This window comes from Aythya marila, assembly GCF_965140915.1.
Source record: "Aythya marila genome assembly, chromosome: 3".
In the NCBI taxonomy this organism is placed as follows: Eukaryota; Metazoa; Chordata; class Aves; order Anseriformes; family Anatidae; genus Aythya; species Aythya marila.
Window position 1 is genome coordinate 48911014 of NC_139044.1, and position 144179 is coordinate 49055192.

Sequence of the window (144179 nt, forward strand, 5' to 3'; positions counted from 1 at the left end):
CACAGGCAAACATCTGTCCGTGACTGGCTCACAAGTTGTTCACCACAACTATTTGTTCACTTATCTGAGATCCAATATTTGAGCTACATGATTAGTTAGTCAGGGCCATATTGTATTGACTCTCTTTTCAGTCACATCTGAATGTCAACAGGAGCAGCTCCAGTACAATGCTTCTTGAAATACCACATTTACATGATTATTCACCACCGCCTTGCAGCAAATGTCAAAAATAAAAGTTCTGACCCCCTCACCCCAGAACAGTGACTGTAATATTTGCAAACATAATATAACCATAACAGATTTTAGGACTAGCCAAAATCTTTGCAGAATTCTTCACTCAGTTCTGGTTTTGGACTAATTTGCCATAGCTTTGTCAACATCACATGCTTCCTCTCATTTAAAGGCTTTCATTAATGGACTCTGAACAGGCTTTTAATGAAAGCCTTTATGAAGAACAGAAACGTCTTTCTGGACCTTTCAAGTGCCACAAGCAGAAGTTGAAGGAGCTCAGGTATGAACCCGTGGTCTTGAAGTATTGATGGGACCCAACTGTGTTTCAGAAATTGTGCTAAAAGTTTTGAGTAAAATGTGTAATTATCATCTATTTGATTTTTTTTTTTCTTTTTTTTTTTTCATGCAGATCTTATCTTTTGTGGTAGAAGGAACAAATCAGCCCTTATTGTCAGTGTAACTGGACTTGCTTTCAATCATTATAATTTTACAGTATGAAGGTAAGAAAGTATATTATATTCCTACATGGGAGTGCTGAAACTGAATGCTGGAGAAAAAAATGAAGGGATTTTCAAAGGCCTTTTCTGGCTATGACTCTTCTCACATCAAGATGCATTAAATGCAATACAGGAAGGAACTGTGTTAGAACCAGTTCAAGTATTTTTGAAAACCTCACCCAGATTTTTACAGTGTTACTTTATGTTACTCCAGTTTACCCACAAACATGAAACAGCTTTTTGGCAATTACACAAGTCTCAGGACCTCGTGACCTATGAAATGAACTGTCAAACTTTGTTAAACATTGCCTTTAAGGACTATAGATGTTTAATGTTGAAAACTTCTTTCCCACTTATCCAGTCTTCTTTATATTTTAACATGACTTTTGACATGCTACCAAGGCATGTAATTATTCGGATAAGACTTTTAGGTGGTTTTCTTGGCTTTCTTTCCTTCAAGTTCCTAGAACTGCCAGTACTGCAAGCTTGGATTTCTCTGTCCTTGCAAGTCTATGTTCTGAAAACAAGAGTTTAATTTGGTTTAGAGGGGACAGGACTGTGCCTATTCTAACCCACTAAAGTTAATAGGACAGTTAGTAATGAGTGAGAGAACTTGGCCCAGAATCTGCCTATTCAACTAGCTGTTTCAGGAAGAAGGTAGCTTATGCTTAAAGACACTGTTACCCAAAGCATATAGAGGCAGCACCTTCTAGGAATCTCCTGCTACAGTTATGTTGGAAAATTTATGTGCTGATATTAGCATTTGAAGAAAAGAGATGTTAATGCATTTCCAGGGCAATGGTTTTAAAGAATCTTTGAGTATAAATTGGATCTCCAGCCTCTATAAGACCAAGTAATTGGGGGTGACTACTAGTAAACTCACTTTTTGAAATATTAGCAATTTTATATGGTAAGTTCTCCTCATTTTAGCATTCCTGTCAGAAAGACCTTGGGTCAATTTACATCAGAAGATGTATGAATGTGGAGCAAGTCTTGGAGAACTCTACAAAGAAATGTCTTTAGCAGTCTCCAACAGCAGAACTTGACACTTCGCCCAGAGGCATCTTTATTTATTTTGTTTTGTTTTTATTTGATTTGTTTTGGTTTTCTTCTAGGTCCTCCTCCCATTCTCTCCACACCCATGATGGTAGCGGCCTCTGAGTCATTTTGAGAAGTCTGGATTTAAGCTATTAGAAGTTTCTGTTCTTCATCCTCTGACAGCTTTGCCAAGGTGCTGGCAGCCTGAGAACCATAGCAAAATCAGGGCCAAATCACCAGCCATCCAGCCATTTCACTTTGCATTGCTGTCTAGGCTCAGCAAACCGCAAGTGTCAGAGAGCATTTTCCATCTAGAAGCCCACAGCAGTCCAAACTGCTTATGGCAGGGAGCCTGGTGAGTTTAAGAGCACAAAAAGAGGGAAATTGTGAGGACCAAGATATCCTTATGTCACATGCCTCAAAAAAATCACTGCAGGTTGCTCACATCTTCTGTGGACTCAAGAGGGAGACTGGCAGTCCCATGAGTATGGGGCATCCCCACAGGGTGCTGCCTGGGGGCACCTACACACCTTGTATTTGTTGTTTCTGCTCTCTTGGGCCAAGAGAAGAGGGTGCACAGGACCTGGGCAGTAGCACCATCTCTTGCAGCCCCATTCACTCATATTCAGCAGCTCCTTCTGCAGGAGCCACCCCTCCTGTGCCCTGCCAGCTGCCCCAGACAGCTGGGTGAGAAGGGGCAGAGTCGCTTGCGAGGCACCCTGCCTGAGCACAGCCACAGCTTTGCTGCTCCTTGCCCTCCTCCTCAGCCCTCTGCTCCACCACCTTAGGGGCCACAAGCATGCCAAGACTCCCCACCGAGCAGGACATATGGTGAAATGGCTTTTGTGGTGAGCTGGGTAAGCATGCTGTACTGGAGTGACTCAGAGCACATGTCATCTGTGGCACCGAAAACTGTGTTTACCAAGAGAAGCTGCCCAAACCAGCATCCTTTTGGAGAGAAGTCCCTGGTTTGGAAGGACACTTGCAGTAAGCCTGGGCTGCCACACAAAAATGCACTATGTTACTCTCGGATCTCTTTCTGCTGAAGTAATGAGGCAGCCGGGCCCTGGGGTTTGTTCATGCTGTGGTGCAGGACACCACCACATGCATCACTCCATACCCTCCTGCTCCTTGGCAGGTGTTCTACCAGCAGATGTTGTCTTAGCCCCAGAGCACCCAGACCCCTTCATCAAAAGAGAGCAGCAAAAAACAGAAATTAAAGTCCTTTAGTGACTAGGGCATCAGCATGATATCCATGGTGCTTAGGCTGTTAACAAACAAATTAATAAGGTTTAAAAGAGAATGAGGTGATAAAAGCCATCAGCACAATCTTGTCAGGAACTGACTGCCTCAGACTAATCTGGTTTCTTCCTCTGAAGGGTTAATTCACTTGGAGAATAATGGAAAAGCTTGAGATATTGACACTCTCCATCCTGATTTGCTTACATGAAACCAAGTGAAACAGTCTCAGTGGAACCTCTTTGCATACCTGGATGTCTAACCATGCACGTGCAAGCAGCAATTATCTGTCATGCTGTCCAGCTCAGCAGAGGTCTGCTCCATATCTTTTTTTTTTCTTCTTTTTCTTTTTTTCCCTTCATTTACAGTTTGGACCTGGGCATTGAGAGAACTCCTACAAACTTTGTCGGTAAGACAGGAGAGAACAAGCATCAATCTAAAATTATTTTAAGAAACCAGAGAGATGGTACCGAAATTGTGCTATTGACTCATTTTTATTTTTGATTGTGTATAGCTGTTTGACCTTTCTCTATGACATTCCTGTCTGGCTGCCTGTTTTCCTTTTTATATCTGTGCTTTTCACTTCGGCCTTGTAACACTTCTCATTCCTCTTATGCTAACTTCCTTCATAGCTGACAGTGAGGACAAGAAGAAATTAGCAGCAAAGGAGGTTTCAGGTCAGTATGGGGGAAAATTGTGAGTTCTGTGTTGGGGAAAAATTGCCTTCAGTGATGGGGAGGCAGTGGAGTCTTCACTGGAAGGTCTGAAGAGCAGATGTGAGGAACATCTGTCAGGCCTGGTGTCACAGCATGGAACCAGACGAGGCTGAGGTCTCTTCCAGCCCCACGTTCCTACGGTTAACTTTAAGAGAGCAGCTGTGGATCCTGCAGCTGTGCTGAGGACATGTTTCTCCTGAAGATCCAAGGCTGTTGACTCATTTACAAAATCTACAGCTGGATTGTATTGGAAAAGACAATATTTCCAGTCTCTCCCTGGTCATAAGCAAACAACTCATGTTGCATTTGCACTTTGGTCAAAGGGAAAAGCTTCTGCTACTTAAGATTGATTGTATTTGCTTTGAAACTCTTCAGAGATGTGTCTGTGCATGTACCTTTGCTCTTGGTACCTCCGGTTGCCATTTCAAGAGCAATGAAGGAAAATGGACATTTCACATCCCATTGATCTTCTCACATAGAGCAACTGCAAAACTAGAGCACATCAGCTGTGCCAGCATTTTCACTAGCTGAGTAAGAGGAGATGCTGAAGCCCACACTGTATTTCTCAGCAGTGAAGGCACATTGAAAGTTGAGGACCCAAGAAGGAGGGGCAGGTCTGGAGCTATGAAGCCTTATCGTGCCTGTCTCAGGAGACAAAAAGGGAGGGAGAAAGAATGGCAAGTAATGATCCCTGCCACCTTCCCATACCTCCAGTCCTCTCCCTCCAATGACTGCAGATGTGGCAAGGATTAAATATACAGTTATTCTTGTCCTACTTTGCTATGTCCATGCGTTACAAATTATGAATTATATGAATTCCCCTTCATATAATCCTCCTGCCACATCTACTTGAGCAGAGCCCAGCTGCAGATCACAGCTGGGACAGTCCAGTCCATACCAGCTGGAGGAGACGAGAGCTAATTTGCCAAAGCAAGTGCCTCAAATAGCTCAAGTCCATACACATGACATGGTGCCTGGCTGAACTAAGGGCTTTCAAATGTTGCATCTCACCCTGGAAGAATGGTGTTTCCCAGGCATTGTCTCCCTGCAGTGGGCCGTCAGTCTGTGCTTCATAGGTGGGACTAGGAGGCCTCAAAGGGGAAATCCTGGGAACAGCAGATTTTCCCGTCTGTGTTCAAGAGCTCTGCAGGGCAGGACAGACATCATGACTTAGATCTCACTGTGGAAATGAGAAATCCTTTTATTTCCCAACACAATTCCTCCTCTCCCTGAGTGCCCATGATGACTGTTTCAGAGGACATTAGTACAGATGACTGTCATTTTGTCACTCTTAATGCCAAACCATGCCCAGGCTGTTAGGAGAGACAGGGTATAAAATCCCACAAAAAAAAAAACAAGTCATTACTGCAAGACAGATACAGCTCTGAAGAACATGTTCAAGTAGATATTTATGTTTATGTGCAAGAAAACAGCATTTTGAAGCATTATAAATCTCTGTATTCCTACAATTAACAACAACAACAACAAAAAATCTTTTATGCCTTAGACTCTTATGGATCTGTAATCCTTCCCTGATTTTCTACATGAGCAAAATTCTCAAGAGGCTTTTTAGAAATGAGAGCAAACTGACTGAAGGAAAGAACATCAGGCCAATCTCACTTGTTAAAAATAAGTTTTCTCTTTAACATGGAAAGTCTTAAGCAATCCTATATAATCCATTTCGGTATCTGAAAATGCTTGTTCATTCATTCAGATTTAAGCTTTCCAAGTTAACAGAAAGATTGGCAGCTCCCTAAAATGATCTAATTTGATGGCATTTCTTTCCTGGTCTGCCAGCACGGAATTTCAAAAGGCCTGTGTCTCCATGGGTGTGCCTGTGGGTGACTGGATGTCCCAAGGGACTTGTCCAAAGGTGACAAACCATCATCATGTATCTATCTTGGCTCAGCACTGAGGCTGGGCTTGGGGGAGGACTATTCAGCAGTTGTCTCTGGCTGGAGCAGCACCAAAGATGCTGAAGGGATGGTTTGCAGGAGACCATGTGGGATGTGTCCATCTTCCATCAACTGTTAACTAAGCCATTGTGAGAGATACTAACTACTACTTACACAGTCTCTTGGCAAGCTTGGCCTGCCTGGATCAGCCGCAGCACCGCAGGCACCCCCTGCCTTTGAGACCACAGCAGTGCTTCTGCTTCCACCTAGCCAAGAGCCACCAGCAACAGAGATGGTGGCTGCTGTGCACTACTTGTCTCCTACTGCTTTCATCTGGGGAGCCACACATGCTTGTCTCCCCCAGTCTCTGAGACTTTTGCAAGCTGACACCAGCAGGGACACTCATAGGAAGAGCCGTGAGCCCTGTGAGCCCTGGACAGGGGAGCAATGTACACAGTGATTTTCTTCTGAAAAAACTGTCACTTGCCCTTTCCTTTTTCTTTGTGGTTCTTTGCATATGGACTGCAGGGGATTATTCTCAAAAGGAAGGCATTTCTAACACCCAGCTAAGCCACCTCCAGCACATCTTTATACTCCACCCCAGCTGCACACTTTCTCTCCATTATCTTCATGGTATCAGCAAATGGAAAGGTTTAGAGATGTCACTGGCTGGACCTGATACAGAAGCTGGCTTATTTTAGCTGGGCTGCTCTAATTCTGTGGTTCAACACTGGCAGCCAGCCACAGAGACAAAAAAATGAGGAGTATTATTTCCAAATGAATTCCCGAGAGTGCCTTCAATTAGAGGGGTTGTTTTTTGACCTTTTGCAGGCTTCATTAAAGCCCCTATCACTTTTCCAGAAAAAACAATTTTGGAAACAGATGGGAGTAAATGAAAAATTTATGCTTGCAATGCCACGTGGCCCAAAATGAGCAGTCCTGAACGATCTCTGCTGTGTACCACAGTGTGCAATTAAAAGGATGCTTATGAAGCATTCATACTGTGGAGTGTAAATACTTGCCTATAACCTACTGGGAGCTGCCTCACAAGGGAAAAAGCATACACTCTATTAACTGAGCTGGCATGGAGTTTTGTATGTAGACTGTAAAGTGACTCAGAAGCAGGCAGCTTGAGGAGCCTGGTGTTAATCAGTATGCGATGATACAGAGCAGGAAAAAAAACACAGGAAAGAATTATTTCTTAGAAACAGCTTTATAAAATACACAGGAAAACTCAGAAAAAAAAAAAAAAAAAAAAAAAAAAAAAAAAAAAAAAGTAGGAGACAGGTTTGGTAAAGATCCCTAAAAGTTGTCCACCTATCCTCATACACAATAGTTTGGCTTTTGGCCACAGAAGGATTGTACATCTCTGCAACAGCTTTATGTACAGAGAGGGAAGATGAGCTGGTGCTTTTGTTTTAAGACCTGCATTAAGAAGCGAGCCTTGCTATTTTATTATAGTACACACACAGGAATGACTTGAGTCTTCAGCATCACAACATGCTCATGATTCATGGGTATTTTCTCTCCAAACTGTGGTCTCTGAAATTATTCCTATTCCTCTCTCTTTCAGAAATACTTGCAGATAGCCGTGTCCCCAGCTGGCATTCACACCACTCAGGAGAAGGGGCTACCCGTTTTCCATGTGTAAGCAGGGACTCTGCTTCACCCCAGGTGACAGGGATTTGTACCATGCTGCCAATGCTGGGAACACCCTGGTAGGGAATCACGCCTACCCGCTGGATGGAAAGGCAAATGTTTGTCAGGTCTTTGAGTCTGCGGATGTTTAACTGTATGGAGAACATATGAATTAATTTCCTTATACCCAGCTGCTTGCTTCTTTCAGAATCATTAGCATCCATATGATGGGCAACAATATGGCTAAACTGAGCTTTGTCTGGAATGAGATTAAAAGTGGTTATTCTACTATGCCAGTCACAGTCTATTTATGCTGTGTAAGATGCATTTACCAATTCTTCTGTCATGACCAACACTTGATCATGCAGTCACATAACTCTTGACATTTGCAACTGTATAAATGTCAATTCTAAATATAAATAAATAAATACATCCAAGACTATGCTTTCCTATGGAAAAAGACACTTAACATTTGGATATTTAAAGATCTTCACATTATTTAATGTATGAGCATTTGAAAATCATTCCCTGACTTATGACTTTTTCTGTGTGCTTTTATGAATAATTCCTAAGCAGATTTTAACAGTTACATTTTTAAAGAGAATAAGAGAATACGGTTTTAATGTTGATCCTTTCACCTTCTCCTGTTGACCATTTGTGGCTAATCACTCCCATTGTACATACACTGAGCTGTATGTAAAAACAGTCTCTTCTTCCTGATAAGGAATGACAGGGAAGAGGGAAGGAGGAGCATTTGAACCTGCTTTTGCCAGACTGACACTTGCAGAATGAGGCTTATTAAGCTCCTAATCATTTCCTGATGCTGCTTAGTATCACCCTGTAGTCTATCACTTACAAGGAAACAAACAACAATAACAAACATAAGCTGATAATTGATAACATCAGTGAAATCTCCTCCTTTGGAGATGCCACAGGCATGCGCTCCCTTCCCGAGCTCTGCAAGTGCTCTGAGACTTTCTGCCTCCCCTATCTAGCTGCACGTTGATGACATGAGGCTGCCCAAGAGCCTGATGTGCTCCCCTTGGTTGCCAGAAGAGATTGAGCTGAAGCCAGCCAGGTTGCACCTGGGGAGAGAGGTGCAGCCGGAGGTGCCTGGAGTTATACCCCAATCTAGATTCCCAAGACCTTCCTCAGCAAGAGTGTCTCTGCTCCTATGGGTTTATCAAAAGGAGGAAAATCTGTAGCTGGGTAGAGCAGCCCTAGGAGAAGACCCTTGCTGTCCTCAGTGGATCTGTGATTTTTCCTCACAACTCCTTGTGGTGTGCACCTCGTTAGGCCTGAGTGAGTCAGAAACCATCTGGCAGACAGGAAATTTGAAGAGAGGAATTCAAAGATGCACCAAGGCTTTGGAGGGTACTGGGCCAGCATTAAAATTTGCACTACTAAGTGACTTTCCATGCCGTCCCCATTTCTTTTCAGAGCAATATGTGTTACAGCTTAAGAGGCACGAGCTGCCACAGAGCACAAAAAGGAAGCTGCTAGCTGTTAGCTGTAATTAGCGATTGAAACTGGGAGAAGATGGAAGGAGTTTCCAGAGGAAATGTGAATTGCCTCTCATTAGACCCAATTCCCCTTGGCTGCCAGAGGGGTCCCACTGAGGCAGGAAATGAACCCACTCCCATGGTTGAAGCTGCTTCAGCACCATGCAATTCTGCAGGCTTTAGAAACTCTATCCCAGTCTCTTCTCTTTGAGGAAAGTACATGTAGCCAGCAGAGATCCTAAGTTATTTAAAGAAACACTATATAAAGAGAAGAAAAGCATTTATTCTGTTCATCTAGCCATCCTACTTCTTCTGCTGACATTAGCCAAGACTTTGGGATGTACCTAAAAACAGAAGTTTATATATGCATCAAGTCCAACAGTGTATTGACAAGCAGTGTAAAGTAATTAACACTTCATGCCAGTGTTTCCCCGAGTTTGCGTGCTTCTTCCACGTGATCCAGAAGCTTTGGGATAATCATTGCAACTCATTTTTCTTTTCTAATGGCTGACAGGTTACATGGCAATGATATTATACTCTTTATTAAATCCCTGAACCTGGCCCATTGCTTGCTGTTGATTCATTTAGTAACTCTTGTCTTGAACTGAAACAGATGGAATTAGCACAAATCTGGAGTTGTTAAGGTTCAGCACTTGGCACAAAAAGATGCTTCGTTGCTAGGAAAGCGATTTCTAACAGAACATTTTTAAAATAGAAATTAATGCTTTACCCTTCTCTTGTTGTGGTCCAGTGTCATGTGCCTCGAGAAATTCATTTCTCTCCTCGGAGCAAAACATTCCACTCCTGGAGTCCAAGCTTTCCTGTCTGCTTGGGAGCTCTGAGCGTACAGTATACAGGAAAAAGTAAGGCTCTTCCAGAAACCGGTTACTCCTTGGAGTTAAGAGCTGGATATTGATTGCCTCCTCGCTGAAACACCTCTGCAAAAAAACAAGTGGCCTTTGTTAGTGAGGAATCCAGACCGTGTGTCTCTGGTCCATAGGAGTCTTGCTGGGATAATTACTGGCCCATAATCAAATATGGCCAACAGAACGTACTTGTGTGGAGAACTGGAAGACATCCTATTACTCCACTCAGGGCCACTTGGAAAATGACTGTGAAACATAACTACATTTGGTCATGCTGTCCACAGTGAAGTTGCTGTCAGGCCACGATGGAGCAGGACAGTGCTGTGCACACACCAGCTACATGGGGAAGCAGTCAGGCTGTGCAAACACCAAGCAGCACCGTCACGGTGTAGCAGCACAGCTGCCCCCGAGCCCCGTATCTACCCACCCACCCATCCCAGCATCAGCACCCATGGGTGCTGCAGCCTGATGGCAGGGGCAGAGCCTTCTGCTCACTGCCTTCCTGGTGTGTTTGGTGCCGTGCAGCCCCCAGCTTGGGACCAGCCTCCTTTTTTTTTCCACCCCAGAGCAGCATAAAGCACGGCTTGCCAGCTGGCTCTGCTTGGAAGCCACCGTTTCTGCTCTGATCACCTGGTTCAAATGCGGATACAGGTGTGGTGATGTAATTCAGCCAGGGGGAAGCAGGGGAAGGGAGAGCTATGAGGACCTCTGTGGGAGGATGAGGAGGTGTCTGGAGCCAGTGAGGGGAGCAGGAGAAGAAAGGCACAACAGACACCCTGCAGAAGAAGAGAGGGTGTCTGAGAAAAGGGGTCAGTTTGGCAGGCCATGTAAAGAACCTTTCTTTTCCTATCCAGCTACTAGTTGCTTTTACAGCCCAAAATTAACTACCGTAGTCCAGGACAATTACAGGCTTCATTAAAGCCATGGGAGAACGAGTTGTCAGACCGAAGAGCCGTCAGGCCCTTTCATCAAGGAAGGAGCAGGAGGCTACAGACTGTGGTAAGCCATGCTGCAGGCAGCCCCCGGAAAGGAGCAGGGGCTTTCCTCTGGAAATGGGAAGGGGTGTGTGTATGCTGGAAAGGCAAAGCCAGGAGGAATTCAAGCTTCACGAGCTGCCAGACCAGCAGGTTTAGGAACTGCTGAGTGGGCAGGCACTGCTGCTGCCCCTGCTCCTCTGGGAGATGGGGCTCCCACACTTCTTAAGGGACTCCTGGTGTCAGATAGCTTCCATTTGTGTAACTGGCTCTCATCCTCACAGAAACTGTCCTCCTGATGCTCTGACTTCCTCCAGTTTAACAGTGTCTCTGGCTGCCCAATGGCAGGCATCTGAAGAGATGCATTTCGGCCTACAAGAATGGTTTTATGTACCTCGGGGGTGTGGAAGGGATGGGAGGACACATGCTCTGTGCCAAGAATAGCCAAGCTGGATGGCTCTACATGTCGCCACGAACACGCTGTGGTTCAGCTGGTGTCATATCAGCTAGGGGTCAGTCCCATGGCTTGCACCTGCCAGATTAAATGCTGGGCAGTGTGCTCAGCACAATACTTGTGATTGCCATAGTGTGGAGAGCTCCTCACAACCAGACCACAGTCTACCAGTTCCATCTCCTCCCTCTACTAAGCGTTAGACTTGCATATACTTCCCCTTCTCTGGGACATGGAATAGGATTTGGAGAATATTTAATGCTTTAAAAATCTGTGCAGCCGTGTTCTATTTAACAAAGCAGCTTTACATGGAAAACGTGTTGTTTTTTCCATTATGTTAACTTCTCACAGCTCTGCCTGCCAGTTGTAGATCCTTGCTTTCAAGCTACTGATGAGCCTCAGCATCTGTTCTGGGCATCCAGGCCTCTTGCAGATTCTTTAAAAGCAAAAGCCATGAAATGTTCTTTTTGTAAAATGACTGTTTGTCTTCCAGAATTGCGGTCAATTAGTGAAACGGGCCCTCGATGTATTGCTGACATAATGTTGCAGGAAGAGTAGGTTGAGGACTTGTCCACTCACTGTAAGGCTACCACAGCTGCCTCCTGTGCTAACCCGAGCAGCTGAGATCCCCCAGGCATTGGGAAGGGAGTGCAGAAGTCAGTCCTCCCAATAAATGGTGAGCTGGAAAAACAGTTTTGAATATGGCTGGCAGCCTAGCTGCTCTTTAAGCCCTCATTAGAACAAAGTCTCCTGACATAGAAAACAGATCAAACATTTAATAAGACAAAACTGCAAGCAAAATCTCTAGTTAATACTCTGATGGCATTTTTCAGCTAGCAACACTAGAACCCTGTGCTTCGTGGCCAAAAAGAAGAGTATTCAGCAGATGCCTGGGAGCTAAGCCAAAGTTTTGTGACAAAGACTGTATTCCTTTGCTATCCAGCCAAGTTTTGGCCATGGAGCATTTCAATAGTATTGCTTTCAGTAATTAGCAACTCTCACACAGGAAAGACTACATCTTATTCATCACTGCTAATATCCAGGCAGGCAGCAGAGCCCAGACTGGCCTCTTGCAAATCTTCTCCAAATGAGGGCTCATCATTTCTTATGGAAAGAAGAGCTGCAGGTTCTCCCAAGCGATGCACAGAGCTCTGCATTTTTATCACTGCTGAGGTGCTATGGGGGTCAATGCCACTTTTTGGTGCTAATGACAAGACTGGGAAAGAAAAGTGCAGCTGGCACAATATGATGCCTAAATGTGTTGTCAGTGACTATGAAGCAGTTTTCATTTTATTTTTTTTCTGTGGTAGAGTTGTCTGTATGTCCTGGGCCACAGTCACTTCAGGAACACAAGGAATTGGAAACTATTATGTTGGGAATTGAGACAACCCCAAGAACTAAGGCCCAAGGGCCCTGCTCCCATCCCCTTGCAGATCCTCTCTGAGAAATCCAAGGGAGGGGAGACAGCAAGGCAACACCTCACTCTGCAACCGCCTTCTTGTCACCGCTGGCACAATGCCTGTGTGCACATGGCATAAACCCATCAAGCCCTTCCACAACAAAGTGAACGTGCATCAAAATGGGAAGTGAACAAGAATGAATCATGGCAACTTTCAGTGTATCTATCCCTTGGCCCAGATACAAGTCCATTAATCAAGCTCTTCTTTTTTTCCCCTTTTCATCAAGTTAGACTTCCACAGACATTTTGTCTGTCTCCATATTCCCCCTTTAATCATGCTGGTGACAACAAGCACTAAGACAAATGTGTTCACAGACCATAACGGGGCTGGTATCCGGAACTCCTCCTTGCTGCAGACAATTGCATGACTTCACCCCCTGGCCACACAGCAGCAGGCGAGGGGCTGCCAGCAGGCAGCTTCAGGCATTGCACTGCCAGCAGCAGCTCCCACATCATTTCTAGCACCCAGAAAGCCCCAGAGCAGCAAGGGACAGGGACACAGCATACCTCTTGGGGGCAGAGCCCTGCATGGCAGGTTGGCACAGGTTGTGTCAGCCCTGCATATCTCTGCACCCCCTGTGCATCCAGCGGGGGCACTCTGTGCACATTCAGGTGCATGTGGCAGTAACACACATTTATTTTCTCCAGGTTTCAGGCTTGGAGATGGCAGAAAGGCAACTTCAGTTGTTTTATGGACTGTTTCCTCACAACTTTGGAAAGAGGAGAAATGTCTGGGTCTGTTTTCACTTCATAAATTCTCTGCCGTTGCCTGGACTGAAGACACTGATGGTACCTTTGATCTTGCCTTCTGCTTTCCTCAGGCACATGATCATTTTTGTGGCTTCTGGCTTCTCCTGATGAAGGCCTGGGGTTTGTTGTAAGGTGTCGGGCAGTAGGCTGTGGCTGGCGGCATGCAGTGTGCGGGGTCTGCCAGCCTTCCCAACACAACCACCTCCGACCTAGCCACCAGCAGGTGCTAAGGAGAGGACCTGGCAGGATGGGTGGTCTTTTCCTGTCCCCATGTTCCCTGTTCATCCAAGCTAACAGCATGTATGGTTTTCACTGGTTCAAGGTGCCCCAAAGATATAGCAAGGCAAACCTAGTTGTCTATTGCCATCCCAGTTTGGGAAAAAGAAGACAATACTTTAAATGTCATCATTTTTCTCCCACAGTTTTCTTCAGAATTGTCCTCTAAAGCAATTTCACATTTAAAGTAGCTTAGGAATTCTCAGACTTCATCTGCTTGTTTTCAGACTTCTCTGTCCCACTGGGGGAATACAATGATGGTTGGTTTACTTTGAGCTAAACCAGGACATCTGAGGCAGGGATTGTTGCTGCCTCCAGTAGACTTGTACCTTTACTCTCTAACCTCCTACTAAGAAAATCCTCTCTGTGACAGGTGAATAACTTTTGCCTGGCTGTTCCCTGCTGATTTCATGATCATTCACAGCCCTGCCAGATGTGTGGACTAGTAGCGTAATTCACCTCCTTCATTTAATATGAACTGCTACCTCCAGAGCATGCCACTGGTGGCTGGTCCTTATGTGACTGACTTTCTGAATCTCTGTCTCAGTCTCACCTTGTGCTGTGTTCCTGAAGCAGAGTCGTGACTCTTGCAGTGCTTATTTCTCGGATAGTGCTGGGCCAAACACACATTTTAAGAAATAACACACAAATGCAGAAGATAAGGGATATTAAATTATCAGTTGAATGGGTCACAGTGTACTCTTTCTACTACTAATTCTAATGCTGAATGTGCTGTATGAGAACACTAGACAGCAGAAAGCAAAAGCTCCCCGCAGCTGTGTACTAATAAAAAATCTGAGATGCAGCTTTACACATCCCTCCCTCTTGACTTCCACTACAAGCTTTTAAATAACAAGAGAAACATATGTTCCACCTGATAAACTTCAGCTTGTCATTGGGCTTTAAAGTGGTCACAACTGCATTGCAGAGGCACAGAACAGAACACAATTATCTGGGGCACTATAAAAGAGACATTTTTTCTGCTGGTTTTTTCCCCACAGGAAAGCCGTTGCAAATGGGGAATAGAAAGCTGAAACTTTGCACAAATAGATGAAGAAATAAATGTAAGGGAAACAGGTGCTTGGAGTCAAAGAGCTTCACGCAGGATTTTCGTAGAGCTGCCCCCCACCAATGTGCAGAGCCACCAGCTCCACCCATGAGGTCAGCTAACACTGTTTACAAGGCATTTCGGTGTTAGGGAACACAGAGCTCTCATGTAGGAGAGGTCAGCTCCCAGCGTGAAAATCCTTGATAGCACACTGCGATCAAAGTGAGTATCTATATAAAAATGTGCATAATTCCAAATTGTTGTACATGTCGGCAAATTATAGACACCCTGCTGACACTCTCCTTCCGGCGTCCCTGTAAGAAAAAGTAATTTATAATTCAAAAGAGCACTGTCATTTCCAATCTGATCTCCTCCAAGTTTTCTTTTCATTAAAAAAAATAAAAATAAAAATAAATAAATAAAGGTGAAAGGTACTTAAATCTGTGAAAGCTGGGTTTCTTTTGTGTACTTAATTTTCTCATCTTTGCTTTAGAGACTAAATGCTAACTGCTTTGCAAATAGAACTTCTTGCATCAATAAAACAAATAGGACCCACAACTTAGCAAACTAAGCCATTCTGCTTCCAATGTGAACATCAGGAAAAAAAAAAGAGGTGATGAACAATTTTCAAAAGTGTTTAGGTGACTTAGTGACATCAGCTTCATAAAAAAAGCTTTAAAGTCACTACAGATAAATGTTTTTGATAGCTATAACCATTTTGACCCAGACCTTTCATTGCTCAGCATTTAAAAGTAAAAAACAGATACAAGTAATACGTTACACAAAACCAGCATCTTGTGTCCAATATTCTAGGAGTCACAGTAATATTCTGCTTTATTTGTCACTGGCCTTGAGAAATAACCAGATTTCAGAAAGAGGTTAAGCCACAGATGTTTGGAGAAAAGAACTGAACTGTTGCAGTCCTCTCTGGAGGCCTGATATGCACAATAAAGTGCACATTTAAACTGATGGGACAAAGGATGTAGTTCCCGGCACAGTCACTCTAACACTGCTTTAAACCTGCAGACTTCAGTGTAAGGTCCCCAGGGAGTTTTGCACAGAAAGGATTTATGTCTTTATACTGTCCTCTGCTTTGGGGAAGATGCTGATGGGACTGATGGGGAGTGTGTTTGCTCCACAGCTTATAGGGAAGTTGAGAGACATTTTTGTTAGCTTCCCCTTAGCCAAGCCAAGCATCTGCAAAGCAGTCTATGGGGAACTTTGTGCTGCAATGGCTGTACTATTTCTGGTACTTGGATCACCTTGTTCAAGGCAAGTTTATGTATCTGCATTGTACTGTGGTCTGTGGTATAGATGTTCCCCTGGAAATCTGATTTTGTAACTTAGGAGAACAAAACTGGAAGCCAAATTTCTGAAACCTTCTCCCTGGCTATATTTGGTTCTACATTAGCTTTGCAAAAACTCAGTTGAATCTTAAATCACACCCCACCATCACCTCAAAGAAAAGAAACCAAACCAGAACCTTAAACTATCCTTCAAAATTTCTGTCCCATTCCAGGGTTTGGCAGGGCTAGGTCTTACTTATGAAATGTAACAGTATTCCCTGTGGGGAACAGTGCACTCATTACTACCTTCTCCTCCAGGACTGTGGAAGGTTTATAAGGATCAAAAAAGTCCAATCAATATCAAGAACTTCTTGTTTTTATTTTATTTTATTTTTTTTTTTCAGCATTAATTTCCTGTTCTCCTTTCATGCGAGAAGCAACCTGGATCAACCATAGAGCCTGCTTGGCCTGGTGTGCCTTTCCACATAATTGTAAAATATAATGAGACCAGAAGCTATTCAGGGAGGATTAATATCAACCAAAAGAAAGGTTTTCTATGGAGAGCCTCCAATAGAAATTTCCTTTTTCTCACCACAATTTTATATGGGATTAAAATCATATTCATCAGCACTTTTGTAAATGTTTTTCACTGGCATTATGACTGCCAATGTCCTGAAGTTTTTCCCTTATTAAATCTCTTATTAAACAGCTCGATTGATTACCAAGCATAAGTTCTCCATGATTCTGTCAGTGTTGTAAGAAGGGGTGTATTTTACCAAGGTTCAGAAATTTCTGTTTCCCACAGCCATCTGTTTGATACAGCTCTCCCAAATGTTGGAGTCATAGTGGTTCATTTGCTTCTTCCCTGGCCAGCCATCTGGACATAACCAAGGTTCCTTTGCACATTGCCCCCTTGGTGCACGTGAGGACTAACAGTGTTTATGCAAATTTGAGAAAAATTGGGATTTGGAAAAGAATGAAAGAAGGCTCCATCAAAGGCTACACTAGAGTATGTTCTCTGTGCAGCCCTCGTGCACCAGGCAGTTCACATACAAGGAGGTTTCCTTCCCTTGTTCATCCTTTGGTACTGGTCCTCCACAGACTCTCCCTTCAGCTCTGGGAACAGAATGTTTCTCCTGGCAAAGAAGAATGCGAAAAGTGTATTGCAACAAGGAGTGAATGGCACATTCATCCCCAGTGTGTGACAGTAGACCTCTTGACCCTCTACTCCAGCTCTCACTCATCCCTCCAGTACTCCCAAGCTCATGTGTGCGTTTCCATTTGAGTTCATCTCTAACACCCTGTGCAGGGTCTATCCAATCCAGCCTGCCAGTTTCCCATGCTATCTCTCAAATCCACACAAAGCTTGTCACCACAGAGCTGCTTCATACCTGCTGGCAAAAAAAAACAACACTTAGATAAAAGTTTTTACCTTATCTGAGTCACAAGCCACACCGAGCTCAACATGCTGTACCACCTCACAGGTAAAAAGTGGTGCCAAGGGAGGAATGATGCTAGTGTCCAGGATTTCCTTCATTGACTTTGATCCTTTATTGCACTGGTAATCCCCGCAGTACTGACATGACTTTAAGGGTGTGTTGTGTGAGGACAGATGGTAGTATTAAGTGAGGTGAGGCATTGAGGTAGTCTTGATTGCTCTCTGGAAACTCTGTCAAGAGACTTGTCTTATTCCTGAGTTGCATTGATACCCTCTACCTCTCCTCTGCCCAAGAAACCCTGGGGTTCCCTCCTGCAATATTCATGTGTAATTTCCCTGCCAGGGTGTCAGTTGAAGTTAAGGCCTGCCTCAAATCTGGCTTTAAACTATGTTGAGACTTTTAAGTCCTGACCCAGCAGCATTCATGGCTTCAGTATATGCAGTCCCAGAGTGCTCTTTCAAGGTATTAAGATCCCGTAAGAGCTAAATCCTGGCATGAAAGAACTTTGCAATGTGGAAAAGAGAACATGGGCTTACCTCGTAAAATAATGCACAATGAATAATGATGCTTAATAAATAACAGCTTAAACAGCTTTCCAGAGTAACTCTGACAGCTCACTCTCCATACAGTGGACCAAATTTGCAGAAATCCCACTGCTACTTCAATTGCCACCACACTGCTTCCTCCTGCCACATCCCCTGTAATTCCTGTTCATAATTTTGTGCCAACAAGTAAAGCAGTTCATGTATCTTCTCTTCCAGACCTTGGGAAACTTGCTGGTCCTTGAGAGGCTATCTCCCACTAAGATTCACTTGGACAGGTGGATGTCCTCCCCAGCAAGCAGCAGACCATGAGGCTTTTCCTCTGTCCCACCTCTTGCCAGAGGTGGCAGAGGGGAAGTTTGTCAGCCCACCCTGCAGGGCCTCCTCTGCTGAGAGGCAGGGTGACAATGTGCCCTTTTCCACCCTGGCCTACAGGGCCGGGAGCTCCCATGGAACCAGTCCAAGCCAGTGCTCAGCTAACACTCTTTTCTCATCCAGCTTGAAATCTGATAACCAGCTTGTTATCACGTGATGCATATCAGATGATATGCATCATATCATGTGATTGTTTAGTGGGGATTGTTAGCATTAGGTAGAGGTTGGACTCGATGATCTTGAGGTCTCTTCCAACCTAGAAATTCTGTGTAATTCCGTGTGATATCATTATATTGCCTATTGGTGGCTGACTGTTTCTGTAATCACTTTCATGGCATGTTGCCATGTGCTCTGGTCAGCCTACCTGCCTCCTCCTGCTCATGCAGGAATTGATCCAAAATCCACTAAGCTGATAGGAATTTCAGAGACTTTTTGAATCTTTAAGTCTTCCTTCTGTATCCTTTGCATCTTCTGCTCACTGTATTGGTTTGTGTTGTGTTCCTCTCCAGCCACTTTCTCCTGGCTTGCCACTGAAAGGCAACTCTACCACCTCTCTTTCCACCTCTCTGCTTTATGTTATACCTCTCAACTCCTCCTCACATCTCTTGTGTTCCTCCAATTGTTACAGTTCTGCAGCAACAAAATGGCAGGAGCAACAAAGAAAATGCTTCCTAGAGAAAAAGAGGGGTTTTGTCCTTTAGAATAAGTGATATTGCAAAATAATTCAGTGAGACGTTTATCAATCAACTTACAGACAACAGCAGGGATGTAAGTATTGTTGCAGAAGCTTAGCATTGTCAGGCCAATTTACCACATGTGAAGAAAAACAATACCCACAGTCAATTAATCTGAGGCCTCAAGGTGGATCTGCCTTTCAGATTCTCCATATAGTGCACAGTACATAAGCACACAGAGGTCTGGGTGTCACAGGGATGGACAAACTGCACATTTGTCCAGTAAATCAAGCAAAGTATCCTCCAGTGGCAGTATTTTCAGTGTTCGGTTTCCAGACCCAGACAGTCTACTATCCCAGAGCACTGGAGTAACACATAAGCATCACATCTTTTCTGTGTGTGGATCTCTCTGCTTTGAAAGACTGGAGTAGGGCTGATTGTTCAATACCTTCCCTCCCCCTAAAATTAAGAACAATTAGTGGAACTTACATATACATACACAAAAAAATCTGAATAAGATGAGAAACAAGAAGAGACAGAGCAATGGGATAAAGGCTGTATAAGCACTATAAAGCTTTAAAGGACTATACAGAGGAAATAGGAGCTAAAGGCCGAACCACAAAATCAGAGAAGAAACTCAGATACTTGTTCAGAGAAATACAAGCATAATAAAAAATGTCTGAGCAAAATGTAAGTGAGAGAAACAATATTTTGGAGAGCTACACATCATACAGAATATCCCTTGATACTTCATAAATATGTGTATTCAACAACCATGAGGGATCATTAAGAACAGTGAATATGCTGTAGGGAAAGGAGCAAGCACAGCTGTTCTTCTCATGCAAAAATATACTGACCTTTCCTCTGTAGAACTTGTTTCTAAGCATCTGAAGTAGCCTGGGAGTGTTGCTTCTCAATTTGCCACATCAAGATAATGCAGAACTGCATTATATTATTTCTACTTACCACCTGCAACAACAGGCACATGCTTGGCTTCACTTCTGCTGCCCAGATGTAGGGAGAAGAATGAGGTATACACTCCATCTCTGTGCATCAGACTGTATGGCTAAAGCAGACCAGTTACACTGGACATCTGAAGGAACGAGGTGTCTAGCTGTCCTCTCCTCTGCCTAGCTTGTGTAAGATGATGCTCCCTTAATAGCTGGGTCACGCTTCAGGACAACTTCAGTGTGAGATGGGTTTGTGAAAGTAGGTTTGAATGCATGCTGTGATTCTAGCTTCCCACCACATTCTCCTGGATGTTGAAATATTTATGGGGAAATGAGTCTTATGATTTTAAAGAAAGAGATAATGAGCTACAGAACTACTGATTACCATAAGGACTCATCCTCCCAGTAACTTGAAGAGATAGGCTTAGTCTTTCTGGCAGTGAAATGTCTGTAATCCAAGATTTCACTTTTTTTTTTTTTTTAATGAAACAAGAATAAACACCTCTGAGCCACTAACGATTGGATTCATTCTGTCATTATTGTCCTTGCCACTTCAGAAGGGTGGGTAATTGTGATAGAGACTTGGTAGGCTTTCATGACATGTTCATGCTTGCTTTCCAAGTCACAAATTTTTCCAGATTTAACATGCTATCCCTTCAATTTTATTTTATTTTACTTTTTATTTTTGTGGCAGAAAATATTTATTTGACTGATGGCATTACTCAGGCTCCATCAAAGTTCAAGCCATAAATTCCCTGTGGCAGCCAAAACCACTGAGTAAGGGAGCTTGGCTTGGAAGAATTTAGAGGAGAGATGTTCTGGGAACTCAGATTTGTGATGCCTGGAAGGTGCTTGTAATGTGATGCAACTCAGCTGAAGGCTTTCTGGCTGTCCTGAGTTGTGCTCCAGAGGAGGAGAGCTGGAGAATCATTATTTCTGATAGGCAGGTGGTTAAAAGTGATGAAATTTGTTTGTTTTAAAAATCATTTTGGGATTCAGCCCCAAAGTCAAGAAATCTTATGCTATGATCAGTTCAAAAAGTCTTTCATATCACTAAAAGCCATCAGATGGCTGATTTTCCCCAAGAATTAAGGACCTTTCTACCCATGGAGAGGCCCACCCTCTCCACATAGTCCTTGACAATGTTTTCTCAAATTATGCAGTGGTCATTCAACATGAGCAGAGTGTGTAGAAACTCTCATCTCCACACCAGGAGAACATCTGGGTCATGGCTGAAAGGAACAGGAGGCAACACCCAACTTTTGAGAAGGACTGGTCTGGTCAGAAGCAAACTGGAATAGGTCAGGACTGCTGAGGACCTGGAGCACCTCCATCTGTCTCTGCTGACACACAGATGCTGGAAGGAAGATGAGTACATATGGCTTTAAGACAAAACCTGACTCCCACTTATCTTCTGCATGGAGTGGGAGACTGCTCAGGGGGAGAGTACAGGTCCTCATGGGGCTAGCCTCTGCAGGAGCAGCCAGCCCATATCTCACTGAAGAGCCGCTGCTGCACAAAGCTTGCACGCCCTGCAGTGTACTGATGCAAGAAGTTTGGGGATAGCTGGAATATTTGGCCACTCCAGCATGCCAAGGATTTGCTTTCTAACATTTGAAATGGCATTTCCGTTTGAAAGGTTTGGGAAGTTATTTGAGAAGAAAAAACATTTGGAAACATTTTTAAAAGGTCAAAATCAAAATAAACATTTGGAAAATATAGAATTTGCTCACCCAGTCTGAAATGTTCATTTCCTTTGGATTTGCTGTGCGTATATATATTTTTTTCCAGGGCTTCAATATTTCTTCTTTTCTGGTCAGAAAAGAATGTCAGATCTTGACAGTTCTTGTGGAGCTGGAAGAACCTCTCCCTCTCAGCCCTTCTGTGTGTGCATCATTCATATGAGAAATGGGACCTTGGACTGTAAACCAGTTGGACAATTTGCTTCCAAAAAGGAAACCACCACCAGAGTAGAAAAAGATGTCGAGAACAAAAGTTATTGTTTAATGTGATAAAGGAAATCAGTGTTGAAAACAGCTTTCACTGTATGCCATTTCCTTCAGCTTTGTCCTTTGAAAACAAAGATCCCACTCTCTCTTCTGCAGGCTTGACCTAAAGCTTATCTTTCTCCTGGTTGCATGTCACTTGAATTCTATGAGTTTTACACTCCCTGCAGTTTCTCTGACTTTGCTTGTCAGGTCCATGGGCAGGATGCATTTGTTACACATTTTCCAAGGCACAGCAGGCTACTGCTCCCTGATGCAGGCACTATACCAGTACAGATAATAAATAAAGAGAAACATGCCAAGCCATACAAGTATTAGAACTTTGAAGTTTTCTCTCTTTTCTGTTTTCCTCATTGCAATTTTAATACAGTCATTTAGAAGTCAATATATTTCACCCTTGCTGCTCACTAAAATATTCTCAGATCAACAGAGATGTAGAGCTGCTGAACATGCTTAAAGCAAGAAGAAATTGTTTTCCAAACAGTCATAGAATATTATTACTAATTTCTTGTTTTTCATCATTCCTCCCCAGTCAAGAAAAAATACAATAATTGAAGTCTGAAGCTGGTAGCAAACTTTACATCAACTAGATTCTAAAATACGAAAGAAACCCTGCATCTGCAGTCATCCTCCAATTTGCCTTTAGCCTTAAAGTGTTTGTTTTCCTTGGCATTATTTTTAAAACACCTCTATCTCAAAAGTTATCTTCTGCAAGAGGGTATTTCTAAGGTATTGGTGGTGTCCTCTCTCTGGCTGAGTGAAGGGAGCAGCCTGAGAAGGCTGGGATGTCTCTGGGTATCACTGACAGGGCTGTCTGTTAGTGAGTACAGGCTCAATTATCCTAAATGCAACAAAGCCATGACAAATGCTGTGCTCCCACTATAGTGCAGGCTTCCAAACTCCCAGCAGTGCTCCTCATGTACTAGTGCTGCCACCATGTACAGCTTTAGGATTCTCTTAGTTTTTCTTATATTAGAAGACCTTCTGAATCCCTGTCATGTAGGGTTTCAGAGCTGCACCAAATGCCTGGCATCCCTCCGTAGAGGCGAGTATCCTGGCATCCTGCCCTGACAGGTCAAAGGGCCCTACAAGCTATTGGCTTTGTTCAGAATGCATGAACTCTTATAAAATAAAGAGCTCTTTCTGCTTGGCCAGCCCAAGGCATTCCAAGCTTTTTGGTTTGGATCACCAAGCTGATACCCAAGCATGGGGACTACAACCTTAACTGATTCGAAGGTGATGGTTAAAATAAAAAAAAATGGACTGAAGAGAAACCATCTTCAGGCTTTGCAGTGATCTCATGGCAGCTGCTAAGAGAGGCCATGCCCAGGTTATCTCACAGTTCCCAAGTCTGCAGTCTGAGCCCTTCCCCAGGTGTGGAGAGGGGCTGAGCAAGGTGCCTCAGATGAACCACCTTTTCTCCATGTGGTCTGCATTTCTCTAGGCCTGCATCGAGATCAGACACAGGAAGAGTCTGACCCCAGTTCCTCTCAGGAGTCAATAATCTCACCCATCTAAAGCCATCTGCTACAGTGCTGCGTAGAACTAATTTTGTACAATGTCTCTTTACAGGGCAACAGAAACCAGAAGGAAACCTTAGGATATGAGCCATATGAACCAACTTAGGCACCTACTGTAGCATTTAAAGCCTCATGTTAATCTGTGGGAAGCTAGCCCATGCAGTCAGCAGAGCCTACAGAGCCATGCAGTTCACTTTCATTCCTTGGCCTGAACACAGGTTTCTAAGTGTCAGCAGCCCATGGGTCTGGTGAATCCAATCCAAGACCCACGAGTGACCTGTAGGCATGCAGGGCCATGTCTAGTGGCCACATGAGGTACCCTACTTCATCTCAGGCAGCTAGACCCCACCTCCAGAGAGCATGTAGGCACCAACACTCAGGTGCCTGCCTAGAGCTATGTCCCTCCCCCACTTCAGGATGAGCTGAATCTTTCCAGAAAAGTGCTTGTTCCTCTTCTTCGACTGTAAAGGAAATATGTCCAGCTGGGCCAGGTGCACTACTGATGCTGGAGGCCCCCTGGTTCGGGGGCATGCCACAACCACCGCTACACCAGGTGAGCAGTGAGGGGCTCTTCACGCTTGTGTGAAAAAATCCTTTGGAAGTATTGACTTCTCGCTGATGGAAATGTTTTAACTGTTCAGGGCAGAGGGAGGATGGGATGTGGGAATGGCTCTGTTCACTCTAAAATAAATATTAGGTTGACGGATTTCTTCATGACTGACTAGCAAGCATTTCTCACCCATTTAGGGTCTGCAGGGGATTGAAAGCTTTGTGGCTGCACACTGCTCCCTCATGTTGATGCTAAAGGCAGGCAGCGCTTCACTACGGGTAATGTTTTACCTCTCATTTTTGTGGTCAAAGTTTTTCTGTGTTCTCTACTTCTCAAGTACAGGGCCCCCAGCTGGGGTAGATCAAGCCACCACAGGGAAAATTGAGACAAGTAGCTCTGAGATCTCAAAGTGGGTCAGAAATACTCTCAAACACTGCACACTTGCACTGGGATGCTGTAAGGGGATTTGAAAACCGCAGCACAATGAAGAGCTGGAGGAGGCTGTCAGGGGTGGAAGTGGTTTGGGAGGTGTTAGAGGAAGACAAGGTGAGGACTTTTCTCTAAACTGAGTGAAAGTTCAGCTTGAAACTGGGTGAAAGTTCAGGGCTGTGCTGCCTTTAAAGCAGATTTCCTAGCTTCCCTCTCCATGTGCAGGACTATTTTTTTAGTTATTATTTCCTTGCTTCCTTCTTGCTGTATTTAATTACCTGGAGGGATGTTCAGCTACTTTCAGGACTCTGAGCTTCACAGCCGAGGTGGATTTTGTGGAAGCCCATGGCTTGCTCTGCACCAACAAGCAGTGCTGTGCAGTCAGGGTGGATCTGCAGAGTGAGCCAGTGCTGAGGACCCAGCCTCACCTACCCAGCTCATTGGGGCTTCCTTCAACCTGTCTGGGTGCCCACAAGGAGGTGGCAGGGAGAAAGGCAGAAAATGAAAGGGAGAAAGCTCATCTCCAGCCCAGTCTCCCTACCTGGTGCCTACCCGGTGCTCAGCCAGCACTGAGCCCTTAAAAATAAATCCTGTAACCTGTCGACTGTGCTTGAAGGGAGCCATTAGTTCAGGTTGCTTCTTATTGTCATTAAGATAATTATTCCTGCTCAGAGGGCTGGCAGCAAGGAGTTGCCTAGATGCAGCACTGTCAGCTCTTAATTTTGAGTGCAAATCTCACAGTACTTGGTGTTTTGCTCTATAACTTCTGATATCAAGCTAGCAGGGGTGCACCAGAGGTACATCACTGTTTGAACCCAGCATTTGTTATCTCAGAGGAAATCTGGAAAAGGCAAAATGCTCCAACCCAAGAATGGCAGTGAAGAGAACTCTAAGTTGGCTGTTTGAAAAACAAAGCTTAATTGATATGACTTTCTTTGGGGTGAAAAGAGCAGTGTTGCACTTGGTGATTTTGTGTGAGTTGCAATAATTAAACAACACTCTCTAAGGCTAAGGACTAACTCTTCTCTCTTTCTGACCTCTCTTCTAAATTCTCAGTATCTCCCATGTGCTTGTTGCCTCCTTGTCCAGAAGTGGATTCTCAACCTTGACAAGAGTTCAAAACATTCATCCTGAATGACCAAAACCTTTTCCTGGAGCCATCAAGACATAACTCCTGGGCTTAAGTGGGAAATTTGTTGAATGTTTCATGGTCTGATCCTGTAAATGCCCATGAGTCAATAAATCTATGGAAGCTGCTCATGCACATAACTCTTTGCAGAATTGGGTCCCCAGAAAGGATCTTTGTAGTAATGATCAATAAAATCCCTAATGGTTAGAGGTCCAGTGCAGAAATTTGGATGCTTATTATACTTATGTAAACCTTTTGGATCAGCATCACTTGGCTGCAAATACAAGGTCTAAGACAGTGGAAAGAATTGTAGCACTTTCACTATTAGTCAGACCCCTGAAGAGCAGAGAGCATCATGGAGAAGAAAAAATGCTGGAAATGAAATTAACCAAACTTTGCTGAAATGGCAATAAAAGCTTGTTGCAGATGGAAAGAATATGATACGTTGCCAGAAATGGCTAGCTTTTCCAGGTCCATTCTAGTCAGCGTGTTTGTAACTTGAATCTTCTTGTTTTCTGAAATTCGACGTGTCACTGCTCCATGCCCCTGAGCTCTGTCATGCTGCTGTCAGTGTCCAGCTGGCTGGGGGCATCTGTCCTCCCAGGCCTCCAGAATGCTGCAGCGGATGACTTGCAGGTGATCCAGATGCTTCACAGTCAGAACCATGACCAAAACAAGTAAAGAAGGAATCACAGATCTAACAGGCAGCTCAGTTTGATGGAGGAATACAGAATTTTTCCTTTGACTCTCATTGACTTCATAAAGCCAATGTTTCACCTTATACCTATATTTCCAAATCAGTTTCACACTGTGCAGTAGTGGCTACACCAGTATGATGAGGGACTCTGTAGTCACACATCTGGAGATGTGATCCCCTTGCAAGGGAACATGTGGGCCCCACTGGACAGCAGGGTCAAGGAAATGTAGGAGAGTGATACAGGTCCCTTAAGTCCTGGTAAATTCGTGGCTGATGTGACGTGCATTGATCATATGGGTGTAGGAAAATGGAAGAAAAGATTCAGGCTGAGAACACCATGGACTTTGATCTGGTGCTAAGTGGCAGGAGGTGTCTGCCCAGCAGCCCTTTTATAGATTTAGTTGTATAGATCAGATAAATTGCAGTTTCTTTTACTATCATCCCTTGACGTTTTGGTAGGTAGCAATTTACAAATACATTGGTTTTTTGAAGTTCAATGCAATTTAGTTATTTTTAAAATTTGTTTCCACATCCCTCTCTTGCCCTCCTCCTTAGCTCATGAGAGGAAACAAAGCCCAAGTATTTGAAGCTGAAAGCTATTCATTCCAAGCTGGTCCAAGTTCTACTCCCAGGCCCACCGGGATAAAGTTAGTGGCTAATGTGAGTGTGAGCAGAGTCTGGAGCATTCTGTCTGCCATTTCTGTCCAAAGGCAGCAGGAAGGGCCAGAGGCACCCTGGGTTGCTTGAGCAGGAGCACAGCCAGCAGAATGATGGAAGTGACCACTCCTTCTTAGCACTCAGCAGACCACATCCAGAATACCATGCCAGTTTTGGGTGCCTAAATACAAGAAAGGCATCAATAATTCAGAGAAATTTCAGTGGAGAATGAATAGTATGCTCAGGGCTGAAACACTTGACTTTTGAGGACAGACTGAGGCAGCTGGGCTTTGTCAACCCAGAGAAAAGACAGTTCTGGGGAGACCTGAGCAAGCCCTGTACCTACATGGAGGGCATCATCAAGATGGACGCAGGGTTTTCACAGGGATGCATGATAGGAGGATGAGAGACATTGGGCATAAGTTGAATTGAAAGAGATTCAGTCTGGATATAAAAAGAAGCTTTTTTACCCTTAGGACTGGCAGGCAAGGAAAGAGGTTGCCCAAATTTTCTGTCACGATGAGGGAAGCCTGGTATTTCATGTGATTCCCCAAGGCTGGCTTAATCTCTGAACCTCCCGTGGGCTGCTCATCACCCATTTTTTTCAAATGTAGGATGAGAACGGAGTGCATGCTGCCAACAGACTGACAGAGAGGCTGACAGTAGGCATATTGCTAAGGACTGGCCACAGGGGGAGTCCTTCACCCTACATCTGTGCAGTGCCTGTACTCTAAGTCAATGTCCATCTCGGCTACAGCAGCCTTTATCACCACTGCTTTTATTATTACTCTTTTGGGGTATCATTCTGAACTGGGTTGGAAAATCAGTTATTTATTAATAACTAATAATATCAGCTGCTCTACAACCACCACCAGTAATAGTAGCTTAAAAGTAACATCATCTTCCAGTGCCCATTTATTGCGACACGTATGGAAACAGTTAGCTATTAAGACATTAGAGATTCCCAGATGTTATAGATGTTAAAAGGCATCCTAGATTGCCAGCTACTTGGTAATTAAATTAAATGCTGAATTAAAAGCCTTTGGCCCAGACACATTGATTCATAATATTCCCTTTGATTGATTTACTAACTCTAACATTTGGTTCCTTTTTAACATCATTAGTTATATTGGATTGGATTTTCTGGCACTGAAGCAAAAGGAAAAAAAAAAGTAATAGCTGCTAATTATTAACCCCTGGATTAATTTTGTCCTGCCTATCTTAAATGTAACTGAAATTGTCTCTTTTAGAATTGAAGATGTGCTTTTCTAATCCCATCTCATGCATCCTGTGCATGGGCTAATGTGGTGGTGGAAGTATGTGTAAAGGTAGAGAGAAGAAGGGTAAAGAAGTCTGAGAAATAGGAACAGAATTACATACATAATATAAGGATTTAGGGAAGAGACCAGGAAGCAGTGACATAAATTTTATGGGAATATGAGACTGGCCTCAGACCCACAAATTTAAGGCTGACTTTTCAGCTATTTTAAGAGAGCAGCTGTAACTCTCTTTAGGATAATTTTTGCGCTATGTTCATTTTTTTTCTTCTAGTTTATACAAGATGCCAAATCAATTATTCTGTTGGTTACATGGTGATGTTTCCAGTATCTTTGAATTTATAAAACTCAAGCTTGGGAGATTCTAGCAAGGAAATGACATTTGATAACACCCCCAAAGCTGTCCCCCATTCTGAATGGCAACATGCAGGGGATTAATGAAAGAAATCTGATCATATTTGTACCAAAAAGTCAACAGCATGGGTGAAATGTCCCCACAAAGTTATTAGGTAGAGATTTTTGTTTCTTTTTGTCTTCCACAGTCTTTTAGATATCCTAAGTATGCAGCAAGTTGTCTTCTGTTCTGACCTCTGGAATCAAAAGGAACAACTCAGGTAGCTTGTGCTCGTCTTGGCAGAGACTGAGCTGACATGCTCAGCCCTATACCAGTTGACCCCAAGAGGAGGACTTGAGCTCTGCAGCTGGTCACTTGCTCCAACACCCAAAGAAATAACACCTTACTCTGCAGTGACCTTTTCTAGGCTTAGCCAAGACTGGTGCTTGGCTGGTGCACTACTGGCAGCCTAACACTACCATGAACAGAGAGTGGGCTAATATTATTTTATTTTATTTTACTTTATTTTATTTTGTTTTGTTATGTTTCCCAAATCATATGATATTAATAAGAAAAATGAATTATGTCTGTAGTTCCCATTGGTGTCTTTATCAAGTACAATGTTGTCTCACAGGGGATTTGGAACTTCTATGATCCGTTGTTTGATGGTTGAAAGCTGTTGTTCCTCTTCTGACATAGAAGTGATTTGAAATTAGCCTGAAAAGAATGCTGAACAATCCAGAACTCAGAATTAGTTTGTATTTTCCATGTCCCTGACTGATCTGAAGATCAAGATCAGGTAGCCTTAGACTGTGGTCAATTAAAAATCAGAAGGGCAAAAGTGCACTGCAGGCCCCTTTGAGGCACCTGGCCTGCCAAAGTGCTTGATCTTATTTGATTCTCAGCATGGGAAATGTTCCTTACCCCTGCTTGAAGGACACATCACTTTTCAAAAGCATATGTGTGTTCACATATCTTGATATTTCCCTGTCAGAGGATTCTGCCTTTGGATCAAGTCTTTTGTATCATGTGGATTCCCAGTGAGACTTTGAAGAGCTGGGAATGCTGGAGTGCTGTAGGGGGTCTCTGCACCCCCTGACACTCCAAAGGGCTTGTTTTGGCCCTCAAAGTGACAAACACAGTGTTTAATGTGGGTCTACATTTCAGTGGCATTCTATTTCTGTATTATATCTATAAAGTGGAAAATGAGCTACAGTAGTAGAAACTACCTGCTTCAGAAAAACTGACACTGCTTCCAGGAGGTAAGGGAGACCTGTAATAAACTCATCCATGCAGCCATGGCCTGGATGACAAATGTAGGTAACTGCTGTGGAAATGTTCTGCCTCTGTTAGTTCTTCAGGCTTTTTTACTCTCAGCCCTTTCTTCTACTTCATACGTTCAAGAAAACTCTTCAAAATGTGGGTGAGGAAGCAGTGCTCCAGTATTGGCATTAGCAGGAGCTGTGTATTTTGGAATGGCTTTTCTGCACAGACTGAATAATGAAACCACTGAAACCCTGAACCAAGCTGATGACTTTTCATTTCTTGAGGGATTTCTGTCCCTGTCCCCAACCCCTTGGAAATGGCAGGGCTTAGGAATGTAACTTTTTTTTCCAGTTTAAGATTTCCAGGGACTTTTACAGCATTCTTCTGAAAATAATAATAATAATAATTCTGACTCCTAAGTGTTTTTAAAGATTTATTGGTAGTGGGGAAAAAAGAACTAATATTGGCATATGAGTAATATGTGGATTAAAACAAGAGTGAATATAAATTGGGTTAAGTGTTTTTTCTTATCTTCAGCTCACTGTACTTTTGTCCTCTATCCAGCTCAGCAGAACTTCTAGCCAGCTCAGATGTTTCCTCAGAGACCCATAAAAGCTCTACAGCCCAGAGCAAGCCCCATAAAATAAGTAAAACCTCCCAGTGTGAAGTTCTGCCTCCCTCCCACTCAGCAATTAACTCTTCTTCCTCCCGCTTACATACAAGTCAACTTCCCACACACTCAATGCCAAGTTTTCTGCTACTTGTCTTTCACACCAACCTCAGGAGAAGGGAAAGGAATTTTTAACCATCCTGTCCTTGGGCTCTTCTGGGTCCTTCTCATCTCTGTGTCCCTCCTGGGACAGCTGCAGTCTGCTACTGGCCTGTCTTGATTTCCTTGGCCACAGAAGAACATGCAAATCTACCTCCTTTCAACCATTTCTCATATGGGAATATGGCACCTATGTGCCCTCATCTCTCTGACTATCACCTATGCTACCAATTTAGAAAGAAGTGAATACTCTGGTTCCTGAAGTCAAAACTCAGGTGAAGGTATTTGGCAGCACTTTTATCTTGCTCCTGGTTACCCCATAAACCCCATGGTCTCAGATAACTCTCACATTTCCCAGCCCCAACCCCTTTCTAGCACCCATTCCTCCTTTGCTCTTGATGGCAGATCTGTAAAAGGTCTCTTTGAACACCTTGTTAAACTTTTTGTTTGTTTGTTTCTTTTGTTCCTTTTATGTTCTGGAGAATGAGAAATCATTTCTGGTCCCCATTTCATTCTCCTATGATTCTACCTTATAATTACTTAGTGGCTGAGTCTGTTTCCTCAGAAACTCTGGAAGTACAATGCAGTTCATTTTAGGGATCATTTGTAAGAGCAAAAATATCAAATGTTGGTAACTGTGCCAACACTTATAACATGGACTTCCCCCTGAAGCTTGTTCAATATGAAGTGTTCATCATATAACATTGCAAAAAGCATGTGACATTGACTGCCTCTTTTCAGAAAGAGCAAAGTCTCTTCTACAGCTGGCTTCTGGCCCCTCTACAGCCAGCTAGCTCCTGCTGGTTTCACAGGGACAAACCGGATAAGCAAATACACAAGTCTGAATGTGGCCTATTTAAGATCTATATAAAAAGATGAAAGCTTTGGAAGATGAGTCTCAGCAAGCAAGACATGTTCAGATGTGGATGCACCATCCCTTCAGATACTTTCTGGAGTTCAAGAGAGGGTTAAGCTGTCCATGTGGACACAGCCAATAGATGAAATATCCAAACAGCAAGGGAGCCAGATGTGAACCTGGCACTGCTCTGTTGGCTTCTCTGTGGTTATTCCAGATATTAAGATCCCCATTTCCTACAAAAGTGTAAGAATTGCAGTTCATCTGGGATTTGACTGTCCAATCATGCCTGTGCATTCTGGCCGGTATTATTTCCTGTTAGATCTACTCAGATCTTGGAGGAGAACCACTTCCCAGTTCAACATCATAAACCACAAAGCATCATAACAGTAGCCAAATAAACATTTCTCATAAAATAGGAAAACACAGTGATAATGTGCATGGAAAGAAAGCCCAAGGATATTTGCTGTGTGACTAGAAGAGACTCCTAGAATCAGTCAGAAATGGAGGAAATAGCAAATGAGTCCTTACCTGGCACTGTTCACTTTTTCTCAAAGACATACTTTCCTGTGGTCACTTCCAACCCCCAAAATAATGAGCCTCATAGGTGAAGCACAACAGACACATCTTTGTTGACACACCACATTGGTGTATTTTCACGGCTACTTTGTCTCCCTGGCAGCACATGGAGTTAGAAGCTGCCATGTGAGCCCAAACACAAGCATTTAGTTTATTACATCTGTAAACAGTTAGTTGTTCAATTTTATATACCAATTCAAACTCAAGACCACTAAATGTTCTTCTCCTGAGGCTGACATCTGATGTGAAACCATAACTCCTCCCCAACCCAGTGCTGAGGCAACCAGCTACTGCTAATTAATGCCATTTTTTACGGGAAACCTCAAATTTCAGAAGGCAGATTTTGCACTTTCAAGAAGCAAAAAAGTCTTCTGCTGTAATCTAGGGAAAGAGGTGGGGATTACGCGGCTGGTCTCAAGCCTCCAGCTCCAGCCTATTTTCTTGCGGCTGTTAGCAGCTGGCTGACCTACACCCTGGGTATCCAAATGACAGATGAACCTGCGATTCCGGCTGTTAGACGAGGCCATGTTAAAGGACTACAGACCCATGTGTGTGAAATATGGAGATCCTTTACCACAGTTGCTTCTCAAAAAACTTTGGCAACTACTAAAACAAGAGGGCATGGAAAAGACACAAGATGATTGAAAACAAGACTCGGCGTTAAGGAGTTTTGCCTGTAACTGGACTTCATAAAGAATGCACAAGTCTCCCAGGAGCAGTGAAACTTTGAGAAACCCATGGACAGATCTTGATCTACCCTGAGGGATCCCCAAAATCACTGAGTCCAGCCCTGTGAAACATCTTGAGATGGCAAGGATTCCAAAAGGTCCCTTTTATACTTCTGTAATTGAATAAAACAACATTAAAACAAGGATAATATTTACTGGGAGATTCTCTGATATAGGAAAACCCTCAGAGGTGGGTCCATGGACATGGTTGCAATTTCCTTTGCTGTTATTCCTTGGCAGGGTGAGATCCAAGAAGACCACAGCTGTCTTTGTTTTGTTATTGAATGAAATGCCAGGTGTTGCGTGTAGGAAGACCTCAGGTTTGGTTGCATGCCAAAGACATATATTATCACAAAAAAAAGGGACAAATGAGGGAGAGATGGCAAAGTCAGCAAAAAGGGGCTGACTGAGGGGGCAACTGGCTATCATACTAATTCTTGTCTTTTTCTCTGGAAAACAAATGTGTGTTGGGTTTGATGTGGCTTACAGCAGCTGACAGTTATAGGAAAATGAACACTGCCTCTGCAGAAGCACATGCCCTCTCACAGTAATGGAGCCAACAAATAAAGCCTTGAATGCAGAGGGGCAAATTAGGCACTTGTGCTTGTTTCAAGCGATAGTTATAAAAATTTCAATATCCCATATGTTCCAGAAATTAACCTACATTATATACGTTTACCTCCAAACTGATATTTTACATGGGTTTCAATAAAATATTTTTCATAAGCCTGAAGCTCTTCTTTGGAGCTGTGATACCTCAAAAAAACAGAATATTTGTGTAAATGAAAATTTGGATGACAAGAATGGAAAACCACAGCTAAGCCTCAGGGTGACAGGAATGCTGTTCAGCTTGGAGAAACTAGATATCTGCCTTCAGTAACTTGTTTTTGCCATAATAAAGCAAAGATCCCTGAACCAAATATACTTGCACTGGTAGCTTGTGGTTCAGCCCTTCCTTTTTGCAAAGGTAGCCAATGCCTGGGAGTCTCAGAACTCCAAAGGATCACAAGAAGTGTATCACATTTTATCACTCAGCTATTTGGGGTCACTGATGGTAGCAAGGAACATTGTGCTTTTAGAAAGGAACCTCTTGAGAGCACCAAAGCAGGTTGACCAGTGAAAAAATTCAAAAAGTTTTCAGAATTGTCCAAGGTTTCATGCACACAGGTTTCATACCTACCATCACCCTCCCACTGTTGCCATTTAGCATATCTTTCTATTGTCTAAGGAGAGTGGTGTGATACTAAAGGAGGGCCAATAACCTCACAAGGTCTGCAGAAATGTATAGTGGTGGGTCTTCAGCATGACTGCAGCTCCATGACCTCAATCTGTCCTGGGACACAGACTTGGTCTTAGGCAAAATATAAGCATCATGACTCTTCTGACACATACATAATCCACTGCTTGCTAGAAACATTGCTAGCATTTCACTAAGACTAAGAATTTGCTATATGGTGCCATGTGCTATATACATCCACTGTACACTTGAGTGCCATATATTTTTCTCTTCAGATATAAGAAACACTATTCTTAAAAAAAAATTGAATGGCCTGATTTTGTCTCTACATCTTACATGACAGTTCTTTGAAGCCACCTGGTTTTGGTACAGGTTAATCAAATGTGATGTGATATAATATATCAACTGATATATACAGTATTACAATATACTCCAGATATACACAAAAATTCAATAACTGTATGAACACATGGCATTCCAGTTAGTCTGAGCAACATGTTTTTTCTTGTTTCTGAAACTGTGGAATTTTAAAGAAAAACAGCCCAAGAAGATTTCTTAGCACACATGATTCCAGGATAATTTTCTAAAGAAAACTTCAAAAGAAACCAATACAGATTTTTGTTTGGAACAAAAGATCTTCAAAGAATACTTCTAGCAGGAGATTTGAAAATCCAGAAAAATAGTATCACCTTGGAAGTTGTGGTTTGCTCATTAGAAAGATCAGGTTTGAGCCTTTGTAGGCTGAGGAGTAGTAAAGTATCTGTCAAGAGACCTGATGGGCTGCATGGACACCCTATGCAGAAGCCCAGAATAATGCAGGATGGCAGACAAGCTTATTAGTGTGCAGTTTTGAAAGGTAAACATTCAGAGCTGGGAAGTACAAAAGAAAGAATCGCAGAGATAAAAATAACCCACTAACTTCATGATTTGAAGTTAACAGGGACAAGTCCCTATCCTGGTTGGCTATTTCTCTGTTTTGTTAGGTTATGCTGCCTAAAGCTGGTGCTGACAATTTTATTCATTTTGTAGGTTTTATTTTTTCTCAGATTCAGGAGGAGGAAATGGTAACATATTCACAGCTTGGAACCATTTTCTCTTGTTTGTTCACTGCAGATTAGCAACATAAACTGAATACAACCTCAGCTGATTCGTGTTTACATACTCTACTGTTTGGGTAGAGAACACAAAAACATACTGTAGCTACCCTCTGCAGCCTGCAGACCTCCCTTGTCTGTGTACCTAAAGGCACAGAGGTGCCTTTAGGCAGCTCTGCCTGTAAGGATGACCACGTCACATGGGTTTGGGTTCTCATCCTGACCTTCCCTGAGGGGCAGGACCACCAGCATCTGCACAAGGAGGTCCAGAGGAACCAATAAGCAGCAAAGACAAATGGCTTCCCTCTGGGGAGGCATTTGGATCAGCCCCTTCCTTCCTCACTACAGCTCATCCATGAATACTGACCTTCCAAGGCCAGCCAAAATGATCCTCACTTGGTCTGATGGCACTTGTAGCCTGTGGGAAGGAGGTGACTTGGTAGTGTCTGAGCTCTGCCCATGAGCTCGCAACATACATGTGATGTGATCACAGAATCATTAAGGTTGGAAAAGATCTCCAAGATCATCTGGTCCAACCATCCCCCTACCACCAAGGTCACTCACTAAACCATGTCCCTAAGCACCACGTCCAACCTTTCCTTGAACACCTCCAGGGATGGTGACTCCACCACCTCCCTGGTCAACCCATTCCAATGCCTGACTGCTCTTTCTGAGAAGAAATGTCTCCTCATTTCCAACCTGATTGTCTGTGCTCCTGCACTGTGAGGAGACCCATGAGCAACATTGGAAAGGTTCATCCATGGGAAGTTTTGCAGTGGAGGCCAGGCCTGATGGGGGCTGGCATGAAGACAGAAAGGCCATATGAGATGGAGGAGTGGGGAAGATTTGATACAAGGCCATCTCCTTGTCATTTATAACCTCTATTTCAGTCCCTCTTGATGCCACTTGCATCAAGGGGGAAATGCTGGTACTGAGTGGTTTGGGGAGGATTTACATAGTGTAACATTTAACATCTTTGTTTATGGATGAGGTAATGTGTGGGCAAGGCAGGATAAACATCTGCTAGAAGGTATTGAGACAAGGCAGATCATATGCACGGATGCCAGGAAGGAACACCAACCTCTAAGTGCTTCATCATGTAGCATTTTTAGAGCATAATTTCAGGACACAGTCAGTGCTTCACTCAGCTCCAAGAAAGAATCTCCAGTTAACAGAAGCAGTAGGTCAAGGAGGGGGGAAAATAGGCTAATGATGCAGGGTCAGAAAAACTTTATGTGGATTTTATTAGCAGATTTAAATATATAAATAACTAAATAAAATGACCCTAATCTTCAATGGATGAAGAGGACCTGCAGCTCAGGGAACACAGAACTCCAAAAGGATGAAGTATGCAAAGCAATTTGGTGGGCAGAAACACTATTGCAATTATAGTCAAGGGGACTTTGAAAGCACATTTACCCTCCTAGAAACAGTCAGCAATGTTTTTATTCCTGCTGCAAGATAAACTGGTTCTTGCTGCCCACAGTACTCCAGAGAAAAATTACAGTGACTGCAATTTTAAGGAAAGTATCTCCTGAGAAAACACAGCAGGAGCACATTGTGTATTTACACTTTGTCTGTTTCTACTTATAACTTTCCAATGCTTTAGGCATAACAGATCCCAAATTTTGGGCACTCTTAGAAACTGTCTCTAAGACATGGGGATGGACTTTAGGTTGCTCCTACAGCAAATGTGGGCTCTCATTAATACAATTTTCTCACTGTGTGTGTACAACGCTGAATGCACCATGCCATCCGCATTGCAGTCACTCATCCCTGCTGTAACACCTGGCCAAACAGCAGCTCCTGCCATCTAGAGGCTTACTGCACAAGTGTGAGGGTATCACCAACACTCGTGTGTGACCTGATCCCCAGAGGCAGCGGTGAGCTTGCACAAATATCATATGGAAAGCATGTGCAGGAACTACTTGCAGCAAGAAACCAAGCTCAGCAACTCTTCACAGGAGACTACTCTCTTTCTTTCAAACACTCCATTACAAATGATCATGCCTTCATCTGTAAACTGGCTTACAGCTTCCATTGAGGCAAGGGGTAATGCCAGTGTCATCCTGAGCTGCATTAGGAGAAGTGCTGCCATCAGGCTGAGGGGGGTGGTTCTTTCCTTTTGCTCTGCCCTGGTGAGACACATCTGGAACGCTGGTCCAGTTCTGGGTTCCTCAGTACAAGATGGACACAGACATGATGGGTAAATACAGAAAAGGCACACAAAAATAATTAAGGGCTTGGAGCACCTGACATACAAGCAGAGGCTGAGAGAGCTGGGACTGTTCAGTCTGGAGAGTAAAAGACCTCGGGGGACCTTACCAATGAGACTAAATACCTTATGGAGGTAATAAAGAAGGCAGAGCCACTCCCCACTGAAAGGACAATGGGCACAAACTGAAACACAGGAAATCCTGTTTAGATATGTTTCCTTTATTGTGACAGAGATCAAACAGGCTGCCTAGAAAGACTGTGGATCTTCTGTCCTTGGGGATATGTAAAACAAGTGGACGCAATCCTCAGTAACCTGCTGTAGCTGACCTTGCTCTGAGGAGAGGGATTTGGTCTAGATAATCCTCAGAAGACCCTTCCCACCTCAGCCATTCTGTGAGTCTGTGATAATTTTTGCCTAGTAAGTAAAGCCACCGTGAAAATTCCCTGGAGTATGTACTTTGTCTCTGTGACATTTTGGTTCTGGTTTTGTCCAGCTGCATGACACAGTGGCTGATATTATTCATGGACATACACCCTACCTCAGGTTGGAAGGAACCTTTGGAAAACAGGTCCAACCCACTAGCCAAAACAAGGCCTATGTCGGAGCTAGCTTGAGTTACTTATGGCCCTGTGAGGCCACCAGCACAACTGGCACTGAGGAGTTAAGGTAACTGTTGGTAGATGAGGATGTGCCCCGAGGCTGTTGCCATACCATGTGAAGCTGGACTTCCTGTTGTCAGCAACAACTTCACACTCCGCTATGAATCTGGCATTACTCTGCTCCGAGTCCTCGTTCCCACCAGGGCCATGCTTTTCACTGAGTGTTGTGGTGCAGCTGGCACAGCGATGTGGCACAAGTCCTGCGGGAGTGCTCCCTGCTTTATGGGGCACAGAAGCACAATGAGAAATGGAGCCGCAATATGAGGCATGGCTTTCTTTTCAAATGTTACCAGCGAAGGCCCCTCGGGCAGATTGGCAGCTCTCCAGGGGTGGGATTTTTTAGATGTTCACTGATGCCAGCCTTGCCTCAGGAAGCAGAGCTGGGCTGCTGCAGTGTTGACCTCATTCCCCTCAGTGTTTATCTCACTGTCTTCTGCAGAAGGAAGGCAATTCTTCACATAATTATCTGTCTGCCAGGCTATAAAAAAGGACATGGACTTTGGATACAGAAAACCATGTAGCTTCTTGTAGGGAGGAACCACAAGGAGCATTCTACATTGTTCAGTGGGTTGGGTTACCTCCCATGAAGGCCTTCAATTATCTTTCCAAGTGACGCCCAATGCTTCCTTCATCACCAAAGAGCTCTTCTGTTCTCATCCTGGGTCTGCATGTTGGGCTTTGGCGGCCCCTGAGAGCCCTTGGCATTTCTCACATGCTGGTGATTATTCCTGCTGTCTTTGAGGCAGAAATCCCAATTCTCACAAAAATATGGTACGGTGATCAGAGATTAGCATCTGGAACTGACCGGGACCAGACAATGCTTTGAGCAACTTTTTGCCTGTCTTTTCCTCCCCACCCCTTCCCCTGTTGTGTTTTTTTCCCTTTATTTTCCAGCTCCATAGAATTCCCCACCAGGCAGGGCCCTCACGTCCCTCTGCCCTGAAGAGACTTGGACCAGAAGCAGTGTCAGCAGAAGCTGTGTGAATCTTCTCTCTGTGGGGATCCTCCCCTTTCTCTGTTCTGTTCCCTCAAGGATTGCTCAGAGAAGACAGGGTTGGTGCAACACCACTCAGAGCCTGTGAAGGGACACAGCGTTCTCCAAGCTGGCGCCAAGGGCTTGGAGACCAGATGCAGATGTGGATTTGCCAGTGAGAGGGGCGTGGGATGAGAGCTAATGAAGGGAAAGACCCACCCCTCTCCCATTAGCACCGTCCAGAGCAGTACAATGTCCCCTGCCACACAGTGCAGCCACAAAGCTGCACAGCTATTTTGATGGAGCCAGGGTTTATCCAGCACACAGACACACTGCTTCTCCTGCTGCAGGGTGAAGCCCTGTCCCTTCTGTGCAGCAGCAGGGCCAGTGTGTCACGGGGACAGTGGGGACGGGAAGCAGGAAAGGGGAGGGTGGCCCAGAGATCATGGCACTGCCAGGGACCTGGGTGGGAAGTGGCTGCCCTGACCTACATGGCTTTATTTGACTCTTTCTGATCCCACCACCTTGTAGATAAACAAAGAGCAGTGTGCAGAAATAGTACTGTCTCTTCAAGGAACTTCCTACTATCACAGTAATGTGTTACCCTGCTCATTCTGGCTGGCTTAGCCTCACAGAAGATTTATGTTGGAGAGGATCAGTGTGCACTGCTCTCCACCCCTGCCCCCCAGCACTTCCCAATTCCTTCTCAGTTGAGGCTGTGGGAAAAAAATATGCCTTCAACTCATTATTCATGATGACATCCCTGAATAGGACTGTCCCACCCCAAGGCCATTTCCAGCAGGGGATGAAGGAAATAGATCTCTGTAGATGAGCAAATCCACCCGTGGTCTCTGAAGGTGAAAATGCAGAATGCATTGACTATATGGAGGGAACATCCATCTTTAAACAGTAGGCAAACCATGACTGGTGAAACCCGGTCCCTGCTCTTTCAAGTCAGTGGCACAAGTCCCATTCAGTCATGATGAAGACTGGGCTCTGGGCCAAGGCATGACTTTGACTTAATAAAAGAAAAAATTCATTTTATTATGGGATGTCTCCTCTAGAATCATAAAAAGCCACTGAATAATTTAGGTTGGAATGGATCTCTGGAGTATTCATATTGTTTACAAGGAACCCCAAGTCCTCTTTTGCAAAGCTGCTCTCTAGTCATCCCCAGTTTGTATTACTGCAAGGGGATATTCCATCCCATGTGCTGGGCTTCACATTCCCTTTGCTGAACTTCAAGAGGCTCCCGTCAGCTCATTTCTCCAGCCTGTCAAGGTCTCCCTGAACAGAAGCTCTACCCTCCAATGCATCAACCATTTCCCAGCCCCACTTTAGTATCAACTGCCAGCTTGCTGATGGTGAGTTCCATCTCCTCAGCCAGGTCATTATAAAATATTGGCCTCAGTGCTGGCCCCAGATGTGTGGCATTTATAGCCAGCTCTCATTTGGACTTTGCACTATTTTTGATTACAATCTTGTGAGTTTGATGACTCTCATTATTTTAAGCCTACTTTAAGGTCCCAAGCCATATGCCACAGTTTGACTACAAGGACACTAAATGAGGCCTTACAAAAGTGAAAGCACATGCACTTTCCTCTCCTTGTGCACATAGATCGTCATCTCGACAAAGCATATGATTAGGCTGGTCAGACATGATTTGCCCTTGGTAACTCTATGCTAGATGTTAACCATGTGTAAGGAACAATGTACTCACATGCTTCCAGACCCTTAGAAAAAGTTAACTGAGGAAGACTTTGAGAAAAAGTAACAATTTGTTGCTTTGTCAGATTACTTGATACAGATGATCAGAAAGGATGAAATAGAAATGGAACCATGTATCATAAGTTTATTAGGGAAAAAAGGTATATTTCAAGACCATATATTTGGCACCGTACTGAAGCAAAAGTATTTGAGAATAATTAAAATGTTAAAACCCAAATCACCATGAAAAATAAAATGCTCTCTAATCACTTTAGTTTATTTTCTCCTCATACAATTTACAATAACTACAGGAAGGAACTCAAAAGGTATTAGTGCTATACTAAATGTAAGTAGGAAGGAGAGTGAGAGATGGACCAGAGACTGGATCTGTCCCCAGTGTATGCTGCTACTCTCCCAGGCTGTCAGAATGGTAGAGTCTCACTAACATGAGAAAAGGTAATGAGATGTTACAAGGAAATGATAAGATCACAAAAGTTACTGAGGAAACCACTAATGCTAGATTGCCCAGAAGGACTACCAAAACACTACACTATTGCAAACTTCCAATGCCTGCTAAAAGTCACCTTTATAGCTTTGAGCCATGCCAGCTTTTGCTTTCTGAGTTGGGTAGAAGACATTCTGGTAGTATTTTAAAGGAATTGGATCCGAATTTGTCCCCAGGGTGGATCAAAGACAGAGGCACTTCCTGCTATTTGCATCTTGGGCTTCTTTTTGGAGGGCAAATAAGTTAAGGGCAGTTTCCCATTTGCAAGTTACTTGTCCCATGCCTCCGCACAGTGAAGTGAAAGACAATGAAGGAATAAAGGAATAAATAACTTATTGATGTATTTGTCATCAATGAGATGAGAATGGATTAAAGAAAGGTTGCACCTTATCTCAACCTATGAGCTTTTTCTTTTTTTTTGCTATCATATTTTCTCCCTGCATTTTCTTGAGGAGAGAGGGTGATGAGAGCAGCGTGGTGGACCTTAATTACCTATTGGTGTTAACCACCACAACAGCAAAGGACAGAAAGTTTAAAAATGCTGATAAACTGCTGAATAAGCATTTCTGCTGTACTATAACAGTGCCACTCTAACATGGACAGAGGGATAGATTCCCATTGAACATCCAGTCCATAGGCTGCCAAGGAAATGGGACACAGCTCTTTGATCAATAATTCAAATGTCAGATCAACAGTACTCGCAAGAAGAATACAGCTCTTTCCTTGGTTAATATATTGTGCATAGCAGTATCTCAAAGAATTAACAGCACCTTTTACATAAAAATTCCAAATATATTTATCTAGTGAACAAGAAAATATCTGCATCTCTAAGCAGTACTTCTGCAGATGTACAGTATTGTATTTATATAGATATATATAGATATATATATATCAAAGTGAATTTACACTGTGACCTGGTGATTAGTCCAGCAGGGGGTGAGCCCACAGAGTAAGTCTTCAGGAGAATATATTGCCTTTGGTGGGCGGCCAGCTACGTGGCATGACTGCATAGGGGAGCCCTGGTAGGCCAGGCTGGGCTGGGCTGCAGCAGCACCCGCCGCTGGCAGCCAGGGACAGTTTAGCATTCCATTCAGCAAGCACAGCATGCTTAGGTCGTTCCTGCAAGATATAAGAAACTTCCACATTTTCATGGCTAATACAGTTCTAGTTTTCACAGGTTGCACACATTGCAACCACTTCTCTGTGCCTTAAAGACCCAGAGAAGGAAGGTAGGACACCAAACATATATCCTGTCCGTGCTTCCAAGTGGAAATAAAGCAGCACCAAAGATTTAGGCTGGTGAAGTGAGGACTGTGTCTGGCTTCGCAGAGTTTTCTTGAGCAGTGGGTCTTCACAGGTTTGCTTTATTTCTGTGTTTTTTGTTTTTTGTTTTCTTTTCCGACTCAGCTGCTCACAGTCCTCTGGTAGATATCGTTCAAAAAGTGTGGTCAGCCTGTCCTGCCTACGATGGGAAATCAGACTGCTACCATTTCCCTGGGATAGGCACACCGCACTCATACCAGCCCACGTAGTAGTATGGTGTCATGTATCCAATGCGCCCGAAAGATACTGGCTCCTGGCGGTACTGGCGGTAATACCCTGTTGGGAAAAAAACACACGTTCACATTTCAAAACAAAGACATAGCTATTTAACTAAAGTAACAGATGCAGCAATAGTTAGTACCACACCCTAAATGAAAGCATACAAGCTGCCTGCTAGGAAGCCTTGTCAAAAGGGTACTTGTTACCCTAGGTATTTGGCCTAGATCCTTCTCCAATGGTTTAGCTCCGGTCTTTTATATTTCATGTAGATCTGATTGGTTTTACAGTTCAACATCTTTTCAACTATTGTGTAATGCTGTGGTCTGCCAAAGAGCTCCTGCACTGCACACCAAATGGTAGCTATATTTCAGCAGCATTTATGCAAACTGGTTTAAATATATGAAGGACTCTAGGGCAAAAAATACCATCAGATCATATTATCTCACATGGCTCAAGAGACTATCAGCAAACATCAGCTTTTCACAAATGTAAAGGTATCATTTCATGCAGTAAATATGGAGTTAAGCCTTTTTTCCCTCATCTGATAGCCTTTTTCTTCATCTGCAGAAGGAATGCAACTGCTTAAAGCATTAGGAGAGGCACAGCATTCTTCTCTGCATAGCTTGTGCACTGGAACATCTGAAACACTTCTGTACTGTGCCAATAATGTAATTTCTGTGTGCTCTCTATCTCTGTCTCCTAGACCTAGAAATACACATCTGGATTAACCATCCTTCTTCTGAACAGAGAAATGCAGTACCTCTCAGCAATGTATAAATATCAGTGACTATTTCAGTTTCTTCCTGGTAACACCACCATTAAAAGAGTATCAACAAATAACATGGAAACCATCAAAGCCAACTGAATAATTTATATCAATTGACTTATTGAAAAGATTGTCTGACTTTCATGATTGGGTTCCTTTTGTGGAGCAAGCCATCAGACTCTCAGCTATGTTATCTGGGCAGTGTGCTCAGGGGAACTCCTTCAAGGTGGGAATTTTCACTTGAAAGTAGATTTCTACCAAGCCAGAATAAATGACCCGCAGTCTGATGTTAAGTCACTAGATGCACTCTTATGTGTTTTGCATTGAATTGGCTGAAATACTACTTGCAAAAGCTGCATTTCCAGAGCTGTAGCTGTCCTTTGTGTCAGGTAAAAGAATTTCTGCTCCTCAACTCAATAATTCAGGTCTTATAATTTGGAAAAAGGTTTCATAGAACTGTACAATTTTTTTACTTTCTTTTTTCCTATTTTGTCACTGTCATTTATTTGCATTTTATGCCCTTCTTTCTTTTTCTTTCTGTGCCCTGCTCCCCACCCCTCAGTCCTATGGATGAGGTGACAGACTCCTTGCCAGCATCCTACTCTCACATCACCATACCTCGGATGGTGGGCAGGGCTTCAATGTACGACTGAGGTCCTGTTCTTCCATCCAGGTGTGAATCCACAAACTGGCAGTGGTCCTCACCCCGTCCCCAGCTATCCCCAATGCTATAGAAGGTGTCTGAAGGGTGATAGAGACAGATTATTAGATTCGGCGTTATTTTTGTTTGGGATGCTCTTCTACCACCAGTTAGATGTATATAGATGTAGAAGAAAGCAGAAGTAGCAGAAGTATTATGGTGACAAACATAATATCACCAATGAACAAACAGTGGCTGAAAATAGGGAGGATGCTACCTTCACATTACAGAAAGATAAATTAAGGAAAAGAGAAATATTTTCATAATTCAGTAAGGAACATTCCCCATTTTACAAGTTTATGGGCATTGCACAACAGGCTACAAGTACAGAGAATTTCAACAAAATCAGTAATTTCAATGTCATGTGACAGTTAAAAAAAAAAAAAAAAGGAAGAAAAAAAAGCCAATACTGTCAATTTGACTGTAGCCTCAAAAGCTAAAAACTAGGGACCACTCTCTAACATATGAGGTGGGCCCTGCTGCATATTGAAACTATATCTTTAAACTACACAAATGCAGTACAATACATATAGCACAGTAGCATAATCGGAAAAGCCCTTGAGATTATATTAGTAACCCCAGATCAACAACGTCACACAAGACTCAGTAAGATGTGAAGAAAGTGAGAAGATGGAGTTGACATCAAGTAATCCTACATTAGGAAAAGAATCTTGGTGCTTACCTTTCAGGTCATCACTGAGGTAAATCTTGTACCTTAAGGAGTTGCAAAGAACCACTCCTACAAACTTGCGGTACCAAGTTCGCTTCACATACTGCTTGCCACTGCAGTCTGAATAGGTGGGGTCATATTTGAAAGTGAATGGGATCCAGATAGGCTCACCACCTTGGAGAAAAATAAATAAATAAATCAACATTAAGGACAGATTTCAGCATTTTAGTCTGCATTTAGCTGAGGCTAATATCTCCTAACATGTTTTACAAGAGATGCTGCAGTACATTAATGCATGACATATATTCAGAAATAAATGTTGAAGAACAAATACTAAAAGAATGAAAAGCTAGTAACTTGCTTGAATCCCTTCTACGCAGTAGACAATAATAACTGTTAAAATGGTAAAAAATGGCTTCACATACAGAGTCTCAGTTTTAAATAAACAAATAGTCTTCCTGTTTTTGTTAAGACAGTTCTCTACCTCATGGTACTCAGTTTGTTTTCTAAACAGAGCCCAGTGGCAAGTCTGACAGCAACACTGGCTGAATACAGTCATTTATTTGCCTTTTAGTACCAAGTACAAAATGTAATCTTTTTGCTAAAGAACTGATGTTAAAAATTCTGCAGTGAGTAACAGCCTGTGGTGTGAAGTCTATTCTTGCTATTTTGTTAAAAAGATGAAATCAGAAACCTACTTTTCTGTTTTCTTTTCTCACATTACTTCAAAACAGATGAGGTTCCAGTAAAAGACAAGCAAGACCTTTCCTGGGGAACTCTGCCCAAAGCACTGCTGCAGAGACAACTGTTCAACTGTATCACAAAAGAGTAGATATTCTAATGGATTGCTTAAATGTTTGCTTTACACTAACTTTGAGATCATATTTTTTTTTGAAAAGGCTCTTGCACTAATGGATACAGAAAGAGACAAAAAGATTCCAAAGTGATAATTGGTATTTTTGTCTCTAGCCCTGCTTTTACTGTGCTGTTTTGAGGTGGTTTATAAATGAGAATGGAAGGCTTTTCTGTTAGTTATTCTTCCTCCCTCTCTCTGTGCACACGGATTGAATCCTGTAAACACTTGCAGGTGAGAAACAATCACTGATCAGTGATCCTCAGAACTCCACTGTTATGGAGACATATGTAATTGGCTGACTTTATGCAATTAGTCACATGGTGAAATGATTGCAGATTCCTGGACATGGCTTTTTCTTCAGAACAGAATGAACCATCTCTTTCTTGCATGCAGTATTATTGCTGTGAATAGTCTGCTTTCATCCACCACTTTTGCCCACCCCCAAAAATCTTGAAGGATTAACTTTGTGTTGTCCTGCAAGGGCTGAATTATCAGCTCTTCATGTCCACAGTTCCCAAAGTTCTGCTCTGATAGACCTCTTTTTGGTCTATCTTATCTCTACCACTGCAACAACATGAAAATATTTTCTCTTTGTCCAGTCTAAGCATAAAGTACAAAAGGCCATCACCTTCCAAAACCTCCTTTCCATGAACAGACCCCAAAAATAACTGTCAGTAAAAATCCTGAAGGTGACCGGGGGCATGGGAAGCCCACTGCTCTCAGAGGCCTCCCATACTGACTGCCAGAAGCAGAGCATGCTCTCCAATATCTGTACATTATCAGAGACAGCTGGGAGGACGTGGAAAAAACAGGCTAACAAGCATAACAGAAAATGGAAGGGAGGCAGACACTGGACATTGTTTTCATGAACAATATAGTCAAAAGACCTCCAGAACTAACCACTTTAACTGGTTAGGAAAGCTGACAGAGTGCAATAACCATGAAGTCTTTTTTCCTACTTCTCTTTTGAGAGCACACACTGCCTGGCCTTACCACTGCACACGTAAGCAAGCTTGTTCCTAGTGCCAGGACATGAGCTCGTCTGACTACACTGTGAACGTGCAATATGCCAAGAAGGATGCAGCTTCATGACATGTCTCTGTCATTCAGTTCAGTTACAAATCCTTGATTTTTTTTCTTATTTATAAGGGCATGATGAACAGCATGGAGGAGTGCGACAGCTAGAGACAGGAAAAACTGGTCACACTGTTCAAGCTATATTCGGGCAACTAAAGGACACAGAGAAGCAATACAGTTTGGTGCTTATTACTAAGCAGTGAAAGCTGTTGTACCAGGCAGAAGATGGACCCAAACCAAGTGCACGATCTAACATAACTTTACGAGGTTTCATTTCAAGACCAGAGTAAGGAGTCCTAAAATCTCTGGTGAATTGGCACAATGAACTAGTTTCCTGTCCTGCTTAAAACTGCAATTCCAGTTGTCTGTTCATATGCTTCTAACACTTATATTGTAACTGTTTTGCACAAGGTTTATACACTTCATGAAGAATATACCGGAACACTTACCAGGTGGTCTGACAATGAGGAGAGGATTATCTAGAAGAATGAAACAAACAAACAAAAAAGAATCTTAGTATTTTATTCCAAACCTTGTTTTATAATATGAAATATATAGTGTCACTCAAAAAAATGTCAGTTGCAGAGGAACTGCCTTTAGCGACGCTGTGAATGTAGGATTTATGTCTCCTTGATTTGCAGAGTTAAGCAGCATAAGCTACAGCTTCAGGCCTAACTTCCAAAAGGAAATGTAACATACCTTATGCATGCAAACCTTGGGCTCAAGCATTCATCATGTTTAGCACAGCTGTTTAATGGTATGGTATCACAAATATGTGAAATTTATCATTTTAACTCCTGTTGTCACAGTAAGTTTTGTGGCCACCTGGATTGTGCAGGGAGCACTGTCCAATACTTCAGGAGCTTCTTCGTGTTTGAAATACTCTCATTTTTAAAAAAATAAAGGAGGATGGAATAGATGTGGGATAAGGATAATGCATGAACAGTCTCCATATTCATTACATTGCCATTTCTGTCATCTCTTAACTGGCCTTTATTATACACAAAGTACCTGAAAAGGCATGGTGCTTGTGTACTGATGAGGGAAGATAAACTCCAGGGAGTTTTCAGAGTTTAATGAAAGAACAGCGGCTTTCTTTTCTCTTCAGTATGTTATATAGGCTAAGTAGTATTTTCAGTAAGCTGGTTGATCCCATGATGACACTCTTTATGGAGTATTCTCATCAGCTCAAACATCTCTATTGTGCAAAGAGCACTCTGGGCTAGCCATTTCTCTCTCTTCTGACCTGTTCCATCACTGTAATCGTATCATTTGGCTTTGGTTTTAGCAACTGCTTCTGTACTTCTGCCAGCTGGAAAGCCATCTTAGGCCACATGACAAGTGAAGAATCAGTACAAATAAAATTTTAATTTTGATGGATTTAACCTGTAAATAAAGCTCATAAGGTGGCTGATTTTGGATTGAAAAACTAGACATTCAGGGCTGCATACTGGCAGTTAGCCAATCAGCAAAACTCCCTGCATGATACAGCATGCTGTATTTGCCTTATGTTAAACTTTCTGCTTGGAATTATACTTCAAATTATACTTCAGATTGACTTACTTCTTTAAAAAAAAAAAAAAAAAAAGAAAAGAAAAGTGTGAATATGTTATGCAGGACCATTTACTTATCTTGCATCTTTGTCTTAATGGATCTACTGAAGCCAGCACTACAGGTTGATGTTGAATAAGGAAAGACAGAGACCACAAACCCCTGTGTAGTCAAAAGGGCAAAATTTGCAAGAGACAGTTGACCTTTTGCTCAAGTAAAGATTGAAGAATTTGCCCTCTATTATTCAGCAGAGCCATTTGCCTTTGGCTCAATGGAAGAAGCGATGGGTAAAAATAACTCATTTAACACACTATTTTTAGAAGGGGGTGTTGCCCTTGAGCACACTGTTAGCCCTGTGAAAGACTGGCAGGCTTTGTCAAAAAAAGAACGGAGAATTTGCCCATCTGATGGAACCATTGTTTCCTATATTTCTTCCAGAGACAACCACTTCCAACTGTTCAGCTGTTCACAATTAAGGAAACCAATTTACTAAACATTTGGTCAATCTATCAAAGACATTAAACTTCCCATTGCTTCTGTATTGTGGAACATTAGTAATTTTTTTGTATTTTGAATTTAACTTCTTGTTCCCTTGAAACTCACTTTGATGTCATTTATATTTTCATGGTGGCATTAGGAGCACATACTATTCTCCTAGCTTTATTGAAAAAAAGTAATTAAAAAAAAAATCTCAAAGTAGCAGGTTCAGGATAATAAACACAATACTCATGCTGGTTTCATTGCCCTCCCACATCTTTTAGTAGGAATTCAGTTCTGAGATGAAAATAAAAAGCAGAGTATACCAGATTCTGTGATAAATGAGACTGAAGAGCTAACAGGTCCATAACCAAAGGGATTCTTTGCCTGGACTTTAAAATAATACCTGAAACACAATGAGAGAAAATAAAATTAAAACACCGATTCCACTGCAATGCTAAATTATAAATAACACTGAAATAGGATGAGAATCAAACTAACACAATTCCAGTGAGTTCAGGTGTTCTTTGCGTTAAATCGACTTGGGTACTCAGCCAGGCTATGAGGTGGCTGTTATACACAAATTTCACCTTTTTGCAATTGCTAACATGTATTTTTGGATTATTTCTTTTTATCATTCTACTTCCAAGAACACACACAATTACATCCATTTTATATGAAAAAAAACCAATAGCAATAGACTACTAGAAAAATTTGGTAGGAAATAAATTTTGATCTCAAGAAGTTTTAAACTGGATTATCTCCTAGGAAAGCAGTGGTGTAAACTGCAAACTAAAACCATCAGATTGATATGAGATCAGACGCTAAGCTTTTGACCTTTCTTTAAAAACTCTAGCAGTATTGAGATTACAGTTCTTGAATAATATGATAAATTTTCACATGTTGACTCAGTGTTTTCCCAAAGTATTTAAATAACACGCTTAACTTGAAGCACATGACTAGCCACCAGAACTCAACTCATTGCTTGACAGAAGCATAATTGTTCTTACTTGGGGAGAAGAAAATGTGTAAGCACATTTTTATTTCACTTTGAAATATGATGATTTTCAGTTGATGCCTACCCTAATATTTATTTCTCAGATTAATGTTTTCTTCTTTCCCTCTTATCCTCTTACCCAGGCCAGCAGAAACCAACTAGAATGGAAGATTACTGTAAAAAGTTCCAGCACAGAGTTTTTTAGGTGCCTGTGTTTAGGTTTCCCTTTCTGGCATGGTTGCTCAATTTCAGTCTTGTAAAGAAATTAAAAATAAAAATAAAAATAAAAATAAAAATAAAAATAAAAATAAAAATAAAAATAAAAATAAAAATAAAAATAAAAATAAAAATAAAAATAAAAATAAAATAATAATAATAAAAGACTACACCTCTGTAACACCCACACAGCATTTGGATCTAGATTTAGCCTCCTATCCAAAAGCAGACATCTCCAAGAGCATCCCCTGTGACCCACAGAACTGTACAAGACCTTAATCGTGGGGACAGGTGCCACCAAGCATTGGTTACCTCCCATGGAGTAGCAGCTCTGACAAGCCTCAGCTGGTGAAGGGGAGCCCTGTTACAAACATCATCCTTATCCTGCACAGAAAGCCATCAGCATGGCTCTGCTTGCACAGCCCAGCCATGGGTCACACTGGGCTGAGACAGGGGGGTTCATAGCAAACGTGGGCTGCCATCCCCTGGAAGCTATTGCCACCTGGCACGGTTTACGAACAAAGTGTGGACACAATCCACATTAAAAGCTTTACTCTCCTTTTCTTCACTTCTGTCCACAAGAAATGGTAATAGCCCTTCCAACATAAGAGTGTAATGTGTTGCTTCCTGTCATGTAAGACAGTCCTGCTTTGCCACCTACCAGACAGCAGGAAAATTCAACAGGATCCAGCTGAAGGAACTTTGCTGTTTCATGTCTGCCACTCAGGGTTTACAACATGCACTTTGATGTACCATTAGATGTGACTGCTCCTCAAGGACTTCACCACAGACCAGAACCTGGAGGCTGGCTCCTGACATGAACCTCTCCAGCCAAAGTGCTAAGCACATACAAAACTAATCCCACTGGCAACAGTTGAACCAGCCTTGTGGCAGAGATTAATCTTTTTTTTTTTTTTTTTTTTTTTTTTTGCTTCATCTCAGGCTGACAAGATGTGCAAATAACATGCAGTTCTTCAGCAGAAGGATGGCAGTAATTTGTAAACTAGAGGAACTGAAATATTCTGGGCTTCATCTGTGGCAGGAGCTTTGCCTTGTACCTGTGCCAGACCTGAAGCACACACACGATCAGATCCTCTGTGGGACATGCTCCCACTCCTGCATAAGGGATCTGTCCCCTGTCCCTGCTGCATCCCTCAGCTGAGGTCACAAACCGACTCCACTCCTTTCTGCAGACAGATCTGCCTTTCATTAACCACTACGTGATGCTCAGAAAGGAGTCACAGCTTTCTTGTAAAAAGAAAAACATCATGGCAAAAATAAACTACACAGAACAGTGACATTTAGCAAGGCTATGTTTTTTGCTCATTTCTCACACAAACCTTTCACTGGCAGAAATCTTGGCCCACAGTTTTAACTATTGGCCTTGCTTTCCTGACAGCAGCTCACAAGCACTCAGGGTGGCTGGAGAAAGAGCAGAGGAGCAGCAAAAAGCCTCCTGTGCGCTCCTGTACTTCTGGCCAGCAGAGCACGCAGCTCGAGAACTGCTTTAAACCCCTGCATTGCCAATGCTCCGATGGGACACCCGCACCAGGGGCACAGTCATGTTTGCCAGCAAGAAAATGCAAGGCTTTCAGTACGTGTGTATTAATGCTAGGGTCAAAACATTCCCATGAGCTACACAGACACCATGCTCCACATTTAAAACAGGAGAATTGAAACAGGAGAAAGCAGCCCAAGAATCTGCTACTCAAAACACATCTACTTCAGTGGGGAAAGGCAAGCAGTTTTGTATTTAAGGCTCACTGCAGTAACTGATTGCCTATGTAATCAGGGCAACTGTACATTCACGTGTCCTATTGCATACATAAAAGCCCATCTGGGACACATGATTGTTCAAATTGCCTGCCTGACTGGAAAAAACAGCAATGGAGTTATGAGTGTATTTCTCTTCACTAAACTGGAAAATTAGTTCCTAAGCCTTTATGTATACAAGAAGCCTGCAGTAGTGCCAGCGAGAGAGCCAGGACTCATGACTTGCTGACCCGTGATTTAGCTGCAGACCATGCTACGATTGCTGCATTAAGTGAATCAATAAAATAATGCAGTCAGGATATATTTCTTTCTCAGACATGATAAATAAGAAAGAAAGTGCCAAAGCCTTTCAAGGTCCAGGAGTCTGACATTTTCATTAGTCAGAATCTTTATTTGCCTAACAGCTGATGAGTTTGCCAAGAAATCTCAAATCAGTATAACGCAACTGTTCTCCATCACATAAATACATGAAGAAAATTTGCAATGTGTGACTGTGCTTTGATTACACTTTGCTTAGCCAAACTTATAATAAATTGTTAACAACAGGCATATAAGAATCACAACTGCATCAGATGCAAGGCCACCCGCTTGTTTATAATGCAGACAACAAAAAAGCTTTTCTTCCTAAAAATAAGCCTCCTTTGAGATTTTATATACCACATCTACTGACATGTAAAGAAGGGACATAATAAACTGTAATGGAGCAATGAATATGGGATATTTTGATTCATTTAGGTTATATGACTAATCATATCACCATACCTGTCACTTTGAGCAAAATGATTTTATGACTTAATTCACTCCCCCCTGCTGGAAATTAATAGCTGGCGCTCACATCTACAAAGGGAGATCATCACTCAGCGGATGGGTGAGGGAAGCAGCTGTTTTTAAAAAGATTCATTATCCACAAATCATTTCTCCAGCCTCTCAGGAGGCATGAACTACCCCCCAGCCCTGCAGTCCCATCAGCAGCTGGCTGAGATGGCAGGACATGCAGGCAGCATCCCCGCCTGCCCTGATGGGGACCACCCCAACACCACGGCCACCCACTGGCCAAGGGGAAGGTGGGACAGCTGCTGTGGAGACCTCCCTCAGTGCTGGATGAGGGCCACGGTGGCTTTGCAGAGGGTACACATGGAGCAGGTGGCTGCTGCTTGCAGGAGAGGATCCAGCATGCATGCCTGACCTGGCTGCTGGGAGGACACCCACAGGGGTTGCTGCCTCCATCAGAAAATGGACTAGCACCACATATATCAGGAATATCTATACTAAATATAATAATAAGACACTAGAGCAGTCCTGCTAGAGGAGTTTCCTGCGCAGTTGTTGACAGGTATGTGCCCCTAGGTCCACTGCCTGCATGAGATAAGGATTTCATCCACATCTCACATTGTCTCTGTTGCTCTGGTGACACAGAGCAGGTGGTTGTAGCTGGTGATACTTGTTGGACACTCCGCAGCTTTGTTTTAGTGGAGACACAGAAGCCCCCAGAGACAGAAGTTCTTACAATTGATCTGTTTGAAGTTAGCCCTGATTAAACCTCTGACAGCCTCCTGAGAAATGCTCTGCACAACACTGGAATTGGTAGCAGCACTCTGGGCTGAAAATAGCCCTGAAGGGAACAGAAACTGAGTGGACAGGGAAGAAGATTTGAAGAGACATGGAGATATGGTGGCAAAGGAGGGTGTTCTGAATCAGGAGGCTAACCACTGTCATAAGGCTCTGCCACAGCTTTCCTGCAGTAAGGCAGGAAAAAGCCTAACCATTTTCAAGGAGTTTGAAATGTTTGTGAAGAGGATTATAATGTCTGTGATTGCAGGAGATTGGATTTAGTGAGTGAGTAGATGCTTTCCAGCCCTTTGCATCACTCTCCTGTGATGGCTGAGAGTTAAGCCTAGGGAAGGGACATTGTCAAGACTGCTGTTTTTAAGATTTAATACATTCACATGGCCCAATAAATGGCTTCTGTACTCAGTGAAGCTGACCACAGTTTTGCTAATGGAAAAACTACTTCTCAACTGGAGGCTAGACCGGGTCTCAGAAGAAAACTTATCACATGGGTTAAATTTAGACTTCCGTTCTGTTTGTAAAACTTAAACACCAGGCAGACGTTTTCCAGGACATGTTGACAGCTTCAAGACTTCTTTGGAGCTGACTCCTGACGCAACACCAGCCTCTTTCTGATACACAGCCTGCACCATGGATTGCACCGCTGATAAGCCCTCATGGGACGCCCAGCACTCAATAGCATCTCAATACAGTAAATCTGACTTAATCATAGATTTCTCACTAAATGCATTCCTAAAGCAAACATCAAATTTTTAGACTAGCTTCTGATATGCCATGTTTTCTTAATTAGGATGGGGTCCTTTCCAAGTGGTTAAGGAGTTATTTTTAAGACAAAAAATATGCAGTCAACTCGGTCTGTGGATTTGGAGAATGTAAATGAGACTGGCTGATACACACAATTTTGCTGTTGAAAAGAACCCTCCTTCTCCACCACAGACCCCACATGAAGCCTTTTTTCTTTTCCACAGGGTGTACAACAGAAGCCAACGGATTACACTGTTCTTCAGAAAGAGGCTAGGAAAATAACGCTTAGAGCACACAGATTTTGTTTGAATCTCCCTGCTTTAAGACAGCCTTAAAATTCAACTGGGGAGTCGCAAGGTTCATGGATATGCACGAACCTATAACCTTGCTGGAAATGACCTCATGACATCACACCACGGCTATACTTTGCATGCTCTTCCCCTAGAATTTGATTCAGTTATGCATAAGACTAGAAAATGCATTTTTAAAATGAGACTTTTTTTTAATTGGTATGTGCTTTTATATACACAAACACATGGACATGTACACATAGTCATCTATTCCAGGGCTAACGTGGTAATATACTGGATGTGCGATTCATAAAACTTTTTCTGTCAAACAGAATGAATAAAATCTAGATCAGACATAGATATTTATACTAAGGCCAAGAGAAATGATTACCAATTTTCAAATCTGTTTTACTTCCCTAACATAACTGAAAAAGAATGGATCGAATCCTTACCGTGTGTTTGGTTTCAGGTTCTCAATTGGCAAATGAGTAGTGCCTGCAGTCCTGGTTGACCATTTATTCTTCAAAAAGTCATCGTAGGATGCACTGTAAACCAGATAGCCTGTAAATGGGAAAGACAGAGAGTTGGGAGGGTTCTAAACATAAGTGAGTGATAGCCCAAGCCATATTTGCCATGGTAGATTTCATGTGTTAAAAGGAGTGTAAACATCTTTGAAAGTGTGTCAATGCCTAACTGTCCTGGAAAATCCCAGGCTACAAGAATTTCCTGTCATTAGCCAATGATGATGGTGGTTTACATCAGAGAATGGTACCAATATGCAAGTACTGATTTAGAACACAGCAAAGGCAAAACGATGACAGTCAACTCCTTCACTGCTTTGAGTGGCAAACTGTGCAGAAACTAATACAGTTAGAGGCCCTGTGGCATTTGTTTTTTTCATTTTTAGGCAAATTATGCCCAGTAAGGTACTGGGGTACTGGATCAACAGCCTTGAAGAATGAAACGCTCTGGGACAGACAGCACATGGCCTGTTCAGGGGCAGCCTTTTCCCTTCCCAACCTTTATCGCTGCTTCAGCTCTGCCAGCTCCCATCCCTCTGCCATCATCGTCATCCACAGAGGTAGGCAAGAGTCCTTAAAAACTGAATGTTAGCACCAAGGCAGTGGCCTTTTCCATTGCTTATTTCAGATCTTTTGGGTCTGCTGACAAATAGGGATTGACTCTTTTATGAAACATTTTGTTTTTTTTTTATTTACTCCAGTGTTTTTAGCAAGTTTTGAGATTCATTTCTGAACTCAGTTTTTGGATCTCTGTGGCTCTCTAAAGGTCAAAAGACATTAAAGTTTATGCAAATTAATACAGATGCTTGACACCCCTCGCTCCCCACCACTTGATATCCTCACCTTCCCCACCTCACCCTCAGGAAAACAGCCCCGCACCCCCAGGCACTGGGGCCGCCCGCTCTGCGGTACCTGTCACCATGTCTCCTCGAGCAGGTTTGGCCCAGTCCACGATGACAAAGGAATGACAGCCTTCTACTGCCACGACAGTGATGTTGTGAGGAGCTTTGAGGGGACGCGGCTCTCTCTCCTTAAGGTCATTAGGGATGATCTCGTCAAGGCTTTCCACCTGGAAGTGCTCCAGGGCCTCTGTCAAGGAGCAGGGCGCTGCTGGATCTTTGTTTAGGTAGGTCACATAAGGAGCTAGAGGAGACAAGGAAGGGTGGCATTTAGTTAGAAGTTTGTAGACTCCACTGAGTAACACAAAGTCTGACAATTTCCTGAAAAGAAGAGAATGAAGGTTTTTTGTGTGTGTGTGTTATTTTTATTTATTTTTTTTAACTTTCTGGTGCTGTCCTGAAACTTCTTAGAGTGTTCCTACAATTGACTTGAATTTTAGCACCAGGAAAAGCATACAGTAACAAATAGCCCCCATGACTAGGTTTTTCCTTATGTTTAAACAAGATTTCCTGTGTTTCAGTTTGTGCCCATTGCCTTCTGTCCTTTCAGTGGGTACCACCAAGAAAAGCTTGACTCCCTCTTCTTTCATGCACTCATCACATGCTTAGGCATATTGATAAGGTCCCATCAGCCTTCTCTTCCCCATGTTGAACAGTCCTAGCTGTCTCTGTCTCTCCTTGTAGGTGAAATGCTCCAAACCCTTCATCACCTTCATGGCCCTAGTGAATTCCTGCATCCCTGCCTAGCCCAGCCACTCTGACTGGGCAGCTCTGGCTGCCCAAACTGCACATAGTTCTTTTTACTTTAACGTGACATGTCCTGGATTGGTCCCAGGCCAGTCCCAAAGGCTTCCTTGCACTATGGCAGTATGCATGACCTAAAGGAACATTAAAATAAACATAGCTGTAGAGAAATGACTGGTGTTCTGTGTGCCTTCTTCACCCTTTCCTTAGCTTACGCCCCTCAAACCAGACTCTTGCACTTGATCAAAGGAATTTAGAAAGGAAAGCTAAGATTTTGGTGGTCTCCAAAGACTCACATTCAATTTGACTGATAAGCAAGGGAAAGTGGGATGCCAATATTCAGGTCTGCCCCACACTCACAACTGTACGCAGTTACTCAAAGAGAGGAGGACAAATTTTGCTACAAGAGGTAGAAGGGAGTGGTGTGATTGCAAGACCACCTCCCCACATTACCTCCAGCTGCTCTGGGAGGCTGGGTGGAAATGTCACCTAGCAGGGAACAGACCCCTGCCCAGGCCTTTGATCAGCATCTACGACTTTAACAGGTCCTAGTGGCTGGCTCTTACACAAACATCCTGATGCTGGGTTGAAACAATGGGTTGAGCGAGAAGAGCAATTCCAAGGTGAAGTCTGACCACTTACAGGAAGCAATTATCACAGTGATCCCATGAATATTAAGGGGCTGGTAGTCATGAGTTCCCACCTTCCAGGCACCAACTTGTGACTTCTACTTTTAGAACATTTATGCTGACCAGTACTTTGGCTCCGGAAAAGATTGAAGCATCTTGTTATTGACTTAAATGTCACAATAATATCCAAAGTAAGGACTGTAACGTTTGCCTTTGGAAATGTTTATTCAGTTGCAATAATACAAACCATTGAAATGATAATATTTTTTTTTCCGTAGTGCCTTTAAATGTTCATAAACCAACATTTCTTGGTTTATCTTATTGGATTTCATGTCCTTAGGGATTTTTTCCAGATCTTGCAACGAAGTTAATTTTAGCCTCTTTAGTTAAATTAATCAAGAAGCACTGTCAGCGAGGGTGCTGAACAGAAACATTGTTAAACTATTTGGACAGGGAAACTGAGGATACACTGGAAAAAGTCTGGGCAAATATAAAAACAAATATTTTACTCCAGCAGCAGAGCTCCACTCTAAGCCACATGAAGCTTGTAGGTGTTGGAATGTAAGGCAAGACGTGAATCAAAGTTGACTCTCCATCCACTGAACTCACATTTGAAATGCCAGGTGAGCCAGGTTGACGTCAGTTCAAATGCCAGAGGTCTGTAAAAGGCTGCTGTGGGGCTACCAGTGTGGACAGAGGCTGGAGTACAGTGCCCTAGCACCTCAAAATCCCTCCAGTCTGACCTCAGGCTGCTTCTCTGACGCAGAAGCAGAGCAGCTCTGAGGTGAGAGCAGCAATGCCTACCTATGCACTTGAATTGCTCAGATATGCAGGAGCGACCCTCATCACTCATGCCAATATACCATGGGTTCCTTCCCTCTGTTTCTTCTACAGAGAAGACATATAAATAGCAAAGCCAAATTTATCTCTGTCAGTTTTACTAAGTTCATATCTAAAACATTATTTAGGTCTTCCAGTGGACAGCTCACACCTATGTGGAGACTTGCATTGACTGAACTACCAGTGTGAATTAAAAGCGATGCAGCTGAGCTGAACTGAGCACCAAAGCAGACACCCTCGCTTTCTTCCTAACATCAAGCAAACTGAACGTGATGCAGAATATAGAGCAGAGCATTCACACTGGAAGAGTAGAAAGAGGTTTGCAGTGCTTCAGCAACATCAGTGAGCCCACACACAGACACACAAGTGTCAAAGCTATGAAGAAGTACAGGTGTTTGGGCTTCCCAGGTGGCAGGCCTTACAAGGGCCACGCATTAGTCTGTTGGATATGTCTGTGCAATGACCTCAGCATAAGGGCTGACCCTCCCAAAACAAGAATTGCTTGCAGCACAAGTAGCAAGATACATAAAACAAAGGATATCCTTACCAGTGAACCGTTTCTTCCCAGCAATATCATATTCTGACACAGGGCCAGAGCCAACAACACTAGTCTCTGGGTAGTCTATTTCTGATTCTGTTGTTGTAGAAGTGGTGGTGGTAGTGACAGTGGTGGTGGTTGGTGGCAAAGTGCTCTCAAAGAACTCGTAATCTTCAAAGGAAACATAAAATGAAAATGTTAGCCTGCTTCAACATGAAGCTCAACTTTTGGCTCAACTATGAGAAGGGAAATATTTCTGTTACCAGACACAACCCGAAAGGAGTGCTACGCATCCTCCCACAGCTGCTGCACAGTCCTTATGGACTCATGGTCAATCACACCTCAGTCTTGCAAGGGCTTCTACCAAACTGATGGACAGCAAACACAAATACTAATGCCAACGGTGGTTGGGACCTCACTCACACAGGTAAAAAGGGTGACAATAAACAAATGTATTCACATAGCCATACTATGAATGCACTTCATCTGCCACCTCCCCTTACAACCCCCCAGAAGAAGACAGTATAGTAACCAAATCCCTGGTCATAGCCCTCAGATAAGGGAAGCCCAAATAAGGGAGATGAGGGAATGAAAAATGTCTCGTTAAGAAATCTCTGCATTGCTCTTCTAAAATCTTAAAGCTGGTTCATATTACTCTTAGACTTTCCTGCAACTTAGGGGCATGGAGGCATGAATACTTGCCATCCATGGTCCCATTAGGGAAAGTAAATTGGCACAAGTGAACCTCCTGATATTTGGTCCTCTTTGGTATTCAGTCTCATTGAATCCAGTGCTCAAAGCCACTGTGCTACAATACTGACACACAAAATAAAGGAAAAGAAGCATTTGTCATCCCTGCATTGTCCTATTGTACAGGCTATGGAAACTCAGCTGCCTGCTTTGACTGTTTTCTCCTAACTGCTGAAATCTGTTTTCTGTAGGTGACCTGCCCCTGAAGGGAGCCCCTGCAAAAGAACTGCACACTGAGTATATTCCACTTACACTAGGATATAAGGAACGTGCTTTGTGAGGCTCATGCAGTTCTAAGTTCATCTTCTCCTTCCCACATTCTAAACGTTAGACTCAGTATGAAGCTATCAGAATAAAAAGCAGAAAATTCTTGGATATTTTCCTTACAGCTGCTGAACTCTCTTTTACAAAGTTCTCTCTCTCTCTTTTTTTTTTTTTTTTTTTTTTTTTTTTTTTTTGGATTGGTTTGACTTAAATTCCCAGTACTGCATCCACAAAGAATAAACTTTATTATTCTGGAGCCATAAATTCTACTACAAAGCTGATACTAAAAAACTTTGAGTTTAGCAGAAGTCTGTATTTATCTGCTTTAATATGTGGGAGTAGCAGCAGAAATCTGAGGAATACAAGAAGCAGAACACCAGAAGTCAGTGGTGACATAAAATGAATACTAGTTCCAGTAATTTATTATTTGCATTCCCTGTGCAAACTTATAATTAAACACTAGGATTTGAAGCTTCTTCTTAAGCTAAGTTTTATGTGTCCTGACTTATAATAACAAGAAGGCATGAATTATAACTCCCTAAAATGTTTCCCTCTTCTACTTCTATCTGTTTTCAGATCTCTTTAATTTAAGTTCCACATGGATTCAGCAGACTAATTATTTTATATGTAGGTGATCTCATTCAGTATGAGAAAGTTTTCTGTCTAAATGAAGATTACAGATCAAAAAAAAATAATAAAAAATTCATAATGCTGAATCAATAATTCATTAGCACTCTAGTGATAAAAACTCAAGTTTCCAGGAATCATATAATACTTTGATTTTCTACTTTAAAAGAATCCAGTGGCTTTGGGCTGGAGTTAGTACCAGACTTTCTCTTGTACCAGAGAAAGTCTAGCATTGAAGCGGTGAGTGTATGAACCAGCTCTGAATGAGATTTACTTCCAGAATAGGTTCCTCTTAGATTGCAGGACTGACAGAAAGAGACCCTCATGTCCAGAAACAGTAGCATTTGCACCATGGCTCTTCACGTATGTCACGTGGCTCTGGAAAGCTTTTTCAGCTCACCATTGCTTACTTAAGCGCCTGTGCAACAACCTGCCACCCCAAACCCAACTCCAAAGAAAGAAAAGGGGAAAACGAAACACTAGAAGATGCTACTTGCAACAGATATCTAGAATTAAACAGTACCATCATCGTATATCACATATGCCTCTGGAGTTGCTGTCACATCTGACTCCAGTCCTGAGAATGTGTCTACTGAAGAAGAAAGAAAAAAAATTCATGTGAGAACCCAATAGCCTCATCCCCAACTCCCTAGTAAAATACTTCTGGAATAAAGTTTAAAATAAAATGTTTTATTCAGTTGATTTATAAAGAAATAAGACAAACACTAAGTTTCCAGATAACACAGTGACAGTCCCCTCTGCTCATTTAGAATAACAGATCAGTAACTAATCACAACAGCCAGGAGTTTTGCTGGGAGAAAATTGGTCAAGAGCTACTACTAAAAATTGAGGGTAACGCACCTTCCAGGGGCTCCAATCTGTGCCCTGGGAGTTTTGGACCAAAGGCAGACTGTCCGCAAGTACATCATGCTCAAGTCAGGATTTGACAATGTTTTATAGTCTCAGGAGCAGCAAATAAGAAATTTATATACTATATAAAAATATATATCCAAGAAATTCAAATAAACATAAAACTTCTATTCAAATATCTTTTGCAGGGCAATAAAAATCAAGCAATCCACAGAGCCATGCTATTTATAGACTACGTCAATGCAGTCCCAAAGGAATGGATTTGTACAAGAAGGCAGTTAGTGTTATATCTCTCAGGGTTTTACTTTGCACTAGCTCTACTTCCTGTGTATCATCTCAATCTCTCCGCAGGTCATGTATCCAGTATCTGACACACCAACCATCAGCTACCTCATCTTGTGAATTCTGGAGACTTCCTGCCATGCTCCAAGAAATACATTTCTCCACATGTTATTATGGGAAGCCAAAGAGTACACAAGGCTCAGGTTAGCCATGGAAAGGAATGCAAAGAAAGCAGAAGTTTTGTGCTGGAATCCATGGCAGGTAAAATCGGAGGTCTCCAATGAAACGTTGGGGTTGAGGAAAGGGTAGTATACAAACACAAGCAAGAGAAAGGCAGCATTGACTATCCAAAATTTGGTAATGTTTCTGTAAAAAAAAACTCAATATGAAAGAAAAAAATGATATTTTTACTATACCATTACTATGAACATTACAAAATTTCAACAGCCAACTGCAAATAACTTATAAATATAATCTGAATGATACATTTTTATTTTGCATTTTTTTTATTTAGAACCAACAAGTATTGTACAAAGACTAACGTTTTTCTGCTGCAATCAGTTTCTTTAAAAACAGCTCGAATCACACAGCAGCAATTTTAATTCCAAAATAAGCTATGAAAACACAGGAAATTGGTTAATTCTTGCCAGACTTTTGTATAGCAAAATCTGACATTTTCTCATGGCAGACTTCTGCAGCCTGTCTTCAGGAGATCAGCCACTTTAAAGCCTCTTTGCTTCTCCAAGGCTAGATCCTCTGTGGATTTCTGCAGAGCTTCTCACCCTGTTAGCTGGTATCTACCACTGTCTGTAGTGTATGCACTTCTCTTTGATTACATCCAAGTAACCAGGAGGCTCAGATATACAAAGCTGAAGTCCTTCATGCACAGATTTCAACTTATTCACACCTATTAGTTAATCATCCCTCATCCACATAAAATCCAGTGTAAGTAAATAGTATTTTCTATTTCTGTGTTAGTGCAGCATCTTCTATTTCACTGTGTTTCTTTGGCATGAGCTGTGGCACAAAAGCAACAGGGATACTCCCCATATTACCTGTCATTTTAATTTTCTCCACATAAACCAGCTGCAGTCCTCCAGCTAGCTCCAAGCACCCTCGCTGCAGCTTTTCAATTAACCCTGCCCGTACCAAGTGAAGCTAAGTTTTGTTTGCCATCTGTAAGGATGGCAGATGACCCAAGAACCACTCGATGTTCTCACATGAAGCAAGTGGTTAAGGATCGACTTCTAATCTTTGTGAGATCAAGAAAAACGTTCAGTTGGTTTCACTGGCAAATCACGCTTGTGTGGTCAAACTCCTTCTTGAAAGTTCAAGACTGCTGAATCTAGCAAAATGTTGATAATAAATTCTGCTGGGTCAAGCAAAAATTCTGCCAGAGAGTAAGCAAATTTGCCAAAGCACAAGTCAAACATGTGGCGGTGTTTTTTGGCACTTGTAGGCTCTGACTGTTTGGGAGTAAAGCTCTTAGCAACAAAATGTCAAGCTTTGACAGAATAAGTATTTCATTAAAGGAACTGGAGTATCTTCCAGATGAAGTTTAAAGGGAAAGACAATATAAAAATATGATTTGGAAACAGTCAAGAGAGAACTGCATGAAGTGTTTTGATAGCTCAAGTAGTAGTTGTTTATCTCTCTTGAAATAGATGCAGCACTTGCTAAACAAACAGCACCCATTAAATAAATACTGCAGTGATGCTTTCTTTTCAAGCAAGTTCCTCTGTGGAACAGGCAGGTTGTTTTGCTGCATTCATCAACTGTTGAGGCAGGTCACCAGGATGAAGGAAAAAAAAAGAAGGAAAAATGCAAGAAAATCCCATTAATTACTCTTCAGAGAAACTTCCATACTTGCAAGGTAGGGATTAATATTTCTCATGTTATATCATGGATAAGAAGAGAAAATCCAGCACCATCTTATACTTTCAGTCTTCCACTTCAAAGCATTTACAAACTTACTGTTGAAGTGTCAGACAGTTTACGAGTGACTTTAGGAGACATTTTCACTGAAGACACAATCTGTATATAAAAAAACACTGTTCTTCATTCATGCCTCTAACAAAGTTCAAAAGTTCATCAAACCTATCTGGTAGAAGACAAAAAAACAAACAAACAAAAAAAAAAAACAACAAAACAAAACAAAAACAAAAACAAAACACCCAAGCAGAATGTTTTTATATACTCATAAAATCACAAGAATTGCCTAACCCACACCTCTCCTAAAAATAGCACTGCAAAGTTTTGTATTGTGCAGCTCCCAGAGCCTATGCTCAGACTCAGGCTAGCCATATTTTGTGAACTGTTATTGTTCTTAAAATACATATTCTCAGAAGATGTCCTTCAGGTAACTAAATAGCACAGGCCAAAAAGACAAAGCACTACAGGATTATAAGCAACTTTTAAGGTAAAAAAAAAAGCTGTTGGGAGTGGGAGGGACACCAACGCTACCGAAAAGTATGGTCCCCTCCAGGCAACTTTGAAAATACCAGGTTGACCACACAGAGCAATATTTGTAATGTATTTGTAAACACAGTTAAGAACATTGAATGCACCAAAGGGAAAACCAAAAAATCTTCAAATAAATATTTAATGATGATGTCACTTATATCTCTCTATATATATGTTTTCATGTATACGTACACACACCTATCAATGCATATATATATGTATATGTATATGGAATTGGACTTGATGATCTTTATGTGTCCCTTCCAACTCAGGATATTCTATAATTCTATGATATATGCGTACACACCCCTATAAGTACAGTCAAACATGGGGCTAATTGTTGCATAGATATTAATACTATAAATCATTGTCATTCCATCTGTGCGAGGCAATATTTTCTATGACTCATTATTTATTGAGTGTACTTGGCAAGTGAATTTTCAGCCTTCTGAGATCCTTTCGAAAGATGCTATCCTTACATTCGCTCTTAGTTGCTGAAGCCACATCTCCCTGTATCTTCTGCACTCTTCAACGTGACAGTTCAGGTTCTCAGGCCACAGTTACATGACCTACTTGTAAATCTGCTTTGGCTTCAGAAACACAGCTCTACAAGGGGAAGCTAAATGGGCTTAATTACCTCTTGAAACTGGCTACTGTGATTGGCAAATATGTGACTGCCAACCCCTTGTTTAGGTTATGGGCATGCTTATACTGCCTGGGTGTAGATTATGGTGGGGACTACCTATAAGTGGAAAGGATAAGGACTGCCACAGTGCTCTCTGATCCAGTTTTATAAAATAAGCAGATTTGCATTGTAAAATAAACTGATTTGCAATCCAACATTCAGGTGATGAAAGGATAAAACCTGGTAGGAACAGGCTCAAGACCCCATGACTCCACTGGATTTATATTTGTTTACTTTGGATTTCAGTTTGGCACCACATCCTAAACTTGTATAACTGCAATGGAGAAATAATGACATGAACCAACGCTGTTTTCAACTTTCAGATGAGAAAGAAATTATTGTACAAATCTCAGCCTTATCTGTGCAGCGCCAGGGTCGCCTTTCCCCAGATTCATCAATGCTGGGCTACATTCCTTCTTGAAAAACTATCTCTGAGAGCTGGCAACATAACAAGAATTTCATTTTGTTGGTCCTACTATAGCCAAAAGGAGAGATTTTTCAGAATTTTTGGTGAGAAATAAACACAAAACAGACAAAATGTATAGTGTCTTTCAGGTCCTCCCCTGGTCTGAACTGGAGTGAGGATTTGATTCTAGGTGGGTGCTTCGACCACAAAAACTACTTCATGTGTTTGTGCATGTGTGCATGAACATATGTGAAAAGACTGGATCCAGCAAAAGGTGAGGATTTTGCTGAAATAAATGTATTTACATGAAAAAAAAACTCAGCTTCGGGGCAATTTAACATTTTTAGTGGAAATGCAGTTTTACACACAAACCCTTCTCCATCTGCTCTAATCTCGGCTCCTAACTTATCACGTGGACCAAAATCTTCAAAGGCAAATTCTTTCCTGCTTTACAATTGTGCAAATAAGCTGTATAAACAGCAAAACCAAAGAAGTTCTAACAGCACAAAAGGAAGTTACCTTCTGCATTGCACTCTGGCAGGCCATCAAACCCTATTAGCAAGTTGCCCTCATCATCATACTGCCCATAGGTGCCTGGAGGACAGGTTGGGGGTGGTTTCTCAGTGGGTGGTTCAGTTGTGGTTGGTTCAGGAGTGGTGGTGGTAGTTGTAGCAATAGTAGTTGTAGTGGTTGTAGTAGTCGTTGTGGTAGTTGTTGTGGGTATCGTTGTGGTAGTAGTTGAGGGAGTGGTTGTTTTCTTAACCATTTCAAGACCAATCAGAGGTTTCCCTCCAAGGCTTATTATTGGTTTATCTTGTGCACTTGCTACTGGTTTACTAAATCTGCCATGTCCAAATAAAGGTAGTCCATCAGGACTCACCATTGGGGCACCCTTTTCATCTAGGAGAAAGAACAAAACAAAAAAATCTCATTTATTAATCAATTGAAGGTTTTTAGTATGGTATTTAACAATAGTAGATACCACAAGAACACAGAATGTGATTACAACCTCCTGCAATTAAGCTGACAGAGAAGTATGGTGTTATCTAGGAAAGACCCATGGCTAAGGAAATTAGAAAAAGCTTCCAAGAAACCTCAGATAAACCACAGTGCTGTTCACTTTATCAGCTGTTTGATAACGTTTCTTGGGAAGATTGTAGGGAGATTTTAGTTCAGAATCACAACATGCAGTGTTTGAATTTAATCTCAGTCAATCTCTTAACTGTTGATGAAAAGTATGATGAAAGAATATATTGTTCCCTGTTAAACATGTGCAAGGAAGAACTGGGATAAGATGGTGAGATGCTGTCACTGCAGATAAACATTTGTGCCAAGTTCTGGATACTGCAAGTTCTGGATACTGCAAGTATCCAGAACTGCAAAAACTGCTCAGCAGTTTAACAGCAGGCACTGAATCTGCATTCAAGATCTATTTGGATTAATTGATATGCAACCAGCACTGTTTACACAGATCATATACAGGGCTTTTTAATAGTTGTGTTCAGTTTCAGAGAAGAAAAAAACCACAAGCATATGAGTGGTACAGTCTAGTGATGGGGAATAATTATTTTTATGTATGGAAAGAAATAAACAAGCATAAATCTCTATTCTGGCTCAGTTCTGCAGTCCTTTCTAATGCTGATACAAGTGAGACAGACTTGATTCTTGCTGCCCAGTACTCAGGAGACTTGAAGGATGCCTCCAAGCATCCCTAGGTCCTGCTGTGTGCTGACTGCCTGATGGTGACCTAAAGCACAGCAGCCCCAAGTGGCTAGCATGGGACCTGGGGATGCTTTGAACACACAACAGCTCAAAGATTCGTACAGTGGGCACAAAAAATGTACTTTTCTTTCTGTAAGAAGGAAGTTATCACTTACCAACAATTGTACGTCCATCCCCTCCTAATTTCACTCTGAGAGGTTTGCCTTGGGAATCTTGGAGGTATTTTCCTTCAACGTTTAACACTAGCCCTCGGTCAAGATCTACAATCTAAAAGCAATAGATGGACTCAAGTTTAGCTAATGCAAGAGAATGTGAAATGAAGTCTCATAGCAACAAAAATCCTGCTGAAATCTCACATGTTAAGCAAAATATTCAGGAATAGATAGAAAAAAATCACACCTACAGAGAAACTTTTAAAAGTGAGTCATTAATTGTATAGGAGTCACTGAAAATTTACCACTGAAGAAGGCAAATCCCTATGAGCTGGGCTCCAGAGTTGCACAAAACCTATATTCATATCACATTCTATGGCATGCTCACATGCACAAGAGCAACTCTCTTGACTGCCTTGGGCTGCACAACTCCTAAGGTGGATTACTGTAATATTGATTTGGGTATGACCCTGAGTCCTTTTGAAAATGGAATTTAGAGGTATGCCTACTACTAATATATATGTATATATATATATATAATGATAATAAATAAAAATAAAATTAAACTAGATAGTTTAGATTGAAATGTCGGTGAAAACCAAGTAGCTAAGATTTTAATTGGGGTAGGAGAGTGAAGAAAAGCCTCTGACTTAAAAAACAAATCTGTCCGAGAGAATTGAATTGAATTCAAGAGGTGACTTCAGTTCACATCCAATCATTATTGCTATTTCAACCCAAAATAGCTGAATTTTATGCTGTTTTAAACTGGGTTAATATACACAGGCAGAGAACACAAATTAATGTGGCACAGAACACAAAAATACAAAAAGCAGCTAAGTGCTGAGAAGAAACTGGGAAGAGGACACAAGCAGCACTTTCAAGTTGGCAAGGAAGACTTGAATTTGGTGCTGGGGAAAAGGCTGTAGCAGGAGGGACAGTAAATCATGAGATCAGACAAAGTCTGGGCATTTAGGCACCTATCCACACTTCCAATTAATGGTGCCCAAGCTCTTCTGACAATACCACTAGGAACTTTGTGCATGAACCACAAAACATTTGAAGGTGTCACCTCCAGGCCTGTCACCCCAGGGAAGTTACTGTGACACATGTGCTTTCATGGCACCATGCCACTTTTGGAGCGACTTGGTGTGTCCACACTTGTTCACAAGCTTCTCCCTGGAGCAAAAATCTGGAAGAAGCACTGCTGAGCCCATCCTTCACAGGAACTGTGCCAGGCAGCTTCCATGCACACTGCACAGTGGGCAAGCCCTGTGTCCCTGCGTAGTACAAGTCTCCTTGACTGTGAGGAAAAATGTTTCGCTAAACCTATAGGAGTAATGCTATAGCTGAAAATTCAAGCCATTAGGCTTTAAATCAGACATTTGAAATGTTCAAATAATGAAACACAGTATTTGTCTTTAGACTGAAGCAGAAAAGTGGAATTACATCACTAAACACAGCCTCATTTTATAGCATCTTTGACTGGCAACACTGTGCTCTCTTTTCTCAGTGAAAAAGTATGTAAAATAAAAGGCCAAAACATCTTGAATTTGCAGAGAAGGTCACCCTACCCACTTTGTTCCTTGAGGGCCATTGATTACTCTCTGTCCACTTGGTTTTCCATTATTACCAGGTAGTATTTTTCCATTTCCATTTTTTGTTGTAAGATTAGGCCTGCCATTGTAACCTGAAACAGAGAAGAAAACACACTATTCTGAAGAAAGCTGTGCATACTACATAGCACAACTTAAATGCAAAGGAATGATGAATGTACTGTTAAGTGCAAATCGTGTGGATGTATTTTACTGGTGCAGGTTATAAAATGACTCTCACTAGCAACTTCTAAGTTTTTGTTACAGTTGCAGATATTCAGGACTTCATCATTATAATGTGCCTCAGAACCTGTGTTCAATATTCAAACATTAAGCAACTGACCCAAGCTGTAACATCACTGCTGGATCTGAGTAGCCATACAAGGCCCAATCCAGCAGCCCCCTTGTTTGCCATGTGCTGCAAAGAAGGTGGAAATGCTGCCAGTAAAATGCTTTGGGACTTTGTAAACATCTGGGGAGTGTGTTGACAGAAAAAAACATTATTAAACAGAACAACTTTCTTAACCAAACCTTACACAACGCTGTAGTGATGAACTGCAACAAGAGGGGATGGGAATTACCACCCTGTTGTTTACCTCTGAAAGGAATGTCTCTCCTCTAGCTACACAAAAGCACACAGCTCAGAACTGGAGAAGCTCTGCTACTGGCCTGCAGGCCCTCCAGCTCAGAAAGGGTAGTGATTTTCCCATCCTAGCTCAGAGACTTGCCTCCAGAAAATATACGTGAAAGGATTATAGATAAATGAAACTTCCACAGCCATTGACCTCCTGACTCCATGGGTAGAGACAAGCTGGTGTTCTACTTCCATACAGAAAGCTTTTAAGCTTTCTTGCCACAAATCTCATCGTCCATGTTATTATTAAAGGTTCACTCCCATCTGAAGGCTCTGCAAGCTGGTGGACTTCCACACAATATTGAATCTGACTAAAGCATAGCTAATAAGAAAGCACAGCCACATGATTCACGTGGGCTAATTACATGATGATCACATTGCTAATCTTATAAAAAACTCAATTCAGTAAGGTTACTAGAACAAAGATAAGATACCTTGCCTATAAGGAGGTCTGACAAACTGCCGCTGCGAAGGGCTCCGTAGCCTGGAGTTCAGCACTCGCTGGCGAGGGGACAGAGTGGAAGAAGAAACGGTTGGAGGAATGGTATGCGCTGTTGTAGATGCAGAAGGACGCGGCCAGACAAAGCTTGGTTTAGATGGGGTATGTTTGTTAGGGGAATGAGTAATTCGTGACACTATAGCAGAGCTGACTGGTGATTCAGGAGAAGACATTTTTAATGTTGGAGTTTCTTCCTTCTCTTCCTCTTCAGATCTTAGTTTGTGAGGTAGAAGAGTGTCCATAGATTTCCTTGTATTGCTAGTAGTGTCATCATATGTGTTTTTGTTACCTCTAGAAACAGAAGGGGACCATTTTGCTGCCAAAGATGTGGGTTTCTCTTCCCTTTCTTTCTCATCATATTCACTGTAATAATCATCCTCTTCATTAGAAATTGACTGACGAGATTTAGAAGAGGAGGAAGGAACCTTTTGAGGAAGTTCTGTTTGGGACATTTTAGACGGCAACAGACCATATTTTTTCTCTGTTTGGGACACTGTTCTTGTAGCAGCCCTAGATCGAGTAGGTAATGAAGGACGAGTTTGCCTTGAAGAAGTGGATGGCAGCTTTGAATTATACTGATTTTCTTTTGCTGTGTCACTGGCAGAACTGGAGTCTGGCTGAGTAAGTTTTGAATTGTAGGAAGGTACCTGAGAACGTGGCTGCTGTTGCTTTGAGAGAGATGAGCTTGAGCTTCCCTGAGATGCAGGCAATCCCCTAGAAGAGGACACCTCTTTAGGAAACACAGAGCGGCTGCTGGCTCTGTCACTGCCTTCTGTTACATCCTCATCATCATCTTCCTGCAATTCTTCATTGCTCTGGGATAAGACAGGGGACGGGAGGCGTCGGCCCCTGGAATGCAGTAAGGAAGGACTGGTTTGTGCCTTCTGCAGAGGCTCTGAGCGGGAGGTCTTCTGGGATGGAAGATGAGAGGGGAATGTCTTTTTAGGCAAAGACACACTTGGTTTGGATCGAGCAAGGGTTTCTTTTACTTCTCGACTGTCCTGCTCTTCAAGCTTATGTTTAGAAAGAGGAGACTGCAAAGAATGCTTTTCTGGAGCTGCTACTCGACTTTGTTGCTCTTCTCCTGAGTCGGAGTGGGGTGACTTTTCACTGTGTGTCTCTCTGAGGTGAGAATCAGGATCAACATGAGGATTTTTTCTCTTCGAATAGATGGCTGAAGAAGACTGCCTGGAAGAGGGTAGAGAGGGATTGTGTGCAACATCTGGAAGTAAAGGGTTTTCATCTTGTGACTCCTCCCTGTAACTCTTATCCACATCCTTTCCATTAGATTTGGCACTGGTAGAGGAGTGAGAGTGAGGTGAAGAGTGACCAGAAACAGCAGACCTTGATGAAACTGCCACCGCTGCTAATTTTGAATCCTTCCATGTCCGAGAACTGGAGCCTGAGGGAAGCCTTGTTTGCTGTGACCTAGAACTGGGCTGTCCTGCTCTGCCCTCCGCTTCCTCACTGTCAAATTCATTATGACTGTCATGAGCACGGGAGTCTGTTGATTTGGAAGAGGGTTGGTGTGAATGACCTACAGACCCAGACCTACTTGGATGGCTTGGGACCACCTCCTGAGACACAGCAGACTGACGGTTTGATGGCAAAGCTAGGCGGCCAGGCTCTGAAGTTTTAGAAGGCACTTTCACCAGCACAGGATCTGGCTTTTCTTCCACATTACCAGCAAGATCATTATTCTTAGTAGGCAGAGAATGGGAAGAAGCTTTAGGAGAAGGCACATTAACATTGCTTTGCCTCAGTTGCTTTGTTTCATTGTCTGTGTATTTCGGAACAGACGAGGCAGAAGAGCGCTGTGCTGAGGATGGTGACAGTGATGATGGCTCATGTTTCTCTGTGTTCACCTGCCGTGACACCTCTGATGCATGGGTTCGAAGAGGGGTCCTCCCTGCGGTAAGGACAGGATGGATTGTCCGACTGGGGGACACTGGTCTAACAACCCTCCTTTGATCCTCGGCTTTTGGTGGCATCGTTGCAGCTTCTTCGGATGAATTGTGATCATCTGTCACTTCGGTGGACTGGAGATCAGATTCCAGCTCTTCTGTCTTTCTGGAAGGTAACTGAGATTTACTTAGGACCCCTCCTCGAGACAAGATTTTATTCTTGTACTCAGAAAGAAGACTCTTTTTATCACTAACACCAGGTGAACGAACAGATGACTGCTTAGAGGAAAGTGACATCTGGACTTTTGAAGAAACAGAGGAAGTTTGAGAAGTAGATGAACCAGTATTCACATTTTTTTTAGCCTCTGAATTGTCTTGAATATTTTTCTGTTGGTGGGCAACTGAATCTTCATTGGGAGCTGAAAAAAAAGTGTTTGTTCATAACAATACAAGAAGCACAAAAACTGACCAAGAAAATAAATCAGCCAAGTAGCAAGAATGAGACAACATCGGAACATATGAGACAAAATTTACTTCTGTACAAACCTATTTATATGGAATTATCATAACTTGGGTAAAACTTCAAGCAATTAAAATCAAATATCTAAAAGCAGGGACTACAACATGCTATCAGTGTAATGGAATCTTTAGCAGAATGTAGCCACATCAATGACATGGTTTTGCACCATCCTGTCTGGAATGCAGAGGAAGCTAAGAAGAGTAAATGAGAATGAACATAACTGGGCCCAAGAAAATAATGTCAGACTAAGCAATTGGTGGGTGGCTGGTTCTTACCTGCTGGGATGGCGACACTGAAGGCTTTAGACTGAGGACCTGGTCCCCTCCTGTTTGCAGCACGAATTTTGAAAATATAGCGCTCCCCGGCCTGCAGACCGTCTATTATGGCTGATGTTGTAGCTCCAGAGTAGGTGATGGACTTTGCTCCAAAAGGCTTGAGAGCGGGGGCGTATGAAAGAATGTATTCTGAAATGATTTGGCAGACGGTTGGAAGGAGGAAACTGAAAACAGTCCTGTTTCCAGCGGACAGACTGTATGGGTAGGATGAATTAGAACGTGCATTACTAAAATTAATACACTAGCAATGCACGCTGAGTCAACAGCTGGAGTATAAAGACATGAATGATTATATATATAGTGGTAAGTTGAATAAATATTTCTTCATCTTAGAAGGAAGAAAAAAAAACAACAAACAAATCATGTTATTGAGCTAACAGCTGAGACAGAATATGTTAGCTATACCTCTGCAAAATAGATAGACAACAATCCCCATCAGTGTGAAGAGTCACCAATAGGACCAGGATGACAGCCATGCATTCCAGAGAAGGCCTGGAGGAACATGAGAAAGTTACAGCACCAACTACTGCATGGTTTGGTGTGCTGTACCAGCAGGCCATTTATTGTTCCTGGACCCTGACCAATGAAGGAAAAAAAAAGAAAAAATGGGAAAAAAAAAAAAACAACTCTGAAAAAATTAACTGCCCCAAATCAAAAACAGAAGAAAGCTAGAAAGCTAAAAAAAAGAAAATGTTCTGGAGGTAGAAAACATATATGAACACTGCCAGGAAAATATGAACTGCCCTACTGCCCGTGGAAATCCAGTCTGGAAGACAGTGCAAATGTTGGGTAGATTGCAGCTCACTACAGTTGGAGTACCTGTGCTGTTACAACCAACAGAGCCTGAGAAGATGTTAGGATTCCCAGGGGAAAGAAAAACTTTATACTTACTGATTAGTTACTGTGACATCTGCAATCAGCAAGACATGATCCAGAGAACATTATTGCAAAACATAACTTCTTCATAATGGTGGATAACCCACAATCACATTGCTGACTGCAGCAATGTCAACAGCAAATAATAAAGTTTTAAATTTTTCTTTCGCATGGCAACTCTTTGGATGAAGATCAAAATGGAGTATTCACATATTTATCTTTCAAAACACCAGTATTAAAATCAGGTGACATTACTAATGACCATTAATTACTTTCTCAGCCTACATTTCCAACACAGCCTTGACACAGCTCTAACTGCACTGCATTTTGAGACCCTAGCTGTGCAAAAGCAGCTCTGCCAGTCCACTAGGGTGAAACTCTACCAGCTCTAAATGTTGTATCATATACAGTGCTGGAGCCTGAGGGGTGTCCACATGAAAGTACCAAAGCAATTTTATCATGTGAGCAATATTACTGCAGACAAATACAAGTGTTTCCAGCTGAGCCTTTACTTTGAGGGGTTTCTGCACTGGGGTTTTAGCTGTCATCTACAGCAGGTAAAATCCATGCCTTGACGATTGAGGCTTTTATTCAGAAAGGACTTCCATAAGGAAATAACAGCACTAGATGTTACCAACTGGTAGCAATATAACCTCTGTCCAACAACATTACAGCTTTTGCTGTCAGACAGTACTGTGTTTAACCACAGCAGGTGACAAGCACCCCTGCACAGGCAGCAAAACACAGCCTCATCGCCACTTAAACTCGCCCTGCTCTCACCTTTCGGTTCAGGGTTACAGTGATACCTGTGCACCTCATTCACTTTGCATAGGGAGGGATATCTCAGCCTTCCCTAGGGGTAAGGCATAACTGTGCGCATGAAGAGGAGTTTTCTCCTTACACCCTCAAAGAGACATATCTCAGAGTGCAGGTAAGACCTTAGCCACATGCAAGACTCCTTGTCTTTTGAAGCCTCTGTAAGAGGCAGTGGTATCAGACCGAAACAGGATTTTGAAAATAAATTTCAAGTGAATGGCCAGAGATCTCTAGAAAATAACAACACCATTATGGACTGGGAACTTATTTTTTTTCATCTGAAAATGAGACTATATTCATTGCATTAAAAAATAACATCATCAAAATCGAGAAAAAAGGCACATCAAGATACAAATGTATTTACTGCTCAGTCAAAAAAATAAAAACAAAACAAACGCACAAACAAAAAACCCCACACTGGTTGTATTAGAAGGCATCATGAACTTTGGATTTGATTTTTTTGTTTGCTTGATTTAGGATGCAGAGATGTTTTAATTACACAGGCACTGGTGTTACTGCTGGTAGCTTTCAAATGGTTATTGGATTGCAATTTCTCCACCACTTTAACATGTGATATAAACATGTAAAAGGGCAGGGTTGAAAAAAAAAAACAAAACAAAAAGACAAAAATTCCAAGACAAAAAGATTATCATGTGCTATCAAAATGACTATGAGGTGCTAATGGCGGTTTAACTTAGCCAGTATAAATATTATGTATGCCGTTTATTTAGTTTAAAAATAAGGCCTCTCCTGTAATACTTGATACCCAATGAAAACATAATGATATATTAGGTACATGAAAGTGTTCAGCCCTTAAATATCAGGTATCTTAAAGTAATTGCCCTGTGTGAATCATCTAACACATGGATAAATATGGACAAAGGGTCACAGACTGCTCAAAATTAGGAGCAGATTTTAAATTTCAGATAATGTCCCTGCATGACCCAACTTTAAGAAATAATGATTCTTGGACAGAATTGCAGCTCCATTGAAGTGATTGGCAAGATTCCTATGGACTTCAAAGAGGCAGGAATTCCACCACTGCCTTAGAGAATGCATACAGTAGGTCTTTTATGTGGACATGGTATATTCCCCTCCAAGCCCATGGTTTTTGTAAAGCCTGAGATGTGACAGTGCTGATAAGGCACCTCCAAAAACCTGTGTAACTGGAGAACACAGTCCCATCAATCAATGGAGAATGGGAGCAGCCAAAAATCCTGGCTATTCCTTTTTGGAGGGAAAAAAGGGGGAAAAAATCCCCCCCCTTTTTAAAAATAAATCTATGCAAGTGAATAGCCACCGACAAATTGTCTTTACATCCACATATGATAATGCTACACTGCACAAACCTTATGTGTGAAATCTGCTGAAATCACTATTTCTGCTTGCTTTATAAGCAGAAGCTTTCCTTCCACAATAAACTAGAAATAAAACACAATATAAACCCACTCACTTTCTTGGCAACTACCCAACCCTTCCTAGTTTATTTCTTTGCCTAACTTAAAAAACCTTTGGTAAACATCCTTCTGGAGCTTCGTTTCAACTTGCTTATTAACGAAGAAGAGGTAAGTCTGCATGCATGATGCCCCAGGAAGATCTGTGACATCCCAGGCACAAGGTGACAGTTTCCCAGCAGCACAGTAGAGTAACCGAAGCTGGGCTGGAAACAAGGAGATCCTACTTGGGTGTAAGACACTACCAACCAAAAAAGTTCCGGCACAGTCAGCGTTTCCAGCTTGTGGCAGAGCAGCAATCAGGTTTTGAGAAGACCAGCTCCTTGTGGGGGTTAAAAACCAAGAATGATGACTTACCTTTGACTTTTCCTTCACTCTCTGGGAGAGCATCCCAGGATGCTGCTACAGAGGTTGGTTTGCCCTTTAATGGCCAAACATCCAGATTTTCAGGTGCACTGGCAGGAGCTGTGAAACAGCCATACCCAGAAAAGGCAAGTAAGAAAGGCTGACCTGTATAGCACATGCTTGCTGTTCCTTCTCACAGCAGAACTGCCTATATGGTCATTTGAAAGACAAATGTGAAGTACACACATGGCTCAGGTCCATGCATGCCCATATTACATTTCTACATTGGATTTTGATTGTGAAGTTTTGGTCCATACTTTCAGGGACAGGCTGTCTATATGAGACTGCTACCATGGTTCAGGAGGAAATACACAATTCAGTCATCATGGACTACTTCCCTATATCAAAGGCGCTCCAAGGCTTCTTCTGTGGAGGCAGAACCAAATTTTGCTGCCCACGCAGAGGGACAGCAGCCATGCTGCTGCTCCCAAAGGAAGGAGCAAACACAGCTGCAGGGGGCCAAGCTGCTGAACACAGCAATCAATCTCCCCTGCTCTCATCCCTCCACAGAAGCAGCAGATTTTTTATTTTTTTAAATACATACCCGCCTCCGGGGTTCGCTGGTAAACAGACACACTCCATTTGCCTTCCTTTTCTCCATCCAAGATCTGAACGGCAAACTCGTACATGGTGTCTGGTGCCAGGTTCTCCACCAGCGCCCGCCGGTTGGACACCTGCTTGTAATCCCACCTTGCCGATTCCCCCTTTTCCCGATAACGAACGCTGTACTGCCTGGCGTTAGAAATACACAAGCACAGAAATTCACTCATCAAAAACTTTAACAGGACCAGAGGGAGAGCAGACAGCCCCAGTGGGCCCAGCCCCACATTACTGCCCAGTCCCCATCCCAAGGTGAGCACCTCCAGTGCCAGCCTCGCCTGTGCAGGCTCACTGAGTCCAACTGCCTTCACCCCACAGGGTTGACTGCTCCTCCCAGCCTCCTGCTGAAAACACCCCTTCCCACAGGGGAAGCTGCAGTGCTTTCCAAACCAAGCTGGGCATCCCAGGAGGCTCCATGCCTCCATCCCACAGATGTGGCCAGCTGGTTGGAAGCCCCTCACTCCTAGAGCAGCACTGGTGGCTCAGTTCCCACATGCTGGCCCAGATAATCACCTCCACAATGAAACGGAGAGCATCTAACGTGACCACCCCTCTTGCTGTGCAGTTCAGCCTCAGGTTGTGCAGGCCTTAGCTGTTCCCAGGCTAAGCAGCACAGCCCAGCACTTTTAGGTCTTTGGCAGTTTCCGGCCCATCTCTGTTTGTTTTGGTCTCCAGCCAGTGCGGTGTGAGGCCATCAGCCATGTTCCCCTGCTCATGGGAGACCATGACTTGCTCAGCCACGGCTGTATGGAGTCTGTGCAGGGTCTGAGGATGCAGGGGGCACTGGAGGTGTACATCACCCCCACCTATCCATGCCAGATTTCTCTGAAGCATCCCCTACCAGCCACCGTCACTGGTACATGCAAATTTCTGTGCCCTAAGTTAAGTTGTTCCCATAACCAACCATCGTTAAATAAATGCAAAACTGATCAGAAGTGCACTGACAGAAGTTCACCTCTAGTATCTGTTCAGAAAAGGAAACATGGGGCTAACTACCTATTTGCTGTAGCCTTCTGCTTTTCATACAGTGGGTCTGTCCAAGCAACGAGCACAGACTGAGAGGACATAACCCGAACAGTTATGTCCTGTGCCACCTCCACCTCTTCCTCCTCTGAAATGGGAAAATAAAACAGCACATCAATAACAAGAATATTGGAGATCTCAATTAAAATAAATAATAAAAAAAAGACACAGTAATACACATTACAATAGGCAGACAGCACAGATGTATAGGAAAGGTGACAGCAGTGAAAAGCGAGTACTTTTCATTACTGATGGTACCTCATGACAATGTAATTTCTTCTGTTAGCTGTCTGCTTACAGGACCAGAGTACTAATTATTCTACAGTCCTTAAATATTTTACTAATTCTCAAACTGTTACATACAGTTTCTCTTTGACCGCTGCTACAGTATGGAACACTTTCCTTCCAAAAGGAAGTGAACACTTTAGCTGACCATGTTGACTGGAAATCAACCCTGTAGATAATGGTGCAGAGATGTGACAAGAAGACACTCAGATTTGGAGATCCTGTCTTTGATTTAGTCAAGCCTTCCCATGCAGTTATTGAAGTGCATAATGTTTGCCAATAGCTACAGCAGAGAAAGTCAAGAAAAAAAAAAAAAGGAAAGAAAAAAAGAGAAAAGAAGCAAAACCCCAACCACGTTGCCAAATTCTATCATTTTATTAATACTGCTTGAATTACAGAAGCAGAGACATCCATTAAGCTCTTTAACCCACACAGAAGTTAGCTCTAGCACTTTTAATTAAAAATCAAAGCTGTCTCATTTCATTCAAATGTCTCCAAGAATTGACAGCTGATGTGAAAGAAGCATACCTGTGACTTTCCTTTTAGTTAAAGATGACCTATAGACAGGTTGACTTCGTCCTTGGGTGTTCCGTGATGGCAGCGAAACAACATGAACTGATTCAGAGGCTGTTCATACAGGGAAAAAAAAGAGAGGCTTTCCTTAGCCTTTATCATTGTAAATAAAAATCAGTCTTTTCAGGTAGAAACCTATTTGATTCTTGTCTGAGATACAAGAAGAGAAGTAGTTTATTTAGATTCATATCATTTATCTCAGAGATTTCAACATGCATACAGTAAGAACAATCAAGTTGATATTTTAGTAGCAGGAAAGCAAATTATTAACATGAAATACAGCAGTACAAGGGTCCTGTATTCTAGGTTTGAGTTCCTCTCCTGTTAATTTGATTATTTAAAAACATTTGTTTTCCCTCTTGATAAAAGAATAGTATAAAAGAAGTGAAAATCAGAAGCATATGCTTAAAAACAGGTCACACAGTATTTCTTCATAAAGATCAAGTACGTTACTGAATTTTCACTAAATCCATGACAAAACAAACAAAACAAAACAAAATAGCAGTACATAACACCTAGGGACATCCACAGCCTGAAGCAACTCAGAGCAGGATGAATGTGTTAGCAATAGCAGTGACAGAAAACACAGCAACCAGGCACAATGGAGGGGCTCAGACCATGGCAGTACTGGATAGCCAACACAACATTTGCACGGACATGGGAGCACTGGCACCTACAGTGCATCTCTTTCCAGAGCTGGTCTTGGCAGAGAAAGATGAAAAAGTTAGTACTAGGGAAGGGATGAGCAATAACTGAGAGATTGCGGTTCAGAAAGGGTGTGAATAACTGACAGGTGGCCGAGTTCTCTCTCTTTGGACAAACCAAGATAGAGATGTTCTTTTTACACATAACTGACAAAGCAGAAGAGGAAATAGATATTTATATTACAAAGCCAGGAATTCTGGCAGCCACGTGTGATTTTGGAACCATCACCAATTTTGTAATCCAAGACCAGACTGTCTGCGGGATGGGCTTCCAGCATGCAGGAGAGATTTTCAGAGAAAGAAGTTTAACCTTGAGCAAATGCATCCAAGAAGCAAAAAGCAGATGAAACTTCCAGAAGGACGATCAAAGTAAGAGTCATGAGTGCAGATCTAGAGCCCACTTAGGCCAGAGGAGCTCACAAGACAGAGAGAGGTAAGAGAGGAATGATACAAACAGCCTGAAAAGAAATGCTCAGCCTCTGGAGAAATAAAGTTGTTACAAACCCCATTGCTACAGTTAGCTGGAAATCCTTTAGGTTGAGGGCACGTTATCTAGTGAAGGAGTGCAAACCATCACAGCACAGCAGACAGGACAGGACAGGAAGCACAGAAGAGGCCAACCTGACTCTCAGGAGCCTGCAGTGACCAGGACCTCAAAAAGGAACAGGAGAAAACATGGACACACAAACATAACACTGGTATGGAGTCCATGAAATGGTTTTGCTGGTAAACGCTGATACATTAAATTAAAGCATTAACTTTTTCTGCACTGGTCAGAAATAATGCAGAAACACAGTTTTTAAGAGGACAAGAAACAGTGGATTTGAGAGGTGTCCCACCTCATGCAAGGAGCTATGAGCTATGCCTCTTCTTCTCTGCCCTTCCCCTGAGCACAATTAGAGAAAACGTTTTCATTTGTAAGAAGAAATCATTCTGACGACTACAATAATCTGATCTATGACCACCTAGCAGCAACAGGCAGCAACAGAAGACTGACTGCTTTTTGCCTGGAGAGCAGCCTTCTCAGATAGGGCAAGTGAAACCAAAGAACAAACTGATGGGGTGATGACCAAGGGCAGTCTGGCATCAACTCACATAGATGATATCAGAGCAATCTGGCTCACCTAGTTTCCTTGCTTCCTGGTTTTGTCGCTCTTGCAGCAGCGGAGCGTAACTCATCCTTCGGCCGCTCTCTCCATAGCCCCGGAGGTGACCCTGGGATCTGCTGCGTGGACCCCTGAAGCCCGCTCCGTAAGGTGGCTTCCACCGAAAGGAAAATCTGCCATCAGGAGACTGCGTACGCACTCTCAGAGGTCTGTTTGGCATGTCCTTCTCTTCAAAAAAACAAGCAAACACACACAAAACCCACCGCAGTTATTATGAAGCACATGACATGTACAGCCGCCCACATATTTCTGCTGCAAACACATCTATGAAATATCATCAGAACAAAGGGTATAATTTTATAGTGTCCTAATTTTGCTATAAAACCCAATGCAGTAACAAGTTTTCCAAGTGGGATGCACAATATTCAACAGGGACTTTTCCCAGGCACTTCAGACAGACTGGCGCAAGACACACAGAGTGAACACACACTGTAATACAAGAACTCCTGCCAGAAACTGGGGTTGTCTTGCAGCTTTCCTGTTTTAATCTTTCCCCATTTTTTATAATTCCCTTTTCCATCGTTCAGGCACACAAGTACATTTTTTTTTTTCTGGCAAGTGCTAAAGGTCAGTGAAAAATGAAGCACAGAACCATTTCACTATTTTTAAACTTGACTTTAGACAGTAATCTACATTAAAAGCACGTTCTCTTCTCCTAAACCCATTGCTAATGGCTCATATTCATCAGGTCTGTCCTGCACATGCCTCTCCTCTTGACTTCATAAAGTCCCGTCATATGAACCCTTGAGCATCCCACACCCTAACTTGCCAAATGGCTTGCATGAGGTACCTGTTAGCAGCGCTCTTTTAGGAGGTGAAAATAAAGCAAGGATTGCTCAAGCAGCTAGATTGCTTGTACTCAAACCCTCTCACTTTCTGGCTAAGCCAGTGACTGTAACCACAGCAATGTCAGAACAAGAGCCTGGGATGGCACCTGGATGGACAACAACGCACCAAAGTATCCCTGGCCAGAGGAGGAGTGAGATTGTCTTTCCAGCACCAGTTTGGGAGCTTGTACCTATGACAGCACTTATATTATGTTACTTTAACTATGTATTGATGCCTGTATGTCCCCACATACACCAAAAGCAGGTCCTTTTCTAATGTTTCTGCTTAGTGACAGCTTCTATAATCAACCTGTTCACCGGGTCTTGATCTGCTGACAAAGTTGCATCTTCTTACACCCTACCAAGAAACATTCTTCTATTATTTCATCCTTTGGAAAGGACCACAGTGACTCTCAAAGCTGTTTGCAGAGCTCCCTTTGAAATCTCTGTAGGAATCGCAAGGTTTCAGTACCAATCAGGTATATAACACAAGCAGAGAACAGCACACTCCCAGGTAACTCTGCTTTTTCTACCTAAAGCAGCTCAGCATGGTAAATTTTGTCATTTTATTTTGCCTGCAGAGAGGCAGATCACCATTTTAAACATACAGACTTCAGCAGCCCCTCTCTGTTGGCTGCTCCTCACCAGACCAACAAAACGAGGCCATTATAAACCCAGATCAATCAGCCAGCTCAACCAGTTTTACAGATGCTTTGTGTTGCCGGAGCAATGTATATTACCCATATCGCAGCAGTGGATCTGTCCCTCAGTGTTTAATAAAATGTTTTTCTCTATACAATAAACATGGTTGCTTTCATGAGGCTCCCTGCCCACTTTTCAAGGCATATTCAGTCACACGCTATTAAACACCTGCTCCACACAGTTTCTTTTTCTTCCTCTTCTGAGCAACTGCTCAGCACAGATTTCAGAAGCCTGGTAGTCACTGACCATGCAGGCTGCAGCTTTCATTCACAACACCACCATGGAGAACTGAACGACGGTAAAATTCAAGGTGGAAGGGATCCTTGGAGGTCTCCTGCCAACCCTTCTGCTCAAAGATAGACCATCCACAACACTGTGCAAGACCAGCCCTGGTTCTCCCTAGCTCAGTCTCCATGGGTGGAGACTGCACAGCCTCCCTGCAGACCTGCTCCAGCGTTACACCAGATGCCTAGAGTAGAAGTATTTCCAAACATCCAACCCAAACCTCCCAAACTGCAACCTGTGGCTGCTGCCCAGTACATGTGTGGCCTGACACCACCAAGAAATTGCTTTCTTGTAGCCCTCATTCAAGCAGCAGCTGTCTGTGATGTGATGTCCCCTCACCCTCCTCCTGGCCAGGCTGGACCAGCCCTGCTCCCAGAGCATCTCCTGGCAGCCCACATGCTGTCGGCAGCCACCACCTCCCCACATCTCAACATCCACACCAAACCAGGGTCCCACTGAGTGCCAAGAGCCCATGAAACCAGGGTGGCAGGGAGGGATGCTGCAGCCCATCAACTCTGATTTGGCAGTCAGTCACAGCTTCCAGCTGGAATTAAAAGAGAATTGTAAGGGACAAAGGATACAAAAGGAGCTAGCCCAGCCAGAAAGCCATATGGCAAGCGTTCAATTTAAAACAAATGTGGCTTTAGGCAGAGAAGTTTATCGGCACTAATGCTGAATGAAGCGGATCAGCAGAGGATTTAAAATCAGTGCTTCCTAAGGATTCAATTACTTTCCTCACTGTAGCACCACACTTTACTGCCCGTAGTTCCTACTTCACTGTTAGGTCCACTTTTTACTTATCTTTTCTTGTTACAGTTTGACTGGCATGAAAGCATCTAGGACAGAGCTATGAGAAAGTGGTTTAGACAGCTTTGATGGTAAATGCTGACCCATCAGACCCAGTTTTTTTGTGTGAACTATGTGCCAGTCTTGACAAGAAAGTGATTTTCCATTAAAAACAAAGAGCAGCAGAATGAAACTTGCCCACCCTGCTGTAGTCCATAGGCTGGGAGCCAACAGCCCAACTCAGGATGTGGCTGAAGGCCTTGACCTCAGTCACAGAGGAAGGTGAAGCTGGGCTTTCTCTGTCCCATACAAGCACCTGCAGGGCTGCTGTCCCAAAGGGTTCAGCTGCACACCACAGAGCCAGCACTCTCCACCAGCGAGGACATTTCCCACTCATTAAGTCCCCATGGGACAGCAAGTCACTGCTTCCTGCTGCTGCAGCCCCCACATCCAAGCACTCTCCAGCTCCTCTCATCCTGACTCCATCAAGTAGCACAAATTTCAATGAGAAGGACTGTGGAAGGTGAGCTCCACTGAGCCCTAAGAGCCATAGTTTGGTCCTGCTGGCCAGGATCATTTATCTTTACAAAAACAAACAAAAAACCTATGACATTGGAAAACAAAACAAAACAAAAAAAAAAACATTGTCCTAAACAAGCAATATTCATTGGGGCAGGCAGGGAGAAGGACAAAAGGGAAGAAATAAATCTGGTGCATCATTCTAAGTCATTCATTTCCCAAAGTAGCCCTTCCTGTGGGGACCCTGAACTCCCTAGGAACAACGGACTTAAACAGTTCACAGCTCATGAAAAAATAATTTGATGATGCTCTCACTACAGGTCAAGCACTATGAGGCCACATCCCATGACCTTCCTCTGTCACTAGGATCCCTTCCATTGCACATCTAGGTGCTAGATGTGGACCTTGGAAACAAGATCTATGAGAATATGCAATAGTGTTGGGTTTTGTTTTTGTTTTTGTTTTTGTTTCTTCTCTGCTGGACTAAAGAAAGCAAAACCTCTTGAAAAATCAAGGCATCATTGTAGTCCTAGACTGAGGGAGGCAAGATCAGGTCCCAGAGAATAGGCAGGGAGAAGAGCGGCTGAAACAGGGAAGACAAAAATAAAAGAAAGAAGTACTATAATACTTCTGAAGGTGACATGAAAATAGGAACAGAAATGGAAATCTGATGCAGACTAGGAAGAAAAAGTGATGAAATTGAGAAATTTGCAAGAGGGAAGTAGCATGGATGGAAATGAGGTAAGGGTGACACAGAGCTGGAGCCACGGGGGGGGATTCTGGGCTTCATCTACCTTTAACACAACTTTGCACAGATCCTCCAGTCCCCTCCAAACAGATTAATCTGATGATAAAAATTGCCTCCCTCAAACATAACAACCTACCAAGCGTGCATGTGCACTGGTCTCAGCAACAAGTGGTGCAGAGATCTGTAAATAAAACTTCATCTGCCTCAGGGGGAGAAAAAACACACTGGACTGTATCTAGGAGTTTGCTCACTCCCAGCATGCAGGAAGTGGTAGATTTACCAGCAAGAGGTCCAAACATAAAGAAATCCCAGTATCTTGCTTGTAATTGGCATAACATATCTCAACGTCACAGTATGGACATGTTGCACTACTTCTCACTCGCAACACCAACACTGCACCATCTGGGCCAGACAGTTGAGCCCAAATAAATGGGTTTCCAGAAATGGACTGGGACAGCAAGGAGTTTTAAGGCCGTTGAGCAGCAGGGAACATTCCCACCACTTCCCTGGACTGTCCTGCAGCCTGATGCTGCCGGGCATCTCTCCCTACCTTTTGCAATGGTCTAAACCTGGGCAAGTCACTTGAATCCTCAGTGGAAGATGATCTTAAGAGATCCCAAGACCAGATCTCAGATCAGCATGAAAGCTGAACAGCTGACAGCTATTACAGTGCCCATGGCTTTTCCTAGCAGACACAGTAGGTCTGACCTTGATAAAAGCCCACAGGACTGCAGCTGTCTGTTCCTCATGTAACACCTACTCTGGTGCACCAGGATCTCAACCTGATTTCAACAAAAATTCGATGACATCCCAAAACAACAGCAACGAAAAGGCTAACTCTTCAAATGCATTCACCTCCAGCCCCTCTGTTCTAATAATTTTCCAGATTAGCTACCAAGTGCTTGACAGAACTGAGGGCTGATTCTTCTCCATCTCCACACTTTCTCCCTGTAAATACTGCTCGGTTTTTCACTTCTGGTTCCAAATATGATTTCACTGTTTTGTGACCCTCCATTCTGGCCAAATTAGATCAACTACTAACAATCTTCAGATCTCATCTGAAGAGCTACCTGCAATTAAATTAAAAGCAAGCCCTTTTCTGCATTCCAGAACATGAAAATGAGCAACTCCCTTGTGATCTCTTCATTGTGGAAATCCAACATTAGCTACAGCTGCAGGAATTTGTGTATAGCATCTTAGCCCCAAAAATGCAAGGCTGATCAAAGCCCTGGTAGTGACTTTTCACAGTTGAAATGTCCACTAGTATTGCCAAAGTTTGTGTGTGTGTCAGGGCTGTGGGAGAACATTTTATAAATGATGTAAGCCCATAGCATGAGTTCTAAGCCGAGGATAAAACATCCTCTAAACAACCACACAAGGAGGCAGCTTGCACTTGCCAAATCACAGATTCTTCAGAGGCCCCCATCAATTATCCAGCAACGGAAAAAACAGATCAGCTCCAGAAGAAAAGGAAAGTACTGACCCCTAGTAATCAATCTGTAATTGTGGGGGAAAATATCCCAAGCAATTCAAACCTATTAGGATATGAATGTAAAAAGTAGTTGAAATCTGAGGCCACACACACACAAAATAAGGCACTCTCAATTTGCCATCACAAATCTAGGTATTGAATGTTTGCTCTTGCCTTCCCGAATCAGCAAGAACTTCTCTGCATTTTGCTTCCATGTGCCATTATTTCAGGACTGGGAAACTGGATCTATAAAAAGTGTTCTGCTGGAGAGAGGACACATATTTGGCAAACAGTCGGTAGACAATATTCATATAGTCTATAAACATCTACCAACCTCTCTTTTAATTTCAGGCATTAGTCTGAGAGGCTAAGCACAGTGACCCACCATTGGCAAAGTAACAGCTTGAAGAGAGCTGGTTTTGTCAGAAAGTGATCAAATTATGACCTTAGACAAGATCAAGAATGCCAACTGGGAAGGAAATCCTTGTGTGGGAAAAAAAAAAAAAAAAAAAAAAAAAAGAAAGGAAGACTAAAATAAAATGTACCAAACTGCTCAGTTCATTCACCCTCCTCAACAAGTGGATGCTTGTCTTCAGAAGTCCTTACCTGCTCTCTGAGCACAATCAGTTGTCCTCCAAGGTAATTACCTTGCACCACTGCCAACCTGTGAGAGCCACCCAGCTTCAGAGCTGAGCAATTCAGTTTACAAACACCCTGCAGCTTCCCTCCCAAGACCAACCACCAAGGTGGTACCTTGTACCTAGAAATGTACAGTACCTCAGCTAGCTGTTGCTCCTAGATCTCTGAGCTATTCCTTCAGAATATAATGCTGTTGTGTGCCATGCACGCTCCTAAGTACCCGAGCCCTACCATCATGGAGGAATAGACATAAAGGTATCAGCTGTACTTGTACCAAAAATGATAGACTGTGAACAGAAAAAAGAGGCACTACATTTTGATTTTCCAACTGGCAACTCTAAAATTAATTCCATTTGTGAAGTAAGACCCTTTGTAAGACATCCACACTGATATAACTTACTGCATCAGCCTCCCCTAAATACAGCTGCTGAAAAACGTATGTTTGCTGATGCTCAAGTTTGTAGCATGTGGCAAATGCAGCTGAGGATGCCTCTACAGTTGCCCCCATTTGGCAACTTTTGATGGGTGCGGACAGTCTCAGGGATGGTGACGCCACAGAAGGCACTGGGGAAACCAGGTTCATGCACCAAGGCCCCTATCACAGCCAGATCTTTGCTAGGAAAAGAATTTATTGCTTGCAAAAATGATCACCCGTTGTGTCTTCATGCCCACAATGGGCATCATTTTCCATGTATCTCTCTGTAGTTTTCTAGCAGGTAAACCACTTAATACATTGGGTTTAAGGGTTGGGACAATTTTGATACACCATTTTATTTTTTCACCCAATTTGAAATAGATTATGAAGAAGTGCAACTGCAAAGGGAGAAAGCAGAGCTTTTCTATCAGAGCCAGGCCTCTAAAAAGCGCTGCAATCCTTTGTGCAGCTCAAGGCTTTCCATCCAGTTGTTATTCATGAACAGCAAAAGAAAAATGGCATTTTATCATCACCGAGAGGCACATTGGAAAGCACAGCCCACCTTCCTCATCCAGCAACTCATGCAGGGGCGGCTGCTTTGTTCCCCGCTTTCACATATTCACTGTTACCTATCTTCACACAGCTATCTCAAAGCCACATCAGCAGAAGAGCAAAGAAGAAAGAGAACAGACAAAATACCACAAGAAGATATTTGTTTTCCACCCAAAAATTAATGCACCGTGTCACTTTGGCAAAACGTTAATGGATTTTTACTTTTTTTTATTATTATTTTTTAGCTGATAGCTTGATCCAAGTTCCTTTGAGAAAATGGGAGCAATTCCACCGGCTTCAACGAGGTTCTGGATCGGGTCCATCCTAAGAAGAGTTCACTCTGCAAAGATATTTCCTGCAGCTGGCGAGCCAGCTCAGGCAGTGCTGATGTGGCCCTCTGAACCATGATATGCTGCCTGCTCCAGCTGCGGAAGACCCCGGACTTGACTTATTTCAGATCAGCCATGGCACGGGGCACGGCACTAACTCTAGCAGGGCTCTTTGCAGCATTGAGGCGCTTAATGCATGTGGAAGTGCAAGCACCTGATCAGAGAAGGTAGGACTGAAATGAGACTAAATCCAGCCTCGGGTTTAGTGGGTAGGTAGCATTTTAAAAGGCATTGTCAACCTTGTTCCTGCGTGGACTGGTCGGCTTTTCAGTGCCGCTAATTCACATGCTCAGCTCAGATCTCTTCCTGGAAGCAAGCCAATCAGTTAAAGCGGTGGAGGCAAGTGACACGTAAATCCTTTTGTTTCTCGCAGAAAAATCATTCGGCATATTCCCACACACTTCTGCTTGGCCACAGAAAGCAGGGACTGGAACACTCGAGTTCCTGCACAAAGGAAAGTGTGCCGTAATTCATCGGGCTCCACCAAGGATTTTGGGGCGGAGGACCAGTATCCAACAGTAATGTCTGATTTATCCAATGCTGCTCATTATACCTCTGTAGAGAAGTTACCTGGCATCCGGGGGACATTCTTTCAATTGATAGTGCTAACAGAAGTTTCCAGTGCTCTCTTTGAAGCACCCTCTGAATGCTGTGTACAGCAGGATCAGGGCACTTTGCAGACTCAGCAACATACTTCTGCCTGTTTAACCCATACATTATGGCTTAAGAACAACCAATGCTGAGTTACTGAAGGCTTCTCATGCTCCCACTGAAGCTGACACGGTTTTTCTTCTGTGCCCGTGCCCTTTGAAGGGAGCACTCCAAACCTGGCTCACCCTCCTCCTTCACACCTGCTGGACACCTCCCATTGAGGTGTCTCCAGTGACCGAACCACCAAGGCCAGCTCCCTCCAGCAAAACCCCCAGCAACCTGCAGGGGCTGTGAGAGCACACCATAACCCTGCCTCGGTCTGCAGACATCCACGCGGGGTGTTGTCCACCCCTTGCCACCAGGCTGAGCCACCCTGCACAGACCAGGGGGGCAGGCAGCAGGACCACCCCTCACCAGCACAAGGAGTGAAGGGCCACAACAAGTTTATTTCAAAATGCTTTCCATCCTGGATCCCCCTCCCACACCCTGACCGAGGTCATTTCCTCCATTTATCCCATGCACAGCACAGCAATCATGTTCAAACTCACTACTAGTCTGTGTCCTGCTCTGCAAGCTTTGCATCTCCTTTATCAAAGATATGCGCTAAAAAGAGACATTCTCTTCTTGGATCTCCGTCGGTAAGTTTGGAGGACAAGGCAGGAGATCTGTGAGCAGTACAGCTCCGCAGGACACCATGACATCTGTACAGATGACAGCTTCATTCCTGACTTTCCCAAGGAATCCAAAATGACAAATACAAATGTACAGACTTTTACTATGATAGTATCTTCCAGCAAAAATGATCCCAAATACTATTCCAGACTACGAAAAAGAGCCAGGTCCATAAGTCATATCAACAATTTAACGTTTACTCTCGGCTGACTTTTTACTGAACTAAGTGACCACGCGAGCAGACCTCCTCCAGCTCTGCTGTAGGAATGGTGCTAAGCTGGTCTCTAATGCAGGCTGAGGACTCAACACTCCCAGCTCCTCTGGGACACACTTCAGCACTGTCATGCTGACAAGACCTCAACTTTAACTTGGGGTTTTCTGAATTTAAGGCTTTTAACTCTAACATTCATAAAGAATGAAATACACAATACAATAATAAAGACGTTCTAGCAGTACTTGTGTGCTTGCGAGTTTAACATTTCCCTATGGTTATATATACATGGATATATCTATGATCCATAGACAAAACTTAGAACAAACGCTTTGGAAGATTTAAAAAAATACACCACAAAGAAGTAAACATGAAATGGCGAATACCATGCAGAGCAGCAGCACCAGCATTTGAGAACTGCTCACAGATTAACTGAAATAAAAACACAGTATCATCCAAAAACATCAATATAATTCTGGCTGTATTAGCTGGAGATTATTCTACTCTACAGTGCAATGAAACCTTGCTGCTATAAGAACTGCGCTCCATAGCCAGTGACTACATTGTAAGAAAGATACAGGCCCACCAAGGAAGCTCAAGAGGACAGTTACAAAGACGATAAGAGATTGAAAATAAATGACCTTAGAGCCAGAAAAAAAGGAAAAACATCACTGCACCTGAGACATTAAGTGCTGTCTTCAAAAATGAAGTGCCAAATTGCTGCTGGGATTCCTCTTGAGGAACACTTGCAAAACTTCTGCTAAGGACACTTCCTATTGAACCCAGGTATTTTCTGAGGAGTTATCAGCAGTCCTCTACTCCATACAACACACTCCATTCCTTAGATTTTTTTTTTTACCTTTTTTTTTTTTTTTTTTTTAACTGATGCAAAAATACCTTTCTTGTTCAACTGTTTGATTCCCTATTATCTCCTGACAACAAGTTTCACAGATAGGTAGGTCTGACCAGTTGGTTTGAACTGTCATCACAGAAGATGGGAAAACTTCATTTGCATCAGTGTGGCCATCTGGAGCATGCCCTTTGGGAAGGGTTTGTTTGCCTACCAAGACCCGAAGATAAAACCTATGGTGCACCAAGCACAGAAACATGGGGATAGATTAAAGCACACCTCTATTTATGTGCAGAGTGAAAATTGCAAAAGGAATGATAATGTCCCACAAACATCCAGTGTGACAATGGGTTAAAAACATGACAGTCAGCAGGTGAGAACACCTGGGGACTGAAATTTGACTGAAGAAAAATTCCCCTCATGGCACACACTTGAATTCTTTGTGTCAAGACTTCATCCAAATCTCTTTGGTGCTCACTGAGCTGAGACCTTGGTAGCACATCATCCCCAGATCATTCTGAAATCTGCTTCCACTCTGGAGGGAGAGGAGGAGGCCTGTCCATGGAGAAGACACAAACCCCCACACAGACAGCCCAGTAAAGCTGAGCAGAAGGGTCCTGAGCTCTGCTGGCTGCACGGCTCAGGCCTCGGGGCTCCCTGCTGCTACCCACACAAAGTGCGCTGCCTGGGCTTCGGAGCATGTGGTTTATATCAGGCCACTGCTTCAGCTCCTGGAGAACTACAGCCGACTGCTCGGCTCAGCAGCCTTTTCTGGGAACATAAAACACGAGACCCATTCCAGCAGCAGGCCTACTGAAAATTTCCAGGCATAAGATGCTGCGTACGATGGAGATAGATATAGCATAGACTATAAAATCAGGTACAGTATGTAGAACTGTACCCCATCTACAATAAAAGCTTAAATTGCTAAGAGAAAATGGAGCGACGTTTACAGACGAATGTACGTCATAAAAACTTTAATTATTCTCAATTCCCTTATAAACAAAAAATGGAAAAAGCTGAACATTTGGCAGACCCACTTCAGAAGTGTTTTTAAAACCATCTACTTCAAAAGCAGCATCGGAAAGTGGCTTTTAAATCTGCCACTCGAGCCATCCCTTTGCCTGGATACATCTCTGCCACCTGCTGCCTGACTCACATTGGTGTTATTTTATGTTCTTCATGATAGACTTTGTGTAACCTTTTCCATGGTTTAAAACAGAAGGGGGAAAGGGGCTTCTGGCCTCTTTGGTACTCCAGGTTTGACTCAAAATTCCCTGACTTCAGTGAAGACCTCTCCCTTATCATGCTGGTCACAGGAAATTAGTTTTATGAAAAGGGGATCTCATAGATTAAAAGAAAAACAATTTTAAAGGCAAAGACAACCCATTTCTTATGCATCATTAAAATGATAAACAGCAATAGCATGAGCTGTAAATGGGCCTGATAAAGCCATCAATCCCAACTGATTCCCCCGTGCACATCATTGCAGTTGCCCATCCCTTCCCTTCCAGAAGGAGGGAGTTTTGTTCTTCTCCCCTGCCATGCACGTGAAGTCTCTTCATGCTGACCCTGCATTGCCCTGCAGGACTCCTGGCTGTTTCATCTGGGCGCCCCCATGACTCTCAGACCCATCCTAGTGGGCATGAAATTCACGTTCCTAGGCCTCAATGGACAACCGACTGCAGAAAGAGCACAAATACCAACTTACATCTTAAGCCCCATAAGATAAATCAGAGCCTAAGGGTACTCCAAGTGGTGAGGTCTGTAACTGCAACCACAAGCATGACAGATGCACAGGATAAAGAGAATATAGCTTGTTTTCTTCTAGATAATCCTTTTATAGGCTTTTCTCTAGCTCTTGTCAGAAATTCAGTGACAGCCAGGAGACGTGCCTGAAAAAAAACAGGACATGAATCCACACCAAGCTCCTCATGCAACAGCAAGACATTTTCTGAAACAAAATCAGCTCCTTCAAAGCCTGTGTCATTCTACACTGCACACATGACTCTAGTCTCCACATTATTTACACCTTTGATTTATCATGGCTTTCATACTCACATTCCTCATTTACTCAGAAGTGACAGTGAGTTAACTTATGTGTTCCTGACAGTCTGAAATGAGGAATCTCAAAACTCTGTCAGGAAAATGAAGAGTATGCCTACCTGACTCAAAGCCAACAGGCCTACTGCTTGGTTAGTCTCCTCTTTTAAATCATGGTTACCTGTCTTTTACTGTTTTTTTGTTTTTTTTTGGTTTTTTTTACGCATGTCCTGATATCAAATGAAGTGTTGAGAACACGCTATCCATTGAAGAGAAGAGATGGACACTATGGAATAGCAATCTGCCAAGCAGTGCTAGATATGTGCAAGCCACATCTCTCCTGGGCCATCCCTGGTTTGTCTGTATGCATGCACAATCCTTGCACCCTTCTCACAGCCATCTCTAAAAATCCCGGGGTCTTTAACTGTGTTGGCCCTGGATAAACAGTGTACTTGGTACTAAAAAAGTCCAATAGTACCACAAGAGGCAGCACTTTCCTGAGTGGAGAGAAAGTGGCTTTAAGCCCACTTTGCACGTCTCTCTGAGTGCATTGGGCCACTTCAGCCAGCAAGAAGTCAGTGGCTCATGTCAGCTATGTGCTGCAGGGGCAGAGGAAGAAAAAGCTCCCTGGATCTGTGGGGCTGCTGGCTGTGCCCCTGGGATCCCAGGCAGGATTTTGGCTGCACAACCAGTGATGAGCAGCAATACCCTCCTCCTGCTCTAATGGCCTGGCAATTTCATCTGCAACAACAGGAAAAGAAACCACTAAGATAACACAAATCTTGCACCACAATGGATTTTCTCTTTATTTTAAAATATATTGACTCCTGTGCTAACAGCTGACACTCCTGTGACATAATTTCACTTCTGTGAAATCGGCACTTCTGCACCCCTAGCTGATGCCCACACAGGTCCACCTGGGCCCAGGCAGGGTCAGAAGCACTCAGATGCCTCTCTCCAGCATGATGCTGTTCTGCCCAGACTGGACGTGGGACCTGGGCAGGCTTCAGTGCAGTGATGTGATGCCCACATTTGTCCTCACCTCCATCCAAACAGCTTGCAGGTGAACCTCTCTCTAGGTGGGCCTACAAGGATGCCAGGTAGCAAGAAAGAGAGAGTATTGTTTCCAGGCTGTCATGCATAGCCTTCACCACTGCTTCCCCTCCCTGCATCCCAGCAGCCTGAACTAGCTTTGAAGTGGGTTGGCAGGGGACATAAGTCAGAGCTAGAGCATGTGTTCTTGCCAGCCAAACCTGCGTCCTGCTGCCTGCAGGCATGGCCATTGATCTCCAGGGAGGAAAACACACCTACTAAAACTGCACTGCCCATTAGGAGGCCAACTAAACCATAGCAGCATTGTTATGCTGTGCACCTGGATCACTTCTTATGAACCTAAATCTCCACTCCATTGCTTTGCTTTCACATCAGCGCAATCTCATTAAAATCAGTGGCACGTTACAGGGGCAATTGAGTAAAAAATGTGGCCATGCAGACATGTGGATTCAATGTCTGAAGAAAACATTATGCATAATTCTGATGGGAGATATGGATATGGCTCATGGAAATTCACAGCAGGCAACACAGTTCTCTATCTGCACCAGCTTTCACTCCAACCCCACCAAGCAGTGGTTACCCACAGCCATAAAGCACAAAGCTTTATATGTGTAGTTCATATTACACACTTTCTATGCCTAGTTTCATTCAATGAAATACTCTTATTCAAACACCTTATTTCCTTCCAAGCCTTCCCCAGCTCTTGGATGCTGGGATATTTTATGGCAGATCCCCAAAGCAGGAGTCAAACATTGCCCTTCTTCGTACAGATTTGGGAGTGCAGGATTTGGGGTGGGGGTGTGGGAAGGCAGCAACTTACATCTCTCAGCCACCTTCATGCACCATTCTCTAAAGTCGCTCAAAAAAAATACAATTCGTCTTTGACATTTTAACACCACCTTAGTCAATCATGGAAGAAGTACAAAGTATTAACCTAGCCATAACTAGCCAAAAACTCATAGCTTCAACTGTTCTTTAGGTATCTATCTAGAATTTTCACAAAAAAAAAAAAAAAAAATCAATGACACACTTCAGAAGCAAAAATCATCTTTGGATCCAAAGTCTTGGCAATTTGGGTGGTATGGCTCTGGTTTTGTTTCATTCCGTTATGTGCATCACAGACTTCACCAAATCTTCCTCCTAAGAGCTCTGGAGTAGTTACATAGTGGTGGTGGGGAGGGATAGAGGTTGGTTTACTCCTCTCTCTAAAACTACCTCAGTATATCGTAAACCTGCTCCTTTACCCTGTAAAGTAGCACAGATTTTATAATCTACCAGAGATTCACATGTAAAGCTTTTTCCATTCCATCTCCAGTTGAAGAGCACTTTTAACTTTCCACTAGAAACTGCCAAAAATTCCTCAGACTCACAAAGTCAGAAAGTAGGAATTCAGGCTTCATCATGCACTGAAGGAAAATAAGTTAAATCTCTCCATTTATATTTCACATTGAAAACCTTCCATAAATCAGAAAAGGTTTGAGTTTCCCAAAGCACGAGTTTGCTAAGAACAAAGCACTGGCTCAGCATTAGTCTCTGTTCTTTCATTAGCAGCTCTTAGAGATTACGTTTCTTCAGAGGGATTTGAAAAAGTACATGCTAAAATAACACAGTCAAATCTGCTTCTTCCTCCTCACTAAAAGAAAAAGAAAAAAAAAAAAGAGAGAAAAAAAGCACTAAAATATTATTTACTTACTTACCTGTAATATATTACTGCTCATACTTTATGTCTTGAAATAACACCAGCCCTGACTGTTCTAAATAACTTTATTCCACATTATTTATCGTAAAAGTTCTTTCAAAAATACATACATAGCTTTGTACCCTGGAAAGGGAAGCTGGCTGCACACAATCCAAGTCTCTCAAAGTTCAAAACCCAGACAAAACGCAGAATAATGTTATCACCTCTTTTAGGAGATTTCCGCAAGGTTGGACTCAAAAGAAATGGATAGGCACAGCTTTTCCTCTTCATAAACAACCTTCTTACTTCCTTTCATTTTCAGAAAGAAAACCTCTTCAGTCAGTCCAAAGCAATGTCTTCATGCAAATGTGGCTGTATTCCACATTTCTTTATCCGTAGTCCTATGGGTACCATTATAGGTAGTAGGTGCTAGGTGCTATCATACCCGAGCAAGCACAACCAAGGCAAATCACACGTCAGTGTACACGTTGTGGTCTGACAGCTATTAGCTGGGATGGTCAGCAAAGATTTTACCCAATTAATAACCTTGAAAAACAGCTGAATATATTGAAAAGGTGCCCTTACATCTCTGCAGGTTTGTAAAAGAGAATCCATTGCCAGCTCCCTCAGTTTGGCCAGGAATATCTACCACTGAATACACAAATATCTAACGAGGACATTTTTGCAGACCGGTTCATTACCAACGTGCATGGACTGCTGTCTGCCATTACTAATGCATCCATGTTTGAACACAAAGTAGGAGATCTGGATGGATGAGTGAAGGGAAAGATAATCCTGATACTGCAAAGAAAAAAAAAAAAATCAGGGAGACAGGATAGAAGATGTATTTTTCCTGCCATTAATGCCCTTTATAAAATCTTTTATTGTATTTGCTTTTATAATGAAGTAAGTCCTCTCCATTCATTGCAGTAATCACCACCAGCAGGTTTGCCAAACAGCATCAGCTGTTTTCTATTTCCAGGACAGGGAGCTGTGACAGCATCACTGTATCCCAAGCACAGCAATGCGGTGGCTCTAATAATGTCCCCACATCCAGCAAGATCTTGCCTACAGCACGATTTCCTACCATTGTCCTCAGAATAACAGCCACTGGCCACAGTGATTGGAAGGGAAGTAGGGCAGATGTTGGCTTTTAGCATACTAATCAGCCTTCCCAGTAAGGTTAGAGACTTCCCAAAGATACAGGGAGTTTTAAATATTTCAGTAGAGAATTAACCACAGAGCTCTGCACTATTGACTTTTTTTTTTTTTTTTTTTTAAGCATATATTTGGAGTCAGATTTTATTATCTCTCCACAGACTTACTATGTTTCCAGTTGCAAGTATCAGCATTAACTCCAGGGGAGTACTACTAAGAGAGTACGACTTGATAAGCATGAGTGATAGTGGCAGAACCTGCTCTTTGATCTCAGTTTTAGTTTGTGAATGTTGACTGTGGTCTTCCAGGAGTACTACGGTCATTGCTAGTAAAATAAAATCACCCTGAGGCAGGACAATCTAACCCATAATATGGGGAGAGAAAAACAGAACAAAAGGAGTGGGGGAAAAGGGGAAAAAATGGGGAGAAAAATTTCAGAAAAAATGGCAATTAGTACCTACCCTTACCTAATACCTAACCCTACCATCAACTAGAAAAATAAAGTCCTCCCCAGTTCACAGCTGAAGACTCACAATTGTCTTGTTTGGAAAGGCAAAAGCATTTTGTTGCGCTCTGCTATGTAAACGAGCGACACTATTGCTGATCTAGCATTGTCACCAGGCTTGGGTCTGGCACAAGCACAGTGAGAACACAGCTCTGGTGGCCAGAATTGAAGAAAAAAAAAAAAAAAAGCCAATTCAATAACAACAAACTCAACAACCCTGCCTTTTTCTTCCAACAGATAGGAACCAGCAACAGGAAACACGGTTTTACTAATACCAGAGCTTTTATGATCATTGTTATTTGTGCCAACAAATCTGGTATCAGTGGAATGTAAATCCAAGTCAATCCATTTGGTTTTGAGAGTTGTATTTTTGTGTTTTGTTTTGTTTAAAAAAAAGAAAAAAGAAAAAAGAAAAAAGAAAAAAGAAAAAAGAAAAAAGAAAGGGACAATCAATGGCATAGAGCTCTCAAGCCAACTCTCAGCCTAAGAGTCCAAGAAGCTTTGTCTTGCATTTGCTGCCTGTTCCAGCACAAAACAGAGCCCACAGGAGTGGGACCATCCTTGTGCTAGGTACCACCTGCATGCCATAAGGGAAAATATGAGGCACAGAGATTTCACCTTGAAAAGCGGCTCTTGAAACCCAGCTCAGACGAGCACAGCCTTGAGAATTGCTCCCCATGTGCAGCTAGGTGACCTCTGACACCAAGCTGGCACCACTACAGTTTAGAGGCAGTGAAATGTTTGAATACCAAAGCACCCACTTGGCATTGCCTACTGCTTGCGAGATCTGAACATTCTTTCACCAGCACTGGCCAGCTCCTATGATGAGCTCTTGCTCAAAATCAACCTTTGTTTCCATGACAGGAACAACTTCTACCATCACAGGGCTTCAACTAGACCTACACATCATGCAAGTAGATGTTTTCAGCTTTGTTACAGGCAGCCTGGATATAGATGTTCTGTACGGCCAACACTGGGGCAGCAGCCCTGCAGTGCCAGCAAAGTCAAAGCCCTAGCTTTGGTCCCTCTAACCAAGGCTGGTCACTACTGGCAAGGCAAAGAAGTTTGAGGTGCTCTACAAGCAGCTTAAGCAATTTGCTACCATATTCTGGATTGGCCATCTGCTACCATTTAGAATCAAAAACATTTCATTAAAGTAGCAAAGCTTCCTGAAACACAGTGATTTCCTACCACACAAAGATACCCCAAAATACTCAAAAGCTCCTGTAGACATTTCTAAGTTCTAATATTTGCTCTCTCCATTTTTACAGGGAATGCTTGTAGAAATAGAAGTTAAAATAAATACATAAAGCCCCAAAATATTTATACAGCACAAGCATCTCAAGTTACATATTTTCAGGAGGCCTCTCTTGCTGTAAGAACCAAATAGGTCGTTTGTCATTGCCAAAAATCTTGCAAACCCTATCACTGCTTTCATGGAGGCTGTTACATTTTGATTGGGGTCTGTTTCTGACATCCTTACTGCAATTATAAGCAACTTGTTCCACAGCCTCCAGTCTTAGGAAAAATCTTCCTTCTCCCCAAGGAAAGCAGCAGGTTGAGTGGTGGCAACATGCCAAAATGAATCACCTTTCTCCTAAAGCAACCCCTCTTTCAGAAGGACCATACTAACTCAGCAGCTACTTGGATGCTTGCCCCCGTCAGAACCTGGGGTCCTTCAATCATCTGAGCTCTCACTTCAGCTCTCTCCACTGCACTCACATCCTTACTTTTGGACGCCCAGAAGCAAGCCCATGGTTTGTATATGACTGCGTATCATGGAGATGTTTGTGTGCACAATGGAAAGTGTTGTCTGCCCACAGCTGAAGATATTGCCAGCCTTTTTAACAAAAAGCCCTGTGGGAAGCCCAGCCCAGAGCCATCCTCACACCCAGGATATTCTCTGCTCTGGCAGACAAGCAATCCCAAACTAATCTAAATCCATCTAATGATAAGCAACTCCAGGAACTGACAACCGGGAGTCCTGAAGGAGAAAATTACTAAATAAAAAGGGAGCCAGCATTACAAAAGCTATCAGAATGCAAATGTTACTGCCAATGCCAAACATTTTGTTGTGGAAAAAAAAAAGTCTCACACCTGAACATGACAAGTGCCCTGCAGTGCTCCCACTAAGACTGTTTCTCCATGGTGCCAGCTCTGTATATTCTTAAAATCACACAGATCTCCCACTATCCTGAGACCTTAACGTACTCAGACTACCTCATGGTCTTGCCCAGGACACCCATATCCATCATACACCCTAAGTTAGGAACTGCCTTCCTGCTTCCCCACTATGCTCTCTGACCACAGGCAAACGAGGCTCCCTTAAGAACAACCACCCCAAAATCCTTGTCACCATCCCAAGGAAAGACATAAACAAATACAAAGCCATTTCTCTTTTAACTTTGCTAAAGCGGCAGTCTGAAGTCCATCTCCACCCCTCCAAGATTTCTCTCTCATTCCCATTTAGACCTCCCAACATGAGCTGCAGGATTCCAGCCCAGCCTGCATGGTGTGGTCCCAAAGGTGAGCAGGACCCCGCAGTGTCCCATACCACTCAGCTTCCCTCCCTGAGAGGAATCTAAACAGCTGGTTTTACAGAGGAAAACGAGTACATTTACAGAGTTGCCGGGCACTCAGCAGCCAGCACAACTAAGGGCATGGCACTTGTCGGGCTGGGCCTGAGCTCCTACAGGGTGGCTCAGGCCATCAGGTGGTCTCAGGCATCTGGTGGCAGTAAATGGCTGTCATGCTGCTCCAGAAGGGCCGTCACCAGGACGCTGGCCATGCCTGCTGAGCAGTGGGCCCAGCAGCTGCCTGGAGCAGGCGCCCAGGCTCTGGCAGCACTGCCTGGAGCAGTGGCAGCCAAGAGGAGCGAACAGCAGGAGCCCAGAGCCTGCCGTGGCGGTCACCGCATTGCAAGCAAAACGCTACATCGTCTCACACGTCTCACAAGAGTATTTGGCTTGCTAACACCGCTGTTTCGAGGTCACACTTTCTAGGTTTTCATTGCTTTAGCTGTGCACTCACAGAGGAGTTTATTTTTTCTGCTGTGTTTCATTTTCTGGTCTTTTCTGAGGGAACTGACCTACTTCTCCTGTGCCTGTATGCACCAGACACTTCCAGGTGCCCCTAGAATCCTAGATCCTACAGCACAGAAAGTATCTAGATCAACTGTAAATCATTTCACTTGCAAAATTAACAAATTAAGTCAGCAAAAAACAGGAACTAAGAATCACTTTCTAAACAGTCCCAAGCTGACCCTGAAGTTTACTGACTGGGAGGACTGGAAAGCAGAAGGGCTGGGCTACTCTTTGCATTTTCAGGCTCTCCAAATCTGCACTCACAGCCTTTGACCAGAGAAACACGGCCTGACCCACTGAGCTGAATTTATCCTCCTGAACCTCTGTACAGGACAGCTGTCTTCAGAGGACAGGGAGAGCCTCAAGTGGAAGAGACCAGTGGCTTAGGCTGGACAGTACTCAGGCACCACAATGTGGAAAAAGCATTCCGAATGCCTTTACAACAGGGGAAATGGAGCTGAGGAAAGGTGAGATGTCACTGGAAGTTTGTCTCTAACTACAAATGGAACTGGGTCTTCTGATCCCCAGCCCACCTTCCTAGTAATGAGACCTCAGACACTTACCAAATATGTGTATTAAAAACACATGCAACTCAAAATCACATTAAAGTCCCAGTCCAGCCAAGCCAGATGGAGCCTTTCTATCACTGCCATTCGCTCTTAAATTGTTTATAATACATTTACTTTGGGAGACCAGAAACATCAAGTTAAGGACACAGCTATGAGAGAAGCTGATGCAAAGCTTGGCTGACACAGATCATAGCACTGCAAACACAAAACCCAGAGCACCTACTCCTGCAAAGTGCTGCAAGCCCTCTGACAAGCCGGCTTCAAGCTGCTACGTCCCCTCTGTGCATGAGCCGAGGGGCCATCTGCAAAGGATCCAGCGCTAAAAGCTGCACTATTATGTCACCAAACTCGGCACGGCTTCAAAAGGTGACAAAAGGGAAAGACATTTAGACTATGTGAAAGCTCAGCTTGGTTGTTCGCGCAGGGCCTGATTCTGGAGCTGTGATGGATTTCAGTGGGGCTGCCACGTGAAGCAAGACACTATCCAGCAGGAACAGCAGCACCTAAAACTGGCCTTCCATCTGTCTGTCCAGAGTGATGAAGCACTTTGTTACAGAATACCCACAGAAATTATGTGGCCAATTCACTTTCTCTTATGTTTGTCTTTCTTTTTTTGTTTTTCCCCCCTCCCTTTCTGAGACAAATGAATGGGAAAACCAACATTCCAGCTCCAGGATTTCTGCCCTTTCTTCCAAAAAAGAATTTCAGCCAAAAACACCGCAGCCAAGTATGTAGTAAACATGACGACAAATAACCATTTGAATAGTTGCCTCTTACTTCACAGAAGACATATATAAGATTAAGAAGGACTGACTCCTCCAGTGGAAAAATAATCAGTTTAACGCCAAAAGAATACAACAGTCGGAAAGATTTGCTGGAACAGGGACTGACGTGAGATGCCCAAAAGGACTTGATGACTGAGTAAGAGTGAAATAGCTGTGCTGGAACAATGAGAGAGGAACACACTCCACAGTCCTCAAAGGGTAATTTTCTCTGTTTAATGAAGAGTAGATTTGATGATCAAGTTATGCCTCAAAGAGTAGTGATGTAAAACGTGCACTTCTCCCAGCCACCTTCTAACAGGTACGTAGTTTGGTTTGGATGCACATTTTAGGCTTTCTTCCAGAGCAAGATGAAGCTTGGAGTGACTTCCTTACTACACAATTTCGGTATTTTTTCTGATGTAACTAATATTTCTTTAGTTTAGGAAAACTTCTCTGTTTAGGATATAATTTATACATGACTGATGTCATTCTTTCAACTCCATTTCTCCACTACTTAGGGCTATCTGCTCCAAATGCAGACCAACTCTGCCAAACGTAAGCCCTGCAGTGAAATGCAGCCACATATACAGACCAATTTCAGAGACACTGAAGGTTGCTTAGGTTCCTTTGGCACAAGACTTGGAGAACCAGGAAATCCAGGAAAAAAACAGGGCCAACAGGCATCCCACAGGCTCTGGATTTTACGGATCATTTCCCTTCATTTGTGGTAGCTGTTTATGTCCTGCTGCTGCTACATAAATGCTGGAGTACCGTAGCCACTGACATGGTAATTATCCCCAAAGCAAGCCACGGCACTGCCCCACACACTACTGTGAACAGTATGAAACATGCTCAACCCTGAGCACACGCTTGCAGAACCTCTGAGGGGTAGAGGAGAGAAGGCCCTGCGTTATATCCCAGAGAGCAGACCTAGGAATTCGTGGAAGAGGAATCAGTTAGTCAAGCTGTGTATGTCAGAAAGCCAGCAGCTGCCTGCCTTGGGAGAGAAGGATGAGGAAGGAGAGGTCCAAAGAGAGGTGCGTACCAGAGAGAAAAGGACCTCCCAGCACAGAGAAGGTGGAGGGAATGAGGAGGTGGAGGGCAGGGAGATGCCCACACAGGTCCTGCTGGCGACAGGAGACACAGCAGCTGTCAGCACAACCTCCCCTCTCGCCACGCTGGCCAAGACCACGCAAGGAGGAGGCACCGTGAAACCCCCCTTTGATGTTGCCCTTGTTAACTCTGCTACCAGCATAGCAGTTAAGCGCTCAAGCGTGTGGTCCGTGGCTCCCTTTCATTCCAGGCTTCTCTCAAGTTTACCAGGGAAACCTGACACTTTCCAGGTGCCTGTGCGTCCCCAGAGGAAATGAATCCTACTAAGGAGGTGCTGCCGACAGGCGCTGCCAGTGCCAGCAGCTAGGAAAAAATCTGGGAGCCGGGATCGGAGCTTCAGGAGCCCAGAAAGACAGACATGCAGTCTGCCCCAAAATCCCTCACTGGTGTAAATGCCCCTTTGGAGGAGGGCTGGGCAGTGGGGATGCAGGCCAAACCATCCCAGCCCTATGGACCCCTAGATGTCCGGGGCGCGGAAGAAAGCTTATGAATGAATGTCCCAGAGAACAGACAGCACAGCAAAACATCTCAGCCCTTCTCATTTTTTAAATCTTGGGCTTTTTAAGCCACTGTCTTGATCCTGGAAGTGATTATTTTGGCACTGCAGCCTGTGAACATTCAACACAGACTGTAGGCTTTTGGAGCCAACCATGCATCAGAACAAGCAAAATATAGCAAATATATAGGAAAGTGTAAACCCAAGTTCAAAGGCTTTGTATTGCTCATACAGAGCAGAGAACCATCCAGTCGCTCCCTTACTGCCCTGAACACTTGAACCATGCTTCTCCTCGGAAGCTACAGTGCAGATGTAGCCAAAATACAGATGGCTGGCCCCAAAGCCCTCCCTGCTCCGAGCAAACCAAGCATCGGCTGCACTCAAAGGAAGAAAGGCAATACAGCCGCTGCCTCCCAGCGCTGCACGATGGAGAAGACAAGCGGGGATGTGCCAGGAGAGATTGGGGCTGGTACCTTCCAAAGGGAGCCGGCCCCTTGCTGTGTCTGCAGTGATACGAGTGCCCTCTCAAGGCTGCACTGGAGCATGGTTTGCATGCAGCACAGGGAGAAAGCAGCGCCGAGCTGCACGAGTGGAAAGGAAACCAAACACCTGCACCCTTCCTGGTGAAGAAGTGGCTGCTTCACCTGCTCCGTGCCTCCGAGGTCTGTGGGAGCCGCAGTGACCATCAGCTCACTCTCCACACACCCTGCAGGAGCCGGGCACGAAACCGGAGGTCATTGTCATCCTGGTGTGGATGGTTTGCTTGGGCAAGTGATGGGAAGCCAGGAATAGTGACTTACAGAGACAGGGGGCTCAAGCAGGGTAAGTTTATGCTGAGATTTCAAAGCCAGGAAAAAGAAGGCACTGTTTTGGCTGCGGGTTTGTGAGTATTTGGCATCACACACTGGCTACCAAGCATGGCTTGGTAAAGAAAAGGGTCCTGTCAGGGAGGACAGTGGGACTCCTACCTACACCCGACCCGCACCAGCGTAAGTTTAAGAGACACGACACCTGATGGCAGCACACCCCAGTGCCACCTAAGCCACACTCCTGGGCGCTTCCCCTGTGATGGGGAGGGCTGGGTGACACAGGGACCCAGCTGCCAAGTGGAGAACACACAAGCCCTAGAAGAGCACCAGAAACTGAGCCTGGTGAAAACGCTGCTTCGCTTCATCGGTCTGAAGACAACAGGGCACCTGCAGACAGCTACATGCCGCTTGGAGCAGACGTGAAGTCCTGCCCCAGGTATCTGGTGACTCAGAAGCCACATCGACCATTCAGTGTCCTGCATGAGAAATGTCAGCGTCACTTAGGCACTGCACGTGTCCAAGGGGGGAGCTACAGTTTTGGGACACATGAATGCTCACTCAGTGTGCTGGGTCATACAGACAAGATCCCATTCCCTCTGCAGGCACAGAAAATGCATGCCATGTCTTTTTCTTTTTCTTTTTCTTTTTCTTTTTCTTTTTCTTTTTCTTTTTCTTTTTCTTTTTCTTTTTCTTTCTTTTTCTTTTCTCTTTTGCTTTTTTTCTTTTTCATTTTTTTCTTTTTTCTTTTTTTCTTTTTCTCCATGATCTATCCAGCCCCCCTGTATTTTGCTTCTCTAGTTTCTGAAAGCATCTTCTTAACCATATGTCCAAGCTAACCTTGGTCCACGTGCTGTCTGAAGAGCTGGAATTACAGACTTGGACAGCACAAGGGCTTTCATACCTCTGACACACCCAGAGACTGGTACAGAGCTATACAGTTAAGAGCATTACAGCATTGTCCTAAATAACTGAGAAGATACATTCCTTAGAGCTAAATAAAGTGGAAAGTTCCCTTGGAGACCCCACGGCTTTCTCTGTTTCACAAGAAAGCTGTCACGCAGTCTGGACAAGGAGGGAAAATGAGAGTTGGATCTCCTGTCAGCAAGGCTCTCAGTCTGAGCCCAGCCTCTACTTAATTCCCTCCCAGATTTCTCCTGCTGATGGTGCTTAAATATTCTGTGTACAAAGGCAACCAAGGAGAGCTTCTACAAGAGAGCTTTCCATCAGCTGTCTGTCAGTATGTGCTTGACGTCCTTCCACATGCAGGATCTGGCAGCAGGCAACAAAAATCTCTTGGCAGTGCACAGACAGGATCTCCCCCTAACCTGGCTCCAGCACAACACCCTTCTCTGTCGCTTCCTTGGCCCGAGAGCCTGCCCACAGCAAGCCTGGGCTCAGGCTCCACACCAACTTTCTATTTTGATGAACAGAAGCACAGTCAATTATAGCACCAGTCCAAGGCCAGACCTCGCAGGAGAAAATCTTTTTTCTTTCTTTCCACAGACAAAAAATGCAGGGCTCTTCCCCTTCCTTTGTTGCAGTCCCCTCTGCTGAGCCAAGGCAGTCCCTGTTCCCCAGGGAGGAACGGGGAGCTCTGGCAAAGGCTCCAAAATGCCGAGTGAATTTGGGACAGGTCACCTCAACAGCCCAGAGGCTGGCAAGGTGAGGAAAGGAGAACAGGGAGGGATCACTGAGAATGCAGCTTGAAGATGTGAGAGCAGAGCCAGGGGAAGCAAAGGCACCCAGCAGTGGGTTTTACCCTGCGGGAAAGGACCCACCAGCCCTCCTGTCTGAGGCTGCACTTGCTCAGGGCACAGTTTGCTCTCCAGGCAGGAGGAAAGTGGTGCATGCTCTGCATGGCCTGCATGCTGCCAGGGATGAGGAGCAGCCGTACAGCCCGCACCCGTGTCCCACACAGCTGCCCTGGGGTCAGCAGCCCAGTGATCCCCTCACGCAGGTTTTGGTGTGCTCTGGAGGTCTGCAGCGGGAAGCACGCAGCACTTTATGCAGCACCATGCCAAGACATTTGTGTTCGCTCAGGAATTGGCTTGGTGTTATAGCACACTGGTGTGTGACTGCAAACGAAGACAGACTGTGTGGATGTTCCATCCAAAAGTTTCAGCAAAGCTTCAGCCTCCCCTAGAATCACTTTAGGCATTACAGTCAGACAAGCGAAAGCCTGCCCGTGTTCAACAGCTAACCCCCTTCCCTCACAGGCTATGATGTTTCTCGTGGACGCTGCCCGTGCCGTCAGCACACCACCTCCCCTGCTCCCTTCCCTCTTTCTCTGGCTTCCCAGAAGGCAGCCCCAGGGTCAGCCGATCCCTTCCCCATCCATCTCCCACCGCCACGAAGCAGCGCTACTACAAACCCGCTCCCAGGGAAGCAATCCCAGGCTCATCCTGCACGGGCACAGCACATCACACAGAGATGACAACCCTGGGTATTAGGGGCACCCGCCAGCAAAGCGCTCAGCCCCCTGTAAACTGCAGCCATGCGCCCCGCAATCCAGGCACCCCACAGAGAGAGGCTAAACAGGGTCTGCAAACCTGCAGCAAGGACCCTTCCTTCTCTTGGTCCGGGTCAAACAGACGCTCCCAATGTATTTAGCTGACCCGGGTGACATCAGGTCTGGGCTCTGACACCTGGCCCAGGGCTGCCGGGGGGGAGATGCTGCCAGCCTTCACTCTGCAGGCTCCACATCTGGAGCGGGGGAGCGGGTGTCCCCATTCCGCCCCGGTCACCGTGACCCAGCGGTAAAAGCCTGGTGCTGGAACACCCCCGGTGCGTCCCCCTGCGCCCTGCCACCAGCCGTGCCCCGTGGGCACAGGCTCCCGCAGCTCCGGGGCTCGGCATCGCCTGCGGTGCGAGCAGGGGCTTCGGCGACCCGGCTGCTCGCTTCTCCCCAGGAAGGGACGGGGAAGACCTGAAGTCGCACACCCGGACCCCACCTCGAGAGCGCCTTAAATCGGACTCGGAGAGCCGGGAAAACCCTGACAGCAGCCCTTGACTCTCTAAAGCTCCTGGAGCGAGCGATGCGCGGGGCTCGGACGGCGGGGCTGGGGAGCGGGGGGACCCCTTTGCCCTCCCAGCCCCGGTTAGGGGCTCAGCCCGGTTAGGGGCTCAGCCCGGTCTGCGGGGGGCTCAGCCCGGTCTGCGGGGAGCTCAGCCCGGTCAGCGGGGCTCATAACCCGGCCCCACAACAGCGGGCACCCCCGGGGCTGGAAGCACGAGGGGAGACCCCCCCTCCACCTCCCGCAGCGCACCTCCGAGCGGCAGCGGGTCCCCGTCCCCGGCTCCCCCATCCCCGGGGGGCTGCAGCCTACCTGCGGCGGAGGGCGGCAGGGCGGCGAGCAGCAGCAGCAGCAGCAGCAGCGGGAGCGGCGGCGGGGCGGCGGGGGGCGCCGCCATGGGGCCGGGGAGCGGCGGGGCGCGGAGCTGCCGTTCGTCTCCGCGGGGCTGCCCCGCTGCTCGCTGCGCGCCCCGCCGTCTCCTCCTCCCGGGCTGCCGGGACACTGCAGCGGGGCGGCCCCGCCGAGGCGGCCGCCTGCCCTCCGCCCCCCGACGGCCCCGGCCCCCCGGCCCGCCCCCGCTCGCAGCCCCGCTGCCGCTCCCCGAGCACCTGCCCCGAGCCGCCGGGGCCCCGCCGGCAGCGCTGCCCGCGGCAGGTGCTCGGGAGCCGGCTCCCGTCCGTGCTCGGTCTGCGCCTCTGCCGCCGGGAGCACCTGCTCCAGGGCTCCTCTTCTTGCTCTTCGTGCTTTTCAGGGCTCAACTCGTTGCTCTGGAGGATGCCCCTGGTGCCTGGGCATCACTGCTCCGTTAGTCCCCGGTTCCCTTGGCTTCCAGCCTCGTGTGTTAAATGCCACCTGCACCCAAACTGCTAAGTTTAAACACCTTTTCTGGTTTAGGAATCAGGGACTGACTTGTACACTGTCTGCATACACAGTTCTCACAGGGGCACCAGCTGTTCCTGGGAGAAGGTAACCTCCTCTAGCAAGACATGGAAACTAGGGAAACAAAAAACAAGAGAGGGATCTGAATGTTTGGGTCCGATTTTTTAGCAAATATAACTGAGTAAAAGATCTATTAGAGTTTGGGATCATTAGCACCACAGAATACCAAATCCTGCCTAAAATCTGCAGCAAGAGACTTTACTGGTGAAGAAGTTGTTGTTGGACAGGGTGATCATTTGGAAATTGCAGAGGATGCAGATATTGGACAAGAAGGCTGAGCCAGTATATTGAAAGGAACATCTGCGCTTGCCCTTAAAAGAAAATGTGATGCTCAGTACCTGGCAAGGCAGGAGGCACAGCCTCAGAAACCCCCTCAAGCACCCACCCACTGAAAATCTTTGTATTTCCCTTCAGTGTTTCCTCACTGCCCACCTGGTGCAAGTGCATCCAGCAGAGATAGAGGATTGAGATATGCAGGAGAGCAGCCATCTGCCTGGGTGAAACTGCCCAGCCTGCTCACCTGTATGTGCTGTGCACCTGAGAGGTTCTTCACATAAAGGGCAGAATTCCATCAGGAATGTGAACAACTCGTGAATCAAGCAGGACACCAAGTTTCAATGAGTATGGACTTGTTCTTATGGTAATGTGGAATTTATTTATTTATTTATTTATTTATTTATTTTCCTGTAAAGGTGATTTCTGTAATTATCCATTAGCTGAACTGACATTAGCGTAACAGCTAGGATTAACTTGCAGCCCAAACCAAGACAAGGGATAGTTGGGATTGCTGATTCTTACTCTTTTGCTTATGCAAACACTTGTCTTTCAAGCCATATGTGGCCAGGTAAATAATCACTGTATGCTGAAAACCCCAGAGCAGAGAAGTTGCAGCACATTAGGAGCTGGCTTTCTGGCTTTCTAAAAAACTCACTGGAGCAGATCCTTAGCTGGCAGAGTCTCGCAGAGCTTCTTGCCTCATCTCCTTTGATCCTCTTTTGCACTCTGCTAATTATACCAGCTAATGAAACAGCTTTTGGCAATCAAAACTCTTCACCCTTGACTTCCAGAATATTTGTCATCAATGCAAAAGAAAAATAGCTACAGTCTCTGGATATGAATGGTAATCCCACCAGTTTGTAGAGACAGGTTTATAAATAGAAGAGAAAGACAATGGCGTGTAAAAGAAGAAAATCAGTAATCCCTATTGCCCAGATATTTATAGTAAACTTCAAGGGTTCTGGACAGTGAGTTTACTTCCTGTGCAGCCCAGATCATGGACATGGACATGAATGCAGGCTTCATGTCCCAAGCAGGCTTCAGCCCCAGCATTAGTATAGGTATGGATGTGGCAGCATGGTCTGTGGCATAGGAATGGTTCAGCACCCAGCAGCTAAAGCCACATCTGCTGCTGCTGACTTGTGGTGACTGTCTAAGAGAGCTGGCTTCCACACAGGCTGCAATCTCTGCTTCAGATCCAAGTGAAAACACAGCAGCCTTTCACTAAATTACAGTGACATTTCACTTATTTATGCATGAGAAAGTAAGACTGCTGCATTAAATGCTGCTAAAGGAGTTTCTGAACACTTATGCTAATGGAATTTATCGCTCATCACAACATTGTTTAAAAGATTTTAGACCCTTGTCCAGCAAACATTTTCCATCAGTTTAAAGCTGCAAAAAGTACAAGGATTACTTATACGTGTAAGCCAATGCACCTATATCACGTCAAGATGAATGGAAAATTAAACAGTAATCATGTAATGCTTTTGAGTTGAAGCACACAATTCTGTTGGAGACCAGCAGCAGAGAGAAAAAGAGGCTGAAAGAGCCAGGTAATACCTTCTAGTCACATAAAACTCCTCTTAACCACCCCCTTCCTTGCAGGTTGTCCTCTTTCAGCATTAGTGTATGCACAGGTGGTAGAAGCACAGACAGCTGCCTCACATAAAAAGAACTTTATGCTCATTTTTTATTAGAATGCTGAAAAAGAAGACAATGTAGAATATGTACTTGTTACGAGCAATTCACTAGTAGTCAATAATTTATTCGCTGAACTTTTTCTTTTCTTCTGTTGATCAGTGTCTGTCTGCACAGTGTCTTTAATGTATTCCTTAATTACTTCCATTTATATGTTTTGATAACTTTCCCACTGTAACCAGAAGAAAGAATTTGATTGTTTTAATAACGAGATGGTTCAGGCCCATGTTCATGAGGCTGTTTGGTGTATTCAGCCCATTCATCTTCTACATACTTTTAAAAAGAAAAATCATCAGATGAAACCGAAAAGTTAAGTGTTCAAGTTGAGTGAAACTACCAGCTGAATGTCAGCACAGCCTGGACTCTTGTGAGCCCAGCCAGCAGGCTCATTTAGGCAGAGAAGAAAGAAGAGGCAATCGTGTCATTCAAGAATGTGGGCACATGGACATGGAGCAGCTAAGGACTTTCAGGCAGCCCTAGAGCTGGTGTTTCTTGCTTTTTGAGTTGTTTGTGTCTGAAACTACGCCTTTTCTCTGCCTTTCTGTTTACAGAAATCCTGATGTTTGACTCGGGGTCAAAATGCTCAGCACTACTTCAGTTGTGCTCCATTCGGCATCTCCTCTTTCACACAAAGCCACATCAAGGCAGCTTGGCTTCCAGCCCTGCAGCACCTAATAGCACGACCTGAGGTGTCCCCATGTCCCCCTGGTAGACACCACAAGGCCTGCTCATGCCATGTGGGCACACCTTGGTCCAGAGTGCAAGCCCTGACAAAATGGCTTCCAGGGCCTCAGGCTGGGCACCCGGTGTCCCACCAAAATGGTGAAGGCTGAGCAGAACACACAATGCAGAGCAGCTTGGGCACAGCAGTTGGGAAGGACCATGGCTTCATTCGGGACAATGGGTTTATGGTCAGAGTAGGCTGGCAGACGGGGAAGGAACACAGTGCCGGCCTGCTGCCTGCCCGCTGAGCGTCGCAGGCCCGAACCACCCAGCAGTGGCCAAACCGAGGGCCATGGTGGCTTGCAGCTGTACACTGATGCTCCCCTCGTGCTCCTCCAGTATCTTAGGACCAAGCAGAGCATCTCCATCAGCTCTTTTTTTTTCTTTTTTCTTTCTTTTTTTTTTTTTTTTTTTTTTTACTCCAGGGAGGAAAACAAAACAAAACAAAACAAAACAAAAACAAAACAAAAAAAAGGAAAAAAAAAAAAAGATCAAAAACATGTGTCACTGTAGCTGATCTGAAGAAATTCCAATTTTTTGTTTTGACATAGAAACTGAAAAATTAGTAATTCCTGTAGGCCTAATCCAAACTCCAGTCATGTGTTTAAAATAACAACTCTGCCTTCAGAATATTTCCAGAAGTTCATTACATTCATCTATTTATTCTAAGATTCTTTCATTCAGTCATTTTTCTCGCTTTTTTATCAGCCTGCCTAAGTAGGAATGTCTTGGTTATTGCTACAGCTGCCTCCAACCTCTGATTCTCCTTCTCCTTCCAGCACTCTGTCTACACAGAGACTAATTACCCAACACAAGAGTGGGTGGCAGTAGGAGATCACGGCTCCTCTCCATTAAACAACTTCAGTGTCTAGAATGAATGAATGTTTTCCTTTGAGTGTTTGGATGTGGAGATAGCACGGCGTTACTCTAAAATGTGATATTTTCAGAATAGTTAGAATATGATGACATGATTCCTCATTCCTCATCTCTTGGCGATTTTCTTTATAAGATTGGGTTGGTGTAATTCGACCATATAGGGTTGTAATCCTTGCTATTTCACCAGACACCTTTCGGCACTGCAACTAGTCAGCAGTAAAATAGCAGAATACAAGTTCTGCTTCTGAAAGTCTTTGAAAAAATTTATGTTTAAAGCCTCAAGAACAAGTTCCCTTTGCTCTGGCATGGTTTCACAAAACCTGAGCACAGCTCTGGGACTGACAGCTCAATCAAAAGCGACGTGGGTAAATGTAGCAAGCCCTACAGTTTGTCAAACCTGGGTGCTGTTGACTGCCTGGAGCACACAGATATGGGACCTCTGCCAGTGTGATGTCTGGACATGAATGCTCACGTCCTGGGGGCTGTCAGGAGAAAGACTAACTGACTTGAAATTCAATGGCGGGCACCATGAAAGAAGCAAACTTGGCTAACTAGATTCAAGACCATTTCAACTGCTGAAGCTCACAGTCAGCACAAAGAAGTATTTGAATCCTGAAAGCTTCACCTTGGCAAGCATCAGTCTAACAAAAAGCGTGTCAGCTTGGCCACTCTTACAGTGGGTTCTTCCAAATTAAACATCATTGTGGCTGCTGCTAAAAGAGGAAAAAAATGCCTCATCCTGCTGCACTGAGTCCTACGCAACAGAAGATCGTTTCACTGGAAAGGCACACGGAGTTTCAAAGCTGCAGTTTCTACATGGCTTTTGTGTCTTCACACTGCAGCTGGCGGTAACATCAAGACACCACTCTGAAGAAAAGTCTCAAGTGGAGATAGAGTTCGGGGCTCCATACAAAACCCTGACTTATGCTACTTTGCCAAAATAAATTGATTTCCAGCATGGCTCCAAGGGGAAGAGGGCATCTTAGAGGCATGGATGGGCTGGCTAAAGGATGGATAACTTATGTCTTCTAGACCTCTGTTTTCACACTCCTCTCCCTAAGTCTGACAGCAGGAGCTACAGTGCTCTGACAGAAACTGGGAGCACTGAGGACACAAGAGAGGCTGCCCATACTCGCTGCTCTTCTCTGCTTGGTGAGAAGGCAGGAGCTAGCCCAGAGATGGGAAGTCCCAATCCTGAGAGGAAAGGGCTTTCTCTAGGCTTGGTACTCATGAGGATTTTTCTTTCCACCTGTCCAAGCTCCGTACTAATATGGATTGTGTGATCAAAGTCTCAGAGGATTTATCTCCCAACTCTAATAAATGTCTGCAGGATTTGTATAAATTCTGCTGATTTAGAGACTTTCCAATGCTCATTTTCCCTAACTGTTCCTCTCCACCCCACCAGGGAACAAGCAACAAGCCCACCTGTGATAGGTACCCTCCAAATAACTAATTTTCTAATTTTCCTGGAAACTCAGGAGTACGAAAGCAAACCTTTTTTTTTTTTTTTTTTTTTTTACAGCAGTAGAGCACACTCCTCTGAAGACCTTCTGTCAAAAAAATTGAGCTATTGTTTTGTTTCTTTATTTGGCAAGAAAACACCATAATTGATCAATGGCTTGGGGTTACTTTTTCCTTAATGACTGTAACTGCTTTGCTCTTGCAGTGTTTTTTTAGGGATATTGTTTACTTCAGCTTCAACCCCACTCAAAACACTTGGAATTCAAATAAACTGCATTGCATTGCATTTTCTGGCAGGCACCCAGTGCAATGAATTTCTAACTAGTGTTTGATTTTGTCAGTTACAAGGCAGAGAGGCATCTCACTAGTCAAGACTAATTCTTCCAGTTGCTACACAGCATGACCCCATGAATTTGCTGCCAGTTACATTACTGAAGTCACATTATCACTCAGTAACAGAACCCCTAAAAAATACAGTAAAGCATACGTAGTGATTTTCTGACTTAGGAGGCTTTGAACCTGCAGTATTTAATACCTAGAATTAATTGTGGGTGTATCTACTGACATCTAGAAGAAAGATAAAAGATTTTCAAGCTTCAGGGTGACTCACAATGAATTAAAACATTTGGAGCGATTTGTGGTTGTGGATCTTAAAGACATAACTGCAAAACGTGTCAACCAGACATGACTTTTAATTAATTACATAGACAAGAAGAACAAATTAACTTTTACTAGCTTAAGAGATCTTCCCCAAAACATAATACCCTCCCCCCGAAAATATATAAATAAATAAAATACTGATGCTGTATATATTTTCAATTCAAGATTTTCTGAAGAGCTTTGCAACTTGCTAAACATATAATGAACATAAAGGAAAAAATAGGAGTCAGACCAATTGAATGCTCCAACCTATGCACAGCACAGGATGTTTAATACTAGTTTTAAGGGGGATGCTGACCAACTCCCACTTTCATGATGTTTTCACGTGGGACTTAGCCAGAGTACCCCTGATTCTTCACACACTGCAGCCAAGTCTCCTGCAGTACTCAGATGCTTGTGCTTCCCTTTCCTCTTCAGAAAGAGCCCACCCCGGCATACACCATGGAGCGTGATTGCCTAAATCTTTGTGTCAGCCTGGAGACTGGAAACAATGCTTCTGTTGCATAAGCCAACCCCCAAAACATTGATGGGGTGGGCCTGATATCTTCATGAATGAGTCTCCCTGTCACCAGGGCCATGAGGAAGACCAGATCCTCAACACAAGCCCCAGCTACCACCCTACAATATCTGGTTATTTCTGCTAACGTGCTCGCCAGCCAGCACTGCTGGTGTTCAGCTGTTACAACGCATCACCAAGGAAAGTTTCCCTGTCCGTGCGGTTGCCATTACCACCAGATCCACATCTGGGAGGGCAGTGTGCCCTACAGGCACAGCTGGGGCAGTCTGATGGGGCTGGAGGGCACTGCCACAGGCTCCATCTCTACCCATGACCCAGGGAGAAGGGGGATGCTTGGCTGACATGTGAGGTTCCCTGAGCTGAGTGGGGATAACTCTGCTGCTACTGCCTGCGGTGAAAGATGTTTCTAACAAGAAAAGGCTCTGCATACTTTAAAGTGCTAGTTTGGAAACATGGCACTGGGCCACCCTGGCATAGCTCTTCTGCAGTATTTGTTTCATTTGGGGTGATTTATCCTTCAGCTTTGCATGGATGAAATTCTTTCTCTGCTTCAGGGACAAGGTATTTTACTGAGACACCTGACCTGGGAATGTGGATTATGGGCTGTCGGTATCCAGGTGCCATAAAGGGAGCTGGACTTACCCTGGCGGCAGGAGGACCCATCTAATGCTTCTCCCTGCTCCATCCTGGTATTACCGTCCCCTGATAACTCTTTGATGACCTCTTTGGACTTTGACTATCCCAAACATCATGACCTTGGAACCACATCCTCAGCAACTCTCACCTCCACACTGATACCCTCATGATTATCTGGCAACTATACCCTTTTCCCTTGATTTGCCCTTAAGCTGTGATCTATGTTTCGGACTCACTGAAAAAGATCTTGCCTTTTCCATGGACTACTCTGTTGTTGGTCTGCTTGACTGTGATGATGATAGACACTTTAGCACTGCTCTCTGTGTCTGGCAGGTCAATACCAGCTTCCTCTAAGTCCCCTCAGTGTCCCCTGCTTGAATGTCATCTTTCACGTGCTCCTTCGTCTAGACAAAACTGTTTCTAGGTCTCACTTTTCTTCACCTTCTACAGTCTCTCTAAAATCTATCATTTCTCCTCAGTCCTCACAGCCAGAACCCTCTGTCTTAATTCACATGATTTCACAGCCTTCCTCCTTCCCAGTTCTGTCTGCTCTTGCACACATTCCCTTTGGAGTGCTACTCTAAATCATTTTATTAACTCTCCATGTTTTCCCTCTTGCTTCCCAGCACCCTCTGACTCCACTTGGTCAAATACTAGCTTCTTTTTAAACCTTTGAGACATTTCCCTAAACGATCATTTTCAGCCTCTCTCATCCCTGAGCCTTTGACATTGCCTTGCTTTCTCCCAGATAGGCCTTCTGCATGCCAAAATTTGCCATAAAGAGAAAATTTGCCTTTAAGAAGGCACTCAGGTCTCGTTTCTCACCCTGACTAAGCAGAATGACTCCTCTTCCTTCCATCCTTCCCTCCTTCAGCACCAGCTTGCAAAATGGAGTTGTACTGTGGCCTGCCCACATTGGGACACTCAGAAAAAAAAAAAGAAAAAAGCATTCATGAAAACCGTGAAGTGACACTGGCTTCATAACAGCCAAATCATCCTCACTTTGAACAAGAACACCCATGCAGATGGATGGAAATGAGATTTGAGCAACCCCCATCATATTTATACTTCCAGGTAATCTAGATTACTTCTGCAGGCATCCATGTTTAAAAAACAACCAACCAAACAAAAAACAACACCAAACACTACATCATGGTCAATTCTTAGCAGCTTCTGGTGCCTGGTAGTTGTATGTCTTTCCTTTTTTCTGCCTGTAGGCACTTCTTGGCAGGGTTCATCTCATTTCTCCTGCTGTACAACAGCCAGAAGAACACAATCTCAATCTCAGTGGGGCTCTGGCGGCACCAGCACCGGGTGGCAGTGCCCCATCCAAACACTGCAAGGGGAATTGGCATGAGTTTTCTGGCAAGAGGAGAAGAGGCTGCCTGAAGGGAAACTGCTGTTGCAAGTAGAATGCAAAACTCAGTATTTCCTCATACTTGGGATGCTTGGCACAGAAGTTATGAAAATAAAGGACAATCAACTCTTTTCTAGGGAAATGGGTACAAAGATAATTTTGATGGAAAATCTTTTCATAAAACCATTTCCCCCATGAGAATGTTGGCATTTAAATGCATTTTGAAAGCAAAGAAAAATGCTTAAATCATTCTCTGCTGCCAGGCAGGAACACTGCATTTCAGATTTGTCTCAAGAACTTCCTGAGCAAGTGGGTTTGACGTGTTAACTTCACTCTTAGTTGTGGTTAACTTCTGCTAAGTGCCAATATTGCTATGAGTCTATTGATTGCTTTTCAGGCTGCAAAACAGAGGAATGTTTGGAATAGGCAGTAGGACTTATCCTCACTCTTAATAAACCGCACACCAATTGAAATGGAGATAAGATTATTGTAGACCAAGTCTTCTGAAGTAAAATATGCAGAAAATGATTCTCATTTCTTTTCCATGAGAGGACACTGAAACACTCATTATGATTCAATAAGTTGAATATTTGGCTACCTCACCTGGCTTTTGCTGTCTTGAGTGAATGGTTGATAAATGTGTAAAACTGGAAAAACTAGATCTTTGCTAATTAATTTTGCCAGTAGCTAGATGGTTAACCAAAGGAATCTGTTGCACTCAACACTGAATTGATTTCCAATGGGTCCATTAGAGCCAAGCATTTTCCAAAGTGTTTCAGAATGTAAGTGGTAGGAGTTTAGATATAGGACAAACAGGAACTAGGAAAACTGCCCACCAGAGATGCTGAAAATCTTTAGGAGGTCAATCAGCTGTAGACCACTGCTGATCAGACGAGTAGTGCAGGGAACAATCACTCTACATTTGCTCTATTCTTACACTCTTCCTTAGGTATCAGCCTTTGGCCATTGCCAAAAACTGGACTCCAGTCTAGGTGAAACAAGTGTGTGATATAAAATAGACATTTCTGTGGCTGTGATGTGAGTCGCCACCAGACAGAGCAGCTGCTCTGGTCACCCCATTTCAGTAGAAACTAGTTTGCTCTCTCTGTACACAGCTAGGGGAGGTATCAATGCTTCCCACCCATGTCCTCTAGGAAAATGAATCTGTATGAACTTGCACCAAAGATACCTGAAACCAAATTGCACCTTTTCTGGCCTGTAAAAGAGGACCATGAATAAAGATTGTCCTGACTCAAATAACCCCTGAATCATCCAAAGATGGCAGCTGTCCTTCCTCCTGAACTGTCACCGACGAAAGCCAAGGGAGATTCTGTGGTTTTAGTCAAGAACTGTTCAGTATGAAATCTTAGTCCTAAGCACATCCATAAAGCAACTAGACAACGCTTGCCAATTTCACATTGCCTAACTAAACATGATCTAGCATGAGCACAAGTAGACTTAAGCAACAGTGTGTGTCTAAGGACAAAGCACTGAGAAAGCTCCTTCTTGTGCGGACCATTGCTGTGCAGCATCCTGACAACACAGGTGACTGTAGACACCCTCATCCCTCCTCTGTTACTCTGTGATGGCCTCACAGAGAATTGGTTCCTGTTTAATATCTGAGACATTTATCTCTGAGGCACTGTGGGGTTTGGGTCCATGCTATCCAAAGGCTTCCTGCTACTGCAGCACAATGACTGTAGTTATGAGTTAACGCCTTGGTACAGAAGCTCTCAACACTGCTAGTTAGCAGTGGTGTGCGCACCAGACAGAGCTTTCTTGGGAGCTCATGTGAGACCAAGATTGCCAAGAGGCAATCAAACAGACCATAACATCATGACTGGCCATGCAGTGATCAAACTGACCAGCTCCTGACCCACTGATACCCTCCCCTCTCCCCACTCCTTGGTTTCCAAGTAATTCTGAAGAAAGTCAGTAGCATCTCCAGGGACAAAATTATTCTTCTTACTATTCAAAAATACAAAGATTTTTGACTGCAATGTGTCAGACAGGCTGGGTCCATTTAAGACTCCCGAATCTGAGGTTTAATGGCCTGGGGGATTGTCATGATGATCCAGAAGGATTTCCGCTGCAAAATGGGGAGTAGAGAGGACAGATTTCAAGCCCTCCAATCCAAAGGACGTTGTAAAAATTTTTAATTCTAGTTTGCTTCCAAGGCATTAAGCCCCACCTTCTGGTGAACGTCTAAATTGCAGGAAGAGACAAGGCTCTACGTTAAGTAAAAAATGTTGATTTTTTACAAGACAATAGCACTTAAGTAGAAAAATGCCTTAAATATACTTGCAATATTTTAGGGGAATGAACTGATCTCCACAAAAGTGTCAACAAAAAGGTTTTAAAATACATCACAATGTTTTATTTCAAGCGAATTTAATGTGTTGCATTCCATTTTCATCACTCGGTGTAAACTGTCATACTGTAAAATAAACTTTATTCTTCAACTATTCCTAATCAAAACATTTTGGAATGCTGTGTTGCACAAAACCTCTCAGTATTTTGATTTTTCATTTTGTTGAAGCGAACAAAAATACACACTGAAATGTTAAAGTTTCTCCAAGGACAATGAATACTTCTCTTTCATGCACGCTGCCATAGGTGCAGGCCCAGCAGATACTGCTGATAGGGGGTTCCCTGGAGCTAGTTTTGCTCCACAGGTCTCAGAAAGGGGCTGTGTAAATATACTGGGAAGAAAGATGGGAATAGAAGGGAAAAGCAGGAATTCTGAGCATGGTAGCTCTCTTTTCAAGCAGCTGCTAGTACAGATCCTGGTGCAGAAGAGATTGGTGGCTTCAGGACCCCGACAAAAGGCCTGCTGTTGTTTGAGGGGATGTGTCACCTCCCTGTGGCAGGGAAGTGGTGGCAGGGGTGGCAGGTGGCTGGGTATGGAGGGGGCAAAGGAGGCTCCTTCATATGAAGATGTCAGAGATTGCTTTGACATTTGTCAGGGTGAAGAAAATGTAAAAAGGAGGGTTAAGAGCAGGAAAAAGATGTGGAGGTAAAGAAGAGGGAGGAAGAAGAGAAGGAGAGGGAAGGGAAGCAGGAGAGAGAAGAAGGAAGAAAAGGAGAAAACACTTTTACTACTGTCCTTAACATATTAAGTAACAAGTTGTTTTCCACAGGAGAAGGGGCTCCTAATGCCCTCAGGTGTTATCTTGGTCAAGCTCACTAGAGACTATTTGTGACCCATTACATTTTGCCAGGGCCATAGCACTGGCACCTTACACCCTCAGCAGTAGTGTCAACTTTCCATTGACAGCACAGAGCCTGAATTCAGCCATGGTGTGTGCATGGGCAGTTTGGCAGTGAAGGGGCGGAGATGAGGACTTTCAGGTCCCTCTCGGCCCCTGGAGAGGCAGAAGCATGGTAGGAGATAGAGGGGCTGGGGTGACCATTTGGCTGTCACCCCTCCATGGCACAGCAGAAGCCAGAACAGGGACAAGAAGCTCAGGAGATGCCTGGGGTATGGCCCACAGCTCACCACTGGCAGGGGGTGCTGACAGGCCAGCAACTGTGGGAGCCCCTGCTTTGTGCACGTCCTGCCCTCCTGCACAGGGGCTGTCACCCTACTCCTGCAGCAGGGACCAGGGCTCCCAGATGCCAAGGGTTTGCCACTCATTTGGCAATGCCACTGCAGGTGGTGACAGCTCGTTGTACCTCTGTGCATTAAATCCTGCCCGCCAGGTAAATCAGTTCCTGAGTAACTGGGTGGCATGAAGCAGGCACTGCTTGAATGGGAAATGCAAACAGAATCACAGGACCACAGAGTGGCTGAGGTGGCAGGGACCTCTGGAGGTCATCTGGCCCATCCTTCCTGCTCAAGAAAGGCTACCGGGAGACACTTGCTCAGGACCATGTCCAGGTGGCTTTTGAAGATCTCCAAGAAGGGAGAGCCCACAATCTCTCCATCCATTGAAACACCATTGACAACAGCTCAAAGTCCATCTAACCCACTACCCAAGTAGCTTTACTTTGCTATTTTAAGCAGTTCTCTCTCTCTTCTAATTGATGGCAGTGAACACACACGGCTGAAAACAGCCCTATAATCATCACAGGTCTAACCACAGACTGGGGCAAGGGATGGCTCTAGAGAGATGTGGAAGAGCATGAGAAAACTGGGAGACAACCCAAGAGGTGTCTGTCTCACCCAAAATCTCACCACTGCCAAGCCTCTTGGAAACACCAAAGAAAATGAATCTTTTAAGGAGGGATTGGAAGCTGAAGATAAGCAGACTTTGATGTTACAGGGTCCTCCTCTAGGTATACGGAGCTATGAAGGAGAAATCTCAGTGGAGAGTAATCTTCCCAGTAGGAGCAACAATCTTAATGTGTTAAATCAGATACCTGGAAAACCAGGGGAAAAAAACAAACCGACAAGAACTGCTGTTGCTTAAGACTGCTTGAGTTCTTCTGCTGTCTGCAGTGCCTGTCCTTTTTGAGTATTGTTTCTGGCACATACCTGTTTCTGGCACTCCTGACAGGTTGTTGCAGTGCTCTTACAAGGTGAGGGGTTTGTTTGAGGCTCTCCACATCCACGGTACAACCACACGATGTGAAATGACAAACAAAGCCGCACCCTGGGGAACAGCATGTTTTCATGAGCCACAAGTTTATAGTGTCTCGAAAACGGATTTTCAAGATGAATCAGTCTTCCTTCAGCTAGCAAATGAAAGATAGATGTCTGGGGTGTGCCAAGATGATACTTGGAAGTAGTAGCACTTAAAAAGACATTATCCAACTTCTGGCCCAGGCTGTGTATAATACACACACACACAATGTCTGCTCATCATGAGGTGTTTTTTTTTTTTTTTTTTTTTTTTTTTTTTTTTTTTTTCCTGCTTCTGCTCCTAAAAGGCCTGGAACTCTCTGTTCTTATGCCAAGAGAGGGAAAATAATTAAAGCTAGACAATTTCAAAGGTAATTTGGATGCGTTTTTTGGAAGGTAACAGAAGGCATGTATCCAGCCACCCTGTGGGATGTTGGGGCTGTCCATTACATTACGCACGGCTGTAGGCTGCACTGTCTGGTGCCCGAGTGAACAGGCTTTGCCCTCATCACTCCTCTCCTTCTCTCAGTGCTTCCTTTCCCAGCCATAGCAGATCCACACTGAGGGGAAAAATTTCCTTCTGGCTAATCACCTTCAGTGGTTTCCATGTTGTTACCTTCTAACTGTTTGATTCCCAGGAGCAGGCCACCTTTTCCAGGCTGTACCCCACCTATCAGCAGTGCATGGTGAAGGAGAACACTCTCAATAAATACACACTTCCCTTGTTGGAGAAGCTGGAAGATGTGGGCAAATGAGTCATGGTGCTGCGGGGAGCTGATGGATGGTCCTGTGGTGCAGGAAATTGCACTCAGCTCTGAGGAACTGGCCAACATGCAAGCAGATGCCACATGATGCCTTAGATACAGAGCCCAGTGTGGAACATGGGCTGTGCTACTGGGGGGGCTGACTGGAGGGCTTGGAAAGATCCCCAGGAGCACCACATGCAATTACAGCTGTACATTGTTCATCCAGTCACTCTGGAGGAGAATTTAGCTCTGGAAGATCTCCAGCCTGGCTCTGTGGTTCTTATGCATGTGTATCTCAAAATGCATATACATAGAATTTGGAGATGCAATCTTCCCAAAATTATTCCTCTGGGTATCTGATGCAAACCAGTTGCTCACTGACAGACCAGAGTAGAGCAATTAGTCATAGCATAATGGGCTTCACCAAAGTAAGATTGTTGTTTTTACTCCTCCAACATCATTAAAAGAAGGAAATGGAAGTATCAGCACCAGGAGCTGTTGCCAGCCTGGGATGTCAAGCAGTAGCAAAACATCACTAGTGCTGGGAATGCTACACAACAGTCTAACTGACTGCTTGCAGAGAAAAAATGGGATGGAAAGACAGACAAAAGACAGAGTAAGAGAAGGGATTAAACGAGCATAGTCACTAAAGAAAACAAAAAGAATATGTGGACAAAAACCAGTTACTAATTTAGCTTACCTTATGCAGCTCAGTTGGAGGTAAATCAGAGAGGGCTTTGCTAACAGAGCGAAGATACAGGCCACCAAAGGCTATAGCTGCCCTCTGAGGGGTGAAGCCCTTCCCAGTGACTACAAGGATTCACAAGGTCAACCACTGCCTTCCAGGTGCCTCAGGTGGGTGCCTGCATCTTGGTGGGATAAGCTCCATGCTGGCAGGCATGTGGGTACAGCACAGGGGCAGTGCACATCATGGGCACCCCAGCCCCATCCTGATGAAGCCAAGGCACTGAGCAAAGGTGACCCACAGACCCACCTTGCCTGCAGACAACAAAACTTGTTGTGACTGGTGACTGCTGTTTTGTTAAGATAAATTCTCTTTATTTGGCCAGCTGAACACCTCCAAAACAACAAAATGAAGCTGTGAAATACGTGCAGAGAAGTATTTTTCTGTGGGTATGTAACCCTGGGTCCTTTCAACCATTCTCTCATCTGCCCACTTTTGAGAAATGGGAGATGCCTGTAAGCAAGGATTGACCATCTACATCTCTGGGACCCAGTCTCAGGGCCTTGTCAAACTCTCTGCTCACCAGTCTGCTGAGGCACTTACCCTTCAGCAGGAGAGACTTATTCTGAATTACCACAGTTGATTTCGTAAATGGCTTACACCAAACTCATGTGAGTTACTGCAAGGGAAATCAGGGTTTGAACTTGCAGCATGTTGTAGTTATCTACTTTGTGGCAGCTGCCTGAGGTATTTTTTCTGCCCTGTCTTTTTTTTTTTTTTTTTTTTTTTTTCCCTGCAGTCCCCCAAGCGATTTGAGGAAAGTGTCTCCAAGAAAAGAAGCTGAAGACATCATATTTGACACTGAAGTAAGGATATGCAATAACTAATAAGTCAATAGCAGCTGATGTGTCCTCAGTTTGCCTACTGCAGTTTATTTGCTCCTTTCTGTCAATCTGAGATATCTTTGTTGCAAGAAAAGAGCATCCACACAGAACTATAGGCAAGAAAAAGGCATTTTACTTTGCATTCACATGCTACCTTTTTGTTTGTTTGTGAGTTTAGACAAGCCCTGAGGTTCTCTGCTCAGCTTTGCCAAGGAAAGTGCTCTGTTCCTGGTTCACAGAGTTAGCTTTTCTGGCAGAGTCCTTGGAGAAAGTGGGGAGGGGCTGGGATTTTGATAAAAGGCTTATTGCTGATTGCTATATCAAAAGCATGAGAGATTAAACCTCTTCCTCTAAGAACTATTAAGCACTGTAATCCCTCAACACTACTGTTCCTCAACTCCTCATTTCCTAGTAAACATATATCATGCCCAAAAGATAGTGCCTTAACACAGTCCTCATACATCACGGGGTGCAACACACTTTCTCCCTGTTGGGGGAAACAACCACTGGCATACCTCAGTAGAGACTGGTACCTCAACAGGGAGGTGTGTGTGCTGTGGAGTGATGCTCCAAGTAGTTTTCAGAGTACTGAGTTTGGATTTTGTCCCATCTGTACCATGCCCCAGATCCAAGAGGGAAACCACAACCTGAAGTCATTTTCCCCATGTAATGTATGGAAAAGAATAGCATCTGAACTTGAGCACTGCCTAGCTCCATAAGCCCCTCTACCCAGCAAAGCAAATGCCATCCCACAGGACAGCTCACCTGCTATCACTGAGTCAGGTATGGTCTTTGCGTGGTTCAAGTACAGCTCTTGAACAGAAGGTCATTTCATACAACCAGGTGTCTTGGCATGAGGGCTCCTGGATAACCTGAACACACAATTCTGACCAGAAATATGCCAGGATAGCGGCTGACCTCAACAGTGGCAGAAACATATTCTTGATCCTTCACCTGACTCAACAGCAGGGTACAAGACTTCATCAGCAGAGACAAGAGGCCAGCTAAAGGCCTGATCCAGAGAGATGCTGAGGACCTGAAGCTCTCTCTAGGATTCAATAGGAAGCTCTAGCTAAGGTGTCCAAAGCTGGATATGATCCAGGTCCAGATAACTGATAGATTGAACACCCAAGTCCCCTGTTCAGTTCGGGAAGGCCTAGCCTGAAAGTAAAGAGAGAACTAACTGCAGGGCCAGGCGGCAGCCCTGCACTGCCGCACGTCCTTTGACATTGCTCCAAGTCAGTCATCCTATGCTGCTGCGGGGACCCCACAGGCCTCACTGCTTTCTGTGGCTTTCCTGATGAACATATGGATCATCTCTTTCCCCTAAAGCCTCCTCATAAACAGCCAGTCAGAATACTGGGAATAAAATCAGAAAGCAGAGCCTGGAGGGAGCTGCCTGCCAAAGTGCTCACTCTCGCTCTCCCAGGTCACGCCGGGACAGCTGCAGCTAGCTCTGCAGCACAGCAAGCTAAATTGCTCACAGATTTGTCTGCACATAGCTGCTTCAGAACTGATTGCTCAGAAGGAAAACAATTTAACAAGCAGTGAAAAGCGGCATACATCTCTTTAAACGGGCTTTACTGCCACTTGTGTGAAGGCCTACTGCATCTATCTCCTCTGCAATGTCCCAAAGCACCGCTGTGGGCATAAGCCACTTTCTGTCCCTGTGGACAGGCCTGTCACACTCTCAGGGCAGCCTGTGGAAGTCCTGCTCAACAGGTCCAGCCCAGTGATACCTCGCAGGGCCCAGCACCAGCCCCACACTTCGAAGGGTGCCCCAAAGCCATTGATAAGCAGCTGGAGGAGAAGCAGAGAGTTTAGCCATTCCCATTGCGGTAATCTCTTAAATGAATGGCAAGAGTGGTCTTAAGGGGTGACAGGCACCCTCAACCATTTCATGTATGAAGCACTGAATCTGCACACATGCCATTCAAGATGTCCAGGTATGAAGTGAGTTACACCAGTAGCACCCTGTCAACAGAAAGCACAGTAAACAGTAAAGAAGTTTTTATTCTTCTCCATTCACCAGCATCATACATTCGTTTTTTCAGAATTTATGTATACCAAATGGGACACAAAATAATAACGTTCCTGCCCCAGCCTCAGCTCAGCCCAAGGCTAACCATCAGCTTTATCTGCAATCACAACAGTGTGTCAGGAAATCATGCTGTCATGCTAAGGCAGCAGAAAAGAGTTTAGTTTGGTTTTCACCAGACTGCTGCTTTACAGACTTAGCCAAACAGAGGAATACAATCCTAAAGACAAATGCTTCCCCCTAGTTCTCATGGCCTTCACTACTCTCTAGATTGAATAAGAGCCTGCTTTCAGTCACTGATAAATGTGAAGACTTTTTGCAAAAGTAAGAGGCAAGGAGGACCACATGCTACATACAATGATGTCCTTGGTCTTTTCCCCTTATTTGATGAGTTTCATGCTGTAGTCATTCTTCAAAATTTAGTTCAGAGAAGTAACAGCTAGATACCTGAATGTTTTACATGCAAGACTGTCTTAGCAGGAATGTTGAAAGCACCAACAGATGGAAGTGCTGCAGGAACAGGACAACTCAGAAAATTGCAGCTTGGGCTCTGTTATCTGCTCATATCTGACTTACATCTGAATTATCTGCTCAACATAATTTTAGCAAGAAAGACGTGTCAGGACAGACAGAGCAGAGGCTGACAGACCTGGCTTCCCATGTGGCTGGGCAGAAAAAAACTGCTGACCAGACAGACAAGAGGTGACCAGCCAAACTGCTGCTGGGGAAGCTTTCACATCACATCTCTTTTCCGTTAGAAGAACCAGATCCATCAGGAACTGAGGATTTTGGAATGGAATTACAAACCAAGGAGACATCAAATCATCAGTAAGTTGGGATGAACAGCCTAGTCACTGGAAGAAATGAATTCATGACTATTTATTATAACTAAGTACTATAACCTAGCTGTGCTAAAGGATATGCCTAAACAATAAGCTTTAGTAAAGCATACTTTTCCAATGATGACACTATCATGCTGTCATGCTGTAAAATTTGAAAGATGTTTTTATTGTAACAAGCTACCGTGATACAGCTGAAAGACAGCTGTGTTCTTCAACACAACCCATGAAAGCTTTTTTTTTTTTTTTTTTTTTTAAACAGAAAAAATAATAGTCACATGCTCTGCATTAGAAAGACAGGAGAGACATCGAGAGCACCCCCATAACCTTAACAACTGCTTTGATACTTTTCAGATCAAACAAAGGACTCTGTTTTTCTCATCTTGAAAGGCACTGTCTATGACACTTTGATAAATGAGATTTTCCCCCCCACTCACACAAAGTCTCTTCCTACACCAAATACAGGCTGGCATAGGGTAGAAGAGGTTGCTTAATTTTCTTCCATGAGTTTTCATTCCAGTTAAGTAGATGGTAACTGTTATGGTCACCACTTCCCTAATGTTTCTTGTTCCATCAGGAAATTTTGTCAAAGTATTAACACTAAGATGAGTATTTAAAAATTGAGTCCATGCTATCACTGGAAAAGATGGGATATGAATAAATGTGCTGAAAATGTAATTAATTTTAGCTAGATCCTGTAGAGGACATTGGAAGAACATTGTTCTTGAAAAACTACGTTTGACAAAAGCACTTCCACCTCCTTTAAATAACGTTTGAATTCTTCATTAATTTAGTAGGTCAAACAGCAAGAAAAATAAGTCCATGGCACATAGTAAAACTTTGGGTATCAAGTCTAGTTGCTGTTACATGATGGGAAAATTGTTAGAGTGAGAATATTAGGATAACTTTCCCTTTTTTAAAAAACAGAAAGCAGCCAGGGTTTTTTAATGCTATTAAAACAAACAAACAAACAAACAAAAAAACAGCACTTAGATTTTACTTAAGCGCAAGGAAATAGAAGACTTGGTTGCCTGTACCATCTGATGTCTGCCATGCTGTGTGAGCACTGTGATCAGTGGTTAATCACAGCACTCTTATTCTTCAGGCTTTATGCATGTGTACTTAGAGATGCATGTATTCAACCACACAGCAGCCTGCTGGTTATTACCCCAAAGCTTCTGCACAGATTGTAACAACTTCTGGCTCAGAATATAAAACATTATGTTTCCTTCCTTAGCAAAAGCAATTTAAAAATATTTTTGCTTTCAGCTGGGCAGTATCAATCTGTTTGTGGCAGCTCATTATTCAGCAATGCTGGCATCACATGTGGTCAGGCTATAAACCTGATCAGAGAAGCAAGACATTAAATGCAACCTCATAACTTTGTGTGTTGTATGATGTTTACAAATCTAACTTTGCAAGTTTCATCTTTACACCATTTGAACAATTTGATTTATATGCCAGCCTCACACACGCTGATACCAGCATTACCCAGGAGGCATCAGGCTGTTAACAGCCAGCTGTGCTGCTTAAGAAAATGTTTGGGCAACTATGCCTCACTGGAACCTGAGGAAATGCTGTTGTCATTTACCTAAAATTCTAATTTCTTATAGATATCCCAAAATGGAATTATATTTTTTGTAACTTGAATGAAATTTGGACTGCCATTAATCCATGAGCAGAATATCAGTTCTCTGAACTGTATTTCCTTTTCACAAAATCCTAAACTATATAGGAGTCTGAGCAGACCTACCTGAGGTGGACTATTCTATCTATTTGAAGTGGGTTTCAAAATGAATTCTAGTCATTAGTTTTTATCAAAGAATGTTCTGCATGTATTAATCAGGGGGAAAAATTCCAGTGTATTTTGTGCAATACTGAGCTAAAAAGTAATTAGCAAGATGGCAGGAAAATGAGAAAGCAAAAGGTTACAGTTCTGAACCCAAGAAAACCATTGCTATTGTTGTATTTTAGAGCAGTCACAAATATCCACATATGTCAGCATCCTGACACATTTATTCATGATAGTGTAGAATGACGACTCAGTCAAAAGGCATCAAAGAATGTACTGTACTGTTTTATGACCATATTATTCATAGGCATTTTTTTTTTTCAAACCAAATTAAATAAAATTAATAAAAAGAAGAATAAAGAACCAGAATGGCAGATATATTAGGGATAAGGAAACATTAATGGAATTTTCAAACAAGGATGCCCAGCTCTTACAGAAATGCACCACAGTTTGATTAGAACTTTAAATGCGTTTAGGTCTATTTGGGCAATAAAGCTAACCTCAGGGCAGTGGAAAGAGTGCAATTTTTAGTAAATGACAATGGCGTAGACTGATTTATGATCTTATGAGAATGCCAGTACTAAAATGAACTATTAATAATATAACAGTACTAAAATGAATAAATTGTATGGTTGTATTTTAATGACCAGAAACAACCAAAAAAGTTGTAAACTTACTCGTAAGTCCCCCTTGTGTAATATGAAATTTCAGGGGGTTGGGCTTTATTTTTTATTTTTTCCAATTTTCATTTAAAAATCTATTAAATGACTGTTGCAACAACACAGAACCAAGAGAGTTCTGACTGAAACTAGTGAGAAAAAATAGGTTCAGCTTTAAAAAGGAATTATTTAATGTGCTAAAGTAAAATCCTGATGCTAAACCAGCTTATCATCCAAGAATGTTTATTTAATACATGTAAATTATCCTGAAAAAAAAAATCTTTTTTTTTTTTTTCTGAATATAACTAAAGTGAAAGAAGCAACCCAAGTTTTATTGTTTGTAGGAAATAACTCTAGTGCAATCGTTTCACTGTGCAAGTGTTCACTAAGGCACTGCTGTCATTTTAGTAAACCAAGAAAAAAAATATATATTCAAAACTGTAGAGCTATCATGTTGTGCTAGGTTTTCCATATTGCTCTATGTACCTATTTAGAATAAAAGGTATAATATATGTTGGTAATAACCTGGTCTCGTAGAAGATGTACCCTGCCCATGACAGGGGGGTTTGAAGGTAGACGATCTTTAAGGTCCCTTCCAACCCAAACCATTCTCTGGTTCTATGATTCTGTGATTCTATCATTCTATTTTCTAAATCTTAGAACTGTCCCATAGAAAAAAAATAATAAAATAAAATAAAATAAAAATAAAAAATATTATTTCTGTCTCTTGGAAAGCTTTCGCAATTTTTATGATGATGATGATTATTATTATTATTATTATTATTATTATTTAGGTATCCATCTATTTTTACAAAGGCGCTTTGGAAGGTAACATACAATTCTATTATTCATTTAAAACAACAATCTGTGCCTCCATTTGAACAGCGGTGTCATTTGCTGCCCTCTGGTGTAGTAAAAAAGAAAAATCACTTGTAATGGAAATTTAGTGATTGGATTATAGAAACTGAGTAAATTTAATTTCTAAAATAATTTAGTAATCCTCACATTTATTCTACCTGGTGTATAAGGCAGACACATTATGAAGAGAATGGAAATAAATATAATTTAAAATGAAGATAGTAGTGCACTTCTCTTGTAGTATTTTCTGTATCAGGTATATCCCACTTCGAGGTAAAACAAACCATCTCAGCATGAAGCTTTGCATGCCTTTTCTGTAAGGGTCACACTTGTTTCGCTTTCTCTTGAATTATCCATAATTAAAGCACTATGAGCAAGCCTCTCTCCTTGCTTACATCTGCCATCCTCACAGTTCTCACTGTATTCATAAACATTGTCTGTCATTTTAGTATTGCATTTTTAATTAAACAGTCATTAAATACTACACATCTATTAGAACTTTTAATTAAAAGCATCAGTAAAATAGCACATGTTCTACTATACAAAGAACTTACAAAGACAGGACAGTTGGCAGAATAAGAGCAGGTGAAATTCTTTCTTGCCAAAGCACATCATTATGTTGGAAATAAATTACATTTCTCACACTTCACTCTACCTGAGATTAAGCTACATAAACTCAGGAAAATGAAGTGGAGATCACATTGGGAAGCCAAATTAAAGCCATTCAAGGCATCTTAGATGGAAGAAAAACATAATGCAAACCTTCAGCCATCTAATAAGCAGTATCCTTCATCTTTAAAGGTAGAGTTAGAAAAGAGATGCATCCCAAAGGGCTTGGTAACTAACTTTATTCTTTAGCTTTACAATACTGAAATAGAAATCAGTTCCCTGTCTTTGCTTGGTTTTAAATATGTGTTGAGGTTGAGGAATAGTGCCAAAGACCAGAAATACACTTTTTAGCATCTCCAAATTTAATTCAAGATTGACTTGAATCCTTAGAAATACTAACTTCCCTTCAGTTTTCTGCATTTCTTAAGAAAGTGTTTGTAATGTTGCATAACCAGAACTTAGTACAGACTCTCTAAAAACCTTTTCTAGCTGCACTAAGAGAGCCACAAGCTTTACTGAGAACATACGCAGCAGATCCAACAAAGTAACTCACCATGTATGTAGGTTGGACTTTTTCCTTGAAGGCTGTTTGGCCTTTATAATGAAAAGATGGCCTGCAAGGGGGTGTTAATCCCTACGCACGTGTCCTACACTTGATGCTCACATTTTAAAATGTACTATGAGTACTGAGAATATCATGGGTGGAGCTAACCATTAGCAGTTTATACTAAGAGTTCTTCTTGAAAATATCTTTAGTTCTAATTGATGCAAAGTGGATTAAGTTGCATAGTTTCTGTTTTCCTTCTGTATAAGAGACTAAAGACTTGTCTTTATACAACGCTGCACTTCCATTTTCCATCCCATTAAAACAGCCTCCACATGCTAACTCCATCCTTAGTCTCTGCTCTGAGGCTCAAGATTTTGTTCTCCTCACCCCCTCCCTGCCACGAGAGCTGTAGTGTATGTATGGCAATGAAGAGGAACAGCAGCCATGGCACCCTTTTCCACTGAGTATGTTGTCTATTTGTTTAGACAACATATTTGTATGTTATTTATTTGTCTTTGCTTAGAAAAAGCAAGTTTCTAAGATTTGGTTGTAGAAGAGTTAATTAAGAAAAGTAACAAGAAACCTGCTTGATTTAAGTATGAATTTTGCTCAACATCTGCAAGACTGCATTGCGTATGTACTTTTAAGTGCCTGAACTTATCTAAGGAAAATCTTTCAGCCGTATTACTCAGTTTTTAAGGAACAGATGCTCTTCGAATTACCTGCACCAGCTTGCACATGTATTTCAAACCGTTCTCTTAAGTCAGCTTTGAAGTACCACATTGGTAAGTCTCCCAAGGATACCAATTTTAAAGATTAATTACACTGAGAAGTGCAAAAGATTAGTTTTCTACAGATTATTTCTAGAAATTAATTTCTGGCAAACTGCGGTAGTTCCCCACAAATCTTGCAGGCTGTATTTATTTAGGACCATTTCACCCTTGTCCTCATCTTAGTATGTGTGACAAAACTGGGGGGAAAAAGAAAAAAAAAAGAAAAAAAAAAAAAAAAAGCTGAAATCTTCAGAAAATGGATGTATTGCCTTGAATATGACTGCAGGAACTTAAGCACTTTTTCTTACATTACTCCATTATCTTTAATAGCTTATTTTGTACATCTGTGTAAAGAGTTTAAGTTCATTATTTGGAAGAGATCACGGATCTTAAGAAAATGCCACGGTAAACTTGCACAGTCTGAATATAACCTCTAAGTTTTTCTGTCAGGTTTTCCAGTAGAACTCAAGATTTATGAATGAAGAGACAGCCTATTTTGGGTGACAAATCTAAACCAACATCAGCTCTATTTGTAGTCTGATCTGACATTGTCACCTCAACATTACTGGAATTTCTAGGCATTCTACTTCAAAGTAATAATGAATAACCCTTATTTTTCTCATTGGAAGGAAAGAAAAATTTGTGTATGTCATTTGGCAAAATGGTTTAGCTTTTCCCTAGCCTCCATATCACCCATTTCACACCCACAGTGCCCAACCCCACGTTGTTACTCACACAGTGAATTGTAGAAATTTTTTTAATTAGATTGGTATAAACATTGGTTAGTAAAAAATTAGCTGGAACAGAGAGGATCAAGATTTGGAAAATGCAATGTACAGATGAGAAGGTGAGACAAAAAAAACAGCATACAAAGTCACATTTGAGTTTTATGGCCTTGGAGCAATGGACGTACACTGCATCACAGATCACCCCAAAGGCTACCAACAGATCAAACCCTTTTATAGACCACGCGCTTCCTCCCTTCCCTCCCCAAAATGCAGGCCTGGTGGGCAAGCACCAAATGGCGAGGCTGGGAAGACACTATCTGTTAAAGTTGTTGCTGTCACTCCAGACAAGAAGTACCGAACAGCTTAACATCGAGTAACACCGTGCCTTTCAGAACCACGCGCTGTTACTAGCACATTACCAAACGAGACAAGTGCCCACTGAAATGTATTTTTTTATAAAAGAGAGAGAGGAATTGAACAGTCTGCAACGGAGAGGAACCATCGGGGCGCAGGCGTTGTTCCAACACCTCCAGGCGAAGCAGGGCAGGCGGGGCTGGCTGTGGTCGGGGGGCTCGGTGCCGGGCTAGGACTCGTCGGGCTTGTCGGCGGGCGGCCCGCAGGGCTGCAGCATCTTCTCCATCAGGTTGAAGCGGACCCGCGCCTTGCTCTCGTTCTCGGCGATGGCGAAGTAGTTGAGCAGGTCGAAGTGGCCCATGTAGGAGCAGTAGGAGTCGCGGTGCTGGTTGACCAGCCACTCCCACTTGGTGGTGTCGGCGTGCCCGGTGCCGATGTACTTGGACTGCAGGTGCTCCAGCTGGCTGTGGATGGTGTACCGGTCCGTCATGGCGACCGCCCCGCTGCCGCCAGGAGCCGCCGCTACCGCCCGCCCCGCGCCGCGCCCCTTCCGCTCCCCTCACCCGGCGGCAGCCCGGACTTCCCCCAGCCGCCCGCCGCCACCGCCGCCGGAGGGGCACTGCGCGCGTGTGCGCCCGCAAAGGCATGCTGGGAGTTGTAGTCCTCTGGAGTGCCCTGCCCCTCCCACCCGTAGACTCACATTCACTGAGATTAGACAAAATCTGCAAACTCACCTGGTCCACCCACCCCTACCACCAGTGTCACCACTAAACCATGTCCCCAAGCACCACGTCCAGCCTCTCCTTAAGCACTCCCAGGGACGGTGACTCCACCACCTCCCTGGGCAACCCGTCCCAGTGCCTGACTGCTCTTTCTGAGCAGAAATGTCTCCTCATTGCCAGCCTGAACCTCCCCTGGTGCAACTTGAAGCCATTCCATGTAGCCCCATCGCTAGTTACCTGTGAGAAGAGGCCAACCCCCAGCTCCCCACACCTCCTTTCAGGCATTGCAGAGAGTTTCAGGCAGGGCTTCGGAAGTTTCCTCAAGTTACCCGAAATTCAGCCAGCCTGCGTCACTTCAAATCACAGACTTCAAAGCAAAGGGCAAAGTAAGGGATTTAAGTAACTGCCCGTTAGACCGACTCCTTGAAGACTCCCATTGTTTTCCCTGGGATTATTAACATGATTTGAACTTCTGTTTGAATTGCTTAAATTGAGTAAACCAGGTGAGCGTTACAGCTGCAGGCCTACATCTACATTACATCGTTATCACACAGCACATGCCTGAGGACTTCGCATTCCCAAGCCAGACACCAGGCTGAGTCTGCCTGAAACTGGCACCACAGCTTTGCACTAATGGGCCAGGCCTCCAGTTAATTCCTGAAGGAAAAATACAGCTTTGACATTGTAGCTACCGCTTAATTCACCTATCTGAGAATCAAGTGAACCAAATCTGAATACAAAGTACCTAGAAAATGGGGCATTGGGAATGAAACCAGATAGCCTCTGTCTGTCAGGAGACTTCAGTAAATATGAAAGCAAAATAAATGGAGCCTTTCCTAAAACTCATGTTTCAGGGCACAGCGTTTCCCAGCTCTTGACGTTGTTTCTGTATAAATTACATCTCATTTTTGCTTTCTAAATAAGTGACACAGGAAGTCTGACTGTGGAGGAAGAGAGCTGTAACAAAAATAGCCACGAGGTGCTATGTGCAAATCAAAACACTATTTTTCATTAGCCATTTACTTTGTTAAAGGCACTACACTTTTTGTGGTAACTCTAGTACAAAAACTCCTTACAAAGAAAGGCTGAAGAAGTGCACTGAATTTGAGGGTCCTCCCAAAACAAGTATTTTGGTAATGTTAGTTCAGTTATATTTAGCTAAGAAAAAGCACTATAGGTTCCATACCATTCCCTTTATGTGGTGCAAAGCTCTCACTTTTCCCCAGGCAGACTTTGCAACTGAGCAGGGTCAAGGAATAGATCGAAGCCAAAATTCAGTATTACTGTTGAAAAAGATTTTGACAGTGCAGGTAATATTTTACATGAATATTAAACTCACAAGCAGATATAAAAATCACAGATTACAAATTGTATCACCAATCTAATTTGGTCAAAGTGGAGCTTTAAATAAATTCTATCATCCATCAAATAAGTGGTCTTTCTTCTCCGGCTCTCTTAAAGAGCTTACATAACGTTAAATTTAAAATGCATGGAATGATGCATGCTTTCATATGATAGCAGTGGTTTTAATTACTTGTTCTAAAATAGGAAAGACACATTGCCAGAAATTTTCCAATAGAACACTTCAAGATACGTCTTGTAAATGCTGTGCGGTCAAAAGAAATCCATGGAAATATTCCATGAAATCACAGATGATTCAAGTCCCCTTGTTTACAAGTAAGCATGCTATAAAGCCAAGGTCACAGAGAGCAGTGTCAAAACAATATCCTAAAATGCCCTTACCTTTTATTGCAAGGAACTAAATGAGGACTATAAGTTTTGTTTTGCTTTGTTTTTGCTTTTATGAGGATCTGTTGAGTCATTATCAAGGCTTACTTAGCAGGAAGCAGTTTTACACAGCTGGATACAACAATTGCATTCTGCAGTTGCTTCCAGAGAGACCAAGATAGAAAACAAACAAAAAAACGAACAAAAGCACAGAAAGACAGAATCCCTGCAGAAAAGTGCTGAAGCATCCCACTCTTCGGGCCTTGGAAAGAGTTCTAAGAGTTCCAAACTCTGGACAAGTTTTATGTGATTTATGTATTTTGCAGATCTTGGCCAAAGACCATCCAGGAGGTAACTCACTGGGGTAACAAATAATAAGTGTAGTACTTGTCTAGAGTCTAATTCACATCAGGTCTGAGAGGTTGCAAATTGGTTTAGTTTTCTTGAAGAAAAATATAAAGTTAAAAATGTAAGAGTTCTGGGGAGATTACAGTAAGACTACTTGAGATACTAAGCTAGGAAGACTGAGCAATTTAGATATTCATCAAGACTTCAGAGAGGTGATCTTATGAAACTGTTTCAGAAGGCTGCTCCAAGCTTTCCAGTGTCACGGTCTCGTTTCATCTCAGAATTGTTTGTTTACACAGCGTTGTGGTTTCTAGCTCATTTCATGTCTTCGTTCTCACTACAGGCTCAGCCTTCCATCTGTAATCCTACAATTAGCATGGTTTAAGATGGTGATCAACTCAGAGACTGCATAAGTGGTTACTGAGAGTAGGGTGAATGGAGATGATCTCCATAAGGGAAAAGAGAAAAACTTTATTTTACTGGGATAAAAAAGTTGAAATGCTTGAGAGACACCTGCTTTGTGGTGAAGAGATGTACTATACGCTGGTATACAGAAAGAAAAAAAAAACATAATTCTGAATGTGGGAAAGCTTTCATTTATTTTTAAAATAGTACCTTTTCAAAGAGTGGGACTGTATGAAGGACGCTACCATTTGATAGAAGTTCAGGGACAACACCATGACATGTAGGGCTGGTCTAAGAGTTGCTGTCAAACTGTCATCCTGTGAACTCTAAGCTAAGAGATGTATTGATTAAAATACTCCATCTTTGGAATAGAAAAGATGCCCAGAAGCTTATCCATCTCTTGCAGCTGGTGCAGGAGTTAATAGAAGCAACGGGTACATTAAACCAAACAAATGTTAGAATTCAAGTTCAAAAACACATCCTGGAAGGGAAGTTTAAACCTCAAGTTCTCATCAAGATTGATAGTGGGCAAGATGAAAACACTGAATTCAGACACCCAGAACGCTGGGAAAATATGCACAAAAATGTCACCATATTTTGGCTTTGACTAAAATCACCTCTGCGAGTACAAGACGAACCGGGTTTGAAACGCTGTGGGCGGCAGGAGCGGGCCATGAAGGCGGTGGCCGCTGGGTGTCAGGATCGCACCTGCAGCTGCTGCTCATGCACCCGCTGCGCCGGGCTGCTGGGCGCCACCGCAAACTGAGAGCAGGGGGGGCTGGTGAACCGGCAGTGACGGTCCCCTTCCAGACATAACCGAGTTTTTAATTTTCCTACTGTCTTTGGGTAGGAGAGCTAAGACATAAACACCTCCAAAGCAAGGGGAAGGAATGATTTTACTAGATAAATGCAACGCGCACCCACAAAGATGCTGAGATGAAGAAAAGGATGTCTTTGAGAAATTCCTCTACTCCTCACTATATTGATTTATCCTACAAATACAATTTCAGAGCAAAAAAGAATGTTGCTTGAAATTGTGTTAGACTGGAAAGAATGGAGACTGTGCTCAAAATTAATAATGATAAATTAATTTATTTACTTGGGAAATGACCTTTCTTTAGAAATGGTTTGCTGCTACTGTTAAAGGGTTCTTCAATCCTTATTTGCAAAGGTCACGTTACCACTTAGCAATTTTAGGCTGCAAAACTTACCTTTCTTCAGTTGCATGATTTTTTTCCTCAGATTTCCTGTGTCATCACATACATTGTGAAAGCCTTTTTGTAGTGTATGCAGTTTGTCAAGTGCTGTTATAGCCTACAAATATTAACAGACTCAGGAAGTGCTTATTTTGGCCCTGTAACAGGTGGAAGATCTTTTCACTGCTTTTCTCAGAGGTCCTGTGAAAACTTTTTCTTTGTAAGCAAGCATCTTTTTTTCTCACCTTGTTTTGCGTAAGCTCCTCTAATTTATCCTCCTTGCTGTCAGAACTGTGATTCTCCTTTGCTGCAAGAACAGTGCCTTGATACTGCAGCCACTTGAGGTCTTTGGGACTGATTCTGAGATGGGGGAAATACGGTCACTGGAAACATGGTTAAGTTTTAAGCATTCACCTCTAGAGCACCAACTATAAACAGTGCTTTGCTATTGCTTTGAAACTGTTTTTATAGTGTGTATATACCCAAAGATCTGAAAGTTTCTTTTTGGGTTGTGCCACTGATTCCCAGCCAAAGGTGTAGGAGAAGAAGAACAGGGAATAAATAGGAAAATAAACAGTACTCTGTGTCCTGCCATTCAAGCATACACTTCAAACTGTGTATTAGTGTTCCTATCTGGAGAAAGGAATTGTATTTTAAATCACCCTGTAACTGGAGTGTTTCTTTCTTTGCTCAGATACAAATTTCACTGCTGAAAAATCATCTTCGTCTGAGGTTCAGGAGAGGCAGCATTTGGTACTGGGCAGTGCCATGTTTAGTCTCTCACATGTTCTAGTGTGTCAAGACTTGGGGCAGGAGGCTTTGTACTGAGTGATTTGCAGCTTGTTGGAAATTACACGTTGGACTGACAGTCCTGACCTTCTTTTAATCTCGATTTCAAAATTCTTAGGATATTTTTGTTTTGCTTTCATTGCATGATATACTTCTCCTAAAGCATTTCGGAAACAATGTATTCCAAAGCACATTATTGTTGCAATCTAAAGGTCCTAACCACGTGAACTGATGCTGTGACCCTTCTCTGCCAACCTGAACAGATCTGTGACCTGCCTTCAGGATCCCTTGCCTAGGAGCAGCTTATGGAGCGCAAAGAGTCGGTCTGGTAGCTTCACACTCCCTTGCTTGTTTGTAAATATTAGCATGTCACTGTGCTCCTTCTGCATACGTCTGAGTAACAGCTCTGTGCCTTAGGTGTGCTCTACAGTTTAATTAGCTCAATTTACAAGCCATTGAGACTCTCCTAGTGTGGTGTAGGAGTACCCTAAAAGCAGAGTCACAGTGGGGGTCACTAGCACAGTGCTTGTGGGTGGGACTCTGAAATAACAGGATCTGAGAAATCTGGAGCACCTCTACCAGGAGTGCAGCTGGGCTCCAGGAGAGGCAGTGATCACTCACTGCTTTAGAGGGAAGATCTATTTTCCAAAGCCATCACTTTGAAGAGAAAAAACCCTCCACTAATGTGATTAGCTACTGCTTCAGGCTAAACATAGAGCTAATCGTTTGTCAGGTGAATCAAAATTGCTTGTGTCCATATGTGTTTTTGTAACAGGGAAGGTTAGTTCTTTTTATGTATTTTGAACTAAAATGAAGTAAGAATAGTGCATGCAACAAAACTAGAAGCACTGCAAGTACCAAGATGCAGCTGTATTTTGACCATATTCTCCCCTGTCTTTGTTTCGTTCACCCCAGATAAACTGTTCAGTAAGGGATACAAAAGTGGGAGTGATGAAAGACAAGCCTTTAAATAAGCCCTAGAGAAGATATCAAAAGTGTATACGAGCTTAAATTAGCAGAAATTGATTTGACCAATGAGTAGCTCTGTGTATCGTACCACTATCTTCTTTCAATGTGCAGGGAAGAGTAAGGACACGGGAGGTGACTTTTCTTTTTTGAGGCTGACTCATGAAGCCGTGAAGCTGCTTAATGCAGCTGTTTCTTTTTTTTTTTTTTTTTAATTTTAATCTGCCTATAAGTGTCATGTTTTAAAAATACTGATTTCTTCATAACAGTACCTGAAAGTGTTCTCTGTGAAGAAGCCCATCTGTAGCTAGCCTCTTCCTCCTCTTGCTGCCTCCTGCACACATGCACAAAAGCATTTACCACTTCACCTCCCTCTGCAGTAAGCGTGGAAAACATCAGTGTCATAACCCTTGTCTCAACAGAACTGCAACGTGGATGCAAAGGTAAAGCTCATCTGCTAATGCACAGCAAGTCAGTCAATGGGAGTAAAAAATAACAGCAGGAAAAGCTTGAAGACACTGGCACCAGGGAGTCATCCACTCATCTACATGATGCTGGCAGAGTGTGTTGTACTGATTCATGTGAAGAAATGACAGTCTGTGGATTGCTCAGGTGGCAGACAGCAAAGGAAAGGGGGAGAAGTAATGGATGTTTAGGAATTTAAGGTCACTATAGAATTAAAAATAACTCTTCCTTCCTTGCATCTTAAGGAAAAGGCAAGCCAGTAACTGTCAGCTAACCACTTGTTTCTCAACTTCCTCACTTGAAAAAAGTCTGCATGATCCTCTTGCATTTAGCAAAGAAGTACAGCTTCAGTTGTCACTAACAATGCTATGCAGTATTTCTCTCTTTCAGCTTTATATTTTTTTTTTTTTTTATTAAAGCAGGTAGTACAAATTTTTTCTTGATGTCAAGCACCATGAAGAAATACATGTGTTCAAAGCACATCTGATGAATGTCTTCCTCCTTGCTGGTTTAATTCCTGGGAATGCCTTGTTTGTCAGAAGCTGAAAACTTTGGAATGCACCAGACCCTCAAAATAATAATAATAATAATAATAATAATAATAATAATAATAATAATAATAAAAAGTAAACCCAGATTGTTAAGACTTGGCACGAAATAAGCCACTGAAATGAAGGTACTTATAATCAGGATTGGGCAATATTTGCCACATCTGATGATAGCCATCACGCCTATGCATTTTGGCATGTGATTTGAGAGCCTAAAAAAAAAAAAATGTTGATTTTGGAAAGCAAACACATGCAGGGAGTGCAACAGAAAGATTTTATCTATTTCAGATTGTAATAATTCTCCACACCTCCTCAGCATCATGCAGGTTGAGAAACCTCGAACTGGACAAAATCCAAAAAACTGCTGAACAAAGTATTGTCAAACCCAGGAACTCAGAAATCACCTGAACTTGGAAACATTAAAATAAGCTTTTAAAACTGTGATTTTTTTTCTGTTGTTTTTAACAAAGATATACGTTATCCTTTTTTATTTTGAGATTCTATATTTCACTTGGGTTGTATTTGCTTTTCTCTGTAAGTGTTTGAAAGTGTTTGTTTACATGATGTTTGAAAGCACTTATTTTTAGAGAATTAAAGCCTGACTTTTCACGTGCTGAAGTGCCTGCAGAGCCAGAGGCTTTACAAAAAGCACCAGTCACTGTGAAAGCTGTCAGTGCCAGGGGTGTGATCTACAGCCTCAACAGGACGTGCGTCAGTTGTACAGAGCACAGCTGATACAGCTCTCGGAGCAGTCGTGAGGAACAGGCAGGTCGGCACTCACGTACCACTGTTGATCCAACCACCTGTGTATTGAAACCCATTTTTGTCGTATTGCAAAATCCTCCAGTGTGAAATTGTAACTTTTTGCAAACTATAGCTCTGGTCCCTTTTCCCTGTCTCTTTCAGCCTTGAGTATCTTTACCACAAATTCCTCTTGGCTAAGGCATTCTTGCAGTGTTTGTACTGTAGTTCACCTACTGGGGCCTCATTCACATCCTCACAGTGGGATTATTATAACCCCAACTAATGTAGCTGTTGGTGAAGTTCACCTCTGGGCATGGGTGTAAAGATCCTATTTTTTGAACAAGAGTAACAGGGTATATATTTCTTAAAGGCAGAGAGAGGGAAGTGCAATTTACCTACTGTGTTCTTTGCCTTCAGCTCCAAATAAAACCTAAATTTCTGTTCCTAGGCATTAAGTGTTAGCTATTTCAAGTGTAAAGACCACTGGTAACAATCATTCAAACTTGTCAGCTCAAAAGGATCAAGTCTGAAGGGTAAGGAATGATTAATGTTATCTCCAGATGTGCCAGCAAAAAAAGCCAGCCCTACAAGAAGAGAAGGAGGGAGAGATTCCCACACCAACGTGTGTAGGGGTTTATGACTTCATTTAACCGGCATGACAACTCAACCCATGGCAATAAAACAAGGGAAATTATTTCCAACCCTTTAAAAAAAAAGTTAAAGACCATTAAATAATTCATTCTAGACTACAATTGCAATTACAAGTTTCCAGGTGATTTCTGTAAAAGAGGGATGACCCAGCAGCAGCAATAGAAAACTCTGAGGGAAAGAAAATCTAATCTGTTTTAGTTAAAGGGCAGTGAGCACTGATCAGTGTAATCCCACGACAGCTTTTCATTCCCTCATGTAATTAGTTTCTTGTGTGAAGATGAGTTGAAGATTATTCTCCTTTAAAACATATTTACTCTATCTCACATAGGAAACCGCACGTAGAATAAAGGCTAAATTTATCCCCGTGGAAGAGCTGCTCCGACAGACTCTGCTGCCGAGCTGATCTGTCTCATCAGTGGAGAACAGACTTGTTGAGATGCTGAGTCACAAACTGCCTTGCATAATTGGAAGGGTAAAACAAGCTTGTGGAGTGACTCAATTTGCAATTTGATAGCAGTCTCATTCCCACATGCACATGCACCTGTATTTTGGAATAGCCAGGACAGGTAATTACAGTTTGAGTCATTTCAGTGGTACCTGTGGAATGTGTCCTTCAGAAGTGCTCGTCTACTTGATTTCTGTTCCATAACCCCTGGCATCTGTCTGAGCACTTCTTCCTCAACACAGGAAAAATAAATATGTATTTTCCTTTACATCTATAAAAACAATCAACCCTAATATCTTCAGTGATTCTCAAGTTTTTTGTTTGTTTGTTTTTGTTTTGTTTTGTTTTTAAATAGCAACTGTGCTTTTCACCTTTTTCAAGGAACTATTAATACCCTACTTGAAGTACTTAGCAATAAGCTGTTTTCAATGGTAAATTAGGTTTAGAAAAGAAAATGGATCTTCTGTGCCTGTGCAATATTCAGAAATAATGGCATAGAAATCATAAGGCAAAATCTTGCAGATGCAGGTATTTGTTTCAACTGTTTCTAGGATGGAGAAAAAATTGGTCTTTCCCCTCCGACCTGATGCTCAAGAGGATTTAGTGAAAACTTTGCAGTGAGAGATGGTGGTTTGTCCAATGCTCTGTAAACCAAAGAAACAGAAGCCTGTAGCTGTGCTTTAAGATAAAGTTAACTATACATCTAGAGAAAAAATAGAGTTGAGGACAGTCATCTACTTTACCGATGTCATCCTCTCCTTTATAAAACATATTAGGAAGTGTAGTCATTTTTCATATGGGATCTTTATTGCATCCTACAAGCACTAACTTCTTGACAGCCGTGCTAAGCAAGGAATATAAAAGTAGAGTAATGGAATAGACTAGGAAGCCAAGGCAAGCTGCAATGAAACAACCTGCCAGGCGTGCCGTGGTGTCAGAGCAGGCTTCTTGCTGGCACTGCATCGTGCTCAGCCCTCCGCTGCATCCGCAGTGCTCCCCGGAGATCTCCCACTGACTCAGGACGGCCAAACGCTGAAGCTCAGCACGTGGTATCTAGATGAGACTTGTTTATGACTGTAACGGGTAAATTAGCCCTTTGGAAAATTTTATTGTCAGTTAAGTTTCTGTTTCCTCCTACGTTCTTGAGCAGAGTCTGCACTGAGCCCACACTCATGCTGACACATTTCTCGCCCTGCTCACACTGCAAGCTGTGCAGCTCCTCTGAGGGCCACATTATGATTTGTCTGGAGAGATATTCAACTCTGGTGAGTTCTGCCACTTTCATAGCAAATCTGAACATTGTCACTTTCTTACCCAAACTAAAATGAAACAGTCTTTGCCCAGAATGGGCTGAGGAGTGTGGTGCATCTCAGTACACTTTCAAAGTGTTTCTAACCACGTGCTTCATGCAAAAAACACCTTGTACGTGCTGGTTCTGATGAAGCATTTCCAGTTGCTTGAATGCTTGAGTGCAACCTCCACCTCAGCAATCCCACAGCTACAGGTTAGTAGGGGACTGTCTTGAGACAAAAGTCACTTTGCTCAACCCATTTCTTAGTTTTCTCCTGGGAGTTGTTAATGGCTTGTGAAAGAAACTTTGGTCTTAGGTCTTTGAGAGCAGCTCTTCTCTAAGGAATGAAGCACTAATGCAAAACATCTGTGGTAGATGGGTGGCAGTATCGTGTTTGGATTGTTACCCTGTCTCTAAGTGTAAGCCCATCCTTCCCAAGAGTCTGGGACATCTGGGTTGGCATCCTGGGTCAGCCCCCTGGGAAGGTGGGACAGTCACAGGTCTGGTTGTGACTTGCTGCTGTGCAAGTACCTGAATTCTTGGTACTAGCTTGGACTTGTCTCTCGATCTGGGAAGCATTTCATTGAAATATATGTTGTAACTGCCAAAGCCAGCTGCCAGAGCATTTGTATAATTAATTTCATTTTGCTTTCTGGTTCTTGCCCTAGGGGTATTGACTAGAGGACACACATGGTCTGTTCACTCACTTGGACATGATTGCTATGTCTTCGTTCTCCTCTATACCAGTATCAACACAGGCCCCTGCCTATCCTCCCTCTCACACTTCCTATAGTTTTTAATATTGGGCCAGAGCCTGCCTCACTTGATGGCCAAACTTGCATTGACTTCACTGAAAGTGGATTTTGGCAATTAACTTTTATTGGCATAGGCTTCTTATTAAGTAATGCAATATCTTTTATGCCAACTGTATAGTGTTCTTATCTAAGAAATTATTTAAAGGAGAGAAGTAGAAAGATGACTGTATGGAAGCATAAACCTGATGAGAAAAATACAAGAAAAAGGCAGAGACATGAAAAGACATGTAATCATTTCTGTGAAAGGATAGGACTAGCACTCCAGGGATTTGGATGCAAGTGCTAGGTAGATGAAGGCTTCTCGTACACCTGTAGGCATTTTGACATTTTCTGTGATTTCTTTCCCATCTATAATATAGGGGTAACCCTACACATAGAAGTATTTTTAAAGTAATTGCTTGCAAATTGCTTTAGAGAGCCTGAAGTAGAACATAGTTTAAAAATGCAATGCGATATTATTGTTGTTGTCACAGTAATTGAAAGCCTAGTTTAGTCCCTCAGCTTAATTTGTCACCAAAGTCACATGTATGGCAAGGTTTCTAAGACTATTTGAAAAATCACCTTGCAAGTGAAAGAGTTACATTCAAGAACTGGCATGTCTATCTCCTTTCATCATCAGGGAATAAGAAGCTGAAAATTTCCACATAGTAGAGGCTTGAAGGCTGATGGGCATATTACCCTGTGTGGAAGATAATTTGGAGAGCGCTTGTTTCCATCTAATAAATCTGTCTTTATGGCTTGTAATGTGCTGCAAACACTTGTTAAACTTTTAAGCTGCCTGGTAAACATCTTTGACCAAGCCACAGACACCTTGGATGCACCTCAGCACCTCATAAGAAAGCATCAGGTTTGCAATGCATGCTGCCAGGCCACCAGCTGGTGCCAGGGGAGAGCATTTTAAGTTTTGCACTGATAGAAAGGGGGTAGTTAGGTTGTACCCCCCAGACACCTGAACGAAGACAGAGTTGTTTTCAAAGCAAGCTGTGAACTGTTGAACTGCAGGTGTGTATGATCAGAACAACAAATCTCTGGAAAATAAGCTCAATAGATTGCTAACCAAGATTAAAATGGCATTTAGGTGTGTTGCAGTGAGAATGCTGACTAATGAAGAGCAAGCACTCTATCTCCAACAGACTCCCTGGGTCATGTAGCTCTACAGCAACAAGGAAGGTTATTTATCTGCTTGCTCTTTCTCAAGAGAACACAAAGTGTAAGCCAAAAATAGGCCATTACTAAAGTTTCCAAACCTCACATCCCTATGTTCTCACTGACCAGAGTAGCCCCACAAATTGGCTGTGATTTTGAATTGCAAGAGTAATTATGATCTTCTCTGTGACTGACCAGGGGCTAAATCCTATGCAGAGAATCCAGTCAGAGGGAGAAACAGGAGAAGAGTCACACAGATGAGGAAATAATGTTAAGAAAACTGTGTATTTCAAGGTGGCTGGAGGGGGAAATATAGGGAATCTGTCATCTACACAGCTTCCCAGAGAAGCTGTGGATGCCCCATCCCTGGAAGTGTTCAAGGCCAGGTTGGAAGGGTTTTTGAGCAGCCTGGTCTGGTGGGAGGTGTCCCTGCCAATGGCAGGGGGTTGGATCTGGATGGGCTTTAAGGTCCCTTCCAACCCAAACCATTCTACGATTTCCATGCATCTTTTGTTTCTCCATGGCTGCCATAGGATTTAAAGGAGGGGACTGTGCAGCATCAATTGAGCAGGTGGCCTGGCTGCCTGCAGAAATGAAGGGGAAGAAAACACCCCTGTAAAGAAGGATTATCTTCCATGTAATTAATTTAACTGT

General features: G+C 43.3%; 2 protein-coding genes across 3 annotated transcripts; both read right to left on the reverse strand.

Annotated features, from left to right (window-relative positions):
* Positions 1–40700: 40700 nt before the first annotated feature.
* Positions 40701–106490, reverse strand: FNDC1 (fibronectin type III domain containing 1). 2 transcript variants are annotated; one of them, XM_082758313.1, is made up of 20 exons: positions 106357–106490; positions 80001–80210; positions 78128–78226; positions 77288–77402; positions 76236–76423; positions 75644–75751; positions 72081–72269; positions 69317–71704; positions 68228–68343; positions 66660–66771; positions 65302–65682; positions 60600–60665; positions 58445–58606; positions 55698–55928; positions 54717–54825; positions 49002–49081; positions 47097–47126; positions 44727–44888; positions 43963–44085; positions 40701–42635 (listed from the first exon to the last, which is right to left on the reverse strand). In XM_082758313.1, exons 1-20 carry the CDS (start codon positions 106439–106441, stop codon positions 42520–42522), a joined length of 5070 nt encoding a protein of 1689 aa, XP_082614439.1. In that variant the 5' UTR covers positions 106442–106490; the 3' UTR covers positions 40701–42519. The 2 variants fall into 2 exon arrangements, with proteins under 2 accessions (XP_082614439.1, XP_082614438.1); XM_082758312.1 differs by having other exon boundaries at positions 60600–60668.
* Positions 106491–131465: 24975 nt separating this feature from the next.
* SF3B5 (splicing factor 3b subunit 5) lies at positions 131466–131811 on the reverse strand. Its single transcript, XM_082755957.1, has one exon. It carries the CDS (start codon positions 131754–131756, stop codon positions 131496–131498), a length of 261 nt encoding a protein of 86 aa, XP_082612083.1. The 5' UTR covers positions 131757–131811; the 3' UTR covers positions 131466–131495.
* Positions 131812–144179: the final 12368 nt, after the last annotated feature.

Bases quoted from the DNA above. Each gene is read 5' to 3' on its own strand.
- FNDC1 (XM_082758312.1), bottom strand. From the start codon at position 106,441: ATGGCGGCGCCCCCCGCCGCCCCGCCGCCGCTCCCGCTGCTGCTGCTG. The intron at 65,683-66,659 runs GTAAGTGATAAC...TCTTTCTCCTAG, and splicing joins GGATGGACGTACAATTGTTG to ATGAAAAGGGTGCCCCAATG. The intron at 42,636-43,962 runs GTATGGTGATGT...TTTTCCCAACAG, and splicing joins AGCCCTGCCCACCATCCGAG to GGTATTACCGCCAGTACCGC.
- SF3B5 (XM_082755957.1), bottom strand. From the start codon at position 131,756: ATGACGGACCGGTACACCATCCACAGCCAGCTGGAGCACCTGCAGTCC.